This window comes from Zingiber officinale, chromosome 2B (assembly GCF_018446385.1).
Source record: "Zingiber officinale cultivar Zhangliang chromosome 2B, Zo_v1.1, whole genome shotgun sequence".
Taxonomy (NCBI): domain Eukaryota; kingdom Viridiplantae; phylum Streptophyta; class Magnoliopsida; order Zingiberales; family Zingiberaceae; genus Zingiber; species Zingiber officinale.
In genome coordinates, this window is record NC_055989.1 from 147,742,594 (window position 1) to 147,882,815 (window position 140,222).

A 140,222-nucleotide genomic window follows, 5' to 3' on the forward strand; every position below is an offset into this window, starting at 1 on the left:
CCAAGACCAAGGATTATAAAAGAGGGGTAGAGGAGGCTTCAAGGCTAAGGACTCTATTCTATTTTTCTCCCTCTTTTCCTTGGTGGTGTGGCCGGCCCTTTCTTCTTCTCTTCTTCTTCTCTTTGTGGCCGAACCTCTTCATGCTCATGGAGTTTTAATTGGTGGCCGGATCTAGCTTGAGGAAGAAGGAGAGAAAACTTACATCCCTTGGAGCTTGGTTGGTGGAAAAGATCTTCATCTTTTGGAAGCTTTGTGCTTGGCCAAAATTTGAAGAAAGGAAAAGAAGGTGCTTTGGTGGTTTCTCATCTCGGAAGATCATTGCCCACACAATGTCCGAGGTTAGAAGAGGAATACGGTAGAAGATCAAGAGGTCTTTCTAAAAGGTATAACTAGTAATTTTTCTTTCCGCATCATACTAGTTATTTTTGGAAATAATACCAAATACAAGAGGCATGCGATTCTAGTATTTCGAATATGTTTTTCGATGTTGTGTTCTTTTTTTTTTTTCTTGTGATTTGATTGTTCTTTTCGGTTAACCTAAAGTTATTTTAGGAAATTAAATATTAGCTTTCCATAAAAGGTTTTGTCTAGTCGGTGGTGGTTGCTCCCATATCCAAGAAGGTCATGTGCCTCGCCACGTCAGTACTGGAAACCAATTATGGAAATTAATATTTAATGGAATTAATAACTTAAGGTGATTTGGGTCGAACGTGTTAAGTTCCGCAGGAGACCCAAGTCAAAACCTAAAAGAACGAATAGATTAAGTTTTAGATCAAACGTGTTAAGTTCCGCAGGCGATCCAAAATTTAATTTAAAAAAACACATGGTAGCTAGGAAAAGGTTCAGACCTTTGTACAAAATTTTTGTATAGTGGAATCTCTAGGTTTTCCGAGTAGCAACCAACACATGGTGGAGAGTAGAAGATAAGCAAGCATACGGTAGTTCAAGAAGCACAAGTAGCATGAGTGTCCTCCATTTTTGTGATTACATGTAAATAGGATGAGGGCCACAAAAAAATTTATCTTGTGAGGTTTTTAGTGTGAATCAATTTCAATTTATTCATGATAGATGGAAATTATTATGTGGTTAACCAAGAGTAAAGTTTGAAGTCCATGAATGATTGAGATTTTGGAATGTGATAATCTTAGATGGATTACTTTCTTTATTTTCTAATCATGTTTAGGAATTTGTTTAGGGGGTTGCATTTAAGTAGGATTTTTAGTTTTCTTGACTTGAACGGGACGTCCAAGATTAAGTGTGGGGGATTTGATAACCATGATTTTGGCTATATTATCTTGATTCATAATGCATGTTTTAATGATATTTTCATAGCTTAATCTCACATTTTACATCATATCTCAATATTGCATTTGATTTTGGACCTAATTGTAAATTAGCTAATTTTCATGGTATTTGGTGCTAATATTTGATTCTTATTTTGTAGGCATCAAAAGGGTCATGGACCCGATCAAATCAGATCATATTTGGGCTCGATTCTAGGGCTAAACGAGGTGATCAAGCTATGGATCAATTTGGACCATCCGTTGAAGATTGGAGAGATCTGGGCCATCCATTGAAGATATGGTCCATCCGACCTAAGGGAGAGTAGATCTGGACCGTCGATGAAGATCAATACCCTTGGATCAGATTTTAGGCAATCATTCACCTTTGATTTATCTCAGAAGCATCTCAGCCATCCGATCAAAACTGAGGAGGTTTAAAAGCCCGCGTGAGAAGCTACAAAGCTTGGACTCGGCGTTTTCGCGACTACAGTGCCTTCGTCTTCCTTCTTCCGCGACGCCGAGCTTCCCTTCAACAATTCAGATCCAGTTCTTCTTCTTCTTCAACGACGGCGATCTTGAGCTGACGGCGTCCATTTTCCGGCGATCAGAGAGTGTTTGAGGGAGGTTTCTCGGCGCGCTGTGGGTCTGTTCATCGCCGCGATTCGGAGCAAGGGAGGTTTCTTGTTCAGCGATTTTCACAGTCACCAGAGCTTGAGGGGAGGTTTCCGATAGCTTCTGATCATCTTTCCGATCGTCATTCCATAGCAAGCTAGCTCGATCTGATCAATCGGATTGGTTTGCGAATCCACAGATCCATGCTCTGTTTTCTTGGCCGATGGGATTATCCGGTAGATGTGAGTTTTAGGGGAGGTTCCCAAGAGCCGTGAGCATCTTCTGGTGATAGTTGGGAGCTTAATCGATTGTCTGTTGGGTGTTGAGGGGAGGTTTCCGATTCACCTCTGTTTCACAACAGATTTTGGAGGAATTTGCTACGGATTTGGGTTGTGGAATGTTAGGGTTTGTTTTCTTTCATTTTTACTTTGAATTGCCCATGAATTTGCTCAGATCTAAAGATCTGATAGTTAGATTGAAATTTCTTTTCTACTTGCAATTTCTTGTTTCGGTTTCTATAAATTAGATGTAATTTCAATTCTTAGGTTTAGGAAACCCATGTTCAGTTCATTCGATGTACTGTGCCTGTTTTCATATTTGAGTATTGCATGAATTTTGTGAGATTTTCATTGTTAACTTCTGTGTTATGTAATGAATGAGGTTGTGAATTGAAGAGATAGGAATTGAATAATTTGAATCAACGATGTCTTATGAAATGGAAAAGAGTCATGTTAAAATGTTTGTTTAATTGGAGGCTTTTGGTTGTGCTCTTCTGTTCAACGTTACTATTCTTGAATCTGTTCTTGATCTTATTAGAAGAATTGAATTTGAATTGCAAATCTAATGTAAGTGTTAGTTTGACTTTGTGGATGTGATAATTCAATTTGAATCAATTCTAGATATATACACATTCATTAGTTAGCCCTTGGAAAAAAATACGACTTGGTACTCGTTGCTACAACACTTGTTTTAATTTTAATGAGTTTCAATTTTAATTAATTTGGAGCGCCTTGTGACATGCAAAATGGCTAACACCAATGTGCCCTTCTTCGTTATAGTTGTAGCAACGAATTGTTCTCCTTTTTCGCTCATGCTTCTGCGATCTAAACTTGTTAGATTTAAAAAACTTATTAAATCGTCTTACCATTAATGCAGCCTCGTTTTCGTCGATCGAGACTTCAGAGTTTGAACCGTTTGCTCTTGCCTTCAAAGCAATGTTCTGACTTGTCTTTTCTACTCCAATGGGCTCTGCAATTCGAGATTCGTGGAGTTCAAAAGTCAAAAATAGATTTTCTAGAGTACTTACCTCGAAGTCCTTAGAGATGTAGTACGCATCTACTAAGGACACCCATTCTTGAGTTCTTGGGAAGGCGTTGAGCGCGTATCAGATCGAGTCCCAGTTTGTTACTTCTTCTCCAAGGTTGCTTAATTGCGTGATCAATTCTTTAATCCTTGCTTGGAGTTGCGCTACCTTCTCGCCTTGGTTCATCCGGAGGTTCGTCAACTGGGTTCGGAGGATGTCGCGCCTCGCTAGCTTCGCTTCGGAGGTACCTTCATGAAGCTCCAGGAATTTTTCCCAGAGATCTTTCACGGAATCGTAGCTTCCGATCCTATTTACCTCCTGAGGTGGCAGAACACTGAGCAGGTGGAACTCAGCCTTTCCGTTGGCGAAAAAATCGGCTTGCTCCTTCTTGCTCCACGTGTTTTCTTCTTTATCTTTCGGCGCTGCATATCCATATTTCATTATTAAAAGTATATCAAATTCAGTTTTAAAAAATACCTCCATTTTTTGCTTCCATGTAGCGAAATCCCCGTCAAACTTTGGAGGATGAATATTTGCTCCGGCCATCGTCTTGATCATTGTGCTTCAGTCGGCGGTTAGTCCTTCTGAGACGGTCTGGCTTTGATACCAATTGTAGGTGCAGCGGAGGCCGGCAAGAGGGGGTGAATTACTTCTGAAAAAGTTAAAACGATACCCTCCTCAGATCTTTCAACTCAAAAGTAAAGCAACTATAATAAAATTAATAGCAGAAATAAAAGGAGACAGAAATTAACCTGGTTACAACCAAGAGAGTTGTTAATCCAGGGCAGTAAGAAAAGCGCAGTAAGAAAACTCCTTTGCTGAAGGCGGAGAAGCCTTTTACACACTTAAAATGCTCACTAGTTGCTAGAAAAGACTACAGAATTGAATGTTTGAATTGTTATTTCTTTCCTAGCTCCAAGGGCCTTTATATAGCTCCTGGAAAGTCTATCCCGAGGGTTGAAGGCGCCTCTATAAGCCTTGAAGGTGCCTCCATGACTTTTGACCGGATAGAACTCTATCCGTGCTCGAACGGCTCTTTTGACAAGGCTTGAGGCGCCTTAAACAAACTTGGAGGCACCTCGAAGGTTTGAGGCGCCTCAAATACTGCTTGAGGCACCTTGAGCTGTATTTCCAACACATCTTCTCCTTTGCTTTGACTTCTGAAGCTTCACTTGGTTGGGTGATTGCGGCCAACCGAAATAGGGCTCACCCGAACCCAATTTCCGGCCTTCCCCTCGAGCAGGCTTCCGTCCGGCTTCTCGTCCCTTGAACGCCGCGCATGTTCTTCTTGTTCCACCGGAGTACTCTTCCGCAGCTCTCTCGTCCTTCGGGCGCACCGAGCCCGTCGGCTCCCTTCCCGTGCCGTCCTTCTCGCTAGCTGCATCTTCCGCTCGACTTCCTACGCTCCTAAGCTCCTGCACACTCAGACACAGGGATCAAACAAAGCAGAACCTAACCAACTTGGTTGATCACATCAAAATACTACGGGGACCAACATAAAATACATTGTATCAAGTTAGGGATTTACACGCCCTGTTAAGGATGGTTTCAGAGATACTTTCCTGACATATCTTTTTATAGGACAGTTGGAAAAATATGTCTACGCCTTAAGAAGCGTGCACGTCGCCTACTAGAGCACTATATAAAGGGGGGTCTATGCGTTGGTGGAGATATGTGATATATGTTATTTGTGCTTGTGCTCTCATCACTACTACATTGCTCTGCCATCTTTCTACTATTCCGGTGACTAACTTGAGAATCAGATGGCCAACACCGGGAACCCCTTCCCTGACCCGGCACTGACGTTATTTGTGTTACAGAATGAAATAGAGTCTATATGCGGTCAATCAAGAAATCACATCCCAGTGAGCTATTTTCACCGTTTTTAGACAGGATCGACATAAACCAACTATGATTGAAATTTGAGATCCCGACCAACCATAAACTAGTTATCCCGAGTGCCATCAACCAACCAAATAACCGAAGGGGAGGATGCTAGAAGTTTCCTGAATCAACTGACATACCAATTTGTGTCAAATGAAAAGATTGAGACTACCACACTTCTTTTAAAGTTGGTGTCCATATGGTATAATTTCAAATGAAATATAAAGGAGTATATTATGGAGATCTCTAATGTTGCCGCAAATCTAAAATCACTAAAACTTGAAATGCCTGAGAGTATATTAGTGTATTTTATCATGATGTCTCTACATGCACGGTTCATTCCTTTTAAGATTTCTTAAAATATCCAAAAGGAAAAGTAGGTGTTAAATGAATTTATTGCTCAATCTGTGCAAGAGGAAGAGAGACTAAGGTAAGAGACATTTAAAAGTGCTCACCTGATATCCACCTAGCAAAGTTTGATGTGGCAAAATGCAATTCGCTCGCTCCCAGCGCCTCGACCAACCCGTTCCTAAGCTAACACATAGGAAGTAAATCACGGATGACTATTAGCCATTAGTGCAATGGCCAAGGCATTGGGTAAAGCATGCGCAGACACACCGAGTTTTGACCCCAGGACGTAATGTGGCAACACCTCATGCCTTAATCATCGCACTGCCCTGAGGGGACCACCGATTAGAGTTCAAGTAATAATAGAAAGAGGACCAATAACAAGACTAAGAGTAAATAAACTGCAGATTTGGGGCCCATGGGAATAAAGAGCAAAAGAAACAAAATAAGAAATCTTATTGTTTCTTCTGCAAGAAGAAGGGATACATGAATAAGGATTATCCCAAATACATAAACTAATATGCTAAGGAAAGTAAACTTTTGAACTTTATTAGTTCAAAAGTCAACTTAGTGATTGTGTCTATTGATACTTGATAGATAAATATCGGTGCTACTACTCACATAAGTATCTCTATGTAGGATTATTTTAGAAACTCACTACCACTTGATGGTGAAAGATACATCTATATAGAAAATGATAGGAAAGTTAAAATAGAGTTCATATGTATTTTTAGGTTTTATTTAGGAACTAATATATGTCTAGATTTGGATAATACATTCTATGTATCATCTTGTATACGAAACTTAATTTCTACTTCCTATTTGGACAATTCTGGTTATTCATATTTATTTGAAAATGAAATTTTTTACTATTCTTCTTAATTTAGTGTTGGCTTACAATAGTTCCTTGATTGATAAGATATATAAATCAAACACCTTAACTCCTACTATTGATAACAAAATTATGCATAGCATAGGTACAAAATGCAATTTGACCGATGAGAATTCTTCTATATTGTAACATAAGCGTTTAGAACATATATCTAAACAACGCCTAGAAAGGTTAATGTCACATGAAATTCTCGAATCCCTTGATATGTCAGACTTTGACATTTGCATAGAATGTGTTAAAGGGAAAACGACTGAAAAGAGAAATAAGGGTGCAAGCTGATATAGTGACGTCTTACAATTGATACATACGAACATGTGGATCATTCCCTTAAACATCTTGGAATGGGCACACTTGTTTCATTAGTTTCATAAATGACTATTCACGATACGACTATTTATATATTATTCATGAGAAGTCATAATCTTTGGACATGTTCAAGATTTTCAAAGTCAAAGTTGAAAATCAACTATGCAAGAAAAATTAAGATCGTTAGATCTTATCATGGTAGAGAATACTATGGTCGGTATGACGAATCAGGTGAATAACGTCCAAGACCATTTGCGAACTACCTAAAAGAGTGTGGGATCATCCCTCATTATACCATGCCTGGTACTTCCGGTCATGATGATGTAGCTAAGAGGAAATCATACCCTAAAGACATAGTGAGAAGTATGATGACTCACTTTTCTACCAAAGTCTTTATAGGTTGAGGCACTTAAGACTGTAGTTTATCTACTTAACAGAGTACTCAGTAAAGCAGTGACTAAAACCTCAGACATGATGTGAATGAGTGGGAAGCCTAACATTAAACATTTACACGTATGAGGTTCTTCAGCTGAGGCTAGACGTTATAGGCCTAATGAAAAGAAATTTGACCAAAGAATAGTGAACTACCATTTTGTGGGATACCCCTTGATAAGTCTAAGGAATATAAATTTTATGACCCAAGAATAGGTCCTTTTTCAAGATAAAAAATGTCAAGTTTATTGAGGATAGTGGGAATCCTAAGGTTAGATATATAACTTTTGAGGAAAGTATTGACGATCCTCCAATGGTCACTACAAGTGCAATGAGTAGTGGTGTGACATTCATACCCCATATTATAGATATTGCACATTCTATGGGAGTAGTGAACTAAGATATACCTGTATTATCTCTAATGAAATTGGAGGAACCTTCCGCTCAAGTAGAGTTTTTGCCTTATATTGACAAACAAGTAATTCAACCACCTCAACAACAAGTGCCTTTAAGGTGATTCATGAGGGAACAGAGATCCACGATTATCCGTGATTATATTTATCTCCAAGAACATGATTTTGATATAGAATTAGAAAGTGATCTTACATCTTTCCAAGAAGTCAAACAATACTCTAATCCTAAGAGATGGATCGAAGCCATGAAGAATGAGTTGAAGTCTATAACAGATAATGATGATTGAAAACTTATCGAATTATCTAAAGGTATGAAATTTGTTGGTTGCAAATGGATATCTAAAATTAAACAAAATTTGAAGAGAAATGTTGAGAAGTATAAGACTCCCCTTGAATACTCAAAGTACATAGTATGTAAATTAAAAAGTTTATTTATAGTTTAAAATAAGTGTCCCATCAATGTTATCAAAAATTTAATCAGGCGGCCACTTCATTTGATTTTAAGGAGAACCATGTGGATCAATGCATATATGTCAAGTTCAGTGAGAGTAAATTTATTATACTTGTCCTATATGTACATTACATATTGCAGGCAAGCAATAATCAAGGTATATTGTAAGAAACCAAGTCATTTCAATTAGGTAATTTTAAAATAAAAGATCTTGATGAAACATCATTTGTCTTAGGTATATAGATATGTTATGATCGTTCAAAAGATATTCTTAGACGTTAACAAAAGTTCTACATTGAAAAGATGCTCATACAGAATAACATGTAAAATTGTGCACCTGGAGACACACTTGTGTTTAAAGGTGACAAATTCAGTTTGCAGTAGCGTCCACAATTTAAACTTGATATAAAGGAGATATAATAATTCTTTTATGTGTCATCTGTGAGAAGTCTCATGTATGCATAGGTTTGTTTGTACGCGTCCGAAGATTGTGTACATAGTGGGGATCTTAGGCAGATACTTAAATAACTTAGGATCGGTGCATTAGAGAGTGATAAAAAGAGTGATGCAGTATTTATAAAAAATAAAAGGATATATACTTATGCATCAGAGGTCTGATCACTTAGAAGTAATTGGATATTCAAACTCTGACTTTATTGGATGCTTGGACAGCGGGAGGTCCACTTCAAGATATATTTTCATACTTGCTGGAGGGGCTATATCAAGAAAAAGTGTTAAACAAATGTTTATAGTCGCTTCTACGATGGAGACAGAGTTGATAGTTTGTTATAAAGCATCTAATCACGTGATTTGGCTGTGAAACTTCATCACAACGTTAGAGATTGTTAACAGTATCGACAGGCCATTGAAGATCAACTGTGATAATAAAATCGTAGAACTTTATACCAAAAACAATCACATTTCATCGAAGTTAAAAACATCGGCATCAAGTTTTTGACGGTTAATGAAAGAGTTCAAAGTCGTCAAGTGATGATAGAGCATGTTAGCATAGATTCTATGTTGACAAATTCACTCACCAAGGGCAAGTGTCTAAGATGTTTTATGTGCATATTATGGATATGAGAGTCCTTCTTATGGAAGAAATATTCATCTAATGAGATTATGTATTTATTATAGTATTCTACATTTGTTAATAAACACATGTGTTTTGTTTTATTCTGGGGTACACATTTAAGTTCAAAACATTCATGTGTATTTTACTTAACAATTTAAAATAAAGTCATCATGATTTACTAATGTTGCTCGGCATATAGTGCTTGTAAATATGCTATAGTCCCCACAGAGGTGCTCAGTTAGCTAGAGGGTGACAGATTGCTACAATGAGACAAAGATCAATTCCCGATGGACTCATGTCCTAGGGAAAAACTCCTCCCACCCCTTAGTCACTTGACAATTGGCTATAAGTTGATCCCATAATTTACCTCCCTTCACACAACCTGAGGACGAACTATGAGGGGTGTCTGAGATAAATGTAATCACATTTTACCTTTTTTGCTACAATTATAAATATGATATAGATTTCTTTTGGAATCATAAAATTTAGATCATGATTTACTACTACAGTTTAGCATAAAATGTTTGCAAATATGATCAGGACCCTTTAGATCATTAATTGGAGCAATTAAAAATTGACATGTATAGATCATATTACATGTAATTTTCATACTACACATTTACATCTTGATCTATGTAATTAATACCATTGGTATTATAATTATATAGGGCTAGTTACAGTCATATTCTAGTAACTATGAACTTTTAAATCATATACTAACGAAATAAATGGACCAGATTATTTTACAAAGGTTTTCTATACCCATAAAATTTGAAATGTTGTTGATGTCAACTAAGGTTTACTTGTATGTTGTATACAAATCACATATAACTCAAGTGAGATTGTTTGATTTAATATATATTTGTGGGGCTTACACGTTATTTGTAAACATTCAGATTTGTGTCATTAATAAAATCAAAACCGTTAAGTGCTCTAACTAATATGGAGGATTTGAGTTATTAAATGTAGAGGTTTATACGTGTAGAACCTGCTAACCTGAACCGTTATCATTAATGGGATGATAACCGATTAGGTCATATATATAGGGTAGGTCCCCGTTGGATTAAGTATTCTGACAGATCTTTTCGTTCATTAGTGAACAAATTACGACGTTGTCAACCTAACTCCTCCAGAAGACTAACCCCTTGCTCTCCCTCTTCTTTTGCGAGATTCTCGGATTCGTGGACGGCACAAAAAGACGATGGCTTTTCCACTGCAATCAGGTCCATCGTCTTAGCTTTGCATTTATTTTTTCTGCTATAGAACTTGATGTAACTAGCTCCTTATTATTTTGTTTTCCTTTATAAGAGTTCATACATGGTCTAGAATTCATGTGGTCTAGGAAATTTAATCCCAACATCACTACATTAGATAACCAAGTGGAAAATTGGATTTCCTTAACATGTCCACTTCCACCAATTTCTTAACCTCCTCTATAATAATTTGATCTTTATGTGTGTCAACATATCACTTCTTTTGTCTGACTAGACTAACTCCTGGAGCTATGTTGAGACGATGCTTGATTAAAGTCAGGGCAATTCCCGCAAGATCATGGATATCTCCAACAAACACGTCTACATTTTTCTTTAAGCAAGCTACTAGATCTTCTTTTAACTCATGCTCCAGTCCTTGGGTCATCAGAGTGACCTTATCCCCCTCCAATTGCGCTTGTTCCAATTTTTCTTTTGCGTCTTCCAAGGATCTTGCCTCATATAGAAAATGAACCCTAAGATCTTCTATTTACTGTCCAGCCTCCTTTTGGGCTTAAACACTTTTCATTACTCGGGCTTGCTTTTGACTAGCTCGGACCATCTCCACGTAGCATCCCCGTGCCGCTTGTTGATCCCCCCATACCTCACTAATCTCATATTTGAGAGACTATTGTCATTAAAGTAACCAAGGTCGACGACCCCAAAAATAACATTGTGCGAGGATGAGGCATCAACCACTATGAACTGGGGCATGTGGGTTCTCCTTGTTGTTTCTTCACCGAGGGACAAAAGTAGTATTATATGTTCCATTGGTTGAACAACATGCTCTACAAACTTGAATAGCATAGTAGTTTCTCCCGATACATTAGCTTGAAAGTTGTTGTAGTAACACATTAACTGAAGTTCTCGAATCCACAAGGACTCAGGCCACTTCATAGTTAGTGATTTTCACTTGGATAACCAAGCGCCATTGTGAGGAAACAACACACCCTCTAAATCGTCAACGCCAAATATAATCGAGGGTAAAAACTGAGACACTGTATTATTCTCGATCGTCATACTCTCCACCCGACAATGAGTCTTCCATGCCGATTGAACTTCCCATTAGTGGCCCCTCCGACAATCACATTGATGACTCCCTATGTAGGGGGTGGCTTGAGGACACTCCATGTTACTCTGATCCATCTGCCGTAAAGTCGATAATGACTGAGAGTTCCGCCCACGCCCATAAGTTTGTCTTGCCAAGGTGTATTAGACAGGTTGATGGGGCCCGACTGGGTCACTCACCTGAAGCTTCATGATTCCAAGAGTTATCGGAGTTAGGATACTTCACTTGAATTCTTTCTATCTCCCACTCTAGGCCTTGATAGCTGTGGGTGGTATGGTCATACTCCATGTGATGAGAAAAGTTACACTCTGATGCTGGGTTTTAAGGTTCGTCGTCGTATCCAAATGGATGCTTCAACACTTGATGGTCTTCATAAATTTGTAATACCCTTAGATAACATGGACCTTAGGGCTCCTCCTATAGTCATGGTACCCGGATAGCGTAGTCAGGTCAAGTCCAACCGCATCATTTAGAATTTGGCCACTCAGGGATTCACTACTCAAGACGTATCTTCCCCATGGTGGGATCCGATCCCCGTAACCTTCTACTCCTGTCTCAATTGTTGCACCTCTTTCACATGAATATACTTCTCGGCTCGCCACAACGACTCATCATTCTCCACTTTTTTACTAGGGATTGGAAGAATTTCCCTTTCTTCGAGCCTTATGAAAAGGCGTTGATCAATATCTTCGGGGTAGTGGAAGGTACCTCTAGGGCTACTTTAGTGAACCATTGAATATATGCCCGCAAAGCCACCACTGGATGCTGCTTCAAATTAAATAGACTGAGGGACATTTATTGATATGTTTTGCATATGACAAAATGGTGGGAGGAAATAGAACATAACTTAAATGAACCCAAAGAACGAGGCCTAAGGGTATTAAACAACTAATGTGCTTGGGCTTCTAGGGTGGTCACAAAAACCTGATACTTGATGGTGTCCAAATACAGAAGTAGAAAGGTGGCATTCTAAAACTGACAGAGATGCTCCTTATGGGTCTATGGAGCCGTCATATTCCTCAATTTATAGAGAATGAAAAGTGAAGGGGGTAGCTTCTCTACTAAAATATTTTCCGTAATGGAGTAAGTTTCCTCCTCGATCTAATCGAGAAGACCTTTCCTCCTCATGCCTATTTGGGAGTAACCAGACATTGATAGGGAAGAGCTACTTAGAGGATTATGCCTTGCATCATTTCCAACCCCTGATGGCAGTCTCCGGTCCTTCGCAACTACAAGATGATCTCCTGGGCAGCTTTGGTGTTGGAGCACAAATTATTTGCCCTAGTTGATTATTGTCCAAAGGGGGTCCCTCCTCGCCTCTGGAGTAGAGGCATGGGATGCCTCCTCCCCCCCCCAATTACTGACCACCTTCTCATAACTACCCAACAATCATCTCTATTTGTATCGATTAGCATTCATCATTATTGGGAAGATGAGTAATCTAATGTTTGTTTTCATCCAAGGCCGATTCAAGTCTATTTAGGGCTTTAGGCAAAAAAAATTAGGCCTTTAATATTGTTTTAAAAAAAATTCCTCATTTTTTTCATTTGAATATGAGACTGATATTAGTGTGTTTAAATTTTTTAAAACAAATTAAAATATTAATTAAAAAAATAAATTTTTATATATAATTTAATTTTCTGACTTTTTGATGTGTAAAATTATTAATTAAAATTTTATCTTCAAGTTTTGATAATAATTTTTTTCAAGAGGATAATAAATGTACAATTCACTTACTCGAAATAATCATATTTAGAATTATTTAAAAATAAAGAAAGATAGAAGTACGTCTAATTACTAAAATGAAAGACGGAGAAACAACCCTTACAAAAAGGAAGAAAATTGAGAAAATAAGAACAATGAAATTGGATAACAATTAAAAAAATTATGCTCCGTGAAGTGCAAAAAGTAAATAAATAAATAAATAACATATACAAAATGACAACTCAATATAATCCCTAGAAAATGAATATTATAGTAAGACCTAACCAACTAAATGAGCCTTTTTAGGCACCGAACAAAGAAAAACAAATCATTTTTTTCTTTAGATAAACTAGAGCAATTGTAAATGATAGAATGGAGACAAAAGGAAAATTAAAAATTTTATGACTATAAATACATCTAAATAAAAACTAAATTTAATGTCTATTAAGAAAGCGAAATGGTAGATATATCTAACTCGCTTATTACTAAAAAATAATAAAATTCTCCATTTTGATCAAACACAATATGGACAAATACATCAACATTTAACCTTAATCAAGCAAGGAGCATAGTAACAACAACCATATCAACGTGACAGCGTTAGGTGTTATTTCTCTTCCCCAATCTAAATGAGTGAGAAAAATATAAAGAGGGAGAGTTGGAAAAGGGAAGAGGGGGAACTAAAAAAAAACTAACATTTTTATTTTGCATTGTATTCATCAAAATTTCTAATTCATGTTCTTCCCGATCAAAGGAGAAAGTGTCACCAACAAAGGAGAAATGTGACAAGAGAAAGATAGGATTGAGAGATTGAAGAGAAATAGATTAGATCTTATAAAATAATATACATAATTAAAAATAAATTCAAATTGTAAAAAAAAAAAAAAAGAGCCCTTTTATCAGTTGAAACTATAACAAGATCTTTATAAAATCTGAAACTTAAAATTAAGTAAATCTTTTATCAAGTGGGTTCTATTCTTTTGATTCTCTTTTTATATATATATATATATATATAAAAAGAGTTCCAATATAGGGCAGCCAACGCCTAAAGTGTTTTCAACCATTAACTGAAGGAGAGGCAAGATGGGCGGATAAACTGGCTGATCGGGCAAAGCAGGCGGACCGAGAAAACCTACGGCTAATGTAATTTTACCTCAACCAGTCCGGCATTCGGCGCACGCAGGTAGGTCGTACTCACACGCGAGTCAACATGGTTCAGTACAATCCGAGCTATAGATTTACACCCTCTTGCACACCCATGCATGAGAGAGAGTCTCTCCCCATATATTTATTTAGATCCTCAATGCATATGAATTAATATAAATCAACCATCATACCTTGAAACTCTTAATATGGGACTAAAGTCTCATTCACAATGAAGTATCTTTTCTCTTCCACTTCTTCTCCATGCACTTCTGTTCAACAAATTTATTGTTTTAAATACTTTGATTAATTTATTTTTTTAACCTTGTTTTTTTCATTAAACACTTTGATTAATTTATTTTAGATTCATAAGGAAGCAATAAATTTGCGCACTGCTGAAATCATTTTTGTATCATAGACTAGAGTCTAGAGTGGAGTAAGTAAAGATTTTCTTTCGATTAATAAAAAGAATTTGAATGATTTATTTCTTTTAAAAAAATGCATTTTATTATATTTTTTTTAAATGTACACATTGATATTTATTTTTTGAATTTAGCAAACGTGAACTTTAATTTGGTAAAATATAAATTTTTAAAAGTAAATTTCTTATAAAAAAAGTTCTATAAATATTAAAAAAATTAAAACCTGAGATTACTAATATAAAGCATGTATCGAAGGTTTCAAGAATCCGAAGTTTCATCCTAATTAATCTCTTTTCATTTTTAGATAAAAAAAAATATGAAGGTTTTAAAAATCGCTGTCTTTCGTTTCATGGGGATAAGTATCCGCTCGTAAGTTATTCGAAGCTCGATTCAATAAAAGCTCATTTGAGCTCGTTTAATAAGGCTCGTTAAGATAAATAAACCAAGCTCAAGCTTCACAATATTCGACTCGTTAGCTCAACATGTTCGTTAAACTCATAAATCAACTTTTAAATAAAAATAATAATAATTTTGATATTAAATTTATAGATTTTACATTCTACTTATAAAAATCATAGACAAATATATTAAATTTATTTATTAAAATAAAATTATAAATTTTAACAAAAATATTATAATTTTTTTAAATATATAATTTAATTTTTAATAAATATTTAAATATATAATTTATATTTATTAAGTTCATTTAGATTCGATAAAAACTCGAATAAATTCGTGAGTCATGAATATATTCGTTAAATAAAACTCGACTCGATTATAAACGAGACAAACTCAAACATCAAATAATTCAATTCAACTCGCTTACACCCCTAGATGCGAAGGTTGAGTTGCGTCAGCAATTTTTTTTTTTTTAAGTAAAATGGTAGTGTTTTAGTTAAACAAAATTTTAAAAAAAAACTTTAATGGAACAATATCGATCCACTAAAGTGATACAAAAATGATTAACATAAAAGATGCACTTGAGGCTTGATGTTCAAATGTCTATAATAATGAACTGATTGTTAGGTTGACATTCGTATTTAAAACAATAAATTGATAAAAGAATTTAATGAAAAAAACTAGGTTGAAATTATTTATTGATGAATTTTTAAAGAAACTTTAATAGCCTTTACTCAACACAGTATGAATTGCTAGTTCTATGACATTATGAAAACAAATAACAAAAACCTAATCATAACAAGATCAACTGTAGAACATACAAATCAGAAACGCTATAATACCAGAAAAGGGAAAAAAAAAAAAAGATAGGAAACTGCAAGCTATTATAAAATCCAACTGAAAGGCAAAAGATGAGTGATACTAATACAAGATTAAGTATAATAATTACTAGTGCTAATAACAAGATGGCAAACCCTATGCAACTGCAAAACCCGATTACACAAGCAAAAAAACAATGATCCAGTGACTGATACTAACATAAACATGTCAACCAAACTTCATGTGGATGATGCCACAGCATGGATATGTGCAAGCTACAAGATCAAAACAGAATCTTCAATGCCTCTACAGCAGTGATGAACACTGAGACTTATGTTCCTCGGAAGCTTACTGCACCAGTGAAAAGTTTAGTTTCATGGCCTCTGCTACAAATTTTTTTTGCACCCTCACCAATTCCTAGCATCTGTGGATTGTCTAACGTTGGAATTCATCTCCTTCTGTAACATTATAAACGGATCTTTTACAAAACTATTTGATGCATTGAACAAGTGTTTACAACCAATGAACAGCTATTATTAGGAGCTCTAATTAGGTAGGCATTAATAAAATAATGGAAGCACACATCAAAATATTCATTTTTATGGGCATCAATTTGAGCACATGAATCCTCCGGTTAATGACTGAAAAGACATTAGAGAACTCACCTTACAAGATTTCAAAAGTGCAGAAAGAAATGATCTGAAAATTTCAATTGACTTGCGAAGTGAAGTTCTTTCCCAATCTGTTATATAAAAGAGAGGGAAAAAAAAAAGAGGATTTAGACATAAATGCAATTACAATCACGCCTTGTGATTTTGTCAGGAATAGCAGCTTTCAAGCACAAAAAAAACAATAGAGAAGTCATGAATAAATGCATTTGATTATTAGTAGACACGAACCTTCTTCAGACTCAGATCTCTTATTACTCATGTTAAGCTCTTCAATAAGCTGCAATGTCACAACAATTTAATATATTGTATTAGAGAATGAAAAACTCATTTTAAGAGCTATAAACCAAAACACATTCGCACATACAAAGGGTGGCAGATCATGCCAGCAGGACTACTCAATTTTTTATTATCTTTTTAACAAAAAACATGAAAAAAATACAATAGTGGAAGGACCACCTCTGTGGAGATCAGCTGTACGAGAAAAAGTCAAGTGAAATTTTGAATAAGGTAAACTTGAGCGCCAACAGTGTGATCATGAGCCCTAAATGCAAGAGTTGATAGCTGCATTGGTATTTGATTAAAAGCCAAGTCAAATGTGGCTTGACTCCTCAGCATTTTTAGTTATGTAAGAATAATAAACATCCTGTTTGATCGTCCTACTGATATATTGACTCTATGGCTAAATATAATCATAGACAAAACTAAAGTGCATGTGTGCATCATAGACAACTAGATTATTAATTTTGCACAAAACCCCGATGAAATGCCATTGAATTCATTAGTCAAAAGAAATTGTATGCAAATGCATATAGAAGCTACCTGAGAAAGTGTTGGCACGGTGGTAGGATCAAAATCATCACAATCATTAGGATCAATAGGCACACATATACGCCCTATGAAAACACGAATATTAAACATAAACATACAACGTGCATGTAATGTCCACAATAAATACCACTGGTACAAAGAAAATAAAATTAGAAAAAGAATTTAAAAATGCCTCTGGAAGTATGGAAAAGAAGTTCCATCCAAACCTGTCTTAGGATGCACACAGAAGGGTGCTTTTAGCAAATGGTTCATGTGTTTTGATACCTGACAAGTGACAACCATAAATATATATTAAAAAAAGGCAAAGATAAATGTGAAACACAAAATATAGAGTTCGAACAAACATACCTCCATGTCAAGCCTAGGAAATGTGTATGTAAAAATAATCTCCTCCACACACCGTCGTAGCCCCTGAACCTGAAGCACATAGATGGATCACATCAAAACAGCTGAAGTTAATTTTGAGCCCTAAAAAGAAGTTACAAAGGCCTTATAATATTTTCAAGAAAAATGGCATTCTTGGTGAACTAGGGTCCCTTTGGAATATGAGAAGAATTAATAAACAGAAACTTACAGTGCCTTGAACTTTCTAAGAAAATACAATGTTTCCTAAATAGAATGGTGATAAGAAAAGAACAATCAACCATTGATTTATCTTCAAAGAATTGAAACTCACATACCCATATTCCTTCCATATGTATATGTGTGTGTGTATTTCTAAAGTTCCTTTTAAATACTCATCCACCCTTAGTTTCGCATGTACATACTCATCTAGGAAGCATTGGCTTCTGTCTGAAAGACTTCAGTCCACCCACTTGGGATTATTATTTAAACATGAATGACTCGTTTGCCTATATATAGTCGGTGTTATATGAACCTTGAATTTTCTTCTCCTGTATTATCAACATGAGTTTAAAAAAGTGTACCTTTTTTGTATTATCGTTTTCATATTTGACTTTTGAAAAGAACAAAAAAAAATGCATTAATAACCAAACTGACAGTTGTTTGGCTGGTTTTGCCATAAACTTTATAATGCTAAATCAAAAGTTAAAATAAATCAAGTAACCAATTTATGATACACTTAACAAAAAATAAGGAAAACTTTGACCTTGTGCTTCCCAGATTGTAGCACATGCTTTAACTGTTCCCAACGAGAAACATTAACATCTTCCTTTGAAATGGAAGATCTTCTATTTCCTTGCCATTTGTCAAGAAGCTCAGAAGCAATAGCTGGGAAGAAAAACAATATCAGAACAAAAATAAATAAATACAGTTCATATATAATTGTGCAATATCCCGACTCCTAGACAAGGGGCATGCCCATTTTTTACTCACAATCATCAGGTATGATTTGGAGAATCTTCTGAAATCGGTCTTCAGACGCAAATAATTTCTGGCTAAGAAGCATCTTCTTTTCAAAAGAATCCTTCAAAACCTCTGTATAAGATCGTCTAAACAAAGAACATTCTCGCAAATAAATTTAAGAGGAACCAATCACAGACATAAATGTACAGTTATCCAAATCAACATACGCAAGAAAAGGATGAAGAACTGCTCCAGTTAAATTTACTTTCTTAGCATTATTTTCACCACCCTGAACCAGTGAATTATCAGAAATACGGAATTGCATATTACAAAATAAATGCATACCATAAATGTAACATCATACAGCAAATGACCTTATTAACATGGAAGTATTCAGCAATTGATGCTCGTTGCTCATCTCTAAGCCTTGAAAGTTTTGTTTTAAAAAAAAAGTAATTAGCAACTAAATTGAATTTAAAGAAATTTTTTAACAGATGCATACAGTAAAATTTCCCTTACCTTCTTGCTCTTCCATCACAAACCCAACAATGGACACCACGGCGACCACTATATACCCATAGGATGTGATTGAAACCAAAATCCTCTGCAAAAATTTGGCATAAATCATCATAGAAGATTCAATAGCAAGATATTTAGCAGCTTGTGACTGACGAGCAATCTTGTGATCCAATAATTCAGACCTCTAAGACTCATGTCTAAAACCTTGATAGCAACATTCATTAAAGGCCAGCAATCCAAGCATACATCAGCTCCTGAGCAACAGTACCGGACATCATCATAATCTGACATGTCCTGTTGGGATAGGCAATTATGCACATTAGGTAGATGATTTAGCAAAGCAGTATATGTACATAAAATAGAATATGCACATTGCCTGAATCTTATGGGCTTACAATGTCAAAAACAAGCTCCCTTTCAATCGGCGAAAATACATTATTCCCACCTTGTGCATATGCACGCCTTTTTGCAGGCTACAAAAAACAATATACAACAGTAAGTGAACTATAAATTACTAATATACCAAGCTTATATTTATTTCTAGGAGTTTGGTTTATACATCAACAGTATACACAGGTCCAATATCAATCTTAAAAGGACACTTCTTTCTAATTGAACTCTCCATCTCGACAACATTATTAAATGACAGGAATCGAAGATATATATCATTCTCCAAAGTGAATGAAAATTCTCTCCGGCCAAAGTAGGACTGATCACAAGCCGGATGTTTTCCATCTGCAAAGAGAACATGAAACATGTTTAGACAAGAATGAACTACCTGGATTTATGTTCATAATTAGGGTCACATACCATTTCCATAAGATAGCCATCTATATATATCAACACAAGGAAAAAGCTTTCCTGACACCAAATGAAAGATGCACGTTATCACTTGAATAAATGTATATGATGAAATTTATAAGGGAAATGAATCAAGTTTGAATAAAGAGTTAAGGCAGAATGTACAGCAATTGAGCGATAGGAAACAACTGTATTAGATACATTGAAAAAAACATTTTGTCCAGTTATCAAATTATAAGTGTTTAATATAATAACGAATCATAATGATTATATATGTTGAAAGAGTAAATGTATACCATGAAATTTATAAGGAAAATGAATCAAGTTTGTATAAAGAGTTAAGGCAGAATGTACACCAATTGAAGGATAGGAAACAACTGTATTAGATACATTGAAAAAACATTTTGTCCAGTTATCAAATTATAAGAGTTTAATATAACAATGAATCATAATAATTATATATGTTGAAAGAGAAATCTACAGAAACATAATTACACCCACAAATGACAAAGTGCAAAACAAATATAAAATTTTGATTGTCAATGAAATGGTACTATGTTATATCAACTACATTAATTCACAACCAAGGTTGGGAGAAATTGAGATCACAATATCAAGCCAATGCCACTTTCAAGTTTTCCTGAAATTTGTGTTACCACACAAATGTTGGTGGAAATGAAAAGATGGCAAGTTCTTTGAGTCACCCTACGACTAAATCCTTTGAAAAAAAATAATATTATATCATATAAATTTTTTCACTTTGGCCACCTTAAATATCTAATATACTGATACTCACAATATGCATTCCTCTTTAGCAACACCCAACTTGCCTCGTCTCCACTACCATCACACACAAAACCATGTTATCCATAAAGTGTCCTATGGGTATTGAATTTACTTCCATTCCAACTAAACAAAGAAATGAACATTTCAAAATAATTTTCTATTCTTATAAGTAAACAATATATTATAGAATGGGAGTCTTGGCACAATGGTTAAGTTGCTTCCATGTGACCTTGTGATCATAAGTTTGAGTCTTGCAATGCAAGGTAAGACTGCATACAATAGACCCGATACGGTCTGATCCTTCCCCAACTCTCCACATTGGGGGGAGTTTCGTACACTAGATTGCTCTTTATAAGGTAAACAATATATTAGAAATATTAACACTTCTCCAACCATATACTTTTCATATTTTTTATACCTTATGTTATACACACGAAGTGCAAGTATCTAAGCGACACAACTATGGAGCCAAATATCAAATACAATTGTTTCTAAGTGAGGACACTCAAAAAAAGGGTCCAAATCAAGACTTGATTTCAAGAATACACAAATCTACTATACCACATAAATCTAAAATATAGCTGAAATTAATCTATTAGCTTAAATAACATGGTTTAAGTTAATATTTTTCTAGTAAAATATATTTCAAGTCATAAATTGTAAGATATTAAGATGTGTGAGCTATAATATCAAGAATATGATCAATAAATTACTTATCAATTAATTAGGTATTAATTAATCAATTAGGCAATAATTTATAATTATTGATCAATTAGGTATCAATTTATCAATTAACAGTATATTGAATATGTTACTAGCAACATATCCTAATTCTACTATAAACCTATCTCCAACCCTTGCATAGTGACATTACACCTTTTTCCTCTCCCTCTTGCCTAGGGCCACACCATTTTGATGCTAGCCTTCCCAAATGATGCAAGCTACAGGCAAAGCTTGGCAAGAAGTGAGTTTCCTCCTGTGCCTCTTCTTTCCCTTGTTAGATTTTTAACTCTTGTCTTGCCAACCAACTATCAACCTTCTCCATGCAATATAAGTTGCATGCAAAGCCCAAGGAGAGGCAGGTTTTCTCATCAGCTTCTTCTGCTTAGATGATTGCAGGCCTTTTAACTCATTTTTCTTATACCCGTATCATTATCATGTGATGTCAAGAACATATGGGCTCAGGAAGGAGAAAAGACAAATCAAAGTAAGGGATTCTACAACTTCTATCCAAACTACTTTCTCTCCTCACATGTGAAAAAAAAGAACCTCAACGCCGCAACTATGATGGAGAACTAAGGTGGCGTTTGGTTTAGGGATTTGGGAATGAAGGAATGGATTTATTCCCAAACCTTGTGTTTGGTTAATGGGAATGGAATCAAGATTTTAGAATGAAACCCAAAAACTTAGGTATTGATGAAACCCACCTCTTCCCTTAGGTTTTGATAGGAATGGGAATGAAAATTAAATTTTGGACAAAAATATCCTTAAAATATTTGTTCAATTTTTCTTTCATTTCACTTTCTCTCCCATTACACACTCTCCTCATTTTTTCATCACACTTTCTCTCTCATCATACTTTCTCTCTCCTCAATCTCTCCTACCATCTTCTCTCTCCTCATCTTCTCTCTCATCACACTTTCCCTCTCTTCATTTTTCTCATCGCATTTTTTCTCTTAGCACACTTTCTCTCCCCTCATACTCTCCTCATTTTCTCTCATCACGCTTTCCCTCTCTTCATTTTTTCCCATCACACTTTCTCTCTCAACACACTTTCTCTCTCATCATACTTTTTCTCTCCTTAATCTCTCCTATCACACTCTCTCCTCATTTTCTCTCATCACACTTTCCCTCTCTTCATTTTTTTCCCATCACACTTTTTCTCTCATCATACTTTTTCTCTCCTTAATCTCTCCTATCACGCTCCCTCCTCATTTTCTCTCACCACACTTTCTCTCGCTTCCTTTTTTCCCATCAAACTTTCTCTCTCATCATACTTTCTCTCTTATCATATTTTTCTCTTACATTCAACTTTCTCTTGCATCTAATTTTTTCTCTTATTTACCTCTAAACGTTAAAAAAAAAAATTAAGTTCATTCCGATTGAAAATATTCAGCTAACAAAACATTATTTTTAAGAATAATATTACCCATTCTCATTTCACAATACTATGATACTCATTCTCATTCCGATTCCTAGGAGTGAATCAAACGCCACCTAAGATGCCTCAGACATCTCTATTAAAGACTAACTTAAAAACCTGAAAAGTTAAAACAAGCATGTTGCCACATAAAAAAAATTACATTGAGGAAAGAAAGAAAGAGAAAAAGACATTGAATAGCCTGAAATTTATTTCCATATAAACTTTTGCGAAGAATATGAAACCATAAGTATAAATACAAATAGAGCAAATAAGAGAGGTATCTTTCTAAGCTAGAAGGACAATGGTCGAGATAACTTACCATAATACACTTTTAGATAGTCCTCAGAAAATCCATCTGGTACATTTTTTTGCGGTCGATCTGAATCATGCTGATCAATTTGCATCTCATCTTCTACCAAATTTTCATCTTTACTCATGGTAACAAGCAAGCTGCTGAGAGCAATATAGACAGTTAATAATCAAGCAATGCAACAAATTTTAAATACAACAAATGGAAAATGTTAAATATTTGGTTCAATGTATTAGGAGGCTCAATTGAAATAGTAAGTAGCAAATCATCATTCTCATTCTCCAATAATCAAGGAGCATGAAGGCATGCTCTATATATTAATATCCACTATCAAGTTCTTACATGACTGAAAGCGTTTGTGAACATGAGTACAAAAATATCACTCAAACTACATGAGTACAATATGAAAAAAAACAAATAAACTGAGGAAATCTTCGAATTGGTAAACGGACACAATGTCCTTAGGGCAATCCTCCCCGCAAAATCCAATTCCAAACACACTAGAGATCAGAACACCCTCTTCTCCAGGCCTTAAAGTGGCAAGAGAAAGGAAGTCAAGTAGAAAATTTTTGGTAGGGAAAGTAACATAATACTGCAATACATATGATGAATGATAATTGCAATGGCATCTGACTAGCTGACTAGTAACTAATAATACTACAATAAAATGAGCAAGGTTGAACTCATTCATAAGTGTTGCCCATGCACTCCCTTATAATGTAATAATGAGTAGCACAACGTGCATACTCCACATGAGTGTGACTACAAACAATATCTCGAGTCCTCCTCACCAAACAATGAATGCATGATTCAGGAGAGAAAAATATTAAAACCAGCATACCAAAGTGCACCGGCACCAAAGGAAAAAAATAAAGAAAGAAAACGAACCGGTACAGATGAAAAAGAAATTATACAAAAAAGAAAAGAGAAAAGAGAAGATGAGAGGAAGAGGTTACTGGTACGATCGCGCTGGCTGCTGCGGGCGACGAGTGGTCTCTGGTGGCGGGTTATGGTCGGTGGCGGTGATCGGCCGCGGCGGGCACAGATGGCAGGTGGCCGCGGGCGGCGGTTGCGGGAGTGAAAACTTCAGCCAAAACAAAAACCTAATCCAAACGTAGAAAGAATATAAAAGGACGGCTTCACAGCCATAGAAAGAGAGGATAATTCCATCCAACTGGCAATACTAAAACCTAATCCAAATCTACAGCCAATGTACATCTTCATACTAAACAAAACAAAACAAAAACAAACCAGTCAAGGAAACCTGGAGGTTGCTGCTCGGTCACTGCCAACTCGGTGACCTGCTCCTGGAACACGTCAGAAGAGGAAGGATCGGAAGACGGTTCTGTCAAAGGTAGAGGGGCAGCGAAGGGCCGGCGCGGCGGCGGTGCTAAGGCGAAATCACGAAAGAGCGGGGAAAATGGTTTCCCGCGCGGGAAGAGAAATGAGGGAAGATTGTCAGGCGAAAGAGCGGGACCAAAAAAGATTAGACTATTTCCACCTAAATCAATACAACATAGCACAGACAAAAGTATTCATTTTATGAAAAAAAAAAATCAGTAAGGATGGAGAGAATCAACCAATGCTCTCACAAGATAAACTACCATGGCATTAATTTGAAACGCTGTGGCAAGTTCATTGTATATTGAAGTTAGCGAGATAACAAGACCAACTAAAGAGCATCAAACAATATAATAGATTAAACAATTTATTTCAACCCACCGCATCATCAGTTGAGTATAAGGATGATAGCATGTAAATGAGAAATTTAGGTATTAAAGAAATTATTAGCGCACACATGAATAAAAGAACTTTCCCCACCAAACTAGAAATAAGGTTTGGAGTGAAAACGATAGTGCATCACACCAGCTAAAAGGTTTCGTTGAGACCAAACTAGAAATAAGGTTTGGAGTGCAAACGATAGTGCATCACACCAGCTAAAAGGTTTCGTTGATACCTTGTACTTGGCAACCTCTTCACTGACTTCCTTGAGATCTCCCTTTGTAAATATCAGGCAGATTTTACAATGCAGATTTTGCAGCACAAATCATGGCAACTGGCGACGGGGCTAGGGCTCCGGCGCTGGAGGGAGGCGACGGGGCTAGGGCTTCAGCGCTGGAGGGAGGTCGCGGGAGGGACACGGCTTCGGAGGGAGGCCGCAGGCGACGTAGGGTTTGGCTGCGGAGGAGGCGACGTTGGGAGGAGGCGGCGCTGGAGAAGGAAATCGCGAGGCTAGGGCAGGGCGTTTGGCTTTTCCGAGTTGGAGCGTGGCACATGTTTTACACGTGCGAGTGATTTTATATCACCAGTGCGGACCAGGGGCGGACAAGGGAAATCGGGACCAGAAGATCTGGCCCCCTCAAATCCAGCCCAGATCCAAGAAAGCCACCTACATATACTGATGGAAAGTAATAACCCATGTAAAATATATAGGATCATTACTCCCTACTAATATATACAAGTGATCAATCTATTTTTACGGGCCAGCCCTCCCACACATCACCTCTTATACTTATAATAGGACGTATTATTTATTTATTAGACAATGTAATTTCCGGTTCAAAAAGTTTTGATATTGCATGATAATTGAATGTAACAACATTATTAAATAACTTGATATTTAAGAATTTAAAGTCATTGAATGTAGAAAACAAAAAAAGATTTGAGGGTGTTTGGTTACATTTTCTATGTTATTTTTTATTTTTATTTTATGAGAAAATGAAAAACATGTTTACTTTGTATTTTTCACGTTCATTTAAAAAAAAATCTAAGAAAATAAAAAATATGAAAAAAATCATTTTTTGAAAAATGAGAAAATATGATTTTTTAAAAAATGAAATGAAAATACAAGCAAACCAAACATACCCTTAATTATTTAGTACATGAAATGCCACCTGTATATGTCGTAATCTAACTAATAGTTTAACAAATTATCCTGGATGAATTACAAAACTTATACATAAATTAAAAGAGGAAAGTATATAAAATGTGTATAATGTTAGCACTCAACTCAAGAGATGAATGCTCTGGCAGCATTGAGAACATACTCAACCAATTCAATTTCCTTTTGGTACTTGATGCATTCATCCAAACCCTGTTCAATATTATCAGGAGAAATAAGGTTAGTTAAGAGGAAGTAAAATACTCCAACCTGTTTGAAATAATTACTCTGGAAAAGAATTCCGTAAAATTGTTTTGAAAATATATTTCTTTTGTAAAGACCTTAGAATGTGGTTGCCAAGGCTTTAGGTTGAAGACCTACATTCGTTAAAGGTTTTGGGGATTGATGCTGAAGGTCTTTGTATTTATCTTTCTAAAGGTACTCATGTTCGTCGTCCTAGACATCTTTTATAATCTGTCCTAAATTATATGAAAAGAGATAAACTACAGAGTTGCCAAGCGATTAAGAAGTGAGAAAAGTTTTTCCCTGAAGACATGTGTCCACCAAGATTTGATTCCTGGCCCATTGTAATAAATATGTCATCCTCTCACCAACTGGACATCCCCGTGGGGAGTGGGGACTATATATATATATAAAGAACATTCTTCTCTTCTCATAATTTTATCTATTTACACCTTTATCTTCTCTTTAACTTAAAATTTCTGATTTCCTCCACTGTAAACTGACTTCTGCTAAAATGTTTAATTTTATCATTTTACTGATTTGTTATCTTCTCAAAATGGATCTTATCTACTATATTCCCCTATCTTTTCTATCTATTTAATGGTGATAGTATACACGACACCTATGATTTTTTTTTTTTTTTACTTCGATACCCATTTGGTACATCCAAATTGATATCTCTGAATTCTTGCTACTTTGCCCACAATCTTCCCATTGCTAGCCATACTTCAATATTATAAGTAATAACAAATTAAACCTTTAAAAATAGACAAGTGAAACTTCAATAATGATATGTACAATAAAATTAAAATATATATAAAAAATTAAGTTAAATATGTATATGCAATCCAAACCCATCCCTGGCATTTAACCGAGCATCTTACCAAATCCCATCAAATACACATTCAATGTATCTTAACCAAAATACACAGGTGGGATAGTCACGGATACCCAAAAAAATCCCAATTTTCTATCTTCTCTAGTAAACAGGATTCAAGAATTTGCAAATATCATACTTTAGAAAAGGTATTCTTACATACCTTCTGGATCTCAAGAGGAATTGGTGAAGTCTGGCTCCACAACTTCCAGCGGGCGAGGCTGCTACCCACTCTGCTATTGGTATCTTGAGCCTTGCTGCTGCCTGTGAGTTCCAAAGAGGATATGCGCTCTTCAAGGCTCTTCCTTGCAGACCCAAACCAGTTGAGATCATCGAAGGAGCTTTCTTGTGCCGATACCTGAAAAGATACAACATCGGCGTTGAGTTAATGATTAATCATACTAGTAACAATGAAGCAAACTAAGGTGGACTGGAGACTATGATTTGGTATACCATTTGCAAGAATTGAACTGCAGAGAAACAGGAGAAAAATAAGATGGAAAAAAAGACACTGCATTACTTTGTACAAGCATTGAAATATCATTCCAAGCCATGATTTTGATCACTGATATGATGCTGGTGCTATACCTAGAGTGCGAACACAATGCCAGAGGCACCAAGGAGAAGGAAGAGGAGATGAGAAAAGAAATCTGGAGGAGGACAAAGGGAGAAGAGGAAGTAATCACACATGCAAAACAAGATCCTCATCTTGGAACTCTTGTTTGGAAGCCTCCGTAGCCTCATCACAGATGATCACGAAAGCTCATTGTAGAAGCCAAACCTTGTGATTCCTGACAAAGGCTCCATCACGCTGGCTCGTGGAAGCTTGGTTGTGGAAGCTTAGCCTTCTTTCATGTGCCGTTCAATGGGCGGAATTATAAATTTTACCCATGCCAACGATGGAATGATTTTCAAAACCATGCTTGTAAAAAGAAGACATTTCCAGAACCCTGCTCCATGATTTGTATATGTATATATAAAAGTAACATACCTTGAGAGCAAAAGCAACCCCCATGAAGAGGCTATCATGCATGTACAGAGTATTTTCAGAATCATGGTCCAACAGCAGGTTGTCCTTGTAACGCACTTGGGCGCTCACCAAATTTACTATGATCGAAGGAACTATCTGAGACAAATCTTTGGCATGATCTTCTGTGCCAAACGGATGTTCCTACACATTAAAAATTCACAGAAATCAGATGTATAATCTGAAGTCACATTGAAAATAGACTCAAAGCAATGAAGCAAGTAATTAGATTTAGAGGACATTTGATCAAAGAAAGAGATGAAATGCAAAGAAACAAGAAGAATGCACAACAGCACTTTGTGCAGAAATATTAATTACCTTGACAAATCTGTTTATGAAATCAGAAAAAGATTCCATTCTTGCGACAGGTTCATATTTCTCTGCAATTGCCTTATCCATCACTCTTCCAGCTTCAAGAATTTCATCAGCTAAACCAAGTTTCTGGTAACTCTCCTCAAAGCTCATATCAAGTGTGGGTCTACAGTTGAAAATCACTGACTGAAGTTGAAAATATATAAAAACAAAAAAAGGAAATAGACACTCGTTCAAAGTCCAAGCGCAAACCGAGAAATGTTGCAAATATGACGAGAACTGCCTGCTAGAAGAATTCTCACTAGTCCCAAAGCATTTCCAATCTGACTCATGATAACATTGAGAGGTTCAAGGAAGCTTGCCTCATGATCTTGCTTTAAAAAGGGAAGTCTGCTTACTATTTCCTTGTTGTTCTACAAGATAATTTCAACAACAACAACAAAAAAGAATAAGGAGAAAATAATGCACAGGAATATCAAGTTCCATGCAAAGCTTAGACTGGGTTTTTACTGGGGAGACTTAGGAAGAAATTGAGGCAAAGCTTAGACCATGTAACCCAGCATGAAGATGGCCAAAATCAAGAGAACCCAACAGTAGATAATATGGCACAAATACAACAATTGAAATAACTAGAACAGTATACTCATATGAGAACAAACTCAATATAGTATGCATCTGGCCTGCTGAGATAGGAAGTGCTAGCTCCAGAGTGTTAAATCCAGAATGAAATTTCATTTTGTACTCGAAAATTCCCAAATTGTTCCAGAACAGCTAAAAGGATATTTTTTAACCAGAAAGAATTCACTTCAGATTTATATGAGTATTTTTATTAAACTAGTAAACGATCAATGTCATATAGGCCAGGGTCAGAACTCTTGTTTGTCTCTGCACACGTACCTCCTCTCTCTCCGATTACTAGATGTGCATGATATTTTCGATTTTGAACTTTCCAAAGGAGGTAAAGGCAACAAGTGGTTTTAGTATGGGACAGCTAAAAGCTCTGCTTCTCTTTGTTCTTGCGAGATGAATATGATTTGCATATCCTACAACTATTGGGAGAATGTATAACTGGATTTCAACGAATTTTGAGCGGTTTGTCAAAATCGCTCCAAAATAACAAAATAGAAAATTTCATCTATGATGGATTCTTCACTGGGACGAAGAGGTATTTTTCTTGCTGGATAACTGTCAAACAGTTAAGATACTAGAACAATATTTTCTTTCTTGATTCTTGAAATAACATAGTATAGTCCCCTAGCAAGGAGAAATAACCTGATCAGTCTATTTATACAGACTTCTAAAGTTGGAATTATGACAATGAAGCAAATCCTCACCTTTGGAGAACAACCCAATGATATATAATGTGCTAACTTAGAGTAGTTTGATTAAAAATCTTTTACACAAAATTCTAGAATGAGGAAAAATTCCTCTTTATAGTAGGCCTTTGAATACTTTTAAATTCAAATAACTTTACTTGATCATAGCTGAGTAAACAACTCTTCAGTTCTTGGTAAGCAAGATGGAGAGCATATGTTGTGATTGGCATAGAAAACATGTTGAGATAAAAAATCATATTGTAGTTCGATGCCATTAAAATTTGTTAAAATCTGCAGTTTTTCCTCTCTGGTCTACTTGTGGAATATCCTTATTGAAATTACAGGATTTACACAATATTCACCTGAGAAAATTCATGCATATAGCCAGGCATCTGACAATTAAATATTAAAGAAAAAGATCTCTGGTAACAACTACTTAAATAATTAATGAAATGTAGGGAATAAACTGATTATTATCACTGCATCTCAAACACATAGGAAGTATCAGACAAATAAAGTATTGCAGGAGATTAAGTACTAATGAGATAAAGGGAAAAGCAATAAATCTATGATACAGTCTTAAAAGGAATACCTTCAAGATGTAGTCATTTGACGAGTCTGTCCTACATTTATTTTTAAGCAACTGAGACAAATTTGTAAACATTTGTTCCAAAAATTTCTGTATTGAATCTGAAGCCTTGTATATTACTTGTAGACCATGAATAGAAACTGAATGTGTAATGTCCTCCACACCAATCAATCGCAAGTTCTTCCTGTTTTTACCTTTTGGAATTTTATCAATGAAAACCTGTATGATACAGAAATGGACTATAGATAGACTTATCTAGAATGTTGCCCATAAAGATAACAAAGGTAGTCACATATCAAGATTTAATCCGGATATGAATTTTTATTTGGGAGAAAACAAAAAATAATGAACCCATAGTTCCTTTTACACATCTTATCTCTTTCTAACAAAAAAAAGGATTACAAGTGATAAAAGCATCAAGCAAAAAAGTAATAGTTATGCAAAAAAAAAAAGGAATCTTGACAGATTAAGGCTACTTTTTCGTGAAATTATTTTCTAGACTTTCATATGTTTAGTGCAATAGAAAATCACAGTCAATAGAAAATGTTCTTCTAGTTAGCTAAAAATTTTGTTTTACTGACCGACATTATCAACATTGTTTTAGTAAAATGGCTTCCTCTGTGAAAGAGTGGAAGTCATGTTCTCCACTTATCTACGAGCCTTTCACTCTAGCAATAAACAATTTTTCTTCCTCCACGCTCCGCCTTTGTTCGTCAATGTTGATGGGGCCACTAGCTAGTTGGTCAGACGAGCAATTGGCCCGGGCTCAATTGAGACAAAACTCTATCAAGTCGAGCTCAACGATCTGGGTGTGTTGGTGCAATATCCCTTGGTCAGGTTGACCAGGTTGACTAAGCTTGAGTTGGTTCAAGCTTGAGTCTTGATTTGGGTTTCGATGTTTGACAATATATGGAAATTGCAGGTGCAATCGTCTAGTTGGAGAGATTGTTGGTGCAATTCCCCACTAGTCAAATTGACCAAGTTGACAAAAAGAAGAGTCAAGTAGATCAAGGTTGACCGGGTACTTGACTGGGAAAGTCCTAACTGGAGGTTAGGTAGTTGGGAAAATAAGTCAGGTGAAAGTCTGATGAGTGAAGCCAGGCAGTTGAAAATCCTAGTGAGTGAAACTAGGTGAAAGTCCTTGTGAGTGAAGCCAGGCAGATGAAAGTCCTAATAAGTGAAGTCAGACGGTGGGAAAGTCCTAGTGAGTGAAGCTAGGTGAAAGTCCTGTGAGGCAGTAGGAAAATCCTAGTGAGTGAAGCTAGGTGAAAATCCTAGCGAGTGAAGTCAGGTGAAAGCCCTAGTGAGTGAAACTAGGCGGAAAAAAATCCTAGTGAGTGAAGTCAAGTGAAAGTCCTAGTGAGTGAAGCTAAGCAGAAGGAAAGACCTGATGAGTAAAGTCAAGCATGAGGAAATCCAGGGAGGTCAAGGTTGACCGGACACCTGGTGTTGAGAAGTCCAAGTAGGTCAAAGGATTGACCGGATACTTGGAACAAGGAAATCTAAATGGGTCAAAGATGACCGGACATCTAGTGGAAGGAAGTCCAAGTGGATCATGGAGGACCGAACACTTGGCATGAGACGGTGAGTCCAAGTGGGTCAAGGTTGACCAGACACTTGGCACGAGGAGAAAAGTCCAAGTGGGTCAAAGGATTGATCAAACACTTGGTGAAGAAGTCCCAGCAGGTCAAAGTTGACCGGATGCTAGGCATGAGGAATTCCAACAGGTCACGGTTGACCGGATGTTGGATTTGGGGACCCTAGACTTGAGTTAGGCAAGTTAGGGTTGGTTAATTTAATCAAATGATCAAATTGGACCAAGCCCAATCGATCAGCCGATTGGGAGAGTGCTGCGATAAACAGCAACCCAATCAATCGTCCGATCGATTGGGAAACATTATCACGAGCACAGAAGGGGCCCCAATCGATCAGTCGATAGATTGGGCACCATCAATCGATTAGTCGATCAATTAGGGTTGGATTTCTCGCGCGGACGCGAGAAAGCTGAATCGATCGGTCGATCGATTCAAGCCTCCCCAATCGATTGGTCAATCGATTGGGATATGACTGTTGCGCGGGTAGCGAGCGATGGACGGCCAAGATGGTGCGGATCTGACGTGGCAATCGATTGGAAGTAAGCTCAATCGATTGGGAGCCTTAGAAGTGTAGAGTATAAAGCCATGGCGAGCTTTCTTCTCCGCAGTGCTTACACGATTCTTCTCTACTACTCACTGTCGGAGTGAGGACTTGGAAGAGAAGTGTTGTTGCACTTTCCAAAGGGTCCAGAGGCGTCTTCATCAATAAGAGATCAAGCAAGAAGAGATTTTTCATTTGTATTCTGGTATTTTCTTCTTGCATGTGTTGTATCTTGTTGTGTGAGTGTTGTACGAGGTTTCTCCACCTCCAGTAGTTACCAAGAAAGAGTATTTTCTTAGTGGAGTGTCTGTCGTGTGTGGATCCTTGGATTAGTTACTTCTTCTTGAGGTGGATACCAAGTAAATCCTTTGTGTTAACATTGGAGAGGTTGCTTCGAGTTTTATTCCGCTGCAAATCATCACGAAGCAAGCCCACGAAGCACGACAAGCTATTCACCCCCCGCCTTAGCTACAATCGACCCTAACTGGGTGAATCCATTGGGTCGAGCTAGTTAACCTGAGTGGACCTATTGATCAGCTGGGTGGACCAAGAGGTCGATTGGTTGGCTGGCCACTGTGATAGGTCGGGTGCGTCAAATGCTCCGATCAAAACAATAAAGAGCCAATCAGCTAGATTGGTTACACATGATGGGAGGTATGGTTTGGATGATTAGGCCTATTGGAGCAACATCTTAGGCAAATTAACAGAGACGATCAAGATGATTACAACGATCGAGTTGGTCAAGACGATTAAACTGTTTGAGATGATCAAGACAATTGGGTCAATCGAGTCAAGATGATAAGCCCAAGCAAATCGATCAACCTAACCGCATTGAATTGGGCATTTCACATAGCAAGCTCAAACTAAGCTGATCCACTTAGTCAGGCCAAAGTGACTAGTCTATCAAGTCTAGCCAACCTGAGAAAACGAAAATATTTTCATATGTGCGCACCGAATACCAGAATATTTTCCAAATATTTTAGTAACTCATCCAAACAACAAAAATTAATCTATTTTCCCTAAAAATATTTTACCTAGAAAATATTTTCCACAAAAAAATTGCTTTCTAATAAGCATACGGAGCCCAAGGTTCTGCAATTGTTATTTCATAAGATCAAGAAGTTCTAGCAATACAAGGGCATAAACAAATTAAAGTTCGGCCTACAAAATTTTGGACTCTCTTCCATGTTCTTCCTAAAGGGAGTAATAAATTTGCTAGAAGATTCATAACCAAAGAATAAATTAGATAGTAAAGTAATTAAAGAGTATAGTATAGTTGTTTGCCTAACCACTTATCCCAAGCTTTATGCTGTGCCGAAAGTGGACAATCTTTATATTTATATTCTTAATACTTCTCCATATAGTTGTGTGGGTGGGCAATGTGAAAGGTTTTGCCTAAACCAACTATATAAACTAAAGAGAGTTTTTTTTTTGACAAACACAACATTTGAACTCAAGATCTCTTGCTCTAACCACACAGTTACAAAAGTAACCAATCTTCATAGTTACATTCTTAATAAGGTATAAGTCCTTTATAGATGCTAATCCATCTAATTCCTTATCACAGGCTTCCCTTCGCATCACATCATGATCTAACACAAATGTTGCCAATCAGCATTGTCTAATATTAACTACAAACCCAAGACCAAAAAAATCAACTTAATCAATAGTCATGCAAAGGATCAGGTGGAAACACTTCATCACGAATATTCATCACAAGACCCTGTAGTTGATATAGTATCTACTGCCAAAAAAAAAAAAAATCAGTTACAAGAGAACAATACCAATTTGTTACCTGCTTAATTATGTTATAAGTGTAGTTCTTGGTGAAGGCACAGAGATCTTGGACTGTCTCATTGATACCAATGTCGTGAACCATAGAATTTCCAACAAAATAGACATCATCCAACATCAAACCATACTTTAGCTCAGCTAGAAGCTGCATTTCTAGGTATATCTGTGGCAACAGAAGATGTAAATCATAAGCAAGAACTACCAGATACACAAAAAGCATTCTTGAATTGGCTATTAGATGGAATCAAATGTGATTTAAGCCCAACCTTTCTGTCATATGTTGGCATAGTTGAGTGATTGTAGAAGGCAGAATTCAAATAGTTCTCAACATGTGAACTTATATCAATGAACTTGAAAGAAAGATGCAATGGTTTGATTGCCAAGTACCATGCAAGATTGCGCACACCAGTCTGATGAAAAAAAATGCCATGGAATTACTATCAGGAAGATAATTAAAGATAATAAACCCTGAAACAATGCATGCTACCTTGGTTGGGTTTACAACCACAGATCCCTTAAAATAAGTTGAATGAACATGAAGACGGAGATCATTTTCAATATCTCTACAAAGAGGGATAATTATTTCCTGTTTCAGAAAAACGTCTTAGGAACAGAGTATCACTGAGAAAGAAAATGCAAAGAGCAAAAAATGGCCAAATTAAATAGTTACAGAAGTGAAGATGCATTATTTTCCCACAAAAATGTTATCAGGCCCACATTTTTCACACCATATTCAATTTCATTCTGATATGCTTCAAGAGTGTGCTTTCCAACTTGCCCAAGCTTAAGAAGCTTCAGTCCATCTGAAAATGCATCAATAAGGTACCTGCTAAGGAGAATTGTCATCACAAAACTTGGCATAAAATTATCTCTCATATGCCAAATTGAATGTCGTGTAAAGACTATCGAGAAGCCTTACTGTAACCATGAAAACCTTCCTACTTCCACATAAACCATTGAAAACAAACTTCCCATCATCTCCCTTCTCCAATACAAGAAGCTAGAATCAACAACAGCAGAACTGATAGCCTGGAAGCCTACCAGTGTCCATAACTTTGAAGTCAACTTTCTAACCCTTGTAAAGTCAATATTCAAGTAGCCCTGCAATGTTAAATTTAGTTTCTTACATAAAAAATAAAATGAGAAAATCACTGGAAACTAAATATATGATGGAAAGAAAATGAAATACTGAGTAACGATAGACAGTCTAAATATTAATTAATACCCAAAGTATTCTCCTCCTTTAAACCTTGAAAATTTAGAAGACTATGGGAAGACAATGCTCAAGATTAAGGAGATAAAACTCTCCAAAGATCAAAAAATAACTGAAAACAGAATTACTCAACTACAGAAAGAATAAAAAAAAACAGTAAGTGCATTAGTGAATTTGCTAACAGTTTAATTGGAAATCAGGAGAAGGGTGTCTGTTCTAAACGTCAAAGAACACGACTATATGGCGGAACTTGAATTTTAAGTTGTAACTATATAGTAAACACTCACAATGCTTTGAAGAACATCCAAGATGTTCAAGAAAATTAGCTGTCTCTTGTGGCTACCTCCTCCTTGAAGCATTTGCAACAGCATATGCACCTGTGACATATTATTAGCTAAGATCTACAATAAGCTATTTGAGAAATTAATTCATAAACAAAAAGAAACCAGTAAAACTTCAGAGAGAGAGAGAGAGAGAGTCAACAATTGTTCAATTAGCTAGGATCAAATCCAAAGAGAGGGAATGGATACATATTTGAAACTATATCTCATAGATGATACTAACCAAAGATAGAGAATCTGTAAGCCGGGTATCTGTCTCTTTTCTACCTGAATAAAAGAACCAGACAAACCAGAAAATCTGTCACAAACGGTCGATGCACAAGCATTGAAGCAGCAAATTCATCACTGAAACAAAATCATAATCCATAAAAAGCATTCGAACATTGGAGTCCATTGACAATAGAATTGGTAAAAAGAGCACAAAACACACTAATATTGTCGCTGTTTTAATAAGAATGAAGCAGCATAAATGTAAAATGTCCTACGTGTTAATGAACTAAAAAAGCCCAACTGGTTTATTTGGCTCCTTTTATCCACTTCAATTTGTAGCATATCCTGTCAATTTAGATTTAGAGACAATCAGGTGTTACTGCTATTAAACTTCTACCACAAAGCATCTTGGAAAAGCATTGATATACCTTAGAAGGCAATATAATCTGCTCAAGATCTGCTTGAATAATATTTATGGTATGTGGGAGACTTTTAATCATATCAGACCCTTTGGTCTGGAAGGTTTGCTCCAAAACCTATTGTGTGTATATTAGTTGTAAATGCACCAAAATAGTGGCATATTATATAAATTCACACCTTCAATGAAATGATCATATGACAAAGAGACTTGAGCTTCTCCCTCTTGATTGGAACCTACATTAACAATATCTCAAGGATATTAGCAATATTATTGCTAGATGAAAAAATAAATATGACAAGTTAAGACAGTACTCAGTTGATTATGAACAAGGATTTGATGTAGTTACCTCAAGTAATGCATGCAAGTCGAGTATTGACTGAATAAGCAACTGTAGTCTAGATGCCACAACTAATCCCTACATCAAATGAACAAACCAATGAAGACACTGCTAATAAGAACAACAAACAGTGGCACTTGCATCAATAAAGAATCAAAATGACCAAGGTATATGGTTGAGATTTGGCTCTAAATTCTAATGGCAAAAAGTAACTGCAACCTCTTCAGGTGACTATGTCATAGAATTGAAAATAGTTACTCCATAAAGAGCATCATGCAGAACGCAGTTCTATTAATTGGGGATGCTACCATCAGAAAATAAAATAGAATCATAATTAGATGTGCAATGCCTAGATCTAGAAACTGTGTAGAACTTTGAAATTGAGTCTGTAAAGAACCCAACTCCAATGAGTTAGCTCGGATATCCATCTATGTAACAATTGAATTTAGGAGAACTGCTATTCATCTTCATATTTTGACATTGCTGCCAATGGACACAAATCACAAGATGCTTCAAGAAAAACGAATCAACTGCCCTATTCTAATGGATGGAGAAGATGTGACATAATTTAATTAGGTGAAAGTGACTCATACAGCATTGCATATTAGTTGAAATTTTGCCTTCAGGAAAACAATCGTAAAAAAATGTGTTGAAATCTGGAGAAACATGGATGATATTGATGAAATGGTAGACGAGTCATGGTTGGATTATCTCATATGATATTTTAGCATGATCATTCTTTCTAAATGTTTTTTCTAGGAAAAAAATGTGTTAATTTTTTTTCCCTCTATGTAACTGTTTAATCTTATATACCATTTTATCTTAGAATGGACTTGCATCCATAATATACAGGGAGAAAAGAGATGTCCAAAAGATTAACAGCAAGTCTAGTGGGAATACTGCATAGTATAGCTGAATAACCTATTAACAGGTTAAGGAATATCAAAAGTTTCTGGAACCTGAATAGTCTTTTTCTGATGTATCCTTAACCATCCTTCACTCAACAATTCCGCCTATCAAAAAAAAGGAAAAGAAAAATAAAAAGAGATGAGAACAAGAACTTCCAAATTGACGTGGAATTAAAAAAAAACAAAGAAAAAAAGAGAAATTTAGGTACCACTGGATGAACAGTTGAATGAAAAGATGCTACCCAACAAGAAAGTGTGTCTTTGATAGTTTGCCAGTCCCTGTTTGACTAGAGGGAATTCTTATCAGACAGAATAGTAAATAGGCAGATTTTAAGATGAGATAATTTTTCAAAATGTGAAGATAAACAGGACAGGCCAATTCATCAAATATACAGAACCATAATAAATACCATATATGAATAAAAAAATTGGAGATTAATAGATTGCTGATTGTTATTCTGGAAAGTCCACTTTAAAATTTCTGTTGATAGGAAGAATTTGTGGAAAGGAAAATTTTTTTGCTAAGTCTTGAGTACTCCAAATCATGATGCAAGTTGCAACTATATTTTTGTCCAACGAGCATACAGTCTCGACTAGATGTAAATCCATGTCAATGCCTCCTTAAGGATGATTGTTTTTTTGTCATAATGTTGCTATAGGACTCATCGTGTTTTTTGTCATAATGTTGCTATAGGGCCCAACTCCTCCAATTCCATACTTCCAATGTATGAAATACTTTTTCCCTCTTTTGATGACAGAAACAAACTCATAACCCTGATCCATTCTGCATTTCAGAAAACAAAGCTTAAATAATAATCACCATACAGAAATCAAAATGATGAAAAAGAAAACGGTATCTAAGGGTGCCAATCTGATATTTGTAAAGATAAAAAGTTTCTATTCTTGGAATTAGAATTTTAAGTCATAAATGAATCATTTATGTGAACGACCTTTCGCAATTTAACTGCCCTTTGAAATGGAAGTTTATTATTTGTGGGTTCCAAAACTTTTTAGAGGGTGCAAACCCTGCTGGAATCACATTATTGGTCACTCAAACTCAGTGGAACTGCCCCAAAGCTTTAAATTTGCCTTTTCTGAATCAATGGATATAGGACTCAAGCACTCAAACCAGCTTCAAAAGGAAAGTATACAGATAGACAAACTTCATTACATCTATGTATATATAGCAGAATTATAGTTCACAACATCTTTCAGCATATAATAATTTTCTCATGTGTACTAACACAAAAGTGAATGGAGACAGACTTTAAAACATACCTTGAATGGATATCATTTAAGCGCTTAAGGTAATTGTTAATCATTAGATTACGGTCCCTTATGGCTTCTCTCAAAAACAGCCAAGAGGATAATGATGAAGGAGATTGTTCTTTCAGAACATCAACTAGCATAATTCTCTTGCCTCTAATATACAAAAGCGGGGACAGATGAAGCATATCCAGCAGCATCTTAACTAGTTTCTTCTCAGGAATAACATCTGACATAACAAGTTAGGATAATTACTATAACAGACTACAGAAAAATTGCCTTGACTACTGAACAAATGAGGATCACATCTTTCGTTCAGAAAAGAAGAATGTCCTTCTCATATAAATTTTAAAGGAGCTACAAAATTTACCATAAGATTGTATATCAGTGATGACACTAACTAATATGGAGAATAATCAGGAAAAAACAAAGCGCCTAGAAGGTGAACTTTATACACTACAAGAAAAAATGTCCATTCAGGAATTGTTGACAATAACCATTGCAGGTTAAGAAATAAAATTAAGGGAACATAAAAATGCCACAGGTTAAGAATTTGTTAACATTGAAGCACGTACTTAAACTGTTAATCTATGATATCAGAAAATAATTTGTTCCTGAGTCCAAAATGAATTGGGAAATGACGAGGGTACTAGGATTAGTCATAAACAGTAGAAATGACCAAGAAGCATCTAGGCACTGTTTATTATAGTTAGGCCTTCCTAACAACAGAAATTCTGAACTTTACATAGAGAGTATGATACCAAACCTTGCTGACATGAAATGAAATCAATCACAACGTGAAACTAACTAGACAAATGGATATAACACTCTAATGGTCAACTGAAGATTTATTTGCCCCTGGCTGTGGTGTAGCTCCAGGACGCCCATCCAGTCTCCCAAGCACCCATGGTTTGATTCCCAGCTATGGCAACATTTTCCTCTAATGGGATGACAAACCTGGGATGTTAGGTTGTTGGGCCGGTCACTATGAGCGCTTCCGGATTTATCCTAATGGCCAGTGGGAAACTTCCGTGGGCCAGGCGGCCCGAAGGGTTGAATACCTATTACCTAGTGCTAGTGCTAGCTAAAAAAACTGAAGATATTGTAAACAGCAATGAGAAATTTCATGATATATTCATAAAGCAGAACCAAATATTTAGGACATGAAATTCGCTAAAAGTTTATGATGGCGAAATGCAATATTTTATTTAGATCATTTGTTAATCATTGAAACAGATTTCTGTTCTATGTGACAAATAATCCAGGATAAGTTATGTGAAAACCACTCAGACACATTATAAGAAATAACTAAAGGATGTTCAGTTGTACCAGAGACATGTGTGGAAAATATAAACAGAGCCATATGCTGCAATATCTTCAATCGATCAACTGGGAGTTCCTTCCAAGTATCTAACATAGTTATGACAGGAAAAGGTGAAAAAGGAAAAATGATAAGTGACTCAAAGCTCCTTGACTAGAAAACGGAAATCAGGTTGATTACCAAGTCTTAGAAGGATATCTACTAAACCATCATGGATGCAAGAAAAACATCCGTCGATGAATTTCTTATTGCCCTTTACCTGTTGCATTATTCCCAGCCAAGATGATTCCTTGTACACTAACCACTTGAGAAGAAATCTTATTAGGCCCATGCCAAAGTTTAGAATAGAAAAATTTACAATAAACTATTAGGCCCATGCTAGATAGGTCCTCAATCAAAGGTGCAGCAATAAGTACAAGAACCTTGATCATTAATTGGTAAAACAAAACATATTGCACTTACCTTGAAGAAATTAACTTCTAGAAGCTTCTCAAAATGGACAACAACTTGGTCTAATAAGTCTATGTCCTCAACAGTTATATCAAAAGTGTCAATCTCTAGTTTCACCTTACTAAGCATCCTACAAAACCAAAGGAGAAAACATGAGAAAGAAGACACTAGAGATATTCTGGAACATATTTTACAGGAGACATTAGTTGTGCTAAGATGACATATGTAGGTCAACACCATAACACCACCACTCCACTAGCATATCACCATCAAAACCAGTATTTCAAACCTTGCACAATAAAGCCTAATTGTTAAGTGAGAGGGTGAGGCAAATGAAACACTTTTATGTCCCTAAGATAGCAAGTCATTCCAAATCACCTTTCATACCCCATTGATCATCTTTGTGAACCCTCGTCATCATCCTCTGGGTTAAGATCTTCCCATATGTGCAACGTTTAGTAGCTGCTAACATTTGAAAATCCTCCCTTACTTCTATCAGAAAAAATTCTATCCCATCATGTTGACAGTCAGATTCTAACTATAATAGGAATTATACATGGTAAGTTGAGAGGATTCTTCAAAGGCAAACCCATACTGAAGAAGGGTAAGTGAAAGGGTCTGAATGTCAATAAGACTTCCTCTTGAAAATTCTTTTCTGTTCTCATTGTCTTATATCATAAACAAATCTAAACATTCAACAATAGCAGTAGCAAGTCATTGTATCCCAACTAAATATTAACTCTCTAGGAGATAACAACAGATAGAGAAAATCCAAATGCAAAGTTCTAAAAATTACTATAATGCGGTTGCATTTCTCCATATGCAGGAAAAGACATCATTATTTGTGATTATGTTAACTGTAGCTAGCATCTAAATTTAATGTTTGGCACCCAATTAAGTCTTACATTGAGAGTTGTGGGTTAACAAAAAAGTTTTATAAGGATCTACTATTATTGTAGGCTTAAGAATTTGAGGTAGTCTTACAAGTTGGGTAAATTCCCTTGACTAGGGAGATTGCGACAATCAATATTAAAGCAGACCTAATCCTAAAAATGGTGAGATGTTAAAGAGAACTACTAGCATGGTGGTGTAGCCACCATTAGGCCTCACATGCCATCAATTAAAATCAATTTTGGGCTATGAGTTGGGCTTTAAGTTTTGACAAGGATATCAAATCTTACATGGAGGAGATTAAGACACACCAGTTTAGTCGCGCATAGCAAGTTGTGAAAAGTTATATATGGTATGAATGAGCTACTATCGCTTAAACATCTTATTCCAGAAGTTGAACCTGACAAGTTAATAGGTCAGTTGTTGCATTTAAGTGGGTTGCAACATAGTGGGTCAACTAAGGATTTGAGCATCACCAACCGCATACAGCACAATGCTTAAATAAGAGGAAAATCATGGAAAGACTACTCAGTTTTGCATATTTTCAAATTTAAGAGGCTCATTTTTATTCATTGTGATTGTCGATGTCTAATGGAACCACAAATCTCCAGATAGTACTACTATCTTCATCGTTATCAAGTTGTGTTTCTATGGTTGGCTTCATAAACTAACCTTCTTCTGAGCACTTTGCAAATTCATGTCACAAATAATACTTAAATCAACCAGCTAATACTGTTACAGTAGAAGAAATTGCCTAACCTTGAGAAAGAAGACAAGTAGTTCTTTATGTGTTCATTCTGCTTTATGATCTCGTCCAAGACAAGAAACACTGCCAGGCCTTCCCCAAGCGCTTCAAAAGCTGTCCTCAACATCAGATTTTTAATCGAATTTAATGGCCGGACGTTCTTGTCTCCAATAGAGTAAACTGAATTGAGCTGCTGTAGTAAGTTTCCCAAAAGCTCCGCCATCCTGATCGTGGTCTCGTACAATTCGATGAACAGCGACAGCGATTCTCCAAACGCCTTCTGAGGCTCACCTTCGAGAAGCACCTCCTGCGGGCTCGATCGATGACCGAACAACTGCAACTGCCTGAACAATCGTTTCGATGCCTAATCGAGAAATTGGAGTGTCAAATCACGCGTTCAAAGAGGACAAGAGAAATCTAATCGCCTTCCTCACCGAATTGCTGAGATTGGAGATTTCGATGCAGTCGTACGAGAAGACGCTGACGAACTTGGAGAGGGAAACGTTGTCGGATCGGAGGATCGTGGAGAGCTGGGAGTGCTCTATGGGACAGACGAAGAGGCGTATCGGATCGGTGGTGGTCGGTGCGAAGGAAGGGATGGAAAAGGGGTCTCCAGCGAGGTCTCTGAGCAAATCGTGACTCCCGGTGCGCCATTCGTCGACTGCTCGGCGTAGCTTCTCCTGCTGCTCTAAGAGCTCTGGAGGAAACAGAAACAAGCCGTGTAAATAGCAGAAAGTTATCTAAAGAAGAAGAACGATAGATCAAGTAGCGAGCGATGAGGAGGGAGGAAGAAGAAGCAGCTCACGCGACGCCATGGCCGACGGGCAGCGACGCACGGAGGCGGCGGGGCCGATCCTGATAGAAACACTGTGCGTTGCTCTTCCGAATTTAGCAATTTCACAAAATGATATTCGAATAATTTCAATAATATTTAATAAGCATATCATTTATATTTATTTATATTTTATTATTATTTAAAATGGTAAAAATCAAATGCACGTCCATAATTTACAAAATAGTACATCCGTTTTCAATTAAAATCAAACGGTATCCCCTTTACTGATTTTATCCTAACATATTATTTGACACAACATTATTGTTGCAGCTACCTATTGCTATCATATATAGAAGTTACCATATAATTATTACAATATATAAAAACTATCAATTAGCTATTATAATATATTTAGGATAAATTTAAAGATTTAAAGTTTACATTATATAGAAGTTTCAATGTAACTACTATAATATATGTAGAAACTATACAATGTTACAATATATAGAAATTATTCAATAGTTATTATAAGATATTTAGAGTGAATTTAGAGTTTGGGATTTACATCGAGCTGCTATAATATATAAAAGCTACTTAACCTGATTAAAATTATTTAAATTTCATCAAAATCATTTTCTTGAGCTCATCATAATATTATAGCAACTACTCGATAGTTTCTACATATTATAGCAGCTACTCGGTAGCTTCTATACAATGTAAACCTTAAATTTTAAATCTTAAACTCACCCTAAACACGTTGTGACAATTATTCGGTGTCTTCTATACGCAAACCTTAAATTTTAATTCTAAACTCACTCTAAATATATTGTAACAATTACTAGATAGTTTCTACACATTTTAATAACTATCAGTAGTTTCTACAAAAGTGTTGGATCAATTTTCATTAGATGTATGTCCTTGAGAAAACAAACTCCTCTTATCCCTTAATTAACTTGACAGATATCTATTAAATGATCTCATAATTTATCTCCTTTTACATAATCTAAATAAGAATTTTGAGAAGCACCAAATTACCTTTGTACTATTGATACAGTGATGATATAAGGAAGAGGGGTAATTTCATCATTTCATCATTAGGGTTTGGGGGCTTAAAGGGGAGGCACGGTTCATCTAAAAGGAGGAGGCCGGTTCAGGTTTTTTTTCCGCCGTCGGCTAAGGAGGAGTCTCCTCCCTCTCACACCCTTCGTCGACGCCCGACGAAGCCGCCGGCGCTGCCCTCCTCCTCTACTTCACCTCCTTTCGCTCCAGCGTCGTCGCTATGAAAGAAGGGAGAGGGTTTTTTGGCTTGAGCCGCCGCCGAGGACATGGGCTGGTTTTAAGGGTTCTGTCGCCGCCACCAGCACAGGCTTCTTCCCATCCTCTCCGGCGCCGAGCGCCTCCGGCTAGCAGCGAGTATCCCCACTCTTCTAGCCCTTCTCTTCCTCTTCAATCCAGGCCAGCATCGCCGGCTGAGGCCCGTCGCCGCCGCTGGGTAGGCGCACCGCGTTCTCCTCCCTCACCCGATGCACGGCATGGTCATATCCTTCTCCTCCCTTCGGCGCCGACGCCGCCAGGAACATCTCGTCGCCTCCAGCAGTTGTTGCAGCCGTCTCCGGCGGCCACTGCCACTGTCGCAGCCGTAGCTGCCTCCGGCAGCCGGCGCCGCCTCCCCCAGCGGCATCTCCCACCACCACTGCCGCCTCCAATGCCTGTGGGTGCCGCCGCTGCCTCCCTTAGCAGCCTCCGTCACTCTCCGGACAACCGCCATCTGGCGAGCTCAGGTTTGTTTACTCCGGCCTTCAGGTCGAAATGATGTTCGGCCTACGAGCCGATGTGGTTCCGGCCATCAAGCTGTGATATTTCACTCTTCGCACCATTATTATGCTTGTGAGTTATTGGTATTATTCGGCCTGCGTGTCGTATGCCGGCCTGCGAGCCGCTAGCATATTTCGGGCTACATGCAACCTTTTGGGATCCCTACAGCACCGGATTGTATGTCACCACCCTCAGATTTGGCTCCTCAACTGACTCACACACATCTACTCGTCAAGGCCACGACGACTCGATCAGCACTGCGATCAACTTACCCATCCATCCGAGGGCGCCCTCTTGGGGCCAGGGTACGTTCTCGTACCCGTTACTTATTTCATTGTGCCACTATTTATTCGACTGCTTATGTATTTATGGGATCCGCCTCGAGCACCGAGGTACCAGACCAGGGCAACCTGGTCGCTGGCTGCAGGTACGGTCCACATAGAAGACAGCTCACCCTTCGGGTCAGGGAGATGCGGTCAACATCCCAACCACATCATCCCGGCGGCTTCGTCTTCCTAGATTCCCGACATGATCAATTTGGTGCCGTCTGTGGGAACGGGTCGTCTGTGGGAACGCACCTGGTCTGGAACGTGAAGACGGACAACCCTGAAAGTTCTGCCTGTAGGGTCGTTGGGCCGGCTAGAAGGGGGATTGAATAGCCTAAAAAAAATAAACAGAAAATACCCTTCTCGAACTTTCAACAGAACACTTGCATAAAGTAAATTAGCAGTAAATAAAAAGCAGAAAGAAGAGGCTCACAATTTGACTTGGTTACAACCAAGGAGGTTGTTAATCCAAGGAATGAACGTGCACTAAAATATCTTCTTCAGGTGGAGAAGCCTCTTACAGCAGTTAAAGCACAAAAGACAGAAGCTAACTAGAACAGAAGCGCACAAGTGTTTGGAATGTAAATTTCTGAGTTGTTGAAAAGCTTCTGGACCAAGGCTATATTTATAGCCTTGGTCGGGGCGCCTGGAAGGGGTTCCGGGCGCCCTGGGGGGGATAAAACTTTATCCCCAATGTTCAGATCGAGTAAATCGCGATCCTGGTCAAAATCAGGGTCCGGGCGCCCGGAAGGGTTCCGGCGCCCCGGAAGGTTCCGGCGCCCCGGAAGGCTCCGGGCACCCCGGAGGGCTCCGGGCGCCCCGGAGCCCAAAGTCAAAAGTGTTGACTTTTTCGTCCGGGACCTCTTCTCTGGTTCAGTCCCTTCTCGGTCCGGTTCTTCTCCTCCGGATCCGCTCGCTTGGGTGATCTCTGCCATCCGGAAAAGGGCTCACCCGAACCCAACTTCCGGTCTTCTCGAGCGAGCTTCCCTCCGGCTTCTCGTCCCTCGGAATCGCTGCGTGTTCCCTTCTCGTCCGCCGGCGTACTCATCCGCAGTCTTCGTCCCTCGGACGCATCGCGTGCCGTCCTTCTCGCTAGCTGCGTCTCTTGCTTCCCGAGCAATCTTCCGCTCCGGCTTTCGTCCCTCGGAACCACCGCACGCTTCCTTCTCGTCCGCCGGTGTACTCTTCCGCAGCACCTCGTCCCTCGGACTGTCATCCTTCTCGCTAGCTGCGTCTTCCGCTCGACTACCTGTGTTCCTAAGCTCCTGCACACTTAGACACAAGGTTAAAACAAACAGGACCTACCTTAACTTGTTGATCACACCAAAACAACCTTGGGGTTCCAACAATCTCCCACTTTTTGGTGTGATCAACCCAAGTTAAGCTAGGGTTAAAATAGACATAAAATAGAATTAAGTAAATTAACTTAAATTGCAATTTAAGTGCAAAAAGATAGAAAAAATTAAATCTATCTACCTCCCCCTAGACTTATACTTTCCCTTCTCCCCCTTTGATAAAAAAAAAATGGGGTTCCAAGAAAAATAATCTAAAGGTTAAAGACTTAGAAAAAATATTTCTAGAAAAGTTTTAAGTTTTTAAGAAATTTTTAAAAAAAATTTCTAAGTTTCAGAAAAAAATTTAACTTAGGAGAAAATGATTTGACAATTTTTCTAATAAAAAATCCTAAGTAACAAAATTCTAACTTGAATTTTTGAGAATTTTTAAGCACATTTTTTTTAAAGGCAAATGACTTAGGCAACTAAAAAAAATCTAAGTAAGTAAATTTCAAAATTAAAATAAAATATTTTGAATAACCTTTTTAAAGCACTAATTAATGCTTCATTAGTAAGTTAATTAAACATTTATTTCAATATTTTGGCTTCCAGGTTGTGGCGAGGCACTAGGCCTTCTTGGTTATTGGAGCAACAACCACTTCCTTGACAAAACCTCATAAAGAAATTCTTTGTTTAATTTTCTCACTTAAAGCGCTAATTTTAATTTTAAAATTTAGTTTAAGCATGATTTAGGAACCCAATATAGGTTCCAACCTACTGGATTAACCAAAAAAATTTTGGGGACATTTTTTCTTGAAATGTTCCTAATTTGTCCCGGGTGATATTTAAAGTACCAATTTAAATTATTAAATCTTCTAACATTGGTTTTAGATGAACATGCATAATTTTTTAAGTTATCTATTTGAATTTTCAAATTTTGATTTTCTAATTCCAATTTTCCATTTTTAAATTTTAATTTATATAATTCTTCTAAGGGACAAGACTTAGCTAGAATTACTTTTAAATTTTTATTTTCACTTTCTAATTTGCAGCAGTCTTTTGTTAAAAGTTTAACAAACTTAAACATTTTATCGGGAGGAAGAGATCGTACCTGACTTACCTTTTCGATCTCGTTGTCCGCTTCTCCCCCTCCGCTTTCTTCCGACGTGTCTCCCCTTCATCGATGCTCTCGATGCTCATTTCGAAGAGCTTGAATCGCAGTCGTCGCCTTGATGCCTCGCCATCAGTGCGAGTCCGGAGGACTTCCGATTCGGACGACGATCGTCCCACGCCGCCTTTGGCCTTTCTTTCGGATAGGCTTCTTACCCTTCTCCTTGTCTTTGTTCTTCACGGGCACTTGTCCTTGACGTGCCCTTCTTCATCAGTAGCAGGATCATCCTTTTCTTCTTCCCTGCGGATGGTTAGTAGATCTAGATTTACAAAGTTTCTTGAATCTTCTTACCATCATTACCATTCCCTCGTCGTCGAGAGAGGATTCCGACTCAGGTTCGTCTCTCGAAGCTTTGAGGGCGACGTTATTCTTGGACTCCTTCATTCCTGCACATCTTGACTCATGGTCTTCAAAGGTGTGAAAACATTCTTCTAATGAAATTTTTCTAAGTCCTTAGAAATGTAAAAGTATCTACTAGTGATGCCCATTTTGAATTTCTGAAATGAATTACGCGTACTGAGCGAATCTCGGTTACTTACCTTTCTCCGAGATTCGTGAGTCCGTGATGATTTCTTTTATTCTTGAGTGCGGATGTCGTCTGCCTTCCCAAGTCGCAGTCGGTGAGCGAAGCAGATCTCTTCTAGCGAGCTTGGCTTCGGACGTCCCTTCGTGCAGCTCAAGGAACTTCTCACAAAGTTCCTTTGCGGAGTTGTATTTACCGATCCTGTTGACTTCTTGAGGCGGAAGAACGCTTAGCAGATGGTACTCTACTTTGCCGTTCGCCACGAAGTCTGCTTGCTCCTTTTTTGTCCATTTATCTATTTCCTTGTCCTCTGGAGCTTCAAAGCCAAATTTCATTGTTAAAAATAATTCAATATCTGTTGTAAGAAATACCTGCATCAGTTTTTTCCAGGTAGCGAAGTCCCCTTCATATTTCGGTGGGTGGATGCTTGGTCCGGCCATCACGTTGCTTCGTTCGGCGGTTAGTCCTCCTGAAGCGTCTCGGCTCTGATACCACTTGTAGGACCGTTGGGCCGGCTATAAGGGGGGTTGACTAGCCTAAAAAAAATAAATAGAAAATACCCTTCTCGAACTTTCAACAGAACACTTGCATAAAGTAAATTAGCAGTAAATAAAAAGCAGAAAGAAGAGGCTCATAATTTGACTTGGTTACAACCAAGGAGGTTGTTAATCTAAGGAATGAACGTGCACTAAAATATCTCCTTCAGGCGGAGAAGCCTCTTACAGCAGTGAAAGCACAAAAGACAGAAGCTAACTAGAACAGAAGCGCACAAGTGTTTGGAATGTAAATTTCTGAGTTGTTGAAAAGCTTCTGGACCAAGGCTATATTTATAGCCTTGGTCGGGGCGCCTGGAAGGGGTTCCGGGCGCCCTGGGGGGATAAAACTTTATCCCCAACGTTCAGATCGCGTAAATCGCGATCCTAGTCAAAATCAGGGTCCAGGCGCCAGGGTAGCTGGGTCAACGGTTCCGGTTCATTGGGTGTAAAAACCGGCGAACCGCCGGTTAACCGGTGGGTTGAACCGGCGGTTCAGCCGCAAATTTTTTTTAAACGGCTTGAACCGCCGGTTAACCGGCGGTTCATAGCCGTTGGAACCGCCGGTTAACCGGCGGTTCGTAGCCGTTGGGAGGGTTTTTTAGGTATTTTTTTTCAACGGTTAGGATCATTTGACCGTTTTTTGATCAATGGCTATGATTTAGTGTCCGTTACTATCAAAACTCTATAAATAGAGAGCTTATTTCATCATTTTTCACACACATCTTCTCTACTCTTAATCTCATTTTCGTATTCTCTAATCTCTACACGCTTTCGTTTTCAATTTTCAATTACAATGGAAGGAGGTCGCGGAGGTGCATCATCTCGAGCTCGGAAGGGAAAACAAATAATGAATCCGCGGGAGGAGGACCCCAACATTCAATCCACCGATGATGAGATCGAGCATCTTCCGAATCCGACACCCGAAACACAAGGAAGTACCGATGCAATTACTTCTAAGGTTCGGGAACTTCCTCCTCTAAAGTCTTCTATTTTTACTAAACATTTTGAGAAGGTCACTCTTCCGTCGGGAGAAATGCGTGCAAAATGTAAGCACTGCAATGCTTCCTACAAATTCCAAGGCGGCGGCGGCTATGGGTCGTTGAAACGACATGTAGAAACGAAGCACCCGACGGAATATGGACTCGACCGTTCTCAAACACAATTATCAAGATTTTCTTCAACTAGCGGTAGTACCGATTCCGGTTTATTTTTATATTCGGATAATAAATTAAGAGAATCATTAGCTAAATTTGTTTCCATAGAACATCTTTCTTTTAGTTTTGGATCTAAATGCACATTTGAAGATTTTTGTAAAGAATCTCTTAATCCATGTGCTAAATGTGTTCCTAGGACTACACTTACTCATACAATTAAAAAATTAGTAAAACAAGGAAAAAAGAATTTAATTGATGAATTTAGTAAATTAGATAATAAAGTTTCTTTATGCTCCGATATTTGGAGTGATCATTGGCAAACACATTCGTATATGGGTGTGACTTGCCATTGGATCGATAACTCTTGGAACCTCCAAAAAAGATTATTAGCTTATAGAGTTTTTGATGAATCACATAATACTCATAATATCGCACAATTATTATGTTTAATTTTAGAAGAATATGGTTTAACTCATAAAATATTTTCAATATCATTAGATAATGCTAGTTCTAATACCGCTTGTATAGATGATCTAAAATTTGTTTGTCAACCTATTATTAGAGGTTTATTTTTTCATATTCGTTGTGTATGCCATGTTTTAAATTTATGTGTTCAAGATGGTTTAAAAATTTTAGAAAGTTATATTAAACCAATTAGAATTGCAATTTCTTATTTATGGTCTCATCCATCTATAATGAAACAATGGGGTAGGTTTTGTAAAATTAATGGAATGAGACCTAAAAAATTTCCACGTGATGTACCAACACGTTGAAATTCAACATACCAATTATTACAAGATTCATTTCAATATAAAGAATTATTATGTTCATTTTTTGCACAAAATACTAATACTAATATATATTTATTTTCACAACAATGGAATATTTGTAGTAGTATTTGTGAAATTTTAAAAGTATTTAATAATGCAACCGAACAACTTTCTGGTGTTTATTATCCCACTGCTCAATTAGTTTTAGAAAATTTTTCTAATATAGTATTAGTTTTAAATGAACATATTAATAATGAATCTTTATCTCCTTGCATCTTAGCTATGAAAACTAAATGGGAAAAATATTTTTATTTAATTCCTGAAATTTATTTAATTGCATTTGCTTTAGATCCTAGATTTAAATTAGAAGTTTTACAATAAATGTTAACTTTATATTATGACGCTTTAATTCCAATTAAAGATTCTTCTTCCCCTGATCCAGTTAATATTATATATAATGTTAGAATTTATTTATATGATATTTATAATCAATATTATGCAAAATATGGAACACAAATTAATATTTCTGAAATTCAACAAACTACTAGTACTAATTTAAAACTTACAAAAGCACAACTCTTATTAAAAGAACGGACAAAACGTCCACGAGGATCCTCAAGTTCCACACAGGAACTTGAGAATTATTTTACGACTTCTTTTGATTTTAATGAAGCGATAGTGAAAACTTCGATATCTTAAAGTGGTGGTCATGAAGGCTCAAAGCTTTCCGTTCTCTCCGTGATCGCAAAAGAAATTTTAGCTTGTCCGGTGTCAACTGTTGCTCAGTGCTGGTGGCAACATATTAGATGAACGACGATCAACTTTGTCTCCGACTCATTGGAAGCCCGAGCATTCGGACGATTGGACCAGAGCGGAGAAAAGAATCCAAGGAATGCAACTTTCGGATGACGAAGTTGAAGATTTTGATACTGAACACAATAGGAACAGGAAATGGAAGTGAATGAAAATGTAAAAGGATAAAAATGTAAAAGAATTACGTGGGCTTTGATTCCCCTAAAGGGATACGTAGGCAACTTAAATAAGTGCAAGCCCTTTTTTCAATAAATTTTAATTTCTAATTTTTAATGTTTTGTTTAATTTTTATTTTTTAATTTTTTTTAACATATTAATCTTGAACTGTGGCCAACCGTGAACCGGCGGTTCTGAACCGTGAACCGTAACCGTCTTGGGCGGTTAAGGTTAAGGGTCGACCTGCCTGGAACAGTCGAACCGGCGGTTCCGAACCGTCGAACCGTCGGTTCCGAACCGTGGTCAGGTCTACCCGGAGGGCTCCGGGCGCCCCGGAGCCCAAAGTTAACAGCGTTGACTTTTTCGTCCGGGACCTCTTCTCTGGTTCAGTCCCTTCTCGGTCCGGTTCTTCTCCTCCGGATCCGCTCGCTTGGGTGATCTCTGCCATCCGGAAAAGGGCTCACCCGAACCTAACTTCCGGTCTTCTCGAGCGAGCTTCCCTCCGGCTTCTCGTCCCTCGGAATCGCTGCGTGTTCCCTTCTCGTCCGCCGGCGTACTCATCCGCAGTCTTCGTCCCTCGGACGCATCGCGTGTCGTCCTTCTCGCTAGCTGCGTCTCTTGCTCCCCGAGCAATTTTCCGCTCCGGCTTTCGTCCCTCGGAACCACCACACGCTTCCTTCTCGTCCGCCGGTGTACTCTTCCGCAGCACCTCGTCCCTCGGACTGCCATCCTTCTCGCTAGCTGCGTCTTCCGCTCGACTACCTGTGTTCCTAAGCTCTTGCACACTTAGACACAAGGTTAAAACAAACAGGACCTATCTTAACTTGTTGATCACACCAAAACAACCTTGGGGTTCCAACACCGCCATCCTCATGGCCTTGAGGGGTTTCGACGAGTATATCGTATCCTCCTGACTCCACGGGTATTCGGGAGTCGAGAAATTGAGTCAGATCCTCTGCTGGTAGGCAGGTCAGTTTTTCAGTTATATTCTCTTTTGGTCATAGAAATTATCATAGTTTCTCGAGCGAGGACTCCCATGCCGATCGACCAGGTTTCCATCATATCCAAGCCACCGGCTCGATGCCGAAGACCCCTTGCTGATCGGCCGAGCGTAGATTATCCGAGCCACCGGCTCGATGTCGAAGACCCCGTGCCGATCGGCCGGGCGTATATTATCCGAGCCACCGACTCGATGCCGAAGACCCCGTGCTGATCGGTCGGGTGTTTATTATCCGAGCCACCGGCTCGATGCCGAAGACCCCGTGCCGATCGGCCGGACGTATATTATCCGAGCCACCGCCTCGATGCCGAAGACCCCGTGCCGATCGGCCGGACGTATATTATCCGAGCCACCGGCTCGACGCCGAAGACCCTGTGCCGATCAGCCGGGTGTATATTATCCAAGCGTCAGGCTCGATGTCGAAGACCTCGTGCCGATCGGCCGGGTATATATTATCTGAGCCGCGAGCTCATTATCAAAGACCCCGGGCCGATCGGCCGAGTTTGAGTTATGATTGAAGACTGTTGAGCAGCGACGTTAAACCCTAGAGTCGAACCGGCGACTATAAAAACCCCGGCTTGAAGAGCGTCGAGCGGCGATGTTAAACCCTAGAGTCGAACCGGCGGCTATAAAAACCCCGGCTTGAAGACCGTCGAGCGGCGACGTTAAACCCTAAAGTCGAACCGGCGACTATAAAAACCCCAGCTTAAAAATCGTCGAACAACGACGTTAAACTCTCGAGTCGAACCTGCGACTATAAAAATCATGGCTTGAAGATCGTCGAGCGGCGACGTTAAACCCTAGAGTCGAACCGGCGACTATAAAAACTTCACCTTGAAAACCGTCGAGCGACGACGTTAAACCCTAGAGTCGAACCGGCGACTATAAAAACCCCGGCTTGAAAATCGTCGAGCGGCGACGTTAAACCCTAGAGTTGAACCAGCGACTATAAAAATCCCGGCTTGAAGACCGTCGAGCGACGATGTTAAATCCTAGAGTTGAACCGACGACTATAAAAACTCCGGCTTGAAGTCCATCGAGCGGCAACGTTAAACTCTAGAGTCGATCCGGCGACTATAAAACCCCCGGCTTGAAGACCGTCGAGCGGCGACGTTAAACCCTAGACTCGAACCGGCGACTATAAAAACCCCGGCTTGAAAACCGTCGAGCGACGTCGTTAAACTCTAGAGTCGAACCGACGACTATAAAAACCCCGCGTGAAGACCGTCGAGCGGCGACGTTAAACCCTAGAGTCGAACCGGCGACTATAAAAACCCCGGCCTGAAGACCGTCGAGCGGCGACGTTAAACCCTAGAGTCGAACTGACAACTATAAAAACCCCGGCCTGAAGACCGTCGAGCAGCGACGTTAAACTCTAGAGTCGAACTGGCGACTATAAAAACCTCGGCTTGAAGACTATCGAGCGACAACATTAAACCCCCACCTTCACGGACTAGTTCATCGGATATTCTATCTCCCCCGTTTGGGGTCGAGCGGGCGTCACTGGTCTCAGACCAACTTCGGATAATCTATCTCCTCCGTTCGGGGTCGAGCCGCCTTCACGAGCATCTATCTCCCCCATTAGAGGTCGAGCAGTGTTCACGAGCATTTATCTCCCCCGTTCAGGGTTAAGTAGTTTTCACGAGTCGCGGAGCATATCGGAGCATCTTATCCCCCCCCGTTCTGGGTCGAACTATCGCCGATGGTCACGGACAAGAGTCCCCATTGGTCACGGGACAGGATAGCTCATAGGCTTTGTGCCTGTTCCAGCATTTTACGATCGCCCGTTGACTATTCTTGGTGCTGCTCAGCCAGTACTCTCATAGCCGTCCGACCGGTGTCGCTTGACCGTCCGTTCGGCCACACGCTTGAACTAGGTCGCACGATCGGCGCTCTTTAGGACGCCTAGTCACATTTTATAGTCATCCAGCCGACATTTTGCGAGGCTCGATTTCCATTCTTCTGAGTGCTTGGTTAGCATCTTCGTGGTCGCGCGCTCAGCATCGTTCGTTCGGTGCCTATCTATCCGATCGGCATCCTTTCGATCATCCGATCAGCATCTTCGTGGTCGCGCGCTTGGCATCGTCCGCCCAAAGCCTATCCACCCAATCGACATTCCGATCGCCCGGTCAGCATCTTCGCGGTCGCACGCTCGGCATCGCTCGTCCGCTCGGTCTACTCAGCATCTCACGTGCCGCTCGATCTACTATCATTCTACTCGTCGCTCACTTGTCGTTAGGCCGCCTGCCCTGCATTTGTTCGGTTATTGACGTGGTACTATTTCTCGAAGTACGCTCAACATCGCTACCGTCTCTCGCGCGACACTCTCTCGATTACGTGGGTTTACATTTTTTCGATTGCCTGATCAGCATATTCTTGATCGCACGTCCAGCTTGATCGCCTGTCTTTCTACCCGAGTAGCATTATTCCTGTTGCCCGGACCGTACCATTTCTCGTCGCGCGCTTGATACTACTTGGGTCATTTGCTCGGCATTGCCACAACTACTCGTTCGACGTGATAAGACGAGCCCAGTGATCTGATTTCGCGTTCGATAGCAATTCTGTTTTGGGTTTGGTCTAGTCAATCAGACTTGCACCTCCTTCGATTAGACTTGAAGGGAAGACTTGTGATACGGTGATGATATAAGGAAGAGGGGTAATTTCATCATTAAGGTTTGGGGGCTTAAAGGGGAGGCACTGTTCATCCGAAAGGGGGAGGCCGGTTCAGGTTTTTTTTTCCGCCGCCGGCTAAGGAGGAGTCTCCTCCCTCTCACACCCTTCGTCGGTGCCCGATGAAGCCGCCGGCGCTGCCCTCCTCCTCTACTCCACCTCCTTTTCGCTCCAGCGCCGTCGCTAGGAAAGAAGGGAGAGGGTTTTTTGGCTTGAGCCGCCGCCGAGGACATGGGCTGGTTTTGAGGGTTCTGCCGCTGCCACCAACACAGACTTCTTCCCATCCTCTCCAGCACCGAGCGCCTCCGGCTAGCAGCGAGTATCCCTACTCTTCTCACCCTTCTTTTCCTCTTCAATCCAGGCCAGCATCGCCGCCTGAGGCCCGTCGTCGCCGCTGGGTAGGCACGTCGCGTCCTCCTCCCTCACCCGATGCACGTCATGACCGTATCCTTCTCCTCCCTTCGGCGCCGACGCCGCCGAGGAACATCTCGTCGCCTCCAGCAGTTGTCGCAGCCGTCTCCGGCGGCCACTGTCACAGCTCTAGCCGGCTTTGGTGGCCGGCGCCGCCTCCCCCAACGGCGTCTCCCACCACCACTGCCGCCTCCAATGGCTGTGGGTGTCGCCGCTGCCTCCCTTAGCAGCCTCCGTCACTCTCCGGACAACCGCCATCTGGCGAGCTCAGGTTTGTTTACTCCGACCTTCGGGCCGAGATGATGTTCGGCCTACGAGCCGATGTGGTTCCGGCCATCGAGCCATGATATTTCACTCTTCGCACCATTATTATGTTTGTGAGTTATTGGTATTATTCGGCCTATGTGCCGTGTGCCGCCCTGCGAGTCGCTAGCATATTTCGGCCTACGTGCAACCTTTTGGGATCCTTGCTGCACCGGATTCTATGTCACCGCTCTCAGATTCGGCTCCTCAGTTGACTCACACTCATCTACTCGTCAGGGCCACGACGACTCGATCAGCACCGCGATCAACTTACCCATACATCCGATGGCGCCCCCCCCCCGGGGTCAGGGTACGTTCTCGTACTCGTTACTTATTTCATTGTGCCACTATTTATTCGACTGCTTATGTATTTGTGGGATCGGCATCGAGCACTGAGGTACCAGAGACCAGGGCAACCTAGTCGTTGGCTGCAAGTACGATTGATGGGAGGATTTCTGACAACTTGGTCCACATAAAAGACAGCTCACCCTCCGGGTCAGAGAGATGCGGTCAACATCCCAATTACGTTATCCCGACGCCTCCGTCTTCCCATATTTCCGACATAATCATCTAGAGATATTTTTAAAATAAAATTAATATTATAGCACCCATTTGATTATTTTTGAAAAAGTGATACCTATATGATGTTTGTCTAAATTGGTATGTTTTTTTTTTCATTTTTGCCCATTTAAAATTAGTTATTAATTTTTTAAAAATGCTAAAATAAAATTTCTCTCTATTTAAAAATTGAAGCATCCGTGTGCTTTCTCACTATTTATTACTACATGTTCCATGCAATTAATGCTACTAATTACTGATCTCCATATGCCTTTTAATTACGATCCAAAATAGCATTAAATTAGAACCTTCTGCCAAGCTTCCAATTGTTTAGTAATTAGTAATGATGATAATTAAAATAAATAAAAAAATAGTGTATTTTACCCTTTTTCATGCTCGGCTGCATGTTTCCAATTATCATAAAACAATAATAATTGAAATATTATTTGACAGTTAAATAGTTAATGTCATGGGGCTCCATCACTTGGCCACTTCGCTCGATCGTGCGTCGCGTTGGGGCTCAATCTTGCACCTCGGTTTTCATTAAATATTTTTTAATTACATGATGATTTCATTAATTACGATAAGTAATGCTGGTCTTGACCTGTTACTCGCTGTAATGACGCTGTTAGCGGCATTGGTTTGGTTTTAATCAGCTGATTATTTTTTTAGTGTTTGAAAAAAAACAAACAATAAATAAATAGTACGTTCAGTCAATACGACAGCAACACGCCGCCGACCGCCGGTTTCACTGGTTCATTTGGACCCCTCAAAATTCAATAATTTGCAAAGTATTCCCTAGAGTTTTAATAGGAATGTAAGCTAGCTAAGTGTTCTCAGAAGGAGAATATTCGAATGTAAATCATAAAATTTTCAAACTGATGAGGAGTAAATTAAAAAGTACGAAACTTTTCGGAGTAAAATGACAACCAGTGAACTCTGAGGAGCAAAGTGAAATATTTTCATCTTTTAAAATGCAGAAGCAGAGAGCGGAAGAAGAGTGCGACAAGAAGCGGAAGGACTCCGAGTCGGCGAAGAACAACTGAACAAGGGCGGCGGATTCTTCCAACTCTTGCGTTCGTCGTCTTCTACGCTTTGTCCTTCTCGATCACGAGTTGGAAATAAAGCTGTTCAATTCGAGCCTTCAAAGGTAGGACGAACCAGAGGATTCAGCTTCGAAGAGAATTAGGGCAATGGAGTGGCCTGCATACTTGGATGAGTACCAGAAGCTCGTCATCAGAATGAACACTCCCAGGTAACACCGATCGTCGTTTTCTCTATGATTTCTGACAAAAGATTTGTTTTTTATGTCGAGTTGTCGATCGATGCAGAGTTGTGATCGACAATGCTGTCTGCGCGACCGCCACTCTCGTCAAGGTACGGAATCAGAGATTTCCGCTTTTTTGAATTCTAGGGTTTGTTCAATTGTTCCTCTATTCGTGGTTTAAGCCTTCGATTTACTGTGTTGATTCGACAGGTGGATAGCGCGTCGAGGGAGCACGGCGTTCTCCTGGAAGCCGTTCAGGTGCTGAACGACCTCGATTTGACGGTCAGGAAGGCGTACATGTCCTCTGACGGACGGTGGTTCATGGACGTCTTCCATGTCACCGACCAGTTCGGCCACAAGCTCAATGATGAAAGCGTCATCTCCTACCTCGAGCAGGTAAGAAAAGTTTGTTTTTTGTGATTTAAAAAAACAAACTTTTCGATTTTGTGTTGAATTGGGCGTCAAATTGCAGTCTCTGGACGCCGGAAACCCGGAGACGAACAGAGATCGCGGCTGCGAGGGCCTGACGGCGCTGGAGCTAACGGGGCCAGACCGCCCGGGCCTCCTCTCTGAGGTCTTCGCCGTGCTTGCCGAGCTCGAGTGCGACGTGGCGGGGGCGACTGTGTGGACGCACCGAGGCCGCATCGCCTGCCTCATTTTCGTCAAAGACGAGCTCACCGGCGCGCCCATCGCCGACGCGCACCGCACCAGACGCATCGAGTCCCGCCTCCGCCAGGTCCTCAACGCCGACGGCGCCTCCTGCAGCGCTGCAGTCGCCACCGCATTCTTCTCCCACGTCGACCGCCGACTCCACCAACTCATGCTCGCCGACCTCGACTACGACCACACCTCGCCGGCGTCGACGCCTTCCGCCGTCTCGGTCCAGAACTGGGCCGAGCGAGGCTACTCCATCGTCAACGTGCAGTGCCGCGACCGGCCGAAGCTGCTCTTCGACATGGTTTGCACGTTAACGGACATGGATTTCGTTGTCTGCCACGGCACCGTCGATACTGCAGGCGACCAAACTCAACAGGTTCGATCGATCTAAAAATCTCACAGAAACAACATCAAAGTTTTCATCTTTCTCGATCTCCTCGCCTAATTTGATCTCTATCCAATCATCACTTCCAGGAATTTTACATAAAACACAGAGATGGCAGCACCATCCGCTCAGAAGCAGAGAAGCAACGAGTGATCCAATGCTTGCAAGCAGCCATCGAGAGAAGAGCATCAGAGGTAACGAAGGATATTTTGAAAATCACTCTTAAAATGGTTAAGAAACTCAATTTTTGTGTTAGAACTCAAGAAGTCATCTCCAATTCCTTTTCAACAGAGCACAAGATTGGAGCTTTGCATCAAGGACCGGCCGAGATTGCTGTCAGAGGTGACAAGGACCTTCCGCGAGAACGGGCTTCTGGTGATACGCGCGGAGGTGTCGACAAAGGGCGACATGGCTGCCGACGTGTTCTACGTGACCGGCGCGGCCGGGCAGCCAGCGGATCAGCGGGCGATCGAAGCCGTGAGGGAAAGGATTGGGTCGGAATGGCTGAGGGTGAAGGAGGAGCAGTGCCCGCGGTTCCGCCACAAGGAGGAGTCGTCATCGTCTAGCAAGAGGGGAGACGACGCCATGGGCGCCGGTGTTGGGCTATTCAATTTAGGGAGCTTCGTGATGAGGAACCTCCACAACTTGGGATTGATCAAGTCGTAGATAGCCATTGCTGCTGATCCCAGTTGGAGAAAAGATGTGGAAATGGAATTGTGAGCTCTTCACAGAGGCATGCATGAAAAACTAGAACTCACAAAAGGAAGAACAGAGACAAGGAATTGAGAGAGACAGAGGATTGAGTAATGATCCAATCGAAGTGATTTCCTTAATAAAAGATTGAGGAAATGATGGATTTGAAAGGCCATGTATAAGCATTGTAAACTAGCCAAATTTATTCAAAAAGGGAAAAAAAGAGAGTCAAGTTCTTTACCTGCTCAAAACTTCAAGACTTATATTTTCACTCTAGCAATTGAATGAAGATGATAAGAATTGGCAACAGCATTCAACTTTGGCATGGTGTCTATTGTTAAAGTGATGTTGAGCAATTTAAAAGTCGACATAAATAAGATCAAAGTAGCACAAAGTTCGGTCTATAAAATGGTCGACTAATTTGAAGAGATTAAGGCATGAACAAGTTAGTCGAGCATGTCATGATCGGCCAATTGTTGGAATTAGTAATTGGAGGGATCCTGATAGCAGTCTTGTTCACTTGTAATAAACTTTATGGCAACACTAATACACTTATGTCGCGATAATAGAAGATCAGCTAATGACTTGCAAATTTTGTTATTTCTGTAACGAAACACTGTTCATCCTTACAATTTCTAATATTGAAACAAATGATTAATATTTTAATCAAAATGAATTAATTGCTAAACACACAGGGCTTCTCTCCTAAACCTTAAAATAAGCCTTTAAAAAACGCCTTAAAAGAAAGAAGATGGTGTTTGCTAGGTTTGAGAATTGAAGGTGTCTTATGCTTTAGACAACAAATACGCCAAATTACATCTTTAATTAATGAGGCAAATGATAATCAACAAGAGCATCTTGTTAAGGTGATGCGTCCAAAATGCTACTTTTCTCCTCCAATAAAAGCCAAATTTTGTCCCATACCAAAAGTGTTTTTTTGGATGCATTTGATTCATATGATTCTCCAACTAAAGCCGGCTAATTAACTTGAAGGTAAACCAAAACTCCACCATTAATTAATTAATTAGACTTAAGCTTATAAAAGATAAATCTGTAATTTTGGAGGTAATTAACTAATTATCATCTTGAAAGTGATGGAGGTAGAACCATGTGAAGAACTCCATCCAATTGCTTATAATTAAGTTGTAAACAAGTCAAACAAAGCTACATTTTGTATTGTTAAGCCAACCCAGCTAAGTCAAGTCAAGCTCAAAAATGAGCCAAGTCATTAAAATAATTATTCAAGCTCGGCTTGAATTCTTTTTTTATGAACTTGAGTTAGATTCATTTAGATGTTGTTTAACTCTTAATTCGTGTTTATTTTCATTGTTTGAAACTTTTATATTTTAAAACTTATTTGATTGGTTAGTAAACTTTATATTTCAAGTTTGTTTGTTCATTTTGAGAGTTTTTTTTTTGTCTATCTACAAGTTTAATAAGAACTTTATTAATGAACATACTTTATAAATTTTATTTATCGTAGCAAATCTACCTGTAAACTTTATTTATGAACATTATTAATGAACAATTCGCAATCTTTGTTCATTAATATTAATGAGTTTGTTCATTTAGTTTAATAACAATCAACATCACCGATTCACCGGGAACTGGGTGGTCAGACCTAAGGCAGCACAGTCAAGCAGCCAAGACACTAGCAGGCAACTTGGGTAGGCTGGTCAGTTGCACGGGCTGCGGCTCAGGCAGCCTAGACAATTAGATAAATTGGCTAGGTCAAGTCGATCAACTGCTTGGCATAAAGAAGCAGAGTATTCATGCTTGACCCATCGATACTGCAATTATCTTATAGTTATCTGATAGCAAAATGCATTGCCTGATAATCTACATTCACCTCTGTTTACAGTTTCTAATGTATCAGTTTGATGCTTCTTCTATAGAAATTTTAGACATTTAGTTCCTCTTAATACAACCATGAAATTGCTGGTATCTTGATTTTGAACCTATAGAACGAATTGAAAGGATCCTTATATATGATTCTTCGAAAGGAAACTTGCTGAAATCCTAGACAGAGAGGTGAAGATGGAAGCTAATGCAAAGTTATTCACAAACTTAGCGAACTTATTAGGAGTTGTTTAAACCTAAAGGGGAAGAAAGACCTACAATGAAGGGAGTTAAAGCAACACGCATGGGAAGAAGAACAATTCATCCATGTCGAGAAAAGGGAGAGTTTGCTCAGTGAAACCTCAAATGTTTATGGAGTAGAATTCACAACATTTTTATAGTTTAGAGATGATGAACCTATAGGAAATGAAATCTGAAAGGTAATCAATTGAAGACATGGTGGTGCAAATTAAACCAGCCAGCTTCATTCATGCATTGGTACTCGGGTGACAAAGTTATCTCACTAGCAAGGATTGATTCCCATGGACTTCATTATTAAATGTCCTCTCACCTAAGAGATCATTCGGTACATGATTTATCTCCCTTCATCTCGCTATAGGGCCGGCGATGAGGGATGCTCAGGGGAAACGAAATCACATTTTTTACTTTATTGAAAAAGTAGCAACATGTCAAGTGTATTTGTGTCTTTTGTGCACGGTAGATATGCGCTGTGAAGAGGGAATTGTTGCCTATGATGTAACAAATCTGTGTTATTTGGCAATTCTGAAGATCCTAAAAGTCAAGTACTAATTTCTCATTGTGATTACTAAGTTGGAATTCTGAATCATTTCTTGTTTGTCAGCATTGGAGATGAGTTAAGGTTTATTTTATGGGTTGGGCTTTAATTTAGAATTGATTCATATAGAGAAATATGGGATATAGTTTATTTTATTTTCTAGTTTACTCTTTAGAATATGGTCAAGACCATTATAGTGAATTCTCCTGTTTTTTTTTTTTTTTAAAATTTTCTCTTTATTCTTCAATCACCATTGCCAACTTTAGTGTGGAAGCGGGTGAATTAGGATTCATTTATGGAAGAGAAAGGGATAGGAAAAGGAAAAAAAGAAAAATTCCAATGAAAAGGAGAAAGAAATGATAGCTCGTAAACTTGGTCAGCCATGAGCTTCATGTGAAGTGTCTATAGGCTTGCGAGCAAGCCGTGAGCTCAAAACAAAGCGGCCACCACGAGATGGTGAGTACCGTCGTCAATTTGGATTGATCTATTGATCCATCCTACCAAATAATTCAAATAAATTGTATAACAATTTTATCAACCAATTTAAAAGTGAATCTAAATGGACCAGCCTGCACGGGTTGTGAGTCTAGGCGGACTAGCTTGTGATGGGCTCGGATTGACCCGTGAATTGAGAAAAATATTTTTTTTTTCCAAAACTTAAAACTAATATGGAAAACTCAGTAAACTCATTGATTATCCATCTAATCCGTAATCTAAACCTAAAAATTTCAATCTATTTTATATTTTTTAGTAGATTCATGGACTCAAGTCGTGGATTAGGGATTTTCTAATATACTAAGATGGAGGACCGGCCCGGCCCAACCTAACCCGCAAAGATGATGGATTTTTGATGGGCAGAACCATCTGACAGCTCTAAATGACACCTTAATGTGAACATGGGTTGGGCCCGTAACAAGAGACAAAGGATGTACCCATGAGACGAGAGAAGAGAAAGGTTCTTCCATCCAACTTTAGGTGAGAAAAAAAATCTAGCAAAAATCAATCTATAGATGGACTAGAAATTCATCCTTTTCCTAATTTTATATCTAGTAAAAGAAAAAATATCGAATTTAGCCCCAAGTAAACAGAGTCTATCTTCTCTACTCTTAAACATTAGCTATTTTATAACTCACCAAAAGAATAAAAACAGAAAAAAAAAATACATGAAAAAAAATTGCAAACTCAACGATGCGGAGAAACAGGTATATATAACTCGTGACTTGGAAGTAGAGATACTTTGTTTTCTTCACTCCACTTCCACATGTAGATGGAAGCTAATTCGAGGTGAAATAGAGGCGCTTCACCGGAAGGCGTGGGAGAAGCAGTGTGGGTGGAGGAGCGGCAGAACGTCGGCCGAAGGTAGCCACCGGCCAATGCCGCAGCAACGATAGGAATCAGAGGTAGGAGTTGTGGAGGAGCAGAGTTTTGCCAATTCGTTGATGTCACAGTTGGCGAAGCGGAAAGAGGAGGAGGAGGTGGTGGATATGAGGTGGAGGAGGTGTTCAAAGAGAACTTCGTCGCAGGGGAGAGAGAGCGGGCCTGGGCGACCGCTGGAGGGAGAGCCGTACTCCTCCTCCGCCTGCCGGAGCAGCTGCCGGAAGATCGGATGGTTGAGACTCGTCGCGCGGACGACAAACCGCCGGGAGCTGATCCCCACGCACACTGCAACGTGCCCAGCCGGTACATCTGCCGCCAGCAACCACCGGCGCAGCATCTGCTGGAGGCGCACCACCAAGCTGAGCTTGCCACATTTTCCCATACCCCTCCTATTTTTTCTTAATTAGCAAATCCTCTATCCTTAATCGTAAACAGGTGTCACTTTGTTTGAGAACAAAAGGAAGAGAGACGAGAGAAAAGGAGGCTTTTATAAAGATGGCCCTACGAGAATGCCCCTACAATTAGGAGAATTATCAGATTAATTAACTTTAAAAAGTAGTGAGAGGAAAGAAAAAAAACAAGAAGACAGTTTCACTGATCTCAGCATCATCTCAAATATCAGATAATTCTCACAATGAAAGTTTAACTCTTCCCTACTTAATATTGAAGAACAAATAAGCTAATAAAAGTGTGGATTGGTATTTAATAAGTTAGCACAATTAGAAGCATCACAAGTTAACAGAGAGATTGGATCATCATGGATGGCATTGCCATTATGATAATACGACTCTCTGAGTCTGAAGTTTCTACTAAAAGCAAAGCTAAAACAGCTAATTTTATTCACAAATTAAATCTTGTGGAAAAGAAATGGAAACGAGGAGCCAGTGGTTTTGGAGCTGCCCACTGATTCATGGTAGCAAAAGGTAACATGGGAAAACAAACATGTTGGAGAAATTTGAGCTCGAATTATATAATTTATCATGTATTGAATTCAGCAGCTACATGTCAATAAAGATCATTCACTATGCCTTAATATATATCAAACAAATCACGTCACATAATTTATATATACAGATGCCCAATAATTGAACATTTATGGGTACTTAAACAATTTAATCAGATTCAAATAGCCAATTAGTGGATATTTAAATGTATTTGGATAGTTAATCAAACACGGATTATAGGTGTTTTGTACAGATTATAGGTGTTCTCTGTATCATTGTCAACTTGTTCACCGTCTTTTCTTTGAACTTTTGTCAAATCATCGACTTTTCTTCACTTCAGTTAATATTTTTTTTTATGACTAAATGCCAAGAAAGTGCTTGTTCTTCCCTACCCTGCCAAGGCTTCAGATTCTTTCTGTAACCTAATCTTTTCATGTGATTGGACATTTTGCTGCCCTGTTATTAATATATGAGAAAATTTACATATAGTCCCTATTGATAAACAAAACTTTATATACACTCTTCATTGGAAAAAATCTTTCTTTTTCGCTCCCTAGTCTAATATATTTACCTAATTGTCCCTGATATTTTAAGTATAAAAAAACTAAAAGTGAGTATAAATTCTCTTAAATTCAGTACATTAAACTAGAATCTAATATATTTTCTATCAAATTGAGTATGATTCTTTTTCCACCTCAATTGGATGAAAAATATACTAAATTTTCTTTAAATTGTACTCAATTGGATGTAAAATATATTAGATTTTCTTTAAATGATACTCAATTGAATGAAAAATATACTAGATTTTTTCAAATGGTACTGAATTTAGGAGGAATTATATTAAATAGGAAAAATGTCATACTCAATTCTAATTTAAAATACTGAATTTAATAGAAATTATACTCATTTTTAAACTATTTATACCTAAAATATATGAAGGACAATTTTAATAGAAAATATACTCGAATATACTAGATTTTCTTTAAATGATACTCAATTGGATAGAAAATATATTAGATTTTCTTTAAATGATACTTAATTGATAGAAAATATACTAGATTTTCTTTTTACAAGGTGCTGAATTTAGGAGGAATTATATTAAAACAGGAAAAAAATATGTTCAATTTAATAGAAAATATACTTGATTCTAATGTAAAGTGCTGAATTTAAGAGAAATTATACTCATTTTTGGATCTTTTGTACCTAAAAAATTTGAGGGACAATTAGGTCACAATATTTGCATGAGAGAGTTGAAGCAAATAAAACTTTGCATGCAGGGAGTGGAAATAAAATTTTTTATCAGTGGAGATTGCATGCAAAATTCAAGTTGTGATTGGGGATTTTTCTCTACTTTACACTTAATATATTCAGTACGAATAAAATAAATCACTCCATCATTTTTTATTAATTAATTACTTCCTTTGTGGACTAGCATCAGAATTTTCATTTGTGAATTGAAATTATATATTCCACTTTCTTAATCTTGTTCCCCTGTGAAATATTTTGATGAGACAAGGCATAGACAAATGCTTAATTACCACTTGAAATTGGCGAGTAAAATATTAATAAAAAAACAAGGAATTATATGGGGGTAAAGTCTTCTCACAGTGAGTTGATAAGCCTACATCATTTTAGATTAATTATTTTTTCAATAATTGATATAAATGATGAACAAATGAAGAACTAATGACTTAACCATTTGTTTGCCTTTGGGTTCATTCTAAGTCTTCCGATAATTTTCTATAGATTCAAATTGTTTGACTTAACCATTTGTTTGCCTTTGGGTTCATTCTAAGTCTTCCGATAATTTTCTATAGATTCAAATTGTTTGACTTAACCATTTGTTTGCCTTTGAGTTGAATGGATGCTGTACCACGAAAATAAAGTCAGGTAGACAAAATATTACTTGCAGTAATATTTCATTATTGAGACTATGTTATAACTATTATTTACAACATTAATTGAAATTAAACATAGAAATAAAAATCAATCATTAAATTCCATACCATGGTGAGGCAAAGAAAAAAAATCCTTAATTTTACGATATCCTATAAACCAAACATCACCACAAAGAGTGCTTAAGAAGTTTACAACAAGAAAAGCCAACATGCGCAAATATGGGCCTAAATACAACTTTGGGTCATGCTGGGTTCAAATAGAAGATTACACCCTTGACCAAAGATAGCAGCCACAGAGGCACAGAAAGCTATCATGAATTCTTTGTATTTTAGCTTTTTTTATTGATGTTTTTTTTAAAAAAAAAAAACAGTATATTTCTACAAAAGCGCGCTGGGACTATTAAGTACAGTTTAAGCATGCTTGTTGGGTCGGATGCTTTTAGGAGACATCACCATAAATGAATGGATGTCTGATAAGTTATATTCAAATAGTCATTGTCCAAGTAATAAGGTTCTGAGCCTAGTTTAAATTGACTTAAAACTATAAGTACCATAGATAACCATATATGTTACCTATTTGAGTATCCATTGGTCCCCATGGATTTGAATGCACATTTATCATGTAAAGTGGGTACTTAAACAGACTCAAATAGCTAATATTCATTTATCCATAGACTTGTTTCAGTGTTGGTCTATGCAAGGCCCGCGAGCTGACAACTCTATGCCTAACTCAGCCTACCTGTATGGCCATGGGCCGTAAGCTTAACCCAACCCGAACCAGGCCTAGTGGAGAGACTAGGCCCGCAGTCCAATTGACACTTTTAAGTAGAAGTACCCTAAACGACCAGTTCAGACAAAAAAATTCACGACAAGGGTGCAGCTACCACCAATTGGATTTAAGTTGCTTCTACAAGAGGAAAGTGCAAAACAATGCTACTTGCAGACTTTTCCATGCTAACCGCCAAAAAGATAGGAAGGTTTTTCTTTAGATAATACACAAATTCAGAGTCATTTAGCCCACACTCTTTTTTGATAATGTATAGAGCCAACAAATTTAACCCCAAGCATGAGTTAAACAAACCACCGTTTACTGAATAATTGATACATGAAAGTCTACTTTCACCTTAATTAGTAACCTTTGGCCAGAGCCAAGTTTTTAGAAAGAAGTACCTTCTGGAGGCTGCACTAATCTGCGGTTGTGTGATGTTGCCATTTCTTTTTTGAGGTGTGTTAGAACATACTCCATTGTGTAATCACGTTGCCAGTTCCCCAGAACCAAAAATTTCTTTGGATCTACCTGGAATAATCACACCAAAACCTAGCATTAGTCTCCAAAAAACAATGGTAGTAATTCTCCTAAAATCTTTAAACTCATCTTCAACTCATGATATTACCACTCCTGTGTCAGGATTAACACAAGTCATGTTGATGCGTGAATGGAACCGAACACTCGGTGGCTTCTCGGGATAGTCCTTGTCACAGAACAACTTCAACTGATAGATGCGACCCTCATGGACTGTCTGCAAGAGCGTATTGGTGCAAAATACGATCATCTACACTTTCAGATTTGGTGATGTAGTGAAATAGAAAATGTCCATCTCATACATTAAGGGGGCCAATTATTGTGCCAGTCCAAGAGCGCATGTAAATGTCATCTCCATCATCCATGCCATAACTTACAGTACCATCTCCTATACCCTTTTCCCCTCTCTCGAGCTCTTCGAGCAATCTAAAGTTCCGAGGAACTGCACAATGATGCCATAACAAACAACGCTATTCAGATGAAGTGTCATCCTGATACAAATGATTCATTAAAAATGAACAAAATACATGAAAATAAAATGGTTTGGTAGTTCCTGAAGAATATCCTTCTACAGTTGAATATTCAATTAGATGGTAAAAAGACCAGAAAATACCAAAATAGAAGATGTTAACTAACAAACAAGTCTCCGTGTATTAAAATAAAGAAAAAAGAAAAAAAGTACAGAATACCAAACTCGGATTAGCAGCAAATTATAGGCAATAATTCACTAAAGTGAAGCTAATGTCATTGCTATTCGCCTCCTTCGCATTGCCTGGCATTCATTATGCAAAGAACACAGGAACCCAAGGAAGGGGCGATTTGCCGGAGTTGCAAATGAGCGGGACCAAGATATGGGATATGAACAGTAGAACAGATTAAAAGTAAAATCAAAGATGTTGGAGTAATTAAGCAAACAAGTCTCGTAATGGACACATGAAAAATGCACGCCGCTCTTTAGTAACTGGTTCTTAGATTTTACAAATAGCAATTATGAATATATGAATCCAACCAGGACCACTCAAATAAGCTTGCATATAGACAAACCAAAACAAGACCTGCAAAAACGGTAGTTTAACAGGGCTTCAAAGTATACCCGTTTGTATCAGAAGCATAACTAACAATTTGAATCTCGAGATACAAATTCAGGTGGGATCTTCCGAAATACTGTTCAGTGGAGAGCAAATTAAATTGGAGAAGGGGAGAATGCAAGTAAATTGTATCCTAACCATGATTCTGATGTCAAAAGGCTGCGCATATAAAATAATATATTGTTCGTTCTTCAATCGCACCTACCTTGTACACTCATCGTGGAAATTAATCTTAAAGATGAGAGACGGAGAAGCGTATAAGAATAACCGCAAAACACGATAGCATATCGAGGACGAGCCACCAACAGCCTAGCATCGCTGATTATAATTGGAATCTAAAAACAACTAGAAATTGGTAAAGCTCCATCAATTACCATCCAGAACTGCATCGAGTTATCGCGATTACCAAAGGCAAAAGCGTCAATTTGTGATATTCTCAATACTCTCGAAGGGAAAAAAAATCGCCTCAACATATAGATGCATATAAATTTAGGTTGGAAGAAAGAAGAGGAAAGGGGGGAAGGCGGGGGTGGAATCTCTCACCGACAACGCCGGATCCACCGGAGCTACCGAGAGTCATTGATGATACGTCCGCCGATCGCTGACTTCCTCGAGCTCGTTCGCCTCCACCACCGACAGCAGCCGAGGAAATCTGGAGGAGACCAGGAAAGGGAATTTGGTAACGCCAACTCGATTCGACAAAATGTGGTATTTAAAAAGGGAAAGCTATGCCTGGCATCTTGTTCGAGACGAACCGGCAAATTTTGCTAAAACGGGTGCACATTTCATTTGATCCGAGAAAACCGGTTCATCCAGACCGGAATCTGAACTGGTCTTTCTCGTCCATGGACTCCGGTCACTAGATTTTTTTTGAGGAAAAATCATTTTCAACCCTATAGTTTTCTGAATTTCTTTAGATGAGTCTGTCGTTTGAGATTCATCATTTTACTCTTTGTAATTTCAATTATTAACAAATGCCCTTAATTATCAACCTTTGTGTCTTAGAGATCAGCTGATTTACAAAATAGCTTATATTATATATATTTATAAATATTTTTTTTTTACCTTATATAGTTTTATATGGACTTTTTATCGAACCATGTAGGTAAAATTTTAAAATTAACAAATCATGTAAGGTAATTTTAAAATTATCAAATTATGCGTCCATTTTTATTTTACCCCTAATAATTGATTAATTTTTTTTATTAGTTGAATCAATTTTTCTATATACTGAAACATCCAAATTTTGAACAATTCAGTTGATTGATTTTCTTTTTTTATCAAAGTCGATTTTAAATAAAATTTATTGTTAGATCAAATGATATACATAAAATTAGTTTCTATATATTCGGCTAGCTTTCCTGATTATATTCATATTCATGCGCTCAAATATAAATTTGATTCAATATATTAAGAGCAGTAATTTTTTGAATATAAATGTATTTAAAATTTTTAATTCGTATTAAAAAATCATTACTCTTAATATATTGAGTCAAATTGATGTTTGAGGTCATGAATATCAAAAGAGATAAAAAAAAAACATATAAGAAATAGTTTCATATCAATTCGAGATCATTTGGTCCATCAGTCAATTTTGTCTAAAATCAGCTGATGAACCATTAGACCTCAGATTGACATGAAACTAATTTCTATATATTCGTCCACCTCTTCTGATTATTATATTCATATCCTCAAATGTAAATTTTATCCAATATATTGAGAGCAATGGTTTTTTTAACATGAAAATATTTAAAAATTTTATTTTATGTTCAAGAAATCATTGCTCTAGATATATTAAGTCAAATTAGTATTTGAGAGTATGGATATAATTAGGAGAAGTAGACAAATACACAGGAACTAGTTTCATGTCAATCCGAGATCATTTGGTCCATCAGTCGATTTTACTTAAAAATGACTAATGGACCAAATGACCTCAAATTGACATGAAACTAGTTTCTATGTGTTTGTCTATCTCTCCTGATTATATTCATACTATCAAATATCAATTTGACCTAATATATTGAGAATAATAATTTTTTAACATAAATTAAAATTTTTAAATATATTCGTGTTTAAAAAATCATTGTTTTTAATATATTGGGTCAAATTGGTATTTGAGGACATGTATATAATAAAAAAAAGAGAGACGTACACATAAGAATTAGTTTTGTGTCAATCTAAGGTTATTTGGTCTATCAACCGATTTTGATATATTGGGTCAAATTGGTATTTGAGTGCATATATTCAAAAGAAATAGACGAACACATAAAAACTAGTTTTATGTCAATCTGAGATTATTTGATCCATTAGTTGATTTTGTCCAAAATCATATTAATGGACCAAATGACCTCGGATTGACATGAAACTAGTTCTTATGTGTTCATTTACCTCTTTATTATATACATGTTCTCAAATAATAATTTGACCCAATATACTAAGAGTAATAATTTTTTAAATAGGAATTGAATTTTTCAAATACATTCGTATTCAAAAATTATTACTCTTAGTATAATCAGTCAAATTGACATTTGAGGATATAAATTTAATAGCCGAACATATAGGAACTAGTTTCATATCAATCCGAGATTATTTAATCCATCAATCAATTTTATCTAAAATTAACTTTGATAAAAAATAAATAAATCACTCAACTAATTTAAAAAATCAATTGATTGAATTGTCAAAAATTTTAACTTTTCGACATGGAGCAAAATTTATTCTACTGATAAAAAAATAAAAAGTTGATAGACTGATATGGGTAAAAATGAAAAATGAGTATCTGATTTGATAATTTTAAAACTATCTTATATGATTTGATAATTTCAAAATCTTACCTACATTGTCTGATAAAAAGTTTTATATTGTATATATTTTTATTTTCTCCACTTAATCGTAAACTAATTTGCAAATCAGCTTGTACTCATGTCAAGTTTTAGGATGCAAGTTTATTTATATTATAAATCCTTATTAATACTCTAGTCGAAGTTAAAAAAACTTAACAAAGCTTACAAGTTCTTAAATTTTAGTCGCAAGCCAAAATAAATAAATAAATAAATATATATATATATATATATATATAACACAACTTATGACGGTCTAGAATTTCAAATGACAAAGTATGTAATGGTAAAGTATTTAAGAGAAAATAAAACATAGAGACGAATATTTTAAAAATGAGTACGTGATTTGATAATTTTGAAACTATCTTATATGATTTGATAATTTCAAAATCTTACCTACATTGTCTGATAAAAAGTTTTATATTGTATATATTTTTATTTTCTCCAACTTAATCCTAAACTAATTTGCAAATCAGCTTGTACTCATGTCAAGTTTTAGGATGCAAGTTTATTTATATTATAAATCCTTATTAATACTCTAGTCGAAGTTAAAAAAACTTAACAAAGCTTACAAGTTCTTAAATTTTAGTCGCAAGCCAAAATAAATAAATAAATATATATATATATATATATAACACGACTTATGACGGTCTAGAATTTCAAATGACAAAGTATGTAATGGTAAAGTATTTAAGAGAAAATAAAACATAGAGACGAATATTTTAGATGTGGAGGTTACGATAGATAGATAAATTAAAATGGAAGATAATTTATTACTAGCAGAGTAAAAGGTGAAATTGTTATATTAGTAATTTATTCAGACGACCTCACAATCTCTAAATAGGGATAATTTATAGGGGCATTTATCTTAACATAATAACCATTTGTATAGGGAGGTTGGGGGTATTTACCCTAGTATAGTAACCTAGGGAGATCAGACATCAGCCTTTGTGTTGGGAATTGATCACTCTAAGACCTTTGTATATAGATGGTGACAAAAATCCTCGAATATGTACATATGATGCTATTTAAAAAGGTATTATATTAATGTTCAAATCAATACTAGTTGTAACTGTTCTAATTGTACTTACTAAGAGTATTCATACCAATTTCTTTATCTAAAATATATAATTTAAGATTTAAAAATTATTTTATTAAATTTAAATATTCATTTTTTACTACACCATATTTTAACTTCTTTATTTTCTCTCTCTCCTCTATAATATTTAAATAAAATTCATTCTCTAAATTTAGAGAATACTATTAATAAATACAAAATTTAAGAAATATATAGGGTAGATGATACAAAGATTTTTTAATTATCTTGTCTAAAATTTAAGATAAAATCTTTGGATAAAATAATTAATATGGACACCTTAAGATTAATTTCAAATATGAACATATGAATTATAAAAAAAAAATAGATTCATAAGACAATCCACGTTATAATCCTCATTCAAAATCTAAATTTAACATAAAAAAATTATTTTATTAAATTTAGATACTAATTTTTCATTATACCTATAAACTTTTCTATAATTTATCATATTTTTTATTATTTAAGGAAGGAGAGAGTTTTGAAGGGGATTTTAAATAATCAGGCGTCCGCATCCAAATCCCGATTCTTCTCCGCCCTATCCATGACTCGCTTATCTGCTCCTTGGAGAAGCACAACAAATACCATGAGCCGGTTGCCCCCGTCTCCTCTAACGCTCTCCGTTGCTCTGTTCTCCACCACCAGCAGCAATGTCTCCAGCTACGCCCTCTGTCTCCGTCCACGGACCTGGACGAGCCCTAAGCTCACGGTGGTGATCGGCGGACGACGAGGCGGGACGGTCCGGTGTATGGCGAACCAGCGTCGGGTCAAGATGGTGGCCAAGCAGATCCAGAGGGAGCTGTCGGATATGTTGATCACCGACAAGGTTCTCCAGTATGCCGTCCTCCCGGAAGCCTCCCTCGGTGCCGACCGCTACCTCTCCTCCCTCACTACTATTAGCGGCGTCGAGGTCTCCAGCGACCTCCAGGTGATTCATTTGTTTTGACGGTGCGATTACTAATTTTTTGGTTTGGGGAATTGTGATGCTTATTAGGCTAAATCTAATTCAATATTAAGTTTTTAGGTTGTTAAGGTGTATGTGTCTGTCTTTGGTGATGATCGAGGAAAAGAGGTTGCTATTGCTGGACTGAAGTCGAAGGTCAAGTATGTGCGTAGTGAGCTGGGGAGGCGGATGAAGTTGCGCCTAACTCCTGAAATACGTTTCATTGAAGATGAGTCGCTAGAAAGAGGAAGCAGAGTAAGCTTATTATATCGTCACATTGTGACCACCTCATTGTTTTCCATGTCTGCGTTTAGGTTAGCTGATGTAAATATTGGCAAATTGATAAAGAGCTAACAGATCAACATATCATGTTAGAGAAAATAGAATTGGCAAATAAAACTTTTAACAATGTTTTAATGTGTTATGCTTGTGTTGCTTGCATTTTCCGCAAGATAGTTCTTGATCGAGAGTTGACTTTTGATTCAATGGTTTATCATTAGTTTCTTTAACGTGGTACTTCTATCCATCTTTGGTCGATGCCCTTGATTGGTTTGTAAATGATGTTGAAAGAGTTGAACAGAAGTAAAAGAGCAATGCCTAGCTCCATGGATATTGGGACCAATTCATGTTAAAAAGTAGACTAATAAGTGATTATGTCTATCTGCTACTCTGTTATCTGTTTAACATTGTTTGCTACCACGCTGAAGAAGATTATGCACCATTGCTAATTTTGTACATCTTGGCCTTTACTTCAAAAATCATTATTTCTGGATGTAATTCTATGTATAAGAAGCATACCCAAAGATCAATCTGTACACACAATGAAGAGGATCAAACCTTGGTATCTTTGGTATCCAAATGAAGTGTTCCTGAATAAAGGTTTTCAAGCTGTGCTGGTAGAATTTAAGATAGCATCTCAGGCACCATGCTGGTTGATCTCCTATTCCTTGAAAAATATCAATCAGTCTGACAGTAATGTTTGAACTCATACTCTGATTGCCTTTGTTATTTGGATAAGAGTAGTGGATTGCAACATGGTACGGATCTAGGTTCCAACACTTTATCTCATTAAAATTTACAAGTTGTCAATGTGGGTGCAATGTTCACTCTGAATGTCACTGTTGGTAACTGGTTTTCAGTTTTGATGAGCCTGGGGTTCATAGATGGGGATTCCAAGTATGACTTTTTGGTAGTTTGTGTCCTACTAAGTTTGAACCTTTTCCTAGATATGATATTACTAACACATCTTGGATGCCTAAGATGGCTGATCAATCATACTATACATATCTCATAAAATCTTCCTCATGCAATTAGTCAAATATTAAATCACATATAGATCTATAGTCATAGCATGTTATACCTAAATCTCATACATCGACAATTTAACAACTCATAGAAATTTAAATTTATAAGATATATAATTGTGGTTATTCTTTAACTGAAGATAGAGAAATCTATAGATCAATAGCTAAGAAACTAAACAAACTATTAGTAGGTGATAGAAGTACTATAGGCTAAACTAGTAAGACATCTATGTAAAGTGTACTTTTGAAATATCATAACTTAAACTATACTCTCGCTATGTTCAGTATGGTTGTCATCACTATTGTTATGCCTTCCAGGCCTTGGTGCATTTATCTTGTTTGCCCCTCAATCTGGAAGAACCTTCAGCCCAATTGATCATTGTGTGTGACAGACCTTTTAGCTTCAAAATATATATTGGATGGCACTGAATTTCAAATTTACTTCTGGTTTGATATTAGATCCCCTCTGTGCCAGTTTAAATGTTTTATATTTTGTCTATGTGAACTTAAATGTTTGAATTCCTCCTTGCCTTTTTTTAGATATTGGAGTCTAGAATGAAATCATAATGTTAGTAACATTATTTACATGTTGTTGAATCATCTTCTTTCTTGACCTATTGAATTTGTATGACTCGTAATTATTTGAGATGAAGATTGCCTTAGGAATTACTTCTTTGCCTAGCTGAAATATTGTGATTGATTCTCAATTACTGTATCTGCTGTATGCTTCGTGTTTCTGTTGTTCTGGAAGATTAGTTGTCACATTTGTAAGTGTTAGACAACATGCGTTTATCTTCTTGGAAGGGAGATGCCTCATTACCTGTATTGGACTTGGAGAGAAGGAACATAAATTTAGCACAACATGTGATGGCTTTCATTTCTTCATTTATTGAAAAAGTTAATGTGCCCTAAAAATTCTTGTACTAATGTGTTTTTTCATAATAATGAGTCAACCATACAAAAGAATTAGTTCAGCCTGGAATTGATTAAATTTTCTCCCGTAGGTGATAGCCATATTGGACAGGTTAAAGGAAGAGAAGAGCACCAGAGATCAAGATGTCAAACAATTTGAACCTCCAAATTCTTCTGAAGAAGACGGAGAAGGTGATATGGATAATGAAGATGAAGACATCATTTATGTAAATTAAAACAAATTGTTGAAGCTGTGGTATCTGCAGGGTAAGTTCTTAAGATCTTCCCAAAATAAATAAAGAAAATATGAAAGGTCACTGTACAACCTTCCTAGCGAGTTAAATTTGTTTACAAGCTCCTGATTTCTAGTTAGTGTTTTAGTCTTTCAGCTACTATTTGTTCAAAGTATTTTATGCACTCAATTTTAAACTTAGCAAGCATGATTTTTGATAGCAATCATCATCCATCTTTGGTTTACTTCTCTCACTTCCTCTTTCAAATTATATTCATGAGGTCAGACTACGAGTTATAAAATTGATTGTGGCTCAGTTTTGACCTTAATAATTATTTTTCCACTATGATAAAAGAAAAAAGAACAGGGAAATCGGGTCTCTTGAATGGATGTTAACTCATTTATGTAAGTGTGAATCTGGTTACTTTCTCTCAACAACTTTCAAAACCAGAGCATTTAATTGTTGCAGGCGATGCCAATCAAATGTGCCAGGATGGAACATGTTCTCTAGTGACTATTTGCGTATGTAAACCTAACTTGGTACATTTGTAGCTTGTAATTTATTGATAAATCTATTGATGGTAAAACCCCAACCACAAAAAAGGGAGGAAAAAAAATGAACTACTTGATTTCATCATCATCCCCGAGTAGGTCACCTACTTGGATTTTCATTCGGCGTTGTACTATAACTTACTGACAGAGCAGCATGGAAAATGGAGATTCTTTGCGCTTCAGGTACCAACTACCGTGTCTGAACTACTAAAGTGAGGGTGTTGCAGTTTTGCAGTGTGAATTCATTAGGCTTTATTGTCCCATGCTTTTCATCTATTTATTTTGTGTCTAGGATATTTCATACCCATAACTAAATATTTGTCTGTAATATGAAAAAAAAAATCCATATCATCTGCAATCAATCAATCTCAATCTGTATTGACTTGTTCTATACCTACAAATAGAAGTCTCAATTAAGATTCCTCACTTTTGTTATTTGTCTGTATGACTTATGGAATCATATATTTGAGTTTGCTATCTTGTCCTAAGTTTTTGTTCAAGGCAGCAGCCTAGTTATTCCAGCATATTCTTTAGTGCGGTTGTCACTATTGTCTATTGTAAACATTTTTTGTTGGCTTTACACTATCTGTGTTGATAAGGAACACACCATTTTCGTGACATTCTGCACATTGAATGACTTCACTGCACAGTTCGAGAGACTGTGACTTCTGCATTCAATCATATGCTTGTGTTTGCTAGCCTGGCATGAATTCTCTATTACACTCTTTGTCTTAGCCTACCAGATTCGAACTGGTACATTTATGATGTTTTATTATCAGCAGACACTTATTAAATGCACATGAAACGCTACTGTTGACATTTTTGTATGAACCAGGAACTTCCCCATCAAGGAACAAAGACTCATAAATGCTAATGAAGGTAAGCGCAAATCTACATTCCTGTAAATTTAACATCAAATTAAATGAGGTTCACTCAATGGTGATGAGGAGTCTTGTTCAGGTTAAATTGATTCACGTAAAGGTTCATTAAATTGGGTTCAATTTGCACGAGCTCGATCTCATCTAAACCTCAATTCTATTGCATTGTTTTTCTGCTTAACCTCCCCTAACCATGTTCTCAATTCAATTCTATTGCATTCTTTTTCTGCTTTACCAAGACACTTCGATCACCTGGGTTGATCAAAGACCCAAGCATGAAAAATATTGAGCCATCCCATTGGGCTTTGTATTGATGAAACATGAGATGCTTCTTGTCCTCGTCTCATGCGACTTTGCTCTTTTTCTGTCCCAAGCAACATGGCTTAGGCTGTCACTGCCTTCCCCACCCAACCTCACATAACATGAAATCATAACAATCAATACCTTGTATGGCTTGTAGTGATCGACATCCTCATCTCTGGTACGACCGTTCAAAACCACAAACCATATCAAATATTGTTCTTTCTTTCGTGTAAAATATCTAGTTCATCTCAAATAAATTTCACGGGAAATTGTTACGTGCAGGGAAAATCAGTTTTTTTCCCCCCCGGAACACGGCTGTGATTTTTGTCAAGCAGGTAAAAACGTCAGCTGCAGGACCGTAGGGTTCATCAAGGATTGCTAGTGGGCCGTCACGTTGCATGGAGTAAATCTACGATTATCTCGTATCTGGGACATCGAGAATGCGCAATACGGTATATATAATTATAATAACAGTCTGTCGGAACGGCTAAAATTGACGACGGCAAACCGGCACAGACAGCTAAGTAACACTGTCCCAGTCCTCCGTTATCCGGCCCGCTGCGGTATCTTACGTCTTCATCAGTTAATCACGGCCTCAGCTTCAAGTCCCGAGACTCCCAACGGCCGTACTGTAGAGGAGCGCCCCACTCCGGTGTGTTTACCGCCCGGTACCTGCAACGTTCAGGTCGTTACCCATTCTGCACCACCACGTGAAACCGAGCTACCAACTCGTGGGTCCCACGAATTGGGTGAACTAAAGCAGGCGGAGAACTTTTTGGGTCGCGCAAATTAGGTAAAACAAAGCGGACGCCAGCTGCGGGAATTAATCGGATTGGATGCGGCGGTTTTCGGCGGATTTTAAATTAAAACTGATCGAACTAATTTAGCAGAAGCAGCTGCTTTTGCTGCGACCGAGCTCTCTCACTGTGCGAGACCAAGCGAGCGAAGAAGCACCGAATCGTGAGGAGGAGGAGACGGAGACGAAAGGAGGAAGCGATGGGGAAGCCGGCGAGCTCATGCTTGAAGATCATGGGTTGCGGTGGAGGCGGTGCTGACGCCGTCGACAATGGCGATCTCTTGCCGGAAGAGGTAAACTTCGTGTTAGTTTTTAACATCTTCCATTGTGATTGGGGATCTCCGATCCGTATTGTTGGAGTTGAGGGTGGGAGGAGTGTTGGTTCGTGGGGGATCTTGCCGGAAGCTGACGTCTTGGATCAGATCCGTTGCACAGGATCTCGCAAATACCATTTACCGATCGAATTGGTCATTATTGACCTGCATTTTAGGTCATTCCGTTCATGCTTCTCGTTTTATTTTTCAGTTTGCATTTCGATTCTTAAATGTGGATGTTCTGTGGCCATTTTGGAAAATTGGCTACTTAACAGCTGCTAGAAAAGAGACTGTTTTTTAGTTAGAGTGATCCTTATTCCATTAATCTCGTCCCTTCAACAGCGTGTGCTATTAAAATTCTGGTATACCTGTCTTAATATATCTGTAAGCAGTCTTAAACCTGATAAATTGGACAGTTATACTTGCATGGTGGACCTGTTTAGTTGTTGGGACTTTCGTGTTGTTTAATTTTGTTGACCTTGAAGTTTTCTTTGTCATTGTTATTTCAAATCCCGATTACAATCTAATGATTCGTGGCAGGCCCAGGCTACAACTTCATCAGACAATCGTAGGTGGAGTTTCCGAAGGAGATCATCTAAGCATCGTGTTCTAAGCAACACAGTGATCTCAGAACCTATATCTGTTTGCTCCAGTAAGGAAAGTCAAGAACTTCCTACGGCTAATCTCCAATCTCCTTTCCCAGAAGTAGTCCAGGAACAAGAAAAACCAATTAAAACTTCTCTATTACCATCAGAGATATCAAATACAGAAGCTCCTCTATCCCTTTCTAGTGGAAGTATATCTCCAGTTGGTCCAGCTCTCAGTGAATCTATTGCAATTATATTTCAGGCGGTTATAAGGGGAAATTTGGTACATCCTTCATATTTCTGAGCCTACATTATTCTAGAAATTACATCTAGCTTCTCTTAATTTTCACGATAAATTTAGGCCAGGGAAGAGGTACATAAACTCAAATGCATTGTCAAGTTGCAAGCAATTGTACGTGGATACCTGGTGAGGAGGCAAGCTATTGGAACTTTGCAGTGTATCCAGGCCATCATCAGAATGCAAACACTTGTACGGGCTCGTCATACTCGCCAACTATTTGGGAAGTCAAGGCCAAATGATACTAGGAAGTTCCTGGTAGGTATCAGATATCTATCAAGTTTTATTGATGTTACTATGTTAGTGAAATCTTTATGGATACTGGAACAACCAAAATGCTTCAAATACTTGTAAACTTTATGCAAGTTGATTTCATTTCTCAATTTGATGAGCACAATTATTGCGTTAGGATGACTATTTTCTTACTTAGAACTCAATAGCAAGATAAAATATGGTTTGAACACATGGCCTTTCAATGCTGTGCAATGCTTTAGTGTTGTCTATTTCTCGTGAACTTTGGCTGTCCTTGCATTGTCAACTGAGCCATAGCTGTCTGTGACAAATATTCCTTTTCCTAATACTGTAATGTAGTTCATAAAGTTTGGAATTGTTACTAATATGTTGTAACAACATACTCATGCTTTGAGCTTTAATTGGAATAATCTCGTCATGCTGATTTTATCTTAGGGGAAGGGAGATTCTTTCAATAAACCAGGCAGATCAGCCATCAATAAATTACTTACTAATGGCCTTGCTCATCAGGTAATGGTTGTGGTTTTTTTCACTTCTTCATATAGTGGATACATTTCTTAGTCCAATCTTCTATAAATGACTTGCATCTTTTAATTCTTCAAGCTTTTGGAGACTACACCAAGGAAGAAAACAATCCACATCAAATGTGATCCATCAGAGTCTGATTCAGTTTGGAAGTGGTTGAAGAGATGGACGGCTATAGCTTCATCAGCAAACCAACAACCTGTGAAAAGCTTCGGCATTGGCCATCAGGTGCTAGAAGGGAAAACTAATGTCGCAGAGGGTATACCAAAAAAAGCATTTTCTAATGCAGCTTTGTCAGTTTTGTCTGAACCAGTGTTGCCTCCAACCAAATTGATGATGGCAGATGATGATGAACAATATTTAATGATTGGAGACGCGGATGGCCTTCAATGTCAGACTTCTGTAAATTCACAATCTAATTCGTTCAACTTTGGTGAGGCAGACAAATTGCAACCTGGAAATGATATTTTGGACACTACCGTTCAAGACTACGCTAAGCCTAAGGTTGTTAATGATGAGAGGTTGGATTGCATAGATGATACGAAACAAGCGCAGCCAAATAAAAATTCTGGATTAACAGGTGAAAAATCACCTGTTAGGAAAGACTGCTTCAACCATGATACTGAAAAGGCATCCTCTGAAATGCTGGAGGATGGCGGGAAGAAAATTGCTGTTAGTTCAAGAAAACAATGCAACCCAGCATTTGTTGCAGCTCAGTCAAAGCTCGAACAGTTGAGTTCAAAGTCAGCTGTTGGTCGACCTGTTAGTTCTGCTTATCAAAATGCTTCATCAAAATCAAAATCAGAAAACCAGAACATTCACACAAGTTCTTTTACAGAAAACAATGAAGCAGTTTCAGCTAAGACTTCGATAATGTACGATTCAAGGCTTCAAACTGCAGCATCAGAGTGTGGCACTGAGATATCTATCACCTCCACTCTTGATTCACCAGACAGATCTGACATGGAAGGTGGGGAAATTGTTCTCGAGATCAGCACTTTGGAGAATAAGAATTATGGCATTGTTGAGGAGAATGCTCTTGAACTGCCCAGTTTGAGTGGTAATGGTAGACCTGAGGATGGAGATGACAATGTGGCAAATTCAAATGTTTCCATCAACTTAACACAGTCTGGTCACAAGTCGACTGAGCCAACTTCATCAAGTGCGATGACTCATCAGGAAGTTACAACAGAACAAGGTAGATCACTTGAAGGAACTCCAGTAAACTATGAATCAGCAGCTGATGCACATGGAACCCCATCTAGTGATATCTCTGTAAATGCCAGAAAGAAAAAAAAGGATGATAACATGTCTACTTATAGGCAAAGGTTACAATTGGTTGGAAAAAATCTATCATCTAGTCCAAATAATGGTTCAGGCGTACAAATTAGTGTAGAAAATTTAGTGAAGGATCCAAAAATTCCAAAAAGGCGTAACTCTTTTGGGATGGCAAAGACTGATCATGTTGAACAAGAACCTAGGCTTAGTAGTAGCAATTCGCTTCCAAGTTATATGCAAGCCACTGCATCTGCAAGGGCTAAAGCATATGTCAGTACATCTCAGAAGTCCAGCCCTGATCAGCAAGATAATCATCCTAAAAAGCGACATTCCTTGCCTGTTGAAAATGGAAAGCAGAGTTCATCCCCACGCATGCAAAGATCGGCATCACAAGCCCAGCCGAATGGCAAGGCCAACGGCGTTCATTCTCCACATACTTCTGCAGGTAAGCTGCTACTTCTATGAACACTGGTGTTGACACTGCAGATCCTAATGCATATTCTTCTTAAGTGCCAATGCATTTGGTTTCCTCCTAAAATATCAGTAAATTTTGTCATATTTGCAGTAAGCAGACCTTCTTGATGAAGACCACATTTATATCATTTATATAACCTTGACTGAACTACTCGTTGGATCAGAAAAACCAAAAATAGAACCTCTCCAATTCGAATTTAGTTCATGATTCAACCACGTGAAAAAAGTCAAAAAATAATCTGGCCGAGGTTTTCATAGAACACTAAGAACTGGTTAGTTTTTAGAAAACTAGGTTAATTTTATTCTATGGCTTCAAATGTCAAATTTGCTGAATGACATAATTGAGTTAGGAAAATTATTATCATCAGTTTTTAACATATAATAAATACATCCAAAGCAACTTACAAAACTTTAACTTAAATTTAGTTGCAAGTTGGTATATGTATAATTTTTATCTTGAATGATTGTGAGAAATATGCAACTAGGGATATTATATCTGGGATGGTCTAACCGATTAGCTTGTTTGAGGTGACATCTGAGACAATCTACAATTTGGGCTGGTTCAACCAGTGAATTGTTGTCCTGATCTCGGCCAGTCTTATTTCCAGTCCAATTCTTATGGCTGTTCACCAAATCCTCTTCTTGAACACACTTTTATTTTCTGACATGACAAAGTTGTATATTTTTCAGAGAGAAGATGGCAAAGATGATAAACACAATGAGAGAGACTTGATCAAGATGCAGCCCTGGAACTTTGGCTTTGCCAATTAAATGTCTATTCAAGTGTTTTATGATATTATGATCATCCCATATTGCGTAGAATAAGGAGCTTCTACCAGAGAGTTCGTATAATATATCTCAAAGTTGTGTGTTTTGATAATATTATTGGTGTGTTGTGTAAGGATGGAGGATGTTGAGATTTGTTATATTGTAAGTTTTACGAATTTATTTTTATTTTAATCTGATATGCAAGCTTTTGGAATTTATTCCATTTGAAGTTGCTTATTTATTTTGTTTGCAATTTAGAACCCTGATCATTCGTTAGGTTAGCGGAGTTGCTATTTTATCTTCCTTTTTTTTCAATGAACTGTAAACATTTCTGTTCTATTTCTAAATTTAGAATTTAGTATGTATTAAATTATTATTTCTAAATCATTTTAGCTATTTCATTTTTATTTTATTTCATTATTTAAGGAATATGTGCACGATAGACAGAGTTAGATGAAAAAAGAATCCATGGTAATTTCCACACAAATTGTTTCACCAAATATTAATATCCAAATCCAACAAACAATTTCGCTGCCAATTGTGCTTCCTCTGGTGTGAGCAAATCCGGCTTAGAAGCAATTCCATAAAATCACAGAGAGAATGGTTTTGAATAAACATCGAACATTTCGTTGGAAGTGAGTTGTGGCTCCTGCAAATTTGACATGAAAATGATCAACTTTAGGGATTCTTATCTGATGAATGAATATGGCAAGAACAGGAAGAAATGGACCTCCTTCATGGAAGAACAAAGTTAAGAAACTGAACAAAACTTGGATACACATCTCCTTTATCAGAAGATCAGGCTATAAACGTGAATAAAACTTAGGTGTGGACCCATTCACGGAGCTTCGGTGAAGGGTCTGCACTATTAACAACATTTGCATCAAATTTAAAGAAATGCTAACTATAGGTATAAAACTTAGATGAAGATCCTTCTTTGTGAAGAACAGGCTAAGAACATGAACAAAACTTTGGTGCAGACTTCTTCACGGATCCTCTATAAAGGGTGTGCACTTAAATGATGGCGAATATCAAGTATGAAGAAAGAGTGCACTTAGTATGAAACTGAACGCGTGAATATGAACGCATGAATATGAACGCATGATGATACATCTTTTTCACAGAGTTCCATGAGACACGTAAGTTTTGTTCCAAGAGCAATGTTTTTAAAACCAGGCCGACATGTGAACCGGCAGTCTCTTTGTTTTCAAGTTCAGCAAGAAATATATAATGATCTGATATGATCGGTTTGCCTTCTGATTCCCAGGTTTATAGTTCCAAAAACACTGCAAGAGAAGAGAAAAAATGTACCTGTCTGAGTGTGCCAGGCATACTACCTCCAGTCAGCAACATAGTGATGAGTGAGGTAACAGGGCCTGAAGAGAGTGAATCACCAGATCCCCTAATGGTGGATCGCATGGAAGACAGTATAGTTCCATATGTAGCCCCTTGTCCTCGCTCAATGGCCTGGATGAAGCAATAAGTCATGGCACCTGTTGAAGTAATCCCTGATAAAGCCTGCATTAGAACCATTTGATGAACTATCATCAATATTAAAAGATAAACTAGAGAGGAAAAGAGTTACTGGATTTTCAATTATAACTGCATTAAAACTTCAGAACTCAACTTGGTGTAATTTAGTCTGGTTAAGGAAAAAAATATGTTCTTTGATGCACTATACTACCAGCTAAATGACAAGGATAAACAAGTGAGCACTATTTTCCTTCAACACTCGCTTAAGGCATTTATAGATAAATATAAAATATGATTTAGTTTAAAACATATCTAATATTATGCTTATGTTTTAGATAGAACTAGTAATGTTTTTTTTTTTGGTTAAATATATGTAACTCCGCTCATGACGAATTAACCCGTCATGGCCGGTTCCAAGCCCGGATAAAGGAGGGTTGTGTTAGATTGCCAACTAGCATAAACTATGGCAAATGTTCAATCTATAAATACATGTAAATATGCTTTATGGAAATCAATGCTATACAATGTTTTCTTTTGCATAAATTCTTCATAAACAACTTGCTATAAACAACTAAATTGTTGGAGTCATATCATTGCTACTCAGGAGTAGATCTCTATTGACAATAATCTCCATCATGTATTTTTTAGTTCTAATTAATTCAATTTGTCTTGCTAGGAACCATCAGTTAGGTTTGAACCTGCCTAGACCATCTTAATTATTTGATTTCGTCATAATCCATTTTATATTATACCATGCCTAATTGCTGACTAGTAATATCACTTTTCTTTCTATTTCTTGGTAATAAATAAGTTCACTTATTCATCTAGACATTCTTAGCATCTGGTTGTTACCTTCTTACTCCTAAATGTCTTAACTGTTTTAACTGAATAATGAAGATTACAAAAGAAAACTCCAAGCACTGAAACGTTATAGTTAAAATAAGATCATCTTAAGATGGTACACAACAGGCTTACAATCATCAGAAACGTTATAGTTAAAATAATCAATCTGGTTCTGGAACTAAACTCTCCTTAAAGTTAAGGACGGAATAGATTTTCTATCACTGAAGCCAACACTATTTAGATGTTGTAGTTGTTTATTCACACTGCATGCAATAAAAGTTACCGTAGTGTCTGCAGAGGTCTGATCATCATCACAACCACTGAATGAAATGGCTTCTCCGCCACTTGTACCTTTCCAAGCACCATTTCGAGGTCGATGATCTTCCCATGCATAAACTCCACTCCTAGATCACAAAAGACAATTAGCTTTATATATTCTGAAACACGAAGTGTAGATACTCAAAAAACATCTAGGTTGTTACCATAGTTATCATAGTGATCTGAGTCTAAAACCATGTGCAAAAGAAAAGAAAAACATGAAAAGAAACTCTCTCTGGTATTAATGGACCAGCAAATTGATTAAATAAGTTCAAGCTGACGAAGTATAGAGATTAAATATTAAGAATATGAATTTGCAAGTTGGTTCTTTTTCTAAGAGCTCAAATTTTTGAAATAAACAATCAACCAATTAACTTCCATAATCTCTCTAAGCAGGAAGTCCCTCGACCCAAAGACATGATTACTCTAGATTTAAGGGAAAATAGATTGGGAATCTCTTTTCTTTCGATTCTCATAAAGCCTGTGTTATCAGATTCTGAGGTACTCATGGGAAGAAGGACATGGTGTTTTTAAAAATTTATCACATCGATAAAGACAAAATGAGTAACTAAAATAAGAAGCTAAAATAATGGAAGAAAGAAAAGCCCCAATTGGACTATTATAAGTTGAGTTATATACTTCTAGTAAGTTATTACTTATCCATCACCCACGTAGCATAGAAGCTAAAAGACAATTTAAAGTCAAAGGAATGCTCTCTAGAGCAAAGGTTCAATCATGAGAGTAGTTCTATATTACTGACCTGTTCATTCTGCAAAGATAAGGTAGATCTAGCATAGTGCCACTGTGACAAGCATCTATAATAGCATGAAGCCTAACTCCAGAAGGTAGTGGCCTAACTAGTGCCTCATTAATATCGTTATCAACGATCATTCCATTTTTCTGAAAGTCTAGAGGACAAAGAGTCTCATCGTAGCCATCTGCTTCTTCCCCTCTGTAATCTCTTTGTTGGGAACCATGGCCAGAGTAGTGAAATACCAAAGAGTCTCCAGGTTGACAACCTTTGACAAGCCAATACATTGCCATCATTATGTTGTGTTTAATTGGAATCTTGTATGGATCTCTTTCTTCCTCTGCAAAGGGTATCAATTTAGATTTGTCAAAGAAGTATGCTGCAACTTGGTATCTCTTATAGTCAAGTTTAAAACCAAACTGACTGAAAGATAACCTAGAAATTTTGTACTGAACACATTTTCAAAAATAATGTTTTAAAGAAAAAAAAGGAAGGTGGCAACTTCCTAAGAAACTATTTGTTGTTTTCAGGTTGCTTACATATTGAGGCCTATTACTTTCTTTTGAACTCAAATATCCTGGAAAAGATTTTAAGATTTTAGTTTGCATCTTGAAGTCTCCACTTGTTTTTCAGGATAAACCTTAACCTATAGTCAGTCTGGACCTGCAATATTTTGGTTTCAAATTGACCCCTTTCTCCAAGACTGATTAATTTTTAGGCAAAAATAGCCTTGTTTATAGATTAGTGGAATTTGAATAATATTTTCATCCATGGGGAAATTGCCCAAATTTAATTTCTAAAATAATTTTGAAGAGAAAGGCCAAAATGAGATCAATTTTCTACTTAAAAAGGAAAATTGACCGCACTTAAAATTTAGCGGTTATATTGAGAAAAATTAAAAGCGTTGTGGTACAAATGGAAATGTTCCTAGTATCATGAATGTTCATCCAAAAGTATCAGTAAACTAGTTTATTAGTCATATGTTCATCCAAAAGTATGGGGCAGAATACAACCATCTTTCAAAAGACACTAAGATAGACTTGGCTACTTTTAGTTTCCCATGATATAATAAAGACTATAACTTATATAAGGAAAGAATCCCAATCAACATAATATAGAAAATTTAAAATCTTCACCTGTTCTAAACAAGAGAATATACATAAAAAAATTGCAAGAATTCATTGCTAGCATACCAAAAAAAACACTGAATCTCATAGATAAACATCTTTGAATCTGTCCAATGTTTCACTATCATTAAATTGATCATGGTTACAAATCACATAATGCAGAGGTAACTAGAAAATATTTGAAATAACAAAAGTACAGATTACTGAGAGTTTGGCATTTTTATCTGGACAAGTTCACCCATTGGTACTGACATACTCATAAAGTTTATAATCATGATACGATTGTTGTCAAATTTGTCCAGCTCTCACAGCATTGTGAGCATAAGCCAAATCATACACAACTCAAGTTCATAGATATTAACATATTGTGATCTTTTGTATGGTAATCACGATTCACGCAATTTGGTAGTGAACTTCCAATATCAAGGAAAATCCCTAACTTTCCAACGACAAAAAAAATAAAAAATAAAAAAATCGCACCTTGAACGCCTACCTGTCAACATAATTATGTTGGACTCCTGGAAGCCGAATCGATTGATAAGGAGGTACTTCATACACTTGGCGTCATTGATGCACCCCTTCAGCTCGTGCCTTGTGTTCCGATACGTGATTCCGCAAATCACCGCCTTCTTCCGCCCACCCGGTCTCTGCGGCGGCGACGGCGTACTCCAGGAAGGGGGCGGCGGGTAAATCGGAGGGGGGCCGGGACCGGGGGGCGGTTGGAAGGAAGGAGCCGAAGGAATCATCGGGGAGCTCCTAGAATCGGCTACGTAGGTGACGGCCCGGCAGACGGCGCAGCGGATCGAGGAAGCCCCCGGGGGGAGCTGCAGCTGGGTGCGGCAGTGGGAGCAGTCAATCAGCATCATCGCCCGGTAGGGAGGGAACATGGCGACGGCGTGGCTCGAGAACACGCAGGCGGGGAACGATCGCCGGCGGAGGAGAAGGATAAGAAGGAAGGAACGAGGAAGACCGAAGAAGAACGAGAGGAAGAGCCGGAAGGAACGCGTGAAGCAGTTGAAATTGTCTCCCGAGTTTTTTATTTTTTTAGGCCAATTCGATTTTTTTTTTAAAAAAAAAGGGGCAAAAGGAGGAACGAATATATTGTGGGGCATATTATTTGCACTAATAGACGATTGACACGTAGGAAATAACTGGAAGGTAAACTTACATTTCGACACGTGGCCGGATTTCATTGGTTGAAATAATTTTTTCTTAATTTTACCGCGGTTGAGGACTTACAGCTGTCAATTGTCGGTTAACGGGTCGCCGCCGCTACTGAGCATAAATTGGACTGTATTCGCGGGTCAAACCCGATAAGGACTCGCGGGCTTCCACGACTGCGACACCCGCACAATCCGAGAGCCAAAACCGAAACCGAGGGGGGCTTGCGGCGGACGATGGGGAGAAGCCATGGCCGTGGAGTCGATGCCCGCAGCGCCACCGTCGCCGTTCAAGCCACCAACGGCGACGCTGCCGCCAGCAAACTGTGCCTGCTCTTCCTTCCTTCTTCTCACTACTCTTTTATTATGTCATTATTGTGAGCTCTGTATGATTGCAGATATTGTTTCTCTGTCCTTCATTAGTATATGACATAATTGATTTGATTTGTCTTCTCTAATGACTAACATATACGATTTTATTATCATAAGATCTGGAATTTGAATATCGATAAAATCGAAATAAATACCTCACTTATTTGTCATCATAATTTGATTTGAATATCGATAAAATCGAAATAAATACCTCACTTATTTGTCATCATAATTTGATTTGAATATCGATAAAATCGAAATAAATACCTCCCTCATTTGTCATCATAATTTGCTTGGTTCGAATCCGATTCAAAACTACATGTGGTTGATCATTGATATAATTATTAATTTAAATATTAAAAAAAATAAAAAGTATGCTGATAATAACTTTTTAAAAATATAGAACAAAAGTATTTGAATTTAATATATTCAAAAGCATATAGTGAACGTATTATTAAAATTGTATTTTTAAATTTTTCTTTCAATCAAACTCATGAATTAGTATATTGTTATCAATTTTTTAAATCAATTTTCATTATAGATGATCATAGAATTTACTAAAAACTTTTCTTCCATCTTATCATGAAGAGTTGTGTTAATAAGTTTCATAGCCGAAAATGCTTGAAACGAAAAGATCAAGTTAAAACAAAACAAAACAACCTATTAATTAAATAAATATATTAGATTTAATATATACGTAAACAATGTAATATAATATTTAAACTATAATAAATAAGAAAAAAATCATCCATCAATTGAATTGTAAGTTCTTGACTTATTTGTTTAACTGATTTCGACATGATTCAAAAATAGTTGATAAATGACCAACAACATTAAGTTTATAGTGATCCAATTATATTTCAAGTGGTACAAATTTTGTGCATCGAAATCAAGAGAATAGAATTACCCAACAAGTCGATAGATATAATCAACGTTAAGAAGTTTAAAGTTTTTTTTTTTCAAGTTCCAAAGTACAACTAAGCTTAAGAAATTCGACTATCTCATCCTTGAATTTATTATTAAGTTGTTCAATTTGAAAATCTATTGTAGCAATAAATACATCAAATCGATAATGGTGTTCAATTATAATTGAATCATTTTGTTGACAAGAATGAACTACATCAAATTTATAATGAACTTCCATGTGAAGTATCTTAATGTCATACTTGCCTCTGTTAACTTCCATGCACATCCTAACCCTTGCTAGAATTCCTGACTTGTCGGAATTGCATATCCAGTCTTCAACCAATTAGGAATTGAACATCCTGACTGGGATTAGTTAACCCTGTACACTTGATAATAAGGTTAAACCACGACAATATCTAACTTAACTCACTTGTCATTTATCAAAACCTTAAGTTAGATCGTTAGTGCAAAATTACACCAACAGACTGGAGGCATCACGGGTGAACAGAGGCACCTCGAAGAGGAAGCACTGATGGTGCCTCAGTGGAATAAAGACACCCTGGACTAATAAGCTGCAAGGATAGATGTCAACACATCAAAGGCGTTAGGGAACACTGGAGGTGCCCGGAAGAGAATAAATGCCAACTTTATCGGATCAGATCATCATGTATGTGTAAGTACCCAGGAAAATACCTCGGGATAGTTTTGATGTGGCCAACCGAGTTAAGTTAGATTATGTTGTGTCTGATCCTTATGTCTAAGTGTGCAGGAAGTTAGAAACACAAGAAGTCAAGTAAAAGACGTAGCTAGCGAGAAGGATGACATAGAGAGAGAGTCGACAGCTCAGTGCATCTAAGGGACGAGGTACTGTGGAAGATTACATCAGCGAACGAGAAGGATGCACGAGGCGCTTCTAAGGGACGAGAAGCTGGAGTGGAAGATTGCTCGAGGAGAAGCTAAAGTTGGGTTCGGGTGAGCTCAACTCTGGATGACCGGAGCATCACCTAAATGATCAGAGCAGCAGTCGGACAAGTCAACACGAAGTTGACTTATCCAAGCGTCTGGACCAAGTCCAAGCGCTTGGACTAGCCTGGTATAACACAGACGGCTCTTTAGATCGTTACAACGATGATAACTCTCAGAGTCCACGTCAACACCAATCCAAGTTCCCTAACTAATCCTGGTGCTCAGACGAGGATAAAATATTATCATCAAGTCGTTGAAGAGCCGTTGCGAAGTAGATAAGATGCACCACTGTGGTGCCTAGAGCTGCCACATCAGCCAATAGATAAATTCAATCAATAGGCTATAAATAGATCTTTGGTCCTAGGAATTCAGAACAAGACTTGTAAACGAATTATGTGCTTTCATCTCTTTAGTTTGTAATTTCTTTACTGAGCTTTCAATATTTGTAAGAGGTTTCTCTACCTTCCAAGAAGGAGATCTCTAGTGCTTTCACTGCCTTGGATTAGCAACCTCTCCGGTTGCAAATCAAGTAAAACATTCTTACCTCTTCTTTATTCTATGCTTTTATTACTAACTAATTAACGCGTTTGTCTTTGCTAAATAGAAAGCAAAAGAAAGTGTGTTTTTAATTGTAGGGCTATTCACCACCCTTTTCTAGCCAACCTTAAGGGGCTAACAAGTGGTATCAGATCGAGGTTGCTTCAGAAGGATTAACTGTCTTCTAAAGCACAAATGACCACGTATGTGTTTAGTGGAATTTTACCAATTGGAAAATAAAAATGGAGATATTTTTAAAAATTGACTTTGATATTTTATTAACTATCAAGTATGATTTTGTATCATCTAATGATCAGAACGGCGATGAAAAAGAAGAAAGTCACTAGACTAAGAAGGAGCAAGCATACTTCGTGGTCAACGACAAAGCAGAGTTCTATCTGCTTAGTGTTTTGCCTCCCCAAAAAGTCAATCGGATCAGAGTTTATGAGTCAACCAAAGAATTCTAGGAGAAGTTTCTAGAGTTACAGAAATGAACCTCAGAGACTAAGCTAGCAAAACAGGATATGCTCTGGAATCAATTGACAAACCTTCGGATGGAAAAGGGAGAAACTGTGACTCAACTACGTGTGAAGATCAAGGCACTGATCACCATTTAACAACCTTGGAGAAGTGGTAACGAATAGAGATTCAATGAGGTATGCTTTAAATGCGTTCTTGAAAACTCTCGAATGGACCTCGATAGTAGACGCCTACTACATTTTCAAGGACCTCGAGGTAAGTAGTTTAGAAAATTTATTTTCTACCTTTGAATTACATAAATCTAGATGTGCATGCATAAGAAAGGACAAGGAGCCAAACAACAATGTCGCCCTGAACACAAGAAAGGTTGAATTGGATTCTGACACATCTCTCGACAAAGATGAAAAAACTTGCGTGGTAAGAAATTTTTTAAAGTTTTTTAAAACTAACAAATTCAACAAGTCTCATGCTAATAAGCTTCCACGGAACAAGAGAAAAGTATGATGCTAAAACTACGATGAGGAAGGACACATAAAAGAAAGTTTTCTGAATTAAAAGGCAAAGATAAAGGATCAAGCAAGCCGAAACAAAGGAACCACAAAACAACATGGGACGAGTTATCAGAAGAGTCCGAATTGAAGAAATATACTGGACTAACATTAATGGCGAGTCATCAAACAAAGAGTATTAATGAAGGGGGAGCTATATCAGAAAATAACAGTAATGAAGAGAGAGAACCTAACTTCAAATAAGATATGATAAGTGAGGTATGCTTTATACCTTCTGATCAGTTATATTCTGGTATAACCTTAATGTCTAGATAAATATACAAACTCAAGTCTAAGAATAATAAATTAAAATTTCTTATTGCATCGGACTCACCCTCGAGCGAACTTCTATAGCAAGAACAACATCGACATCGACATCGAGCTCCAATTCTCAATTGTGATTATTATCGGTAAAACAATATTATTAATTGTTATTATACTTGCATAAGAAAGTGTAGTATATTACACTTTCTTATCCTTGTATCTGACCTCTATGCACAAAGGTTCTTCGGGAGAGAATTTTAATGGATTGTCCTATCGAAATGGTCCAAGGGATCGTGAGTCTTGGAATAATAGTCATTGAAATTGTGAACCAAGTGAAAACAAAAGTATTCTTACTTTTCACTAAATATACATGTTTTTCGAAAAAATTTGATCATTAAAATTTGATATATCAATAAAGGATGCTTTTACTTATCAATGTTTACTCAAAAAAATGAGTTGAGAGTCTTTGTCCCTCGTTCTGAATAAATACAGTTAACTAATTGGAAATACCACAAATTTAATATAACATGATATAAAGCCATACACGTTGCTAATGTTCATAATATCGAGTAACAAAGAAAAGTAACCAAATATATAAATAAAAATAACTAAACTAATTAATAAACTTGTTAACAAATTTTATCAATTTACCAAGCTATCAATAAATAATAAATCAATTTAATACTCTAATCTATCTATCATCAAATTATTTTAGCAATTAACGGATGAAACTAATTATTACAATTAAATTGATTAATATTAATCTTGTAATTAAACTTTTCTGTGTTATCGATTAATGAAATCTTAATTAACTAAATAATTAATTAATCAAAATAAATTTAATTAACCTATTAATTACCTATCTGTATTCAGTGGCAATTCCCGGTGGCCGGTGGTGGCACGGGTTAAGGCAACTATGGGTGGTTGACGTTGGTGTTCCGACGATGGTGGTCATAGCCTATTCGCGACGATAGAATGGAGTCGATGTCCTTGCAGCAGGGAGACATGGTGGTGGTCAGAGAGGAAGGATAATAGGACTGGGAACTAGGGCTATAACGATGATCGTGTAGATATCACGCACTGTTAGATAGAAGGAAGGTCACGGTTATACTCGTCGTCGAGTCTGGATCCTATGTGATGAGGTATTAGGAATGTGGCACAGGTGCTGGCGTCGATTGCTCGCGTGACCTATCACGAACAATAATGCATCGCATGTGGGGGTGGTGAACCGGCCGTACAGTTGACACAATAAAGGGAAAAAAATTTAGATTTAATTGAAAGGTTTACGATGTGACTGAAAAATAAAACAAAATCAAGTATTAATTTTTTTAAAACAAAAAGATAGGTGGGGCTGGAACCCCGCAAGCCAAGGGTGGCTCCGTCCGGTTCGAATCGAATGGATATTTTATCTCAACTAAATTCTAGAAGATAAACTTTATCAGAGTATTTAGCAACGAGGGATTCATAAATATTTGGGGAAAAAATAAAACTAAAGAAAAATTGATTATTAATCTGATTCGGTTTTATTTTATTGAAATATAAATTGAAAAAGACTGCCACCAAATAGAACAACCGAACAACGGCTGACTTCAGCTGTTATAAAGTCATAGTTGGACTGGCCCAACGGGAACCAGAACAAGTGGTGAAGACCCAGTTCGCCGTTGAAAACATTGCCTAACCGGTCAACACGACGACTTTCCATCTCATCGACGTTTCTTATTCAGCAAGCAAAACCGGTGCCCTCCTTCGTTGTGTGGAACAGGCACGGCGTCGTGATGGATGTGTGGCCGCTCTTCTTCCTCTCCCTCGGCTTATCCACTTTGCTCGCCGTCCTCCTCCGCCGTCTCCTCCCCGGTGGAGTATCTGATCGGGCCCTCCCTCCAGGCCCCCTGTCGGTTCCGATCATCGGCAACCTTCTCTGGTTGCGCCACTCCCCTCGCAACATCGTCAACGTGCTCCGCCAGTCCCACGCACGATACGGCCCCATCTTCACGCTCCGCTTCGGATCCCGCCGCTCCATCTTCGTCGCCGATCGCCAAATCACCCACAAAGCTCTCATCGAGCTCGGTTCTACTTTTGCTGACCGCCCCTCGCCGCTTCCTGTCACCCGGATTGTCACCGCTGGCCAGCTCTTGATCTCCTCAACCGCGTACGGCCCTCTCTGGCGCATACTCCGCCGCAACCTCACCGCCGAAATCCTCCACCCCACCCGCGTCAAGTCCTTCGCCGGAGGCCGCGCCTGGGTCCTCCGCGTCCTTCGTGAGCACCTCCTAGCCCAGGCGGCCGCTCAAGGTGGGGTCGTCGTTGCAAAAGAGAGCTTTCAGTTCGCCATGTTCTGCTTGCTGGTGTTCATGTGCTTCGGCGAGAAGCTTGGGGAGGAAACCGTGCGGGAGATCGCGCACACGCAGAGGAGCCTGCTGATTTACCGTAATAAACTCGCCGTGCTCCTCATCGCACCGAGAATCACGCAATACCTGTTCCGGAATCGGTTGAGAACGGCCATGGCGATGATGGAGAAGCAGAGGCAGCTGTTCTTTCCCCTGATCGAAGCCCGAAGAAGTCAAAAACAGAGCAAGGAAAAAGAAGAGGCGCGATTCGTGTACTCCTACGTCGACTCGCTCCTCAACCTCGAACTCCCTGATGAAGAAGGCAGCCGAAAACTCTCCGACGAGGAGATTATAGGCCTGTGCTCGGAGTTCCTGAACGGTGGCACCGACACGACGGCGACGGCGCTGGAGTGGACCATGGCCAACCTTGTGAAGCACCGAGAAGTACAGGGAAAGCTGCGAGAGGAGATCGATAGCGTCGTTACGAAAGGGGAGGAGATCAAGGAGGAGGAGTTGCAGCGGATGGTGTATTTGAAGGCGGTGATCCTGGAGGTGCTGCGGCTCCACCCACCTGGGCACGTCGTGCTGCCGCACGCGGTGACAGAGGACGTGAGTCTCTGCGGGTACATGATCCCCAAAGGCGGTGCGTCGGTCAATTTCTTGGTCGCGGAGATGGGCCGGGACGGGCGGGTGTGGGCGGAGCCGATGGAGTTCCGGCCCGAACGGTTCTTGCAAGGCGGCGAGGGAGAGTCGGTGGACCTTACCGGAAGCAGGGAGATCCGGATGATGCCGTTCGGGGCGGGGAGGCGGATCTGCCCCGGAATGGGGGTGGCGATGCTCCACCTGGAGTACCTGGTGGCGAATCTGGTGAGGGAGTTCGAGTGGAAGGCAGTGGAGGGGGACGAGATCGACCTGGCGGCGGAGAAGTTCGAGTTCACCGTCGTGATGAAGGATCCGCTGCGAGCGAGGATCCTCTCCAGGAAGATGACGGCGCAGGAGGTGTGACGTGGTTGGTAAGGCATGCTTAACGACCTTTCTATTCCATTTATTTACGTCTTTTAAATCATATCATCATATTATAATAGCTTTTAATATTAAAAAAAAAATAAAAATAAGAGAAAATCCTTCAGATATTTCATCAATATTCTCCATTATATTGTTTTTTTTTAATTTTCGATATTAAACACAAGAATTTTCACATAAATCAATGTTTATGAGACTAATGGAGGAATACATATGAAAACATCTAGTAAAAACAACATGGTCAAAACCATAAAATTGAAAATTTGATCATTCTCCGTCTGATCCGCCAACTAATTTCTCCATCATATTATCCACCACTATATCAAAAGCATCACGGAATCTCTCAAACCTGGCGGTCGGATCTCCCTAAACCAGCCCTGGCATGATCTGATGCACAATATACCTCCTCATCTCCTCCCTCTCCTCCGCCGGCACCCTCCTTAACCTCTCCACCACGTCCACCTTCCCTTGCCTCACCTCCTCCTCGTAGATGAACACCGACCACCTCTGGTGGTCCTCCGGTAAGTGCCACGGGTACTGGTAGTACGCCATGAAGGGGTTGAAGATCACTGGGATGCAGCCCGCCACCAGGCTGTCGAACACTGACTTCCTCGTCGGGCTGTACCCCAGCGGCTGCAGGCAGAATTCTGATTCCATGAACAGACCCACCACCACCTCCGTCTTCATGCACTCGCCGCCGTTGCAGTTGAGGAAGCGACACTCAGTGGTGGCCGCGATGCATTGCTCTGTTGATTAAATGACTCAAAATTAATAATTGAATTGTGGATTGACGAGGTGGCTATGAGCGGTAGTAATAGTTAAAAGAAAAAGTCCATATTCAATATATTTACATTTGTGGAGTTAGTGGGTTGTAATGAGTTATGTAAGTGACTTATAAATAGGCTACATATTCTTTATGATTTAATCGAAACATGAAAGATTATTATGTTCCACTTGTCCATCTTGTCCTCTTATCCTCTTCCCTATTTTCTCTAACATGCTCGATCAGTGCTGACTGCATGCTCTCCTCTTCCTGGTGGCGCCCGCAAAGTCGACGAGGTTGCGGCGAGGGAAGGCAAAGAGGCGGAGTTGCCAGGCGGACGATGCCGACGTTGTATTGAGGGTGGAAGTGGGTGGGGTGGGGCACCCTGACGTCGTTCTGCTCCCACGGTTGACGCTCGATCAGGAACTTGAAGGATTTTTTACATTTGGTCGAGCAGTAGGAAGTTACTATCCCCCAAATTGTAATTCACTTTTTGTAATTTTGCAATTAACTAGTGATTGTTTAACGAAAGCACTCTCATGTATGGGTAATTACTAATGAAAGTACTCTTATGTACAAACATTGGAGTAAGAGTCGTCACAGGCTCCGAATTAAGTAAAACTTGGATTTATTAGCATTGTTTCTTTCTGTCTTTATTCCGCTACGTTTATCTCTCGAAAGTTTTTAAACGAACGAAAAAGCCACGAGTACTATTCACCATCCCTTCAGCGCAACAATCCTACAAAAACTAATCATGGACAACTATGCAACTTCCAACATTGTTAGTCTTGGCATAGTAGTGCTAAAGATGATATCAAGTAAAAAAAAGTGACACTAATTGATGTGTTTCATATTCCCGGCATCCGAAAAAATTAGTATTAGGGTTGATTTTTGTCAAAGTTAGTTTCAAGTTAGTGTTTGAGTCCAATAAATATGTATTGATAAAAAATAGTCAATTTATAGGAGAATGGTCTATTAAAATGAATGTAATAGTTATACACTATGACATCAATGACAATAAAATTATAAACTCTACTTATTTGATTGAAATTTATGATATGTTAGATTTATACATACAAATATTTATTGTTAATCCAACACATAAATATGAAATTTTGTTAAATCTAAAATGACAAAATAATATTTCCATTAAGTGGAAAAAAGTACAACTCCTTTAAAGTTAATTCATAATGACATATGTGATTTAAAATTTATACAAATAAGAGGAAGTCACACTCAGTGGCGGCGGCGATGCATTGCTCTGATGATTAAATGACTCAAAATTAATAATTGAATTAGTAGATTGACGAGGTGACAATGAGTGGTAGTAGTATTTAAAGGAAAAAGTCCATATTCAATGTATTTATATTTGTGGAGTGGATGAATTGTGGAGTTAGTGGGTTGTAATGAGTTATGTAAGTAGCTTATAAATATACTACATGTTTTATTATTTAATCGAAGTGTGAAAGATTATTGTGTTTCACTTGTCTATTTTGTCCTCTTATCCTCCTCCTAATTTTCTCTAACATGCTAGATCAGTGCTGATTGGATGCTCTCCTCTTCCCTGGTGGCGCCCGCGGGGGAAGGTAGAGAGGCGGAGCTGCCAAGCGGTGATGTCGGCGTCGTCGTGAGGGTGGAAGTGGGTGAGGTGGGGCACCCTAACGTCGTTCAGCTCCCACGGATGACGCTCGATCAGGAACTTGAAGGATTTTTGCATTTGGTCGAGCAACAAGAAGTTGCTGCCCCCCAAATTGTAATTCGTTTTTTGTAATTTTGCAATTAACTAGTGATTGTCTAACGAAAGCACTCTCATGTATGAATAATCACTAATGAAAGCACTTTCATGTACAGGGCTTGGAGTAAGAGTCGCCACATGCTTCGAACTAAATAAAACTTGGATTTAGTAGCATTGTTTCTTTCTGTCTTTATTCCGCTGCGTTTATCTCTCGAAAGTTTTTAAACGAACGAGAAAGCCACAAGTGCTATTCACCATCCCTCTAGCGTAACAATCCTACAAAAACTAATCATGGACAACTATGCAACTTCCAACATTGTTGGTCTTGGCAAAGTGATGCTAAAGATGAAATCAGGTAAAAAAAAAAAGTGACACTAATTGATGTGTTTCATATTCCCGGCATCCGAAAGAATTTAGTATCAGGATTTATTCTTGTCAAAGTTGGTTTCAAGTTAGTGTTTGAGTCTAATAAATATGTATTGATAAAAAATGGTCAATTTATAGGCAGAGGATGCATGGAGAACGATCTATTAAAATGAATGTAATAAATGTACACTATGACATCAATGACAATAAAATTATAAACTCTACTTATTTGATTGTGTTGGTGTGGTTAGCACTAACGATTTAACCCAGGTTTTGATGAATGACAAATAGGCTTTTCGATCCAACAGATTGAACGTTCTAATTTATGTTATGTTAGATTTAGACATACAAATTATAACACTTTACAATGGTAAATTTAAATTTGTTATCAACATTTAATGTTAATCCCATACATAAATATAAAATATTGTTAAAGCTAAAATAACAAAATAACATTTCCATTCAGTGGAAAAAAGTACAACCCTTTTAGAGTTAATTCATAATAACATATGTGATTTAAAATTTATGCAAATAAGACGACACAAAAAATACTTTGTTACTTTTATTAATGATTGCACTAGATATTGTCATGTGTATATATTGAAAGACAACGATGAAGTCTTAGAAGATTCAAAAATTATAAGAAGTGAGTTGAGAATCAAATTGGTCAACGAATTAAAATAATTCAAAGTGACTGAGGAGGAGAATACAATGGTTCATTTGATGAATTTTCCGCAAAATCTGGCATTATTAATTAAACAACAACATCTTACTCTCCTTAATCAAATGATATTGCCTAGTGTAAGAACCAAACTCTTAAAAAATGATGAATGCTATGTTGATAAGTTCATATTTATCCCAAAATTTATAAGGGGAGGGTGTTGGTGCAATTGACCTCTAGGGTTTCTATGTTTGACAATACACCCAAGTCTGGTCAATTTGACCAAGGATTAATCCAAATAGGACTTGATGTTTAGAAGAGAGTCTAGTCAAGACTAGATGACTACCAAGGAGAAGTCCTAACTGGAGGTTAGGCAAAGTGGAAGTCCTGGTGAGTGAAGCCAAACCCTAGTGAGTGAACTTGAGTGAACCTAGGTAGTGGATGGAAGTCCTGGTGAGTGAAGTCAGACCCTAGTGAGTGAAGTTAGGTGGTGGAAGTCCTGGTGAGTAAAGTCAGATCCTAGTGAGTGAAGGTAGGTGGTGGAAGTTCTGGTGAGTGAGGCATGGCCTTAGCGAGTGAAGCTAGGTGGAGGAAGTCCTTGTGAGTGAAGCCAGATAATGGAAGTCCTAGTAAGTGAAGCTAGGCAACCCTAGGGGTATTAGAGTGTATACTAAAAATCTAGTTTTTTGTAAACATTTATTTTTGAAATAAAAAATCACATTGGTCAAATGTCTACATTTGTATGCTAAGTGTAGTTGTTTAATTAATTTATATTGTAGATAACATGGTCTGTGGTGTCACACACAGAAGATCATGTTATCAATTCCTTATAAATTATAAACAGTAGCTTACGACTAAGATGGAAAGGAACAAATCATTGGAATAGTCGTAGTGTAATTTGATATTAGTTTATCTTAACTATAAAATTACACTAGTACACTCTGAGTGTATTGAGCAGGACCATTTAAGGTAAGTTCTTTTTATACTGGCCGCATAAAAGAATAATACCTTTGTTATTATAGAAATGTGTGCTCTTAATCCTGATATAATAATAAGCACATATATCTAGTATTTATTTCTTTAACTTATCAAAGGGTGCGATTTAGTTCGATAAATCAATAGGCCCGATAAGTTGGGAAATGATATTATTTATAGTGTGTGTTGTTGATTATAGAAGGAAACTGTGTCCTAATAATATAGGTTGATGGTGTCCCCAAGAGGAGCTCATAATGATTGTCATGTAAACCCTGCAGGTGGACTTAGTCCGACATGACGATAAGGCTGAGTGGTATTACTCTTGGAGTTAGATATTAATTAAGTGAGTTGTCAGTAACTCATTTAATTAGTGAACATTCTATATCTTAAACACAGGGAGACTAACACACTCATGATAAGAAGGAGTCCAAAATGTAATTTGGGATTGGTGCGGTAGTTCAATAATAATTTTTTAGTGGTATGAATTATTATTGATGAAATTAAGTTGGGTGTTCGGGGCGAACACGGGAAACTTAATTTCATCGCTAGACCAAAATCAATTCCTCCTCTCGGTCCCTATCGTAGCCTCTTATTTATAAAGTATTGTACTCACTCATATCCACCTTCTTACCCACCTTAAGGTGGCCGGCCAAGCCTAGCTTGGAGCCCAAGCTAGGGCCGGCCAAACCAAGGTGAGTTGGTTTCATTAGGTGGTCGACCCTAGCTTGAACCCAAGCTTGGAGTGGCCGACCACAATAAATTAAAAGGTTTTTATTTTTTAAAAATCTTTCTTATGTGGAAACTATGGTTTTAAAAGAGAGTTTAAAATTTAAATATTTCCTTTTATAGTTTTCTATAAAAGATTAAGTGAAAGGTTTGATATCTTTCCTTATTTGTAGTTAAAAGGAAGATTTTAATTTTTGATAAAACTTTCCTTTTTTGTAATAATCCTCATGATTTAAAAAAGAGTTTTAAAATTAAAGCTTTCCTTTTATAGTTTCTACAAAAGATTAAGAAAAGATTTGATATCTTTCCTTATTTGCAGATTGAAAGGAAGATTTTATTTTTAGAGAAAACTTTCCTTTTTGTAAATCATTCACATGTTTTAATAGAGAGATTTTAATTTATAAAAGTTTCCTTTTATGACCAACCATGAAGGAAATTTTCAAAAGAGAAATTTTTATTTAAAAATTTCTGGAAATAAATTAGGAAGTTTTAATTTTGTGTTTAAAGCTTTCCTTTTTTAGAGAGATTAAGGTGGCCGGCCATATATAGTTTGAAAGGGAAATTTTATTAAACTTTCCTTTCATTGGCAAAGAGAATAAGGAAGTTTTAATAAAACTTTCCTTATTTACCAAGACCAAGCAATATAAAAGAGAGGGTAGAGGTATCTCACCTCATAACAATATCTCTTCTATTGGTTTCTCTCTTCCTTGGTTGTTGGCCGGCCCCTCTCTTTCTCTCCATCTCCTATTCTTCTTCCTTGGTCGGTGACATCTTCATCTCAAGGAGATTTTGTTGGTGGCCGGATATTCTTAGAGAAAGAAGGAGAGATAGGAGACTTTGTTTCTAGCATCCCTTGAAGATTGGTGGTGGTGGCCGAACCTCATCTTTTCTTGGAGATCTTGTGGTGGCCGAAACTTGTTGGAGAAGAAGGAAGCTTGGGTGGTTCTTGTCTCGGTAGATCGTCGCTCACACGACGCCCGAGATAAGAAGAAAAATATGATAGAAGATCAAAAGGTTGTTGCTTACAAAGAAAGATATAACTAGTAATTCTATTCCGCATCATACTAGTTTTCTTTGTATAGATTTTGAAATACCAAACACAAGAGGCATATGATTCTAGGTTTCGAATTTGTGATTCGAGTTTGTGTTCTTTTCTTTTCTTTTTCGATCTTGTGATTCGATTGTTCTTATTGGTTAAACCTAGGGTTACTATAAGGAGATTGAATATTGAATTTCTTTAAAAGACTTTGTCAAGGAAGTGGTGGATGATCTCATAACCAAGAAGGCCTAGTGCCTAGCCATGTTTAACCTGGAAGCCAATTTTAGAAATAAATATTTAATCAACTTTGTAACATGGGTGAACTTGGATTAATAATATTAAGCATCGTTTGCGATCCAAGTTTAAACCTCTAAGAACAGATAAGTTAAATTTGGAATCAATAATGTTAAGTTCCGCTTGCGATTCCTAATTTAATTTCTAAAGAACATAATAGGTTGTTAGGAATAATTCAGGACTTGTACAAAAATTTTGTACAGGGGAATCGGTACGATATTCCGCGTATCAACCAATAAGGGGGAGATAACCCTAGGTTATATGTGACCGACTGATTTCCTATCGACTGCACATGGTCAACTGGACCAGCGAATTTTGAATTCTATTAACACCTGTTTTATTATACTGTTTTATCTATTGTGCTAACTCAGTGTTATAGGGAAGTCTAGCTAGGTCGACCGGCCGACCGGATAGCTGGCACGAAGTCCAGACCGATCGACGGACTGACCGGATTTCTGGCAAACGGTAAGTGAAGGGCAGTCACTAGAGGAGAGTGACTATAAGGACGCGTCCCAGTTGAGGGACAGTAGGCGTCGGTCCAGTCTAGGAGCATTTAGGATCCCTAAACTGAGACCTTGACTAGTTCCTAGTCCTAGGAGAGCAGGAACTAATTACTCCATTTATTATATTTGTGCTAACACTTGTCTTCAGGGTGTTTGGACTAACACATTTGTTGCAGGCAAGAAAGCAAGCAAGGAAGCAAAGCTGCCTTCAGGTGAACAGTACTCGAGGGCGCCCTCCATGGCTATGGAAAGCCCCTCAGTATTGTTCATGGAAGGCTCCTTCCATGGCTATGGAAGGCGTCCTCCGTGGATAAAATTTGATCGGTTCACATATAAGGCGCAGCGAAGCCGGGATAAAATCTTATCTTATTGGAGGCGCCTTCCATGCTTTTGGGAAGTGCCCTCTAAGCCTTTTATAAAGCATTCTCGAGGAGGCATTGGTACAACAACTATATACGAGCTATTGCACACACATTTGAGCCTCTGTATGCTTCCGGTTGCTACTACAACTCTACTACAAAGCCACTGAGCCCGACAACTAATCCAAGGAGTTCCGATTGCGCCTGGCAGACAAACATCAGCACAAGAAGAGCTCTCATTTTGATCCATAAAGAGTGTTGGTAACATTTTCTTTTGTACTTAATTACTATCAAAGGACAAGTGCAGTGTGTTGCACTTGACCTAACCTTTTGTACTCGATTCTCTCTTCCGGAGGTACCGGAAGAGATTTTTAGTGGATTGCTCATCGATAGGTCTGCGAGACCTGGATCTCGGAGTAGGAGTCCCCGAAAGCTCCGAACCAAGTAAAAAATTGCTTGTGTTCTTCTTGTTACTTTTCTTTTACTTTCCGCTGCGTACTCGAGTTTTTAAAACCAAAAAAGAAATATTTTGAAAATCACATGATTCACCCCCTCTCACGTGCGTCACGATCCAACAGAGGAAAGCTATTTTATCAGCAAATCAGGTCCTTAATAAAATCTTGCACAAAAACAAAGATAAAACTTTTTATGAATTATGGAAGGTTCATAAACCTTCCTATAAATATCTAAAAGTGTGTGTGGGTGTGGGGTGGGGTTTGGCTAAAGTGGAAGTGCCTAAGAAGAAGCCTGGATATCTAAGTATTTCTACCCTTCACTCACCTAGAGGTGGCTGGCTTGGCCCCATCCAAGATTTTCACCGACCATTGGGTAAATTTTGGAATCATAGATGAGCCATGGGGATGACCCAGCACCATGAGTGATTCGAGTGTTGCTAGCATTTATTTATACTTAGTGGGAATCAAACTCTCGTTGCTTAGAAAACTCATCTGTCCACTTATCATCACACCAAGTCTCGAAGTATAATTCATTTGGTCCTTATTTCATGACTTATGTGTCGGAAAATGAACCAAAGACAATAAGTGAATCCTTATTAAGTCCTAAGACTCTTTTTTAAAAAGAAACCATCAATAGTGAAATAAATTCCATCATATAAAATTATACTTGAGAATTGGTGGATATTCTTCTGGAGTCAAGCATTTAGAATGTAAATAGATCCTAAAAAATAAATATAAGGATAATGAAACTATTGGCAATTATAAGGTAAGACTAGTAGCAAAGGGATTCAAACAAAATGAAGGTCATGACTTCTTCGATACATATTCACCAATAACAAAGATCACATTCATTTGAGTACTCATTTATATTGCTACAATACATTGTCAGTATCATGGTATAATTTTGATATGATCAATCGAGATAAGTTAGATCTTGTGTATTTGATGTCTTATGTCTGAGTGTACAGGGACTTAGGAACACAAGAAGTTGAGTGGAAAATGCAACGAGCGGGAAGGATGGCATGGAAAGTGAGTCGATGGACTGAGGAACAACGCATCTAAAAAACAAGAAGTCGGGAGGAAACCTGCTCGAGAAGAAGGCCGGAATTAGGTTTGAGTGAGCTCAACTATGGATGATCGGAGCATTACCCAAGCGAGCATAAGTAAAAGAATGATCAATGTTGAGATTGACCATTTAGATGAACAGTGCTCGAGGTGCCTCAGATTGGACTAGAGGCACCTCAGATGTCCAGTAGAGCAATTGTCGCAGAGAGACTTGATGCACCTTAGTTGACTGGAGATGTCTCGGATGAATGGTAGTAGAGGTGTCTCAGATCAACTGGAGGTGCCTCCGATGCTCAGAATCATTATGACGCAGATAAGAAATGAGAAACCATGTCAGCAACAACCGAGACAACTCTGGTGAACCAAGGTGCCTCTAATGAACCAAGGCGCCTCCGATGTTGTTAGATTAGTTTTTTGGTCATTGCATGGATAAAATTTTATCCACTTGGAGATGCCTCCAACTGTTTGAGGAGTCCTGAACTATCATGTCAACAAAATAGTTACTTTGACCATTAAGCTATAAATAGAGCTCTGAAGTTAATTTTAAACTTCTATATCCACTTCTTGTACATTCAACTGCTATAAGAGGCTACTCAATCTTCGATCTTGATCGAAGATGGAGTTCTTTTTAGTGAGCTTTCTACTGCTTGGATTAACAATCACCTAAGTTGTAACCAAATAACTCTTCGTGTCCCCTTTAGTTTTTATGTTATTTATTTCTGATTAATTAATTATGTATCCTTGCTAAATAAGATAGCAAGAGAAAATTTATAACTTAAAATTGCAGGTCGTATATTCACCCTTCTCTAACCGGTCCATCTAATCCAATATATATAACCTTGAGATACATCAAATATATGTGAAAATTGTAGGTGATGATCGGTCGGCTAGAAGGAGGGTTGGATAGACAACACCCCCAAATCGATTGCTTCCTACACTTGTTAGTTTGCGCAGCGGAAATATAAATTAATATAAATATAAAGAAAGCTAAAGATAAAAAAAAGAATGCAAATCAATACAAGTCGATGTAACGTGGCTCGGAGATAACTTACTCCTACTCCACGGCTATCCGTAAGGTGGACGATCCCTCAATCCGTCGGTGGATTAGTCCCCGGCAAACTCTGGCTAGCTCAAACCTCCTTGTGGGTGGAGAAACCTCGCCATAAACTCACCAAGACCTCTTGGACACAAGGGAAACCTTGAGCACTGGTAGACTACTAATTAGACTTTAACCAAGTTCAATTTTGTCAACTATAACCAAGCTCCGAAGTCTTAGTTATATAGGCCACGAGTTGGAAACCCCCGCCTACCAGTCGACTGCCCTCTTATGGAGATTTGACTGTTACATCCCAACGGCTCTATACCAGTCGACTGGTAAAAGTACCAGTCGACTGATCCAAATTGGCTGAGCAAACAGAAATATTTTGTTCACTCCCAGTCGACTACACCAGTCGACTGATGAAACCACCAGTCAACTGGTACTCGAGTACACTTCACTCAGCACTCGGACCCTCACCCTTACGACTCACTTGACACTTCTTTGCAACCTTGACCTCTTACCTTCAAGCATACTCCCTTTGGCTCTTGTCCCTCGGATGCATTCAAGCCCGCTGCTCATTGTTGGGGTTACAAGGTTGCAAACATAGTCCCACATTGAAAATACATGGGAAAAATTATGGGTTTATAAGAGAAAAGATATTTCCATTGACATGAGGCCTTTTAGGTAGAGCCCAAGAGCAAAACCATGAGGGCTTAGGCCCAAAGTGGATAATATTATACTATTGTAGAGATATCTAAATTCTCTACAATTGGATAATATTATATTCGATCCTATAATTGGTATTAGAGCCCGGACTGCCAGAAGGTTTAACTGCTGACTGTGCACAAAAGCTATGGTCTGATTGGGCAATGTGGGTACAATATTGACCTCGAACAAAGAAAGTGGGGGCTCCTATGTTTGGATCAAGAGGACCAGACACCAGGCAGGAAGTTCTAGTTGCGGCTATGCAAGGAAGTCCTAGTAGGTCGGGTGGACCGAGGGGCAGGAAGACCTGGCGGGTTGAGGATTGGACGTGGGAAGTCTGTGGTCCTTTATTTGAGAGGGGATTGTTGGGGTTACAAGCTTGCAAACACAGTCCCACATTGAAAATACATAGGAAAGATCACGGGTTTATAACAGAAAAGATATCTCCATTGGCATGATGCCTTTTGGGTAGAGCCTAAGAGCAAAATCATGAGGGCTTAGGTCCAAAATGGACAATATCATATCATTGTGGAGATATCTAAATTCTTTTCGATCCTACACTCATCCCCAATGTCATCCTTCGTGTATGCCTCGAAGTTGCTTCCCTCGACCCTTGTCCTCGCTGCTTTGTTCACGATCCCTCGGATGCTCCATCCTTCACCGGACCCAAAACCATCAACCTGAGTCAAATGTGTATCCTGCAAACCTGCACACTCACATACACATATCAAATACAAGGGTGAACCTAACTTAAATCCTTTTCCCAAACAGTAAAACACATGGTCGCACATACCATTGGAATTGCTCCAACAATCTCCTCCTTTTTTGATGTTTGGCAATACGTTTAAGTTAGGGAAAATAAAGAGCAAATAAACATGCTAAAAACAATGGACTTACGATGTCAAGGCTACACACTTGGACTTATACTGTCGAATGGACTTATGTTGTCATGGCTACACACTTGGACTTACACTGCCGAATGAGCTTACGTTGCCAAGGCTACACACTTGGACTTATACTGCCGAATGGACTTACGTTGCCATGACTACACACTTGGACTTATACTGTCGAATGGAAAATGAAAACATGCATTGGAACCTATCCCAATGCTCCCCCTACACGTATGCTCCCCAATGAGCTAGGATTTTCCAACAGGGATATTTAAGAACCTATCACAAGGCTCCCCCTATGCAAAGGCACTAAGGTTTTCCCAACTAAACCTTACTTCTCCCCCTTTTCCTAACATCCAAAAAGCTTTCTAACAATATTTCAATTGTTGAAAACTTATCATCCAACTGACCCTAAACTCGTGTATTTATCCCCCTAGGATCTCATACATCTATACGAGCTGACTTGGTCAAAATCCAGTGCTGAAAATAATTCCTGACTGGTATCAGTCGACTGCAAGACGTACCAGTCAACTGCCCTTATCAAAATCAACACACAGAACCATTCTGTGTTTGATTTTCACTATTACCAATTGACTGGTAACTGTACCAGTAGACTGTCACACTATTTTCAGTCCAAACAATATTTTTGACCCAATTTTAGAAATACACCAAAAATTTCACAGACATCCAAAAATTCTTAAATTTTGTGGAGAGGTCTGTTTAATGCATGTCTACTTGAGAAAATACATTCAAAAATGTATCTATCATCAATCCCAAGATTGACACAAAACCCAAAACTAGCTAAATGGTTCAATTGAACCTTGACCTAAAGTTCTAGTTTTGGTTTCCTTTTGATGTATTTTCCCATACTAACCCACAATGCATCCCTAGCATTGATTTATATGGTATATATACATATAAAACTAATTATCATGCTATATGACCCCAATGTCACATTTCTAAGTATGAAACACAACTCAATTGTGTCAAAATCCTAAGGTTGAGACTCAAATCCGTCTCCAAACCACTTGGTACATTCCATGATCCAATCTAGACACCCAAGTAGAAGAGAAGAATGATGCGAGTATGTGGATTGTGGATAGCGGTTGCTCAAGACATATGACCGGTGATGTGAGCAAGTTCTCCACAATAAATTATATAAAGAAAGGAACGGTATCATTTGGGAATAGTGGGAAGCTCAAGATTATAGGTAAAGGTACAATCGAGGTATCATCTAAAATTATCATTCATAAAGTCCTATTGATTAAAAATATAGGGTTTAATTTGCTTAATGTTAGCCAATTATATGATGCCAGATATAATGTAGAATTTCATCCCGAAAAGTGTTCAGTTAAGCACAGAAATCTTGAAAATGTTGTGTTAAAATGATTTAGAAAAGCAAATCTTTATTATATTGATCTTTCATATGCTTCTAACCCTCCTATTAAGTATTTGATATCAAAAAAAGAGGAAGGATGGTTATGGCATAGAAGACTTGGACATTTTAACATGAGGAACATAGCCAAGGTAGCCAAGATGGAGCTAGTAAAGGAACTACCAAAGATCAAGTACATCAAGGACAAATTGTGTGATGCATGTCAAGAGGGTAAGCAATCAAGGTCATCACACAAAGGTAAAACTTTAACTAGCACTTCATTACCATTAGAGTTATTACATTTGGATCTTTTTGATTGTCATAGAACACCTTCTTTGGTAGGTAACAAATATTGTTTGGTGATAGTAGATTACTCTAGATATACTTGGGTTTATTTCTTGAAACATAAGGGGGAAACTTTAGAAACAATTATAGGGTTTACCAAGAGGGTAGAAAATGAAAAGAACATAAAAATTGATAGAATTAGGAGTGATCATGGTGGAGAGTTCGAGAATTTAAACTTTTCTAAGTTTTGTCTAGAAAATGGCTATAAGCATGAATTCTCTTATCCAAGAACACCTCAACAAAATGGTGTAGTGGAGAGGAAGAATCGAGCTTTACAAGAGGCGGCTAGAACCATGCTCAATGCATATTCCTTACTAAGCTATTTGTGGGCCGAAGCAGTTAATGCCGCTTGTTACATTCAAAATCGTGTTTTGATTCATAAGTCTTTAGGGAAAACACCTTTTGAACTATGAAATGTCACAATCCCTACAATTCACTATTTTAAAGTCTTTGGTTGTAAGGTCTATATTCTTAATACTAAAGATGACTTAGGAAAATTTGAGCCCAAGTCCAATGAGGGAATTCTAATTGGATACTCATCTACTAGTAGAGGATATAGAGCATACAACAAAATGACTCAAACAGTTGAGGAACCATCCAATGTTGAGTTTGATGAGTCCACTAGTACCTACCCTAGGAAATCATCTATTGATAAGGATATAATCGAATAAAATCAATTCATCACTCAAGAAATACAAAACCTACATTTAGGGGGTATGGATCAAGGGGGAGGAAGAGATGGTTCGGATGATGAAAGAAACAATGTAGACAATGATCCTCCCAAAAATCAATTGATGATGTGGGACCGTAAGGCATCATCAAGATCATCCTATTGATCAAATAGTTGGAGATGTGGGGCAAGGGGTAAGGACTGGATCCTACTTTAGATATCATACTAGTCAAATCTCTCTAATATCACAATTTGAACCAAAATCAATTGATGAAGCTTAAATTGATACGGATTGGATTCTAGCAATGCAAGAAGAGTTGAATCAATTTGAAAGAAGTGATGTATGGGAATTGGTTCCAAGACCAAATAATAGTACAATTGTTACAACAAAATGGGTTTTTCGGAACAAATTGGATGATCAAGGAAAAGTCACTAGAAATAAAGTTAGGTTAGTGGCTAGGGGCTTTAACCAAGTTGAAGGACTTGACTATGACGAGACCTATGCTCCGGTTGCTCGATTAGAGTCCATTCAGATCTTATTAGGATATGCCGCTTATATGGGTTTTAAACTTTATCAAATGGATGTGAAATCGACATTCCTAAATGGATTTATTAAGGAGGAAGTGTATGTGGAACAACCACCCGGATTTGAAGCCATTGATTACCCAAATCATGTTTATAAACTTAAGAAAGCCTTATATGGGTTAAAACAAGCTCCCCGGGCTTGGTATGAAAGACTCTCATCCTTCTTAATCTCCAAAGACTTTAGAAGAGGAACAATTGACCCAACCCTATTTTTAAAGTCTAAGGATGGAGATATTTTTGTTGCCCAAGTTTATGTTGATGACATCATTTTTGGTTCAACAAATAATGAACTTCTTCGAGACTTCATTAAACATATGGAAAGTGAGTTTGAGATGAGTCTAGTTGGAGAGCTAAGTTTCTTCTTAGGATTGTAAGTCAAACAAACCAATGAAGGAACTTATGTCTATCAAACAAAATTTGCTAAGGAACTTATCAAGAAATTTGATTTGGAAAATGCTAAGGTAGTATCTACTCCTATGGGAACTAATACCAAAATAGATAGTGATCAAGAAGGAAAATTAGTAGACCCAAAGTAATATAGAAGTATGATTGGTAGTTTGTTATACCTAACCGCTAGTAGACCGGATATACTCTTTGCGGTAGGTATGTGTGCAAGATACTAATCATGTGCCAAGGAATCTCATTTAGTGACAGTAAAGAGAATTTTGAGATACATCAAGTGTACCCTTAATGTAGGTCTTTGGTACCCTAGGACTCAAAATTTTGATTTGATTGGATACTCCGATTCCGATTATGCGGGTTGCAAATTAGATATGAAAAGTACTAGTGGTGGATGTCAATTTCTTGGATCCTCCCTAGTAAGTTGGAGTAGTCGAAAACAACCTTGTGTCGCTTTGTCTACCACCGAGGCCGAATATGTAGCTATGGGTAGTTGTGTAGCTCAATTACTTTGGATGATGCATACTTTAGAAGATTATGAGCTTCACTATTCCAAAGTTAAGGTGTTGTGTGATAATGTTAGCACCATCAACTTAACCAAAAATCTGGTGCACCACTCTAGGACAAAGCACATTGAAGTGAAACATCATTTCATTAGAGATCATGTGGCAAGAGGAGACATTGTACTAAATTATGTTGATTATAAGTCCAATCTTGTCGACATATTTACCGAACTACTACCCGAAGAGGAATTTACCTCACTTAGGAGAGAACTTGGTATGTGTTTTGTAGAATAGTAAGTATAGCATTACATGATCTCATATCACATTAAGAATTTACCTCATTGCATCTCACAATAGACCTAAGAAGTCTTGCTTGTGTACTTTTTCAATTAGACATTATGTGAGATGCTTAGGATGATGCTTTTGGTTCAACATGTTAGTCATGATACATTGCTTTGAGCCAATATGACATCTAGTAACATTAATCCTACATTACTTTAGTCCAATCATAAGGAAAGTAAGTGTACAAATCATGTACACTTAGCCCTACGATTATAACTGAAAATTTAAATTGAAATACTTATAAAACTTATTTTTGAAACCCTTGTTGAAGTTTGTCTTTGGATGAGAGTTATCATTGAATAATTAGATACGAACTTACCAAAATATTGAAGTTTTCGACAACTTTCAATTTTGTGTAAATCTTCGCTAATAAGAGTCCATTTTTGTCAAACTTTATTTTTCCTTGATAATATGAGACATATATAGTGTCTACACAAAATTTCATGATTTCTAGAGTAGTGTACAATTATTTGTGTATTTCCAAAACTTGGATCTGAAAGTGTTCAGAAATGCAGTAATATCAGAATTCCCAATCAATCGGTCAATCGATTGGGGAGCTCACACTTCACCACAGAGGGCGTCTGAATCGATCGATCAAAGGATCGATTGAAATGCCTTTCCGGAATGTACAGAGGACATCTGAATCGATCAATGGATCGATTCAGCATATCTCAATCGATCGATGGATCGATTGAAATGTGTTTTCGATTTTCACAGAGGCCATCTGAATCGATCAATGGATCGATTCAGATGCATTTCCGATTTTGCACAAAGCTTTCGTGAATCGATCCGCCAATCGATTCACTTGCTCCCAATCGATCGGTCGATCGATTGGGGGACTCGAAATCCAACTTAAATCACTGTTGACCTAAGTCCACTCTCACTTCCTTCCTTTCTCTCCTTCGACTCGTTTCGTGCCCTAATCTGGGTGATTCTCCCGGCGACTCTCCCGTCTGCATCGGTCGTCCTCTCCGATGGTTCTCTCCGGCGAAGAACGCTCTTCCACCTCTCTCCCGCTTCCCTTCTTCCCCTCTCGACGCACGGGGCCGACTCTTCTTCCTCATTTCCGCATCGCAAAATGAGGACTCCAAACCCTAGGTAATTTCTTCCCTCTTTTCTCATTTTCTCTTTGGCACTTGCTCCTATACTTGGATTGCTAATCTCCATGTGTCTTGTGTGTTTTGTGTGTGACGCATTGCATTTCTCTCTTGCATTGCATTCTCTGCTTCGGTATTGCATTTTTCTTGCATCTTCTTCCCTGCATTTTTCTGTTGCACTGCCAATTGTCTTGCCATTGTTTGTTCCTTTCCATTGGATACCCTTAGGAAGAAGCAGCAGGTCCACGAGTCGGGTGAGGGTCCATCTCGGCCACCTTCTCGCCCTCTTCCTCCCACTGATCAGAGATTCCCTAATGCTGCTATGCAGCAGGCCTTTAGCAAGCATACCTTCAAACTAATAACCCCTAGGTCTGTTGATCTTCAATTCTACAGGGATTCTTGCTTTGATGTCTATTCCCGGTTCAGGCACTATAAACTTGAGTCGATGTTATCTTGTAAGAGGAGTATCAATGTAAGCCTTGTCTCTGAATTCTATAACAATTTGCACACTTCTGATGATGTCAACTATCGCACTCATGTTGCGAAACAGAGTTTGGACTTTTCCTATGAGATCCTTCAGTCATTTCTAGGGTGTCAACCATCCGAAAATGATTTTGTTTTTTATCCCTCACTCCTTGATGAGTTGCCTCCACTATTTGAGCATCTCAGCATTGCATCTATGCATGAATCCCTTTTTGGCTGTCCTCGTCCGGACGGGCCGAATGCACATATCACTACTTTCTCTTCTCTTGAGTTATCGGCTGAGAACGCCGCCCTGTTTAAGGTTATCATTAACTGTCTCTTTCCCATTGTCTCATGTGCCTTAGCCGCTCTTCGACCCCCTCACATGTTTGCACTATATGTCATTCGGCATTCCCTTGACATCAACATTGCTCTGAACATATTTCATTGCATCATTCATTTTACTCAGCCAGTGCAGCAGACGATTCACATGTCTTTCGGTCATCTCATCACTGACTGGCTGGAGTTCATGAAGATAGATGTCTCTCGGGGACGGCTAGAGACCATGACCGTTGCCTACTCTCGGATTTTCTCACGCTCTTTCACGAAGACGGGATTAGCGGTTGGTCCAGCGGGAGTCCGATGGCGTGATGGGCGTGCTCTTAGTGAGGGACCCAGGGCTCGCCAAAGGGGAGTCGCACAGGCGCTAGTTCCTGTGGGGGCTGATGCTGAGGAGAATATTGCGGAGCCTGATTCTCTGACATTCGAGGAGTTTGTGGATACTCATCTTGAGGAGTTGCATATGGAGATGGCTGCTCTGACCACCAAAGTTGACACGATGCAGGCGACTCTGGATACTTTGGTGTATTTGGTGAGCTCTTGGGTGACGAGTCACCCGTCTCTGTCTGTTCCTCCTGCTGCGGCTATTCCTGCTCCTCCGAATGGTGATGTTGTTGCGTCTGCTGATGCTCCTGCTCCTGCTACTACATCTGCCCCTCCTTCTGATCCTATCGACGTTTCTGATCTTGCTCCTACTCCTCTGGGAGATGACACTATTGAGTTCTTTGTATCTCTATGACATGTGGTCTTGTACGTTATATGGATGTTTGTTGTGAAGTCTTTTTGTGAACTTCATTTTATTTTGGATGTATAATATATTATTTCTCTCTATTATCTTTCATTTTTCGAATCCAGATTGTTATCTTATATTGATATTTGTGTGATTTAGGGGGAGTACCCCTCAGGTTTATCGTGTTTTTTTAGTGCACCAATTAAGGGGGAGTTTTTATTTTTGATATTTGACAAAGGGGGAGATGTAAATGGAAGTTTATGCTTAATTAAGAAGCAAATTCATGCTTAGTCATATATGATTTGCTATTATTGCTTATGATCAAGTAAGATGACTTTTATGCCTAGTTAATAACAATATTGTTATTTACTGTTAGCTCATGCTTGTTGCTATTTACTGCTTATCGTCTTATTATTACGGTCTGTTGGCAATTAGTCTAAACTCAAATAGATTGTCAAACATCAAAAAAGGGGGAGATTGTTGGTGCAATCATGCCCTAGGTGTTTTCAATGTGTTGACAACTATTTAAATTTAGGTTAATACGTTTGGATCTAACGTGTGCTGCAAGTTTTGCAGGAAGAAGTCCAAGAAGGTCCAGTACCGGAGTCTTGGCAGGAGAAAGTCCTTGCAGGTCAGAAGATCGAGTGTAAGGCAAGAGAAGTCCAAGGAGGTCGAGGACCGGAGTATTGGCAAGAAAGTCCAGGGATGCGTTTATCTGGCACGAGGTATTGGTTGGGAAACCAGCAAGCAATCGATTGAGGAGCATAACTGAACAGAATACTACTGAATCGATCAGCAATCGATCGGCTGATCGATTGATGGCCTCTGCGCGAGAGCACAGAATGAACTTGAATCGATCAGCCGATCGATTAGAGTAATCCAATCGATTGGTCGATCGATTCAGATGCTTTCTGCGCAAACACACAGTGCGAACTTGAATCGATCAGCTGATCGATTGGAGATACCTAATCGATCGCTCGATCGATTCACAAGGTTTCTGCATAAGGAGCAGTGCGATTTCGAATCGATCAGCCGATCGATTGGATCCAATGATCATGACGATCCAGTGTTAGTCCAATCGATCATGACGATGCTCAACGACTATATTTGAATCGATTGGAGATGTGCTCAATCGATCGAAGGCGGCGGTTATGTGAGAAACGGATACTTTCAAAGACATATAAAAAGGGAAAAACAACTGTAGCAAGATATTATCTCGAATATTCATTGTGCTAAGAAAAGATAGAGCTCTCCAAGTGATTTCCAAGCAAAAGATTTTGAGTCTCTTCCTCCTAAGCCTAGATTTCATCTTGTAAAAGGAAGAGGCAACCTTGTAAAGGTTTCTCCACCTTTGTTTGTGATAACGAGAAGGAGAAGTTCATATTGAAGCTTGATTGTGTGGGTATGTGCCTTGGATTAGTCACCTCAAGGAGGTGGAGACCAAGTAAACCAAGGAGTTAGCATTGTTTTCTTGTGTTTCTTGTCTTTCCTTCATTTCTACTTGCTTCCGCTAATAAGTTGTAGGTGAAAAATCGAAGAAAGACTATTCACCCCCCCTTCTAGCCAAACGCAAAGGTCCTATCATTAAGTACCATTGAAGCTCATCAGTCGACTGATTGATACATCAGTCGACTGATGTCGAGAAAAACTATAAAAGTAATTCTTGGAGCTTGAAGAAAATGGTTACTTACTGTTCTAATCGAAAGTGCTCTCCAAGTGATTCCTAAGCTGACAGAATCTTAGTCTCCTCCTCCTCCTAAGCTTAGCTCTCATCTTGTAAGAGGAAGAGATAATCATGTAAAGGTTTTTCCACCTTCGTTCTTGATTCGAAAAGGAGAAAGTCTTCATGAAGCTTGATCGTGTGGGTGTGTGCTTTGGATTAGTCACCTCAAGGAGGTGGAGACTAAGTAAATCAAAAAGTTAGCATTGTTTTCTTAGTCTTTCACTATTTCTATTCTATTCTATTTGCTTCCACTAACAAGTTGTAAGTGAAAATCGAAAAAAAACCATTCACCCCCTCTAGCCGGACGCAAAGGTCATATCAGAACTTTCCTTTGATGTCAACATATATACATAATTTCTATTTATGAGGAAGATTATTAGAAAATTAAATTTGAACCAAAAGTATGTGAATGAGAAATCACTTGATATGAATCAGCGACATGATTTAATCTGAATCTTCATATTAAGAATGACAAATCAAGTTCATCCTAATGAAAGGGCATAAGTGTCTCTTCGGAAGGCTCAATCTCAACCATTGAATTCAAAATAAAAGACTTAGATGTATCCAAATGAAAAGACAAAGTACTCCTTCAAATGGGACTTGATTTGAGCCGTTAGTTTTAAAATGGATGAATTAGATGAACCCTAGTGATCCTTGGAAAGGGATGTAATTTGGATCATCCAATTCAAATTGAATGGATGAGATCTGATTGAATTAAACAATTCTTCTAACTTTTCATAAATTATAAATAAACTTTTTACTCTATCATTTCATTTATTCAATTCAAAGTATAGTAACAATTACATTTTATACTTATATTTGGAAGAGTCTGAGAAGTTAGAGAAGTTTCGAAGGTATTGCGATTTACAAGATTACTATCATAGATAAAGTCATATTTTAAGAGATGATTATTATATTCCGTGGCACTTTGTCAGGAATAATTTTGTACTCGATTTCACCTAAACAATATTATATCATCATTCTATCCGCACTCAGAGTGACCATCCACCATCATCAAATCCAACTGAAGAAGGGAAATGAAGAATTACTACTCCTCAGGGAGCCACTGGAAAAGAGGAATAATAGGGTTCTAATGTTGCCTGATCGTTCGTATATTTCATCAATATACTCCATTATATTGTTTTTTAATTATCGATATTAATGAATAGAGGCACAAGAATTTTCACATAAATTAAATCAATGTTTATGTGACTCCTACATTGAGACTAAAATTAAATTTGATCATTCTCCGGCTGATCCGCCAACTAATTTCTCCATCACATTATCCACCACTATATCAAAAGCATCACGGAATCTCTCAAACCTGGCGGTCGCATCTCCATAAACCAGCCCCGGCATGATCTGATGCACAATATACCTCCTCATCTCCTCCCTCTCCTCCGCCGGCACCCTCCTTAACCTCTCCACCACGTCCACCTTCCCTTGCCTCACCTCCTCCTCCTCGATGAACACCGACCACCTCTGGTGGTCCTCCGGTAAGTGCCACGGGTACTGGTAGTACGCCGTGAAGGGGTTAAAGATCACTGGGATGCAGCCCGCCACCAGGCTGTCGAACACCGACTTCCTCGTCGGGCTGTCCCCCGGCGGCTGCAGGCAGAACTCTGATTCCATGAACAGGCCCACCACCACCTCCGTCTTCATGCACCCGCCGTCGTTGCAATTGAGGAAGCGACACTCGGGGGTCGCCGCGATGCATTGCTCGATCAGCGCTGACCGGATGCTCTCCTCTTCCCTGGCGGCGCCCGCGAAGCCGACGAGGTTGCGGCGGGGGAAGGCAGAGAGGCGGAGCTGCCAGGCGGTGATGTCGGCGTCGTCGTGAGGGTGGAAGTGGGTGGGGTGGGGCACCCCGACGTCGTTCCGCTCCCACGGCTGACGCTCGATCAGGAACTTGAAGGATTTCTGCATCTGGTCGAGCAGCAGGAAGTTGCTGCCCCAATGGCGGTTGTCGTATCGCCGGAAGTCCCACGATATCTTACCGAGCACGAATATGTGGTCGGAGCCGGAGTTCCTCCTCCACGACGGCTGCTCCTCCAACCACCTGCATTTCAAGATCCAATTTTTAATAATAATAAAAAAATCATCCAAATTTGAGAAAAAATTCACTAAAGCCAAAGCTCTTAATTCGCCACCGACCGACCTGATGAGCTCGACGCCGAGCGCGTCCTTGACTTCCGTCGAGACGTTCCTGAAATGCCACCGGACGACGTCCAGCCCGCCGTAGAACGGCACGTAGAAGAGCCTGGCGGCGTCGCGGTCGTGCACCCTGCACGGGTGGTTCTGGATCCGGTTGTGGAAGATGGGCTCCAGGAAGTACTGGTGGCTCCCATACCACCGCGGCCCCAGCGCCTCCGCCTTCTCCCCCAGCGCCTCGTTCGCGAAGTACTTGCACAGGTCTGCCCACGGCAGCAAGTCGCCGCACATCGCCGCCAGGTCCCGGTTGAACTTGGACGGCAAATCGTACACGTACACCCCTCGGCCGTCGCAGCTCCCCCTCTCCCCTGTCACGTGCGCTCCTTTCGCCGCCAACGTGCGCAGCTGGCTCATGTAGCTTTGCACCGCCACGGTCCCCCACTGCCCCTCCAACCGGTTCGACTCCTCTCGTACCCCCATCTCGACCGGTTCCTGATTCCGGTCCATGCCGGGCGCCTGCGCCTCGATCCGGTTCGCTAATTCGACCGATTCCTGCGTCCGCTCCACCTCGGGCGATTCGCTGAGATTCTTCATGTTTTCTTGGGCCGATTCCGGGCCTTTTGGGGCCTGTTCTAGATCCACTAACTTCTCCTTCTCGAGCCAATTCTGTTCCGGCTCTCCGCCGGCTGCGCCGTCTGGAACCGCCGGGCCTATGGCAGTGGAAAGCTTCGGATGCTTGCCGGTGCTGATGGATATGCAGTAGAGGTCGACCTTGGGCGAGGAGATGCAGAAATGGAATGAGTGGATGAAGAGGAAGGCGCACCAAATGTTGAGGCAAATCAAACAGATGATGAAGGTGGGGACTTGGAGGCACCGTTTACTGTTCTCCGGCGGCGAAAACCGATGCGAGGTGACTGGTTGCTGCTTCGATACTCGCCGGAGAAGCTTCGGCGACGTCGGCGACGACTTGCTATCCACCGGAATCTCCATTTCGACGATGAACTAGTCGGCTCGCGCTTCTTCCACTTTTATACGCCGTGAAGGTGAACACGAATCGTAGTGCATGACTTGGTGTCACGTTGGTTCGTAATATAGAGTTGTCGAAGACACGTTTGAGGCATTTTTGGCACTTAATAACTGTTTAACAAAGATGGAAATGAAATTAAAGAAAAATATGAAGGGAGTTAACTTTCTTCCATTTGTTTTGTTAAAATATGATAATGTGAATTTGAATTTAGTGGTTGTTAACGTCTCATTTCCTTTTTATTTTACAATTTGTATTTCTTTTTCTTTTTCTGCTTTCCATAATATTAACTATTAATTTCCAAATTAAGAAGGTTATTGCAGGAGAATTTAAAAATGAAGGAATTTGCTTATCAAAACCCTACATTAATTTATTTGTAAGTCAAAGTAGTGGTTTCTACGTGTAACATGTAATAGTTAAGTTTGTTAGGAGAAGCTCCTTATGTGCCTTAAAAAAAAAAAAAAAAGATGTACTACATTAACGACCTCTTGATGCTAACTCTATGAATATAGAGGAAGGTAAATATAGGTATACAGGCGTTAAACACATGATAAGATAAATCTCACGACGTCAGTTCTTGAGAATTGACCCCCGATCATTATATCAGAGATGTTATACGTCAACTGTCTGCACTACGTCTTAGGAACTCCTTAAGAGACTTTAAGCTTGAGTGGAAGTAGAGTTGAAGCGAGCAAGGTCGAAATACTTACGGAAAGAAAGCGCTCATAGAAGAGATTCTAAGTTGAAGAGTATGATATGCTAGGCGTCTCCCATACACACCTAGCATACGCGACTGAAAGAGACAGGGCGTTCCCATGTGGGCCCCACTATCACGTGGGGGTGCCCCTCGATCACATATGCTGGGCGCACATGAGAGGCGCCCAACGTATCACTTCTCTCTAAGTCGATGTAGCTAAAAGTACAACAAATTGTTCGTTACTTGCAAAAGGGAGAGTTCCATAGAAACAAAGGATGAATTTATTACAATACACTACACTATGATATAACACTGCATTATGATATAATAATAAGAGATGGGACGAATTCCCTAGTAATAAGGATTTAAATCTCACCCGTTACATATTATGACTAAGGAGTTTGAAAAATTTATGACGTTGAACAATCCGTTAGAAATTATTTATGCTTTCTGATTTATCCTAATAGATAAAAAAAATTTATCAGACTGAACTTGTCACCTTCGAGATTAATCAGATAGTAAGAATTAGAAATCTAAATAATTTTAAAAAAAACACCAAGGTCCCAATGGCAAACCATCTTGACCGAAGGCCACAATGTTGCAAACACCCTCACCAACTGGTGGTTGGAAGTAGTGGCTAATCACTATGGCTCCTTAATAAAGAAGTAAAAAATTGACCAATACTTTTGGTTGTCTAAATTCATATGATGTTACTTTTGAACTAATAGTCTCAATGAAAAACAATCTCAGGCTTTCACATTCAATATGGCATAGAAATATCTTTATGATAAAAAAAACAAAGAATGGTGATAAAAAAAATCACAAAGTTCAATTATTCCTCAAAGTTAATCTTGTTGTTGCCCAAAAAAACAATGCACTTACTATGTCACCCTTAAATAAGACTAGGTCGCCCTTAAACAAGAGAAGAGACCCTTCCAGTTATGCCTCACCATTTGTCATGCAATCAGTTTAGAATAAAACCATCATTTGTCAAAACCTTGCACTTTTCTTTATCAGAAACTCAATCTGCCCTCGATTCAACAGGTTCTCCACGTTTGTCTTTCAAGGCCTTTCAATTAGTAAGCAATGTATTTTTTTAGGAAAAAACGATTAGAATAATTAAATCAATCCTATCTCATGCGGCATATAGATAGTAACATGTAAGTTGTCTAAGACAACAAAGATGCTGATGGGTACTGCATGCTAGGAAGATGATAATAGCTCGCGATCTTGTTGAGCGTCTCATTTATGAGCAAACAAATTCAATAGACCGTCATTTTACAAGAATTAAGCAATAGAAACGACATCTTGAATGGAAGAGTGCGAACTGAATTGAGAGATTGGGCCTGTTCTAGAAATCGAAAATTAGGCAATCATAAGATCCAACAAGTCAAAGGCAATGATTTTGGAGAATGTCAAAGCATCTCACCTGTTGTTTCCAACAATAGTGTATCGTAGGAAGTGGTATGGAATAATTGCTGAGCATGCGTTCCTGTGTGCACTGAAATGAATAAAAGCATAAAAGAAGATACGTAATACTCAAGAAGGCACAGAAATCTACAGATGCAACAGTGACTCGATTTCACCGAATTAGGAAACTTGTATAAATACAATTTCACACGGCAAATTATACAAACTGAATTTTACAAAAAAAAATAATAATAATAAAAATAGAAAAATCTACATGCTGCGTGAGCTACAACTTGGTTGAAAGCCATGGCTTGGCTCTCAGAATCTCATATACCTGAACTGGAAACCAATCATGTAATAGGGGAAGAATATGAGCAAGCTGCAGTCATGTTATAAGCCGGCCAAAGTTTTCCCCTGATAGAATGCAATTTCCAGACGCACATAAATATGAGATACCTGCTCAAACGATTGAGATTATGATAGGCTGTTCAACAATTTCTCAAATCTCTGGGAAACAATATGGTGATTGCTGCTTCTGTAGACATTGATCAAGGACTCTAAGCCAGCCAATAAAATAGTTCTGTTTGTTACAGAAGAGAGAAATGAATCTTCCTCGTTGTGAGTAGAAGAAGGCCCCTTTGATGATGGCTGACCACAAGTTGCTGAAGTTGAAGTCAGTCCTTTGAACCACTCCTCTAGAAGAGGAGCTTTCTGCAATAATCATGAAACGCAATGTTGTTAATATACAGTCCAAAATTTAGTATTGTCAAGAAAGGAAAAAAGTAACAGGATCATTTTCATAAAAAATGGATTGGACCAAGGTAAGTATCCATATTGCATAAGATGCAGTTGCCATGTCATGAAATTGCAAAACAAAATTACACAGGATGATTTGTATTAGATCCATATGATAGCTAATGAGAGAATTTTATTTGAAAGGAATTATTCCTATAGAACCATTCTTCAATCTCATGGCACGGTCTGACAAAGCAGTCAGAACATTAATCAGTCTGGCCGGCTGTCCAGGCAGGTGATGTGAGTAGGCAAAGCAGTCCATGCATTATTTCTAATCCTTAATTTGAAGTGCCTCTCAACAATGCTCGTGCAATAAATTTAGTCAAAACTTATTGGATTAAGCTACATCCAAAGTTCAACTCCTAACATACGAATTTAAACTGAGCCATGAAAAAACATGAAAGTATGTTAATTTATTGGTCCTAAATAGGGACAGCAAAAGTACCTGATGATAAAGTTTCTGCAAATAAACAACCAGTACAAGTCAAGTTGGGTACTCTATTATGCTTAATACTCAAGTGTAACTTTGGATTTGTTCAAAACTAAGGGTACTCACGGGTACCTGGGATACCTCATACCAGCATATTTTTCAGGTTAGGAAAGGTCCAATGACTGGAGTTATCCAGGACGACAATTATCTTTGTCCAGCCCACTTAAGCAATTTTGCATTCACCCAATAATTGTGATGATGATGGACAACTTTATTCATAATTTTGTGACAAATCCTATTGAAGAGCAAATAGGTGGTCTTTCTGGCAATATTAAACAAAAGTTTTACCTTTGGTTTGTTTACTAAGGAGAACCTAGATACCTACATATCACAAGTATGACAATATTAAACATGACCCGATCAACCCAACCTGAACAAAACCACCATTAATAGAGATAAAAAGTGAAAGTAACATAACAAGACCTAATATATAAATGGATTATCACGAAATGGCCCATTTTGGAAATAATTTTTTCAAAAAAAATAGTTTTTATATAATATAAATTTAACTTCTAAAATCATTTTTTAAAAAATATATATAATTATTTCAATATGTTCTGAGTAGCAATGGATTCAAGTACTCATTTATCAGTTAAAATGAATATTTAACTATTCAAGTTGAGGCGTGGTTTAAAATCTCGAACTATGTCACGATTTCGGTACCGTATCTGTTGGGACCAAATATGTAGCTAGAGGGGGGGGGGGGGTGAATAGCTCGGCGCGCTCCTTGTACTCTTCGTTGCTTGTTTCTTCAAAGATATGCAGCGGAAATACAAGAAACAACACATACAACGCTAACACAACGGATTTACTTGGTATCCACCTCAAGAAGAGGTGACTAATCCAAAGATCCACACACTCACGCACCCTCCACTATGTAAACACTCCTTTTCGGTAACTACCGAAGGCGGAGAAGCCTTACAACACTCTCAATACAAGAAGAAAGCAAGGGAAAACAACTAAAAGAAATATCTTACAAGATATGCAATGAAAACCCTAACCCTAGCTTTTTCTTCTTCCTGTAACTTGCCTCTTGACTTGGACGTGCCTCCAAGATCCTTCAAGAACTGGCGTTAGAGTGGAGAGGAAGGCTGTGGAGAACTGCTGTGTAGAAGAGAATCGAAGCCGTGGAAGTTCTGCCGAGAGAAACGATCGCCAACAGCTATATCCTGCGCCAACGGTCAAATCTCGATCGATTGGATTGCTCCCAATCGATCGGGGAGGCTTTGGATCGATCTGTCGATCGATCCAGAGCGCTTCTGTGCTCTCGGGAATTGCCTGGATCGATCGGTTGATCGATCCAGGGCTTATCGTGTGAATCGCACCTCCCAATCGATCGGCTGATCGATCGGAGGCTCCCAATCGATCAAATGATCGATTGGGAGGCTTTCTGTTAGCGCGACACTTCTCCCCAATCGATCCACTGATCGATTGGGAGGAGGCTTGTCGCGGGGACTCTCCCGATCGATCGGCCGATCGATTGGGGATGAGCCAATCGATCGGCTGATCGATCCAGCTCTTGTTTTTTTCCCAAAAACAAGTCCAAAGTCACCTAAACCAACATCCGGTCAACCATGACCTGTTGGTACATCACGCCTAGCATCCAGTCATCATTGACCTGCTAGAACTCCCTCACCAAGTGTCCGGTCAATCCCTTTGACCCACTTGGACTTTTCTCCTCGTGCCAAATGTCCGGTCATCCTTGACCCACTTGGACTTATCTTCACCAGATGTCCGATCAACCTTGATCCACCTGGATTTCCCGTGCCAAGTATCCGGTCAATCCCTTTGACCTACTTGGGCTTCCCAACACCAGATGTCTGATCAAACTTGATCCATCTGAATTTCCTGTGCCTAGCTTCACTCAGGACTTTTCATCCTGCCTAGCTTCACTCACTAGGTGTTTTCACCTGACTTCACTCACCAGGATTTACCAGCTGCCCGGCTTCACTCACCGGGACTTTCACCTAGCTTCACTCACTAGGATTTTCCTTCTGCCTGGCTTCACTCACCAGGACTTTCCTTCTGCCTGGCTTCACTCACCAGGACTTTCCATACTGTCTGGCTTCACTCACCAGGTCTTTCACCTAGCTTTACTCACTAGGATTTTCAAGTCAAGTATCCAGTCAACCTTAACCTACTTGGCTCTCCTTCACAATCTAACCACATGAACAATTGCACCTGCAATCTCCATGTATTGTCAAACATCGAAACTCAAACATCAAGACTCGAGCTTGACTCAATTCAAGCTCAGTCAACCAGGTCAACCTTGACCTAGGGAATATTGGACCAACAGTATCGTGCTAAGTTAAAACCTCCATTTCCCTGTTCTGTGACAACCGCAAGCACACACAATCCGGCCAACGCGTTTGGACGCGTCACCAGGTTCGTGTGGTGACAGATGTGTCACCAGGCTCGCGCGACGTGGTTTGGACTCATCGTCGGGCTCGTGCAACACATTTGGACATGTCGCCTAGCTCGGGCGACGCATCCTAATGTGTCTCCGAGCTTGCGCAACACATTTGGACACGTCTTCAGGCTCGCGCAACGTGTTTGGATGCATTGCAGTGTGCCGATGTTGTGCCAGTGTCGATCCATGGATGGAACGAGATGTTTCGCCCGCATTAAACGATTCAGCTCGAGATTTTAATTCATGGTCCGTAGAGGATATTTAAACTAATTCAGGTAGCAGATATTTAATGAGTTCTAGTAATACCAAAAAAAAAACAGTAGGTACTCTACCTGTTATTGCCCGTGATCCCAAAAGCTAACTTCAAATAGGATTTGCTAACATTTGAATTATAATAACGCTTAGAAACAATCTACATGTTATATGCAGCATGCATGTTAATGATTTTTATTGAGATTGAATAGTTACTTAAGAACAACATTAGCAGATATGCAGAAACCTTAACAGAATTGAGGTGAAATTTCCTAAAAAAAATAATAAAAGATCAGCATAATCAAAAAGGGCATCATCACAACCTTAAAGAGGAAATCTCGCAATGCCTGATCATCACTGGGTGAAACAAAGCCCAGCACGTGCAAAGTTGTCAAAGTCATCTGGAAAGACAGATTGTTTTACAAAAATATGCTTATGAGGTAATAAACTTGAAATTAATGTAGTACAAAAACTAACCTGCTTTGTAAGGTTGTCTTTGTATTTGAAATTTGACGGTGTGGAGGAAGTATCTAAAACAAGTGATTCACGTACATGCTCTATACTTTGAACAACATCCGAAAATGAGCTCCCATAAGCTTCACCGTAAACAGACAAGGTGGAAAACTGTTAAGGAATATTCTTTTTATGCAGTTAGCTAATATAAATAATGAGTCTTTCAGCACTGCATCAAATGAGAAGTGATAACTGAATGAATTATAATGATGGCAGCTACTGCTTAAGGGCAGCTGAAAAATCTGATAACATGGTTAGCCTTCTGTGAGATACAAGCAAGAGGGAAACCCTAGAAATAACTTCTCTTTGTTTAATGTCTATCTGCCTAGATTCCACATCAGGAGAACGTGCACGGTGAGTCCACTCTAGACAGATAGTTCAGGCAGGGTTGGCAGTCAAGCAGACAGCAGGTTGAGCAAGCCATCCATATGGTGCAGCCTAAGTGAGATAAATGTGCATACTGCTCGCTGCAGTCTGGATACTAATCTTTTAATGAAATTAAAACAACAAAATAGGAAGCATGAGATAGACTTGTTCACTAACCAAGCCTTGAGGTTGGAACAGCTAAAGCAACAGCTGCATGAATCCTAATCTTAAAGTTGGTAGAGTCACGGAGGAGCAATAGAAGAATACTGTAAACGGTAGGGGCCCTGCAAACACAAGTCAATGTTCAAATATTAGAATTTAAACTCTCAAAACAACTATAGATATATAAACCAAGAAGAAAAAACATGACTCCATAATAATTTCTAAAATTTTCAAAATAACATGTAAATCAAAACTATGTTGGCAATTTTTTTTTTTTTGTAAAGATCATAAGCTAATGAAAAGCAGAGACAATGCTTGTTAAACTAAACTAGAATATTACAAAGACAAATTGTTGACACCATACCAAGACATTTGGTGCAATTTTATGGTCTCATTCATGAATAAGTTGCTCAAAGCATGACAAACATTCCATTGAACCTGAAACACCAAATAGTCAAGGTAATAGAAGTTTAAAAATTCAAGTAGTCATGTATTTATTTGCTCAAAAGACCAAGTTTGTGAATGTTTTTGGATTTCATAAGACTCAGTAATGCCCTATCCTTCTCTAAACATTTGACCAACAAAATATTACTCAAAACTTCCAACAAGGATAAATAGCAATATTTTAGGACAGAATTTAGTCAATTAAACCGATGAGAAAGTAGGCATATAGAAGAGATAACTTCCCGTTCCCAGTAGTCACACAAGAAACAAGGATGTATACCAATTTTGAGGCCAGAATTTAGTCAATAAAACTGATGACAGAGTATCCATGTAGAAAAAATACCTTCACGTTCCCAGTAGTCACACAAGAAACAAATGCTTGCACCATTTTCTCAAGCCAGAAATGATTTCCATTAAAATTTAGCGTAGAAAAACTGCTAATAGATAGATCTAGTCAAAACTTATATGTGTAGTATAACATGGGAAACCCAACACCCTAGCTTGAACTGCTAGAAAACAAGTAGTACCTCTTTAACTTTTCAGCTGCTGAGTAGGAAGGCAAACTGATGAATCTTGATAGGTTCCCAAGAGCCCTCACAGCATTTGATTTTATCTATAAATACGAATGAGGGAAAGCAAAATGAGTAGATAGAGACATCAAGCAGCCATTGAAGTTAATAAAGTCAAAGGTGAAGTCATCATGACTAACATAAGTCACAAGCAATGTGTTTGCTTGTGATAATCTGACCTTATCGCTGTCCTTCGTTAACCGTAAAGCACTTTCAACTAGTAGAGAGATAGAATCACGATGTGTTGTTTCATCTGCATTTGAGAATGTGGATAAATATGACATGCGGTTCAAAATCCTGAAAACTTATGTGGCACCTAAACTAACCTTCACAGATAACTGAGATCAATTCAGTTTCTCTGTGGCGAAGTGCATCACATATATTTGCCAGAGCCCATGAGGCTGTAATCCGAACCTTAAGTAAAAGATATATAACAAGACTTAGCCATTTTAAACTACAATATGGAATGAGTGGGTTGATCATGTTGAAGACCCTTCTCCCATAACACAGAAATATAATCTTGGAAACCCAGATAAGCCAGTTAGCTATAACATAAAATTGATGAAGTTAGGTACCGATGATTGAGGATCGTGTGAGTTATAATCAGCTGCACGAATAAATTCATTAATCACCTTTGATCTGGAAAAGCATTCCAACGGTATCAAAGTATTAGATTTAGATTTTAGACCATTAATTTATAAATATTGAAATCTGAGACACAGGATTGCATGAAACACATACCGAGAAACTATGCATGAGAAACATGTTAGAACACCAATAGCTCGACATGCAGCTAATCTGACAGATGGAACTGCATCACTCAGTGCTGCTGTAACCTATGGAGTATTTGCACTTGTCACTAAAAAAAATCAATTTTGATTTTTTTTTTTTATATTGAAAATTGTAAACATCTTAAGCCAAGATTCTCTCTTACAGCTGAAGAAATAACAAATTCTTGCTTTCCCTTTGTGAGGGAGGTGAAAACACTGGATGTCATCCCCGCAAAGCATGTAAGCGATGCTGCCCTCACCTGGACGAGTTCAAACACAAAACTAAGGTAAGCATTGAAAATGCATTTTGGCAATCCACGGGCATACAATTATGCATTAAACAAGATTAACTTGCTGATTCTAACTGCAACCCAAATATCATAATGCAACACAATGAAGTATGAATTGTAAAATACTCATTTTGAAGTTTAATCAGATCAATATTAATTAACACTGAGTTTATAGATGTTGCAGAGTAGCTGCTCAATTTACATTATTGGCAAATTAGACAGTCCCCCCTTGGGTTGAGGGGAGGAAAGACTAAATACTAAAGTTGGGTTTCACATGCTATACACGAGAAAAAAATTTCAGTGATCCATCCCTAGGAAATATGAGACCTATAAAGTTCAGGCTTTTCTTCTGGTATCAAGTTCATAAAGTTAATCACCTCTGCCCCACATACAAAGAAGGAGAAATAAAGTGGTCACTAGATCCCAAACAAAAGTGATTTGGAGTTTGTACAAGAAGCTAAACAAAGGTGACATTTATCAAAGCAAGTAGGTTGTTACATATCTGATTTTGTTCTGGCTTCAGCTAAAAGAAAGATCGAAATTTTTGTTCTGTGAAAAGCAATACATCGTTCTCAATAAAACTAAATTATGGAAAACTACAGAAACCATTCTTTCCGATTTCAATAAAGCTTAAACAGAAAATCAAGTAAAAAAAATTGTTAATGTTGGCAGGGAATGCTGGCTAATTAGATTATCTAACAACCCACTATTGTGCTGCTTAGTAATTTTCAAATATGCAATTATTTTATCACTGACAATCTGTTTAGTAAACCAAAACACAAAGTATATACACGTGCATATTAGCAGTGATATAAGCACTATCAACAGGTAGCAGCAACAAGTCAGGAAGAGTGTAATTCAGCCAAAACACTTTCATTAGTCATCTAAGTTTTAGCTAACAATAGGGGGGAAAAAAAGGCATGTATAAGATGGGTTACTTGATTACAGAAAGGTTGCTCATTACGTAAACCATAACTTACCATCGGAGAGGCATGTGGCAGAGACTTGGGTAAGTGATTAGAAATCACTTCGTTCCACTGGTCAATCCCATGAGAGGTACTGACGCCGTTGGAGGTATCTAGGTCATCAAGTTCAAAAGAAGGTGCAGATGAAATCTTCTTGGTTCTGGTGGAACTGGAGATGCGTTGGATATCAAGCAGTCTAAGATCTTGAAAATCATCTACGCCTTTGAACTCAGAAACAGCCCGAAGGCACTCATCAAGGACCTAAGCACAACCTTAAACACTTAAATGATTAAAACAGAGAAAGAATGATCAAAGCCTAAATAAGCATTTGTCATCCTTAGTACAGAAATCTAACATAGCATAATATGATCACTACATGAATATTGAAGGGATTTATCATATTTGTTTCAAACAGATGGAATGACAGTATAGCTAATAGTAAATTAGTTTCATAGTCAAAGAACAAACCATGATTGGTTGGATGCATGAGAAATCCTCGAAATGTATTTACATCAAACTGTTGGCGGTATTGTGAAGGTCCAAAAAAAAGTGACTGCTTACCGTCCATATACTGTGAGGAGAGTCATGCACATTTAGTTTCCTAGTATAAGGCCTTTTTAGGTAGATGAAAGTAATGGAGTAATTGTGATATTGGTTTATTATGAGGAATCTCCCTGTAAATATCTTAACTAATACACTATTAGAGGATATGATTAAAGGAAAAAAGTCACAACAGCATCCTAATTTTCACTATAATTCAAGTGAGATAAAGCAATGCCTTTGTCTTTACTGTAAGATTGCATTCTTGATCCTTACCACAGACTCTTCCCTGCACATAGATCACAGATCGACATGTCGATCTTACAGACATTCAAGAAAGCTATTCATTCCTTGGCATTGTGGTGAAAGTGTGGACAAGGAAAAACCATAGTTGTTTTACTTAGATACAGTTGCAGAATTGCAAGGGTAATTTGTATAAAAAGAGTTTCTAACCTTAATTGCAGCCATTAGACATTTTTCGGTTGTTGCACTGACAGTTTTGCTAAATTCTTCCTTGCAAGAATTGGTACAAATTTCAGAGTCAGAATCCCAACGACCTACCAGCAATAGTTCACTAACAGAAACAGAAATGTGTCCCCATATTCTAGTTGCTATTCTTGGATAGTTGTGTGATGCTGCTCTCAAAATCTGTAAAATATTGCCAAAATGAAACATGTTTGGTTGTATATAACAATCCATCATTCAGAAACATGAAGTTAATATACATTCATAATCATCAATTTATCCATCCCTTTATCCACATTTTTTCATTTTTATTTCTTCAACAAAAAAAATAAAAAAGTGATGCCAGATACTAATTGACACAAATAGGAAAACATATTGTGATTCATCAAGAATTTTGTAACTTTGCTTTGCAACAACAAATCAAGACATCAAACATATGATTTTTCAAGAAAAAGGATTTATTGAAGATCCTTTCTACCTTTTGTCTCAATTGTTCTCCCAACTTTCCTGCAGTATGCTTAATACACCAGATATATCGTAATTTGTTCATCTGAATCAGTTTTTCACTTAATTACATATTGTTGGTAGAAAGAAGTCTTAGCCTTTGAAATAATATTAAGTTTCTTGGATGATAGCTTGTTGTTCATTCAAATCAGCTTTTCACTCAATATATCCTGTTTGTAGAAAGTAGCCTTAACCTTTGAAATGATATTAAGCAAGTTTCTTGGATGATCGCTGAAGATCTAGGCAATCCACTGGGTTCTTATGGTGCATTTTAGGTAAGGTGTGGGAAGTCTGGTCAGTTCAAACATATCGGGCGAGCAGTTCAGGCAGGAATCTGGACTCCAAGCAATTTGGGCAGACCAATCAAGCAATATGGGCAGACTGGACAATTTGGGCAGGTACAGCATTCTGGGCAAGTTGGGCAGTTGAGGGAAGGCAGGTATTCCAAACATGGGGAAGTCTAGGTGAGGTGGGCAGGCTGGTCAATCCATCCTTCTGGCACAATTGGTTGGCAAGAATAGCTGTTCCAATCATCTGAATTTAGACAGGATAATAATTACTGTATTTGATCAGAAAAATTAATTGAAATACTGATTTTTATGGAATTATTGTTCTATTATATTTCTACCCCATTTCATTCTTTAAAGAATACATATTTGTAGCAGGGCAGATGGTCTGAGGGGATAAAGCAGGCCTAGAATATTAATGTCTATTGAGTCAATAGGCTGAATAAGTTAAGCTGTTAAGCGACCAAGGGAACCCAATGGATCAGACAAGTTGAATCAAGTTAAAAAGCCAAGGTAGACTAGACATTCTAAACTCGGGGAGGACACCAAGCGAGGCAAACCTAGTTGAGCAGGTCAGATTGTCATGTAGTGAAGGCAGATCAGGTGGTCTGGGCAACAAGTGCAAGTCAGGAAGAGGCAATCAAGAACGTTGAGCAATCAAAGGCGGGCAAGGTGGGTCGAGCAGTAGTTCGAGTTGGCAGGGAAACAATTAGAGGACAGATGAACAGCAATTCAAGCAAGTTGGACAGTACAAGGACTTAGTGCAGTCAAGCTGTGTGATCCATCCTTCTTTCACACTGTTTCAGCTACCTTGAAGCCAAGAGAAGACCAAACACTTCCACAAACCAGTAAAAAAAGGACTAGAGAGTAACCCTGGTTCATTCTATTGAATAAGTAGAACCCTAGGAATTCCATGGTGTTATGTATTCTCTCAATAGTAATCTGCTTTCTCAAGACTCATGAATTCAATCCTTGAGAATGACCTAGCTAATCATCATTTACAAAGTCTTCACAGTGAACTATGTTAACAATTTAGAGGCCACCAACAGAAAACTAGGAGGCTAGAATAGACTTATCCAACATCCAGGCAAGATAACATTCAATATTTAGCATGCTTTGTCCAACAATAACTAATGAAATTGTTAAAACACCACAATATTATGACAAAGATGCATAGATAGAAGAAAACTAGCATTTGATGATGTATTAGTCAGTAGTTTATCACAATTTGTCAAGGAAAAGCTACCCTGGACAACAGTTACCTCCAGATAACAATTAAATTAGTATTAAAGGTACCTGAAGAGCCTCATAAATAATGCTTGGATGATTTTTGCTCTCTGATAAGTGGAATAAAAAGCAAAACATGGATGACTCTGGTTGGTTACTGGAAAAACCTGAACGAATTTTAAAAAAAAATGCATTGTTACACATTTGTACCACACACCATCAAACTTATAACTTTTTTATGAAAAAGAAAGGAGGAAAGAGTCAGCCAAATATAAACAAGCAGATATGTAGACTTTAAGAATCAGAAAGGAACTACTATAGACTAACATAGCATAGAAATTAAAACATCCATGTCGACCGCAAAGAAAATACTGGCTTCCATAACTTAAACACCAAGCAAAATCTTAAGTAATCGAGATTCATTGCCATATACTACACTTCTCTGGACTAGAAAAATATAAACATCTATATGGATCCGGCAAAGAATGTAACAGGAATTGTATTTCTATACACATCTGACTAGCTTGTATTAATCTATAGTTCAAAAGACAAATGTAATGTAAGAAGCTAATACTAGAAAAAAACAAGAGAGGAATATGAAGAAGAAATGGAAGAAAAAAATAGTGGAAAATCTCAATCGACTTCTAAGAAAATAGTTCCATCAAAACAAAAGCTAACCTTGTGAGATATCTTCCTCAAGAAATTTTAAGACATGGAATGAGGAAGGTGATCTGGAAAAACACACTGCCAAGCAAGCAAGACCATTGACCTGTAAAAGAACCAACACTGTGAAATAGCAACTATTTTACATAGAAAAACCAAACCAAGGTATACCAGAAGATCCATGTTTGAACTCTTAGACAAAGGGATTTCCTTCACTCTTGAGTGTAGAGATCCAATTAAAGTTGGCAGCAAATTACTGGGCATGCGTTCGTATCTATCAAATGGTTGGAAAAAAAAATCAAAATAAGGAGGTAAGTTAACATTCAAATAAGAAGGAAGTCTTAAAGCACAGTTTTTTTCAGTAAAATAAGGGAAGTTGCAAATGTAGAAGCCTTCTCAACATTTAATACAGCAAAGCATGAGATTTTTGCATGCGTTGCCCAATGTGGAGTGATGCTGAGCTCAGTGCAGGATGCAAAGCTAGATAGGAGTGATGAAAAGATATGTGATATGGTGTCGAAAAATCAATGATATGATAATAAGAAAATTTGCCTGATATACATGTGCAGTATACACTAAATAAGAATATTAGTAAATCAATCTTAAAAGAGATTCATTAACCATGTCATAGGTCATTAACTTGCATGATAAATGATCACCAAGAAATGAACTTAATCTCATATTTCCAAGTTTCAGATATTAATCCCCTCAGAGTTATCGTGATAAGAAAATCCAAAATATTTGTGTAGCGAAATATTTGGGTAAAACAAAGGGGCTAGGATTTCTTATGGATGGCGGAGTGTGATTAAAAGGGCACGAAACTCTCACCAATGTGGTCAAAGGATCTATTGTATGCAGCATTACCAAGGTCTCACCAATGTGAGGTCCCAGGGAAAGATCTATTGTACACAGCCTTATAGTCCCGCCAATGTAGGCCCCGTGTAAGGATCTATACCTTGCTTTGCAACAAGTTGTTTCCGAGACTCGAACCCATGACCTCTAGGTCACATAGCAACAACTATACCGTTGCGCCAAGCTCCCCTTTGAAGGCAGAGTGTGATTCCTAAACAAATTTTGTAGGTTAACCAATTAAAGTTAAACAGGAATATGAAAACATGAAAACTCTGTATTAGTATATTATGTTAAGAGGATAATGAGTGTAGTCGAATTGGAGAGTCAAGAGACTGTCAATAGGAATGTGTAAATTATAAACCCATATAGTATTATATATCGATAGAAGTCACACTAATATGGTACTTTCCAGGTTAGAACTAAGACCATTATGAAATTTGCAATTTAGAACCTTGGAAAATAAACTGTTTGATATATTCATTGCACAGCCATAGATTTAATTCTAAGGAAATGATACTAAAGCATGTAGAGGCTGAATAAGCAGAGAGAATCCTACGGGGTTGCAGATATCAAAAGCAAGATGACTTTAAGCGATGAAGCCAGCAGCCCATTGTGAGTTTCATGCTGCAGAAGATACAATAGACCTGCAACATAAACATCAATAAAATAGCTGTCAGTACTTCCTTGTGTTGATAAAGCAATTATAATCAACCTATGAGTCATTTTTTTCTTGAAATAGCACAAGAGGGAAAAAAGATACAGGGTCATGTTAAAGATGGCAACATAGCAACAGTGATGGCACAAACTATAATGCTTCAGACATCTGTATCAGAATTTTTTCTGCCACTAAGCGCAAAGCAGTGCAATAATGTAATGATTAGCTGTCTAATTCTTTAAAAAAACTACCATTTCTTAGTTCCTCTAATTTTTTATTTTATATAGTATATATAAGTATATATGTCTTTTTGTTATGATTGTATATCTTAACCTATAGTCCCACTTAGTACTACTGATTGGCACTTCTCTTTGTTTTCTTAGCTCAAGTTTTTTTAAATGTCATTTAGTTACCAACATAGTGAGCAGTACTCAAACCAATCTCACTTCTTATCATTAAGAAAATTAATCCAAAAAATTAAAATACAATACTGGGCCAAGTTGTATGAAATTGTACTTTGTCCTCAACAACATTTAATTGTCAAAGTGACTTATACAGTAATTCAGCTGGGATTAGAATATTGTTATGGGTGAATAACCAGACATACTTTAGGTGAAAAATAAATTAAGCACAGTCAGAAAATAACCATCATCTTGGCATACCGTGGTGCTATATTACTGGTAACCAAGAGTTAAAAGGAAAAAAAAAAGTAAGAGTGAGTCTCAGCCACCTGTATGGAACTGCTTTAGCTTTTGGCCAAGTGAGCTTGACAGCGTTGTAAAAGATCCACATTTTGAAGATTCATTATATTCAGCAACTTGTGATAAAGTCAAGGAATGCCCGTCCAACATGCTAGCCAAAGTAGAAGCTGATTCCATCCGTACCTGTGAAGAGAAACAGACTAATAAAGTTTGAATGAATATACAGTAGGGCATCTCGAGAGAATCCACATTATAGAGAAAGGTGTCAAAAGAAGCTAAATGTTCCCTGATAATTTGTGGGGGGAAAAAAAAGCAGCGAAAAAAAGGGGGAACCAATATGACAGTGCAGTCAAGTGGAGTGATAAAATGTTGAAATTAATCAGTAACCAATTGAAGTGGATATTTGTTCAGAATAGTACCTTAATAATGGGATCAAAGAGCAAAGATGCCATGAGATTTGCCTCATATTTCCTATACAAGACAAATGCAAGATGTAAATAATGGCCAAAATAAGTAAATGGTACAACTCCTGAATCAGAAAGTAGATTAAAAATAAACCTTGGCTGTAGCACGTCATTTTCAGGTAAAAGCAAGGTCCAAAGAGATGAAAGTGACTTTGGATCAGCATGACAAAGATCCTTACAACAGAGATATATAAGTCAACCAATGAGATTTAACAAGCACTACATAAAAAGCAATTAATCATTTATAAATAGAATCATAGCAACCAACTTGTTGGAACCTAATCAGTAAAAGAAAACTAGTGCAACCTAATCAGCATGATAGTAGCAAGCTCTGCAACCTATATATTCATTGGTATAATTTTCAACTCATAATGAATGTATGATTCTCCTGTGAATGCCTTTTCAATAAAAGAGGGTGATTATACCTCATAGTCAAATAATCTGCTGCATGATTGCCACCTGGCCATCATCATATGCAATATATGGCCAATATAAAGCTCCCAGAACCAACAAGCCAACAAAGATGCAAGTGCAAGTGGAAAGGAGAGGACGGGAGAAGATAGCAACCAGTGAGAATGGGATGGTGAGGGCTAGAGAGGACGCACAACTGTTCAGCGGGATGGGACGGGACGGGACACACAAGCCAACAAAGACACAAAGTTAGCGCCACAAGATTGGGAGAAGACGGATATCATCGGGTTTTGAGTTGAAGACTAGAGAAGAAGGGCATCAGCGAAGGCAAGTAACAAAGATTTTGTATGAGAAAATGCATTTCTATCAAGTCCTAAGAAGAGAGATTCTCATGTGGAGGTATGTAGGGGCATGCTCATGCGGACATGATCATGAAGTCACAAGTGGAATTATTAGGGGAAAAATATTTTTTCCACTCGTTACAACCAGATGGATTTTAGCACATTTGAAGGGAATTGATTTTCATAGAAAATATTTCCTTCTAATTTTTTCTCACAAAGGAAAATATCCAATTTCACCCTTTTTCCCTACCCACATTTTCATTCCCCGGCTTTTTTTGTCTTAGGAAACATGCATCTAACATTAAAGTAAACAAGTCAAAGCGACATTTTTTTTTTGTCACTAAGAATGCAAAAGAACAAGTTGCTACCATGTGACCTTGAGGTCATGGATTTGAGTCGTGAAAACAGCATCTTGCAAAATGCAAGGTAAGGTTGCGTACAATAGACCCAATGTGGTCCAAGCCTTCTTCGGGACCCCGCACTAGCAGGAGTTTCGTGCATTGAGCTGCCCTTTTTAAGAATACAAAAGAACCATCCTTCAAAGTAAAGTTGAGTATGAGGGAAAAAGTACCTGAATACAAACAAGTGCAGCCAATCTAACTTTGGAGCTTCGATATCGATCCACATGCTTAGCCGAACCATCATTGTCACTATGATCCGAGTCTGACGATGTGAAACCAAAATTTGGTGATAAATAATCTGAACATTGAGTGTCTGCTGGGTTATTACTGAATCCATCTTTCTTGCGCAAGTGTGGAGGCCTATAAGGACCAGCATCACTTTTTCTGGATTTCCCCAACCCTGATTCTAGGCCATTAGAAGTGAGCGACTTTCCCTTCAAATCATTTATCAGAAATGGTAAAGGAGTTCCACTAGCGAGGCCATATGAAAGAAACAATTGCAGTGCTGCCACTAGACCTGGGACCTTGGAGTTTCATAAAGAAATTAATCAAAATGTATACACCTATGTTCAATAAAATGATTGATCGTAGAGAAATCATCTACATACATGTCCTGAAAGAGAGTCTTTTGGCTCCAAAAGAACAATGTGGAGAACATTTAGAAGATTGGTTAAAAGCCTGTAACATTGGGTAAGATATCAGAATTTTTTTTTTTTTTTTTTTTTTTTTGCTTCAGCACTATGAGAAAAAAGAAATCCCAACTAGAAAAGTACCTTGACATGACAGAGTTTTCCAGTAGCAAATTCTTTGATGTCAAGTAGTCCATCACTTTCCTCAATACCTGTCAAAACAAGTCATGATTAGTAATCAGAAAAACATGAATGAAAAAGTCAAAAAAAGAAATACTCACCTCGATAGTTGATTGCCACAAGTCTATTGGGATAGAAGATACAATTCCAGTGAGAGAATCACCCATTATGGAAAGTGCAAGACTTTGTGCATCCCACAGGTTGTTACATATAGGATTTCTACTTAGAGAATCATTGGAAGGACCACGGATTCCATGTGGATAATGTAGGTTAAGTAATTCAGCATGTAAGTATGAAACAGTACAAACAAGAAGCCTGGCAGACTCCATAATCTCCAAATGTGAATTATGCCTTCTGTATGCCTTCATGGAAAGCCTTAAAAAAGACAACAAGAAAACAGAGATTGGCAAAGAATCATTGGCTGCATAACTTTTCTGCACTAAAAAAGAGTGTGCATAAATTAGAATCTGATTTGTTTTCATAGACGATTATTTATTCAGAGATTAACAAATAGTTGAAATGTTTGCTTAATATATACATTTCCCTAAATATAACTATTGGCATCCCATCATATATCTAGGAGAACTTGATATTTTGAGTGTTGCCTTATTGTCAATTTGCATAATAACTTGTACCACAAGCTACAAAGCCTCTGTTCACGTCAAAAGCCTCTGGTGAACTTCCTGGTAAGCTTCTTGTCATGCGGACTTTGATGCAGTAAGATTAGGAATGTCCCGAGATTAACTTTTGGAGAATCAAGGAAAGGTGAAACATATAAAGAGAGTTGGTAGTAGTGTGAAATAGTACAACAGATTATTATTTTAAAAATATATAATTCATTTATAGCAAAAATAGCAGAAACAAGGAGTAATATAATATGCCTAAGACTGAGGAAAATAACAACATAAGAATAGCAAAGCTAAATGATCTGATATGTCCTTTCACTATCTAGAACTGAGAATTGGAGAAAAATATTTATGGATTGCTAAAATTAGGCAAAAGAAATATAGAGATTTACGAAATAGTGGACTCTTAAGAATAAAAATGTTCTTACCATTGATAAAATAATCACCAAAAAAAGATGAAAAATATTTTTATAAACTATTAAACTAACACTATACAAAAAATGTACTGGTGGAGAAAATGACCTAAGAGGTCTGGTTAAATACTATTTACTAGTGATATTAAATATATATATTAAATGTGGCTGATCCTCAACAGTTAGGATTAACATGGTTAGTCATCGGCATTTCTCTCTAATATGCCCAATAAAAATTTTAACTGACTCAAATAGAAAGAAGAGATGGGCAAAGAAATTAAATAAATAAGCTAATGGATTAAATAACCATAAACAACTTGAAATAGACACCAGTTGAATTATTGACAGTATTTTTATAAGGACATTCAACAATTGCAAAAAAATATTCCGAATTTCACATTTTTCACCAACTAGGTACCTAAGTAAATTGCAAACCAACAGTCAAGGCTGTTAGACCAAGTCTGACTAGAAATCCAAACAAAAGGACAAATTAAATAAAATAATTAGGCCCTGTCAAGATTTATCAACTGAATTTATTTGCACTACCTGACTCAGGAATTGCTAGATTGTCACCTTGAATAAAAAGGAAACGTAAACAAACTAGGATGTCAAAGATTTTCATGAAGCTTTCAAACAAAAAGGCATACAATTACAAATGAAGAAAATTTTGAACATTCCTTTTATTAATCTTTTAGATGGAGCATAAGAGGCACATACATATTTACTAAGAACTGCACAACTATATCAAGATCAGATAATGCATTCCAGCAAACAAGTGAATAAACAAATAGGCAAATAAACAAGCATTTATCAAGGGCTCGAGAGCTATCAAAATTACAAGTCCTACCTGAGAATATCTAAAACCTCAGCCATGACTCTTGTTTTATTAGAACTCTCTGAGCTCTTATTATCAGAATCTCCAAAAGAGTGCTCCAGAACCTTTTGAAGAATTCTCAATATAATAGTCCAAGAAGAATTGCTGATATCAAGGAAAAGTTTGCAACTAACTTCATGA

At 38.2% G+C, this 140,222-nt stretch overlaps 14 protein-coding genes across 28 annotated transcripts in view; 6 read left to right on the top strand and 8 right to left on the bottom strand.

The window, feature by feature from the left end:
- Positions 1-15,853: 15,853 nt before the first annotated feature.
- Positions 15,854-25,462, bottom strand: LOC122047717 (DNA primase small subunit-like). Of its 8 annotated transcripts, none has more exons than XM_042609163.1 (19): positions 25,126-25,462; positions 24,433-24,669; positions 24,131-24,271; positions 23,178-23,308; positions 19,939-19,989; positions 19,688-19,863; positions 19,524-19,601; positions 19,311-19,422; positions 19,129-19,213; positions 18,984-19,035; positions 18,837-18,898; positions 18,640-18,755; positions 18,413-18,534; positions 17,653-17,721; positions 17,511-17,568; positions 17,296-17,369; positions 16,705-16,753; positions 16,471-16,547; positions 15,854-16,263 (listed from the first exon to the last, which is right to left on the bottom strand). In XM_042609163.1, the coding sequence occupies exons 4-19, from the start codon at positions 23,293-23,295 to the stop codon at positions 16,213-16,215; spliced, it is 1,350 nt and encodes a 449-aa protein (XP_042465097.1). In that variant the 5' UTR covers positions 23,296-23,308; positions 24,131-24,271; positions 24,433-24,669; positions 25,126-25,462; the 3' UTR covers positions 15,854-16,212. The 8 variants fall into 8 exon arrangements, with proteins under 8 accessions (XP_042465097.1, XP_042465095.1, XP_042465096.1 ...); XM_042609161.1 differs by having other exon boundaries at positions 23,178-23,311; positions 24,125-24,271; XM_042609162.1 differs by having other exon boundaries at positions 24,125-24,271; positions 24,420-24,558; positions 25,126-25,461.
- Positions 24,121-25,444, bottom strand: LOC122048829 (vegetative cell wall protein gp1-like). Its single transcript, XM_042610349.1, has 3 exons — positions 25,213-25,444; positions 24,420-24,669; positions 24,121-24,271 (listed from the first exon to the last, which is right to left on the bottom strand). Exons 1-3 carry the CDS (start codon positions 25,442-25,444, stop codon positions 24,121-24,123), a joined length of 633 nt encoding a protein of 210 aa, XP_042466283.1.
- Positions 25,463-26,013: 551 nt separating the features above from the next.
- On the bottom strand, positions 26,014-43,363 carry LOC122047715 (WASH complex subunit 4-like). 2 transcript variants are annotated; one of them, XM_042609156.1, is made up of 26 exons: positions 43,252-43,363; positions 42,881-43,143; positions 42,461-42,810; positions 40,823-40,940; positions 40,541-40,664; positions 40,369-40,449; positions 39,052-39,268; positions 37,983-38,052; positions 37,825-37,878; positions 36,875-36,943; positions 36,705-36,761; positions 36,536-36,643; positions 36,383-36,452; positions 36,121-36,164; positions 35,844-35,933; positions 35,263-35,444; positions 35,061-35,169; positions 34,831-34,929; positions 34,610-34,753; positions 34,345-34,506; positions 30,417-30,632; positions 28,761-28,921; positions 28,515-28,674; positions 28,161-28,340; positions 27,333-27,527; positions 26,014-26,262 (listed from the first exon to the last, which is right to left on the bottom strand). In XM_042609156.1, the coding sequence occupies exons 1-26, from the start codon at positions 43,259-43,261 to the stop codon at positions 26,179-26,181; spliced, it is 3,417 nt and encodes a 1,138-aa protein (XP_042465090.1). In that variant the 5' UTR covers positions 43,262-43,363; the 3' UTR covers positions 26,014-26,178. The 2 variants fall into 2 exon arrangements, with proteins under 2 accessions (XP_042465090.1, XP_042465089.1); XM_042609155.1 differs by having other exon boundaries at positions 35,061-35,172.
- A 1,137-nt stretch (positions 43,364-44,500) lies between these two features.
- LOC122048830 (pectinesterase inhibitor 10-like) lies at positions 44,501-45,034 on the top strand. Its single transcript, XM_042610350.1, has one exon. The coding sequence runs from the start codon at positions 44,501-44,503 to the stop codon at positions 45,032-45,034; it is 534 nt and encodes a 177-aa protein (XP_042466284.1).
- Positions 45,035-55,551: 10,517 nt separating this feature from the next.
- LOC122048831 (classical arabinogalactan protein 9-like) lies at positions 55,552-56,067 on the top strand. The gene has a single exon (XM_042610351.1). The coding sequence runs from the start codon at positions 55,552-55,554 to the stop codon at positions 56,065-56,067; it is 516 nt and encodes a 171-aa protein (XP_042466285.1).
- Positions 56,068-57,728: 1,661 nt separating this feature from the next.
- On the top strand, positions 57,729-59,985 carry LOC122049649 (ACT domain-containing protein ACR8-like). The gene is made up of 6 exons (XM_042611005.1): positions 57,729-57,956; positions 58,033-58,078; positions 58,179-58,364; positions 58,441-59,001; positions 59,100-59,204; positions 59,302-59,985. Exons 1-6 carry the CDS (start codon positions 57,895-57,897, stop codon positions 59,674-59,676), a joined length of 1,335 nt encoding a protein of 444 aa, XP_042466939.1. The 5' UTR covers positions 57,729-57,894; the 3' UTR covers positions 59,677-59,985.
- Positions 59,986-63,361: 3,376 nt separating this feature from the next.
- LOC122049650 (auxin-responsive protein SAUR50-like) lies at positions 63,362-64,164 on the bottom strand. The gene has a single exon (XM_042611006.1). The coding sequence runs from the start codon at positions 64,095-64,097 to the stop codon at positions 63,639-63,641; it is 459 nt and encodes a 152-aa protein (XP_042466940.1). The 5' UTR covers positions 64,098-64,164; the 3' UTR covers positions 63,362-63,638.
- Positions 64,165-67,525: 3,361 nt separating this feature from the next.
- On the bottom strand, positions 67,526-69,655 carry LOC122047718 (ubiquitin-conjugating enzyme E2 variant 1C-like). Its single transcript, XM_042609166.1, has 4 exons — positions 69,492-69,655; positions 68,163-68,302; positions 67,952-68,077; positions 67,526-67,854 (listed from the first exon to the last, which is right to left on the bottom strand). Exons 1-4 carry the CDS (start codon positions 69,526-69,528, stop codon positions 67,714-67,716), a joined length of 444 nt encoding a protein of 147 aa, XP_042465100.1. The 5' UTR covers positions 69,529-69,655; the 3' UTR covers positions 67,526-67,713.
- Positions 69,656-73,386: 3,731 nt separating this feature from the next.
- On the top strand, positions 73,387-77,189 carry LOC122047722 (probable ribosome-binding factor A, chloroplastic). Its single transcript, XM_042609170.1, has 4 exons — positions 73,387-73,812; positions 73,909-74,082; positions 76,136-76,310; positions 76,745-77,189. Exons 1-3 carry the CDS (start codon positions 73,429-73,431, stop codon positions 76,277-76,279), a joined length of 702 nt encoding a protein of 233 aa, XP_042465104.1. The 5' UTR covers positions 73,387-73,428; the 3' UTR covers positions 76,280-76,310; positions 76,745-77,189.
- Positions 77,190-78,864: 1,675 nt separating this feature from the next.
- On the top strand, positions 78,865-83,518 carry LOC122047719 (protein IQ-DOMAIN 32-like). Its single transcript, XM_042609167.1, has 6 exons — positions 78,865-79,097; positions 79,659-79,988; positions 80,067-80,261; positions 80,691-80,765; positions 80,859-82,503; positions 83,223-83,518. The coding sequence occupies exons 1-6, from the start codon at positions 79,005-79,007 to the stop codon at positions 83,240-83,242; spliced, it is 2,358 nt and encodes a 785-aa protein (XP_042465101.1). The 5' UTR covers positions 78,865-79,004; the 3' UTR covers positions 83,243-83,518.
- Positions 83,519-83,754: 236 nt separating this feature from the next.
- LOC122047720 (metacaspase-1-like) lies at positions 83,755-88,836 on the bottom strand. Its single transcript, XM_042609168.1, has 5 exons — positions 88,306-88,836; positions 86,695-87,025; positions 85,900-86,020; positions 84,612-84,818; positions 83,755-83,949 (listed from the first exon to the last, which is right to left on the bottom strand). Exons 1-5 carry the CDS (start codon positions 88,697-88,699, stop codon positions 83,890-83,892), a joined length of 1,113 nt encoding a protein of 370 aa, XP_042465102.1. The 5' UTR covers positions 88,700-88,836; the 3' UTR covers positions 83,755-83,889.
- A 5,840-nt stretch (positions 88,837-94,676) lies between these two features.
- Positions 94,677-98,713, top strand: LOC122047723 (cytochrome P450 89A2-like). Of its 3 annotated transcripts, none has more exons than XM_042609173.1 (2): positions 94,677-96,385; positions 98,698-98,713. In XM_042609173.1, exon 1 carries the CDS (start codon positions 94,821-94,823, stop codon positions 96,375-96,377), a length of 1,557 nt encoding a protein of 518 aa, XP_042465107.1. In that variant the 5' UTR covers positions 94,677-94,820; the 3' UTR covers positions 96,378-96,385; positions 98,698-98,713. The 3 variants fall into 3 exon arrangements, with proteins under 3 accessions (XP_042465107.1, XP_042465106.1, XP_042465105.1); XM_042609172.1 differs by having other exon boundaries at positions 98,693-98,708; XM_042609171.1 differs by lacking the exon at positions 98,698-98,713 and adding an exon at positions 97,405-97,523.
- A 19,069-nt stretch (positions 98,714-117,782) lies between these two features.
- LOC122048832 (xyloglucan-specific galacturonosyltransferase 1-like) lies at positions 117,783-119,681 on the bottom strand. Its single transcript, XM_042610352.1, has 2 exons — positions 118,699-119,681; positions 117,783-118,599 (listed from the first exon to the last, which is right to left on the bottom strand). The coding sequence occupies exons 1-2, from the start codon at positions 119,679-119,681 to the stop codon at positions 117,783-117,785; spliced, it is 1,800 nt and encodes a 599-aa protein (XP_042466286.1).
- Positions 119,682-121,931: 2,250 nt separating this feature from the next.
- Positions 121,932-140,222, bottom strand: part of LOC122047724 (HEAT repeat-containing protein 6-like) — a 19,342-nt gene continuing 1,051 nt past the window's right edge. Inside the window, exons 3-28 of one of the 5 annotated variants that reach the window (XM_042609175.1) lie at positions 140,055-140,222; positions 138,270-138,543; positions 138,133-138,200; positions 137,968-138,037; positions 137,530-137,883; positions 136,301-136,380; positions 136,162-136,213; positions 135,772-135,925; positions 134,943-135,030; positions 133,706-133,808; positions 133,550-133,640; positions 132,941-133,038; positions 130,842-131,036; positions 129,864-130,109; positions 128,758-128,853; positions 128,565-128,659; positions 128,399-128,462; positions 128,150-128,237; positions 128,003-128,076; positions 127,782-127,867; positions 127,598-127,688; positions 127,175-127,248; positions 126,826-126,932; positions 126,247-126,365; positions 126,093-126,170; positions 121,932-122,533 (exon numbers count right to left, since the gene is read on the bottom strand). The exon at positions 140,055-140,222 is cut by the window's right edge and continues 11 nt beyond it. In XM_042609175.1, the coding sequence (XP_042465109.1) occupies positions 122,297-122,533; positions 126,093-126,170; positions 126,247-126,365; positions 126,826-126,932; positions 127,175-127,248; positions 127,598-127,688; positions 127,782-127,867; positions 128,003-128,076; positions 128,150-128,237; positions 128,399-128,462; positions 128,565-128,659; positions 128,758-128,853; positions 129,864-130,109; positions 130,842-131,036; positions 132,941-133,038; positions 133,550-133,640; positions 133,706-133,808; positions 134,943-135,030; positions 135,772-135,925; positions 136,162-136,213; positions 136,301-136,380; positions 137,530-137,883; positions 137,968-138,037; positions 138,133-138,200; positions 138,270-138,543; positions 140,055-140,222 (3,250 nt within the window). In that variant the 3' untranslated portion in view covers positions 121,932-122,296. Of the gene's footprint in view, positions 122,534-126,092; positions 126,171-126,246; positions 126,366-126,825; positions 126,933-127,174; positions 127,249-127,597; positions 127,692-127,781; positions 127,868-128,002; positions 128,077-128,149; positions 128,238-128,398; positions 128,463-128,564; positions 128,660-128,757; positions 128,854-129,863; positions 130,110-130,841; positions 131,037-132,940; positions 133,039-133,549; positions 133,641-133,705; positions 133,809-134,942; positions 135,031-135,771; positions 135,926-136,161; positions 136,214-136,300; positions 136,381-137,529; positions 137,884-137,967; positions 138,038-138,132; positions 138,201-138,269; positions 138,544-140,054 lie in introns of those variants that run through there. The other 4 variants (XM_042609174.1, XR_006130652.1, XR_006130651.1 and 1 more) reach the window with 4 other exon arrangements.

What these genes read in the sequence shown, in the direction of transcription:
- LOC122048831 (XM_042610351.1), top strand. Translation starts at nt 55,552, where the DNA reads ATGAAGCCGCCGGCGCTGCCCTCCTCCTCTACTCCACCTCCTTTTCGC.
- LOC122047720 (XM_042609168.1), bottom strand. Translation starts at nt 88,699, where the DNA reads ATGTTCCCTCCCTACCGGGCGATGATGCTGATTGACTGCTCCCACTGC. An exon ending in AGACCTCTGCAGACACTACG is followed by an intron (nt 84,819 to 85,899) that starts GTAACTTTTATT and finishes GTTCTAATGCAG; the next exon opens with GCTTTATCAGGGATTACTTC. An exon ending in TGCCTGGCACACTCAGACAG is followed by an intron (nt 83,950 to 84,611) that starts GTACATTTTTTC and finishes TCAAATTTGCAG; the next exon opens with GAGCCACAACTCACTTCCAA.
- LOC122047718 (XM_042609166.1), bottom strand. Translation starts at nt 69,528, where the DNA reads ATGACTCTCGGTAGCTCCGGTGGATCCGGCGTTGTCG. An exon ending in CAATAATTGGCCCCCTTAAT is followed by an intron (nt 68,078 to 68,162) that starts GTATGAGATGGA and finishes ACGCTCTTGCAG; the next exon opens with ACAGTCCATGAGGGTCGCAT. An exon ending in TTAATCCTGACACAGGAGTG is followed by an intron (nt 67,855 to 67,951) that starts GTAATATCATGA and finishes TGATTATTCCAG; the next exon opens with GTAGATCCAAAGAAATTTTT.
- LOC122047715 (XM_042609155.1), bottom strand. An exon ending in TTGAATATGGTGTGAAAAAT is followed by an intron (nt 34,930 to 35,060) that starts GTGGGCCTGATA and finishes TTTCTGAAACAG; the next exon opens with GAAATAATTATCCCTCTTTG. An exon ending in GGGTTGCTTTTGCTCTCAAG is followed by an intron (nt 27,528 to 28,160) that starts GTATGTTACTTT and finishes GTATCTTTTCAG; the next exon opens with GTATCGGCACAAGAAAGCTC.
- LOC122047717 (XM_042609164.1), bottom strand. Translation starts at nt 23,295, where the DNA reads ATGAGTAAAGATGAAAATTTGGTAGAAGATGAGATGCAAATTGATCAG. An exon ending in GTTCTTCATCCTTTTCTTGC is followed by an intron (nt 18,756 to 18,836) that starts GTATGTTGATTT and finishes TTCTTTGTTTAG; the next exon opens with ACGATCTTATACAGAGGTTT. An exon ending in TACAATCTGGGAAGCACAAG is followed by an intron (nt 17,722 to 18,412) that starts GTCAAAGTTTTC and finishes TATGTGCTTCAG; the next exon opens with GTTCAGGGGCTACGACGGTG.
- LOC122048832 (XM_042610352.1), bottom strand. Translation starts at nt 119,681, where the DNA reads ATGGAGATTCCGGTGGATAGCAAGTCGTCGCCGACGTCGCCGAAGCTT. An exon ending in CTCGGCGTCGAGCTCATCAG is followed by an intron (nt 118,600 to 118,698) that starts GTCGGTCGGTGG and finishes CTTGAAATGCAG; the next exon opens with GTGGTTGGAGGAGCAGCCGT.
- LOC122047719 (XM_042609167.1), top strand. Translation starts at nt 79,005, where the DNA reads ATGGGGAAGCCGGCGAGCTCATGCTTGAAGATCATGGGTTGCGGTGGA. An exon ending in ATGATACTAGGAAGTTCCTG is followed by an intron (nt 80,262 to 80,690) that starts GTAGGTATCAGA and finishes ATTTTATCTTAG; the next exon opens with GGGAAGGGAGATTCTTTCAA. An exon ending in TTCTCCACATACTTCTGCAG is followed by an intron (nt 82,504 to 83,222) that starts GTAAGCTGCTAC and finishes TATATTTTTCAG; the next exon opens with AGAGAAGATGGCAAAGATGA.
- LOC122047723 (XM_042609173.1), top strand. Translation starts at nt 94,821, where the DNA reads ATGGATGTGTGGCCGCTCTTCTTCCTCTCCCTCGGCTTATCCACTTTG.
- LOC122048830 (XM_042610350.1), top strand. Translation starts at nt 44,501, where the DNA reads ATGAAAGAAGGGAGAGGGTTTTTTGGCTTGAGCCGCCGCCGAGGACAT.
- LOC122049649 (XM_042611005.1), top strand. Translation starts at nt 57,895, where the DNA reads ATGGAGTGGCCTGCATACTTGGATGAGTACCAGAAGCTCGTCATCAGA. An exon ending in CAGGCGACCAAACTCAACAG is followed by an intron (nt 59,002 to 59,099) that starts GTTCGATCGATC and finishes CATCACTTCCAG; the next exon opens with GAATTTTACATAAAACACAG. An exon ending in TCGAGAGAAGAGCATCAGAG is followed by an intron (nt 59,205 to 59,301) that starts GTAACGAAGGAT and finishes CCTTTTCAACAG; the next exon opens with AGCACAAGATTGGAGCTTTG.
- LOC122048829 (XM_042610349.1), bottom strand. Translation starts at nt 25,444, where the DNA reads ATGTGCCACGCTCCAACTCGGAAAAGCCAAACGCCCTGCCCTAGCCTC. An exon ending in GTCGCCAGTTGCCATGATTT is followed by an intron (nt 24,670 to 25,212) that starts GTGCTGCAAAAT and finishes GTATTGATTTAG; the next exon opens with GTGGAAATAGTCTAATCTTT. An exon ending in CCTCCAGGTTTCCTTGACTG is followed by an intron (nt 24,272 to 24,419) that starts GTTTGTTTTTGT and finishes CGTTTGGATTAG; the next exon opens with GTTTTTGTTTTGGCTGAAGT.
- LOC122047722 (XM_042609170.1), top strand. Translation starts at nt 73,429, where the DNA reads ATGACTCGCTTATCTGCTCCTTGGAGAAGCACAACAAATACCATGAGC. An exon ending in AGGTCTCCAGCGACCTCCAG is followed by an intron (nt 73,813 to 73,908) that starts GTGATTCATTTG and finishes TTAAGTTTTTAG; the next exon opens with GTTGTTAAGGTGTATGTGTC. An exon ending in CGCTAGAAAGAGGAAGCAGA is followed by an intron (nt 74,083 to 76,135) that starts GTAAGCTTATTA and finishes TTTCTCCCGTAG; the next exon opens with GTGATAGCCATATTGGACAG.
- LOC122049650 (XM_042611006.1), bottom strand. Translation starts at nt 64,097, where the DNA reads ATGGGAAAATGTGGCAAGCTCAGCTTGGTGGTGCGCCTCCAGCAGATG.